Source organism: Desmodus rotundus, chromosome 3 (assembly GCF_022682495.2).
Source record: "Desmodus rotundus isolate HL8 chromosome 3, HLdesRot8A.1, whole genome shotgun sequence".
Classification (NCBI taxonomy): domain Eukaryota; kingdom Metazoa; phylum Chordata; class Mammalia; order Chiroptera; family Phyllostomidae; genus Desmodus; species Desmodus rotundus.
This window is the reverse complement of record NC_071389.1, coordinates 108,669,297-108,813,475: the sequence shown is the minus strand read 5'-3', so window position 1 is coordinate 108,813,475 and position 144,179 is coordinate 108,669,297. Positions and strand designations below refer to the sequence as shown.

General features: G+C 46.6%; 1 long non-coding RNA gene and 1 pseudogene across 2 annotated transcripts; one reads left to right on the top strand and one right to left on the bottom strand.

Moving 5' to 3' along the window:
• Window positions 1-41,305: 41,305 nt before the first annotated feature.
• On the bottom strand, window positions 41,306-92,616 carry LOC112323136 (keratin, type I cytoskeletal 19 pseudogene; annotated as a pseudogene).
• A 21,784-nt stretch (window positions 92,617-114,400) lies between these two features.
• On the top strand, window positions 114,401-124,391 carry LOC123478765 (uncharacterized). 2 transcript variants are annotated; one of them, XR_006654078.2, is made up of 3 exons: window positions 114,401-114,495; window positions 122,875-123,192; window positions 124,229-124,391. It is a non-coding gene; the product is annotated as an uncharacterized lncRNA (long non-coding RNA). The 2 variants fall into 2 exon arrangements; XR_006654077.1 differs by lacking the exons at window positions 122,875-123,192; window positions 124,229-124,391 and adding an exon at window positions 115,676-115,868 and having other exon boundaries at window positions 114,406-114,495.
• The last annotated feature ends 19,788 nt before the right edge of the window (window positions 124,392-144,179 follow it).

The window sequence follows — 144,179 nt, the reverse complement described above, 5'->3', positions numbered from 1 at the left end:
ACCTTGGTATGATCTTGGGTGCAAGGGGACCCACATTCTATTTATATTATCATTAGCAGAAGGAGCAGGTCCTGGTTAAAGGGCCTGGTTGGAGAGATACTGGTCCCATCCTTAACCCTTACACTGTCCCCTCAGAAAGAGATGGAAAGGAGGCAGTAACTGTCCCTGCCTGGTGATATTCCAGCCCTAATCCTGGGCTTTCAGGAAACTCTCAGGAAACAGAGATCCAATTTCTCCCTCCCGTTGTCCCCTGGCTCTGCCTGGAAGAGCAGCTCAGACAGCGCTGCCCACGGTGAGTTTTGGACACAGGTGTGCGGGGCATCTGTCCAACGTGATGCTCCATGGTGCTGGTCCCTGTGGCCCTCAGATCCACCCTGCCTGTTGGCTTGCAGGGAGCCCAGATCAGAGCTCCATTCCTCTACTTAAGAGTGTGCTCTCCAGCAGGCTGACAGCATTGGTGGGGGGCGGGCTGGAGGGTGGAGGGATTGAGCCAAAAAGAAAAAGGACTCGCGGACACGGACAACAGTGTGGTGATTGCAGGGCGAGGGGGTAGGTGGGGGTGGAAGAGGTATAAGGGGGTAAATGGTAATGGAAAAAATACGCAATAAAAAAAACACAAAGAATGTGCTCTCAAGTGAAATGCAGCAATCCTTGGGGAGGCCATACTTGGAGTAACAGACAAGGGCCCTCCGCGTAAATGAAGGGCTAAAAATCTACCCCAGAACCACAGGCATCATCGGAGCACAGCTTGAAAATTACTGCAAAAACCTAGGCTCTTCTCCGCCCGTGCTGCTGGAGCAGATCCTGCAGGTAAGGGCCCAGTGCTCACAGAGGAGTCTGCCGGGTGCCTGCTCGGTGCCACATCCTGACAGTCATACCTATCTTAGCCTGTGACCTCAGCCCCTCAGAGTTTTCCTTCCTGCAGAGCACTTCCGAGTTGGACCTGAAGCCATTTCACCATAGCTGGAAACTGATACTAGAACCGCGCATCTGAGGGTCAACCATTTGCCCCTAGGCAGACTGACAGAGCAGTGCGCAGCCAGGTGCCAGCACTGCAGCTGAGAATAGCGTCCCCACCTTCCCGTCACACACTCCAGCCTGGAACACGCCACGCTGCCTTCCAGGCAGGCAGGAGGCCTGCCGCGGAGCTGGGGCAGCGAGAGTTGTGAGCGCTCGGCAGATTGGGGGTTATTTTTAAACACCCTTGCTGCGAGGCAGCAGCGACCTTAAAGTAGGTTGTCTCTCTTTTTCTGACATTTCAGTTTTCTCATAAAAGCGTTTATTTGTAGAAATAGAGAATGCTAAGCTGCAAAAGCACCCACGTTATGCAAACGGGAGACATTGGATGTCTCCCACGTGGACAGAGGGAAACAGGACCAGCTGCGACACACCCTCAGGCTGAAGGGCAACAGCTGGCTGCCGGTCCTGAGAACAACCAACTGTCTGCATGCTTCACCTCTTCACCTCCGACCCCAGAATCCCAGAGGGCCAGGACATTGCTGAAGACAGAGAATCCTGCCCAGGCCTTCCTGGTGGAGGGGCAGGTCTGGGGTGAGTGCCACCCACCTTCCCCTGTGGTTCCCTTGCTGCTGGTGGCTATCCAAGAAAACTAGTGTCATTTCTCACCCTCCCCTGGCTGGAGGGAGGGAGTGCACTTCTCTCTGGGGAGCCATAGTAGTCCTGGACAGCTCACATTGGGCCAGTTGACATGAGGAACAATCATCTTCTATTCTATTTAAGAGGTGGTTATGTTTGAGTCTATGTTATTGTAGTGAACCTGTATATCAACTAATACATTGACACAATTCAAAAGTAACCTGGCCTAGCCCTGGCTGGTATAGCTCAGTGGATTGAGCATGGGCCTGCGAACCAAAGGGTCGCTGGTTTGATTCCCAGTCAGGGCACATGCCTGGGTTGTGGGCCAGGTCCCCAGTAGCAGGGCGTGAGAGGCAACCACACACTGATGTGTGTCTCCCTCCCTTCCCTTCTCTCTAAAAGTAAATAAATAAATTGTGCTGCTACAAACATTGGGGTGCATAGGTTCTTTTGAATTAGTGTTTTAGGATTCTTAGGGTATAAACCCATCAGTGGAATTGCTGGATCAAAAGGCAGTCCCATTTTTAGTTTTTTGAGGAAATTCCATACTGTTTTCTGCAGTGGCTGCACCAGTCTGCATTCCCACCAACGATGTACTAGGGTAATTAACAAAACAAACAAGCAAGCAAAATATAACCAGAGACATTGAAATTAAGAACAGTAACCAGAGGGGAGGAGGAGGGAAATAACGTGGGAAAGAAGGGAAAGTGTCGTCAGGAGACATGTATAAAGGACACACGGACAAAGTCAAAGGGGGTAGGATTGAGGGTGGGAGGTGGGGGTGGTAGGGTGAGGGAAGCGGTGGTGGGAAAATGGAGACAACTGCATTTGAACATTAGTAATAAAAAAATTTAAAAAATAAAAATAAATAAGTAAAATCTTTTTAAAAAGTAATCTGGCCTAGAAAAATGTTTAATAGGATAAAATTCTGCAGGGAAAATAGATTGGGCATATGATTTAAAGAAGAAAAAAGAAATAACGTAACATTGCCAACTGTTAAAGAAGAGCATATTCATATATTTTTAAAATGATGAGTAACAAATTGTTCCCCACAATGCCTAACTCAGAGGAAGAATGCTATAAAGTCTTGCTTATTAATAGAATCACTACTTGAGGAAATTTGTTCGACTTACAGAAAAAGAGAAAGAGAAGACATAAAAAGGAGTCAACTTACACTGAGCTAGCTAGGAAACATGATGGACGCCTGATGGTTTATGAGAATTCTCAGGACTCGGATCTCTGAATAATAATCACAACATAGCAGTATACTAATATGTTATCAACATATAATTAAATAATGTATTTCTATAATATATAAGTGAAACAATGATATATTAATATGATATGATATTTTATACTATTATCACTTTGATGAGTAGTTCTGCAAAAATTTCTTAGATGCCTTCTATTTATCAACACAGGAGTTACAGTTTCGGGGAAGAGGGAGATGCATAAACAGAGACTTCCAGACAAGCAGCAGGGAGCCATGGAAGCGAGGAGGATGAGGAAGGCCTGTGGGCCAGCCAGGGATGGAGGCATGGGTTCAAATCCATGAGGAGTCTCCTGTGCCAGTGCCTGCTGGGGGTCCCAGGCTCCTGAAAAGGCCAAGCACATGGAGAGTGTTCTAAAACAATAGTCCCTGTTGCTGTTTTGTTCTGTGCCTGGGGCATTCCTGCTGAAGGCCCCACCTGAAGGCCTAGCTTGGTTCTCCCAGGAGGTGGAGAGCTTGGCCGTGTGCCCAGCACTTTCACTCCCAGCTGGCTCTGCACTTGGCACGTTGCAGCTTCCTTACCTCTCTGCTTGACTCTCCCTTTTCCATTGGACCACAGACCCCAGTCTGCTCATCACTGCTGTGTCCCCACTGCTGAAAAGAGTGCCTGTCACACAGCTGGTCCTCAGTATATGTTTCTGGAGTAAATGAGCAAGCAACTAAATGAAAAGCCTTAGAGAAGGCTGGGCTGCTTTCACCTTCGTGTACCAAGGAACCCTGCGTTCTTTCAGACAGAATAGTGCAAACATTCACATCACCGCTCCTCTGGGTCTCAGACCTAGTGCCCAGGGTGCCCTTTATGCTTTCAGAGGCAAAATATGGAACGCGGGAGGTTAAATGATTTGTTAAGGTGATGGGTACAGCTCTATTCTGAAATGGGAAATTCACCAGTCAGAAAAGCTCATTGGTCTCATCTCACATAGGAAGCGGTCAGCAGAGGGACCAAACAAAAAACGAGTTCACCTCCAGACAGACTTCAGCCCAGAGTGCCCGGCATCTACTCCTGAGCCTCCACAAGCTTTGATGCAGCTTCATTTTATTTTTCCTCCTTCACTCAGAGAGGGGTGACTATGGCAAGGCGATGGTCATGGACGCTCATGAACCCAGAGCCTGAGTCCTAGTCCGCAGAACCCAGGCTGGAATACAACTCCACACTCCCCGCAGGAAACAAACGCTGGTGAGGCTGGACGACGAAAACTCTGGGAGCTCGACTAACGGGAGTTTGCTCCCACTGCCATTCTCTTCTCAGCAAGAATCTCTCCCACCTCTGTGATCAGACCTTTTCTATCCCAGATGTCCTGGGCCTGCTCTGGGAGGCCATCAACATTACAAGGCAATCAACCGAAATGAAAAGCCACGCTTGCAGATAAAAAACAGCATCTCTTTTTGATTCTGCTGGAATCCCAATGAGCCAGGAACTCAAGTATAGCTGGCCAGTCTCCAAAATGTGAACCGAAGGGTCCTGGAGACGATCATTTTCTTCCCTGACTGAAACTGGTTAAATGAATATGATTCCAGCAATTTAATTCACTTGCCTCTTACTCTGTGGAGATTTCCTGAGTGTTATACCAGGTAAGACAAAGCCAGACCATGGATACAGATATCAGAGATGAAATGCCAGTGCTCTTTCTTCTCTGTAAAGAAAAAAGAGTCGATCGGCACTTGTATTGTGCAGATCTCTGCATATGACTGCGCGCTTCCCTGAAAGAGATGGGATTTGAGTGACTCTCTGAGCACAGAGGTTCAACTTGTTAAGATTCAGATGAGTACATTTTTACTCCTAAGAAGACCTGGGTAGATTGAGGAAAGTCTTACAACATTCGTTATTTCTTGCCATTTGGTTTCTAATGATGAAGGACAAAGAAGGATTTAAATATCAATTCTCACTATTTTTCACTTAATCGTCTTGACTTTTCTATTATATAAATTGTGCACATTTTCCCTCTGCTTTTTAAATATTTATACTTATTCTTTCTGTTTAGTGATATGCTGCTGAGAGCAGCTGAAGTTAAATAACAGGTGCTATGAGGGGAGACAGTAGACAGCGCCTAAGAGTTTGAGTCCTCTGTCTTGAGTTCAAGACCCAGCTCTGAGCCTTCCTAGTCCCATGAGCACTCAGGGCCCCTTCACTCCATGCAGAGTGAAGGTGGTGCCACCTTCTTTGCAGGTATGTCCTGGGGCATAGAAGCAGCATCTGAAGGGCAGTGGGGGCTAAGTTAATGCCAGCAATCACCGTCACCTTCATGGTGGCTGTGGTATACCTGTTTCACTGCCCTTCCCACAACTTCCAAGATTTCACACTGAGGATGATGTTGGTTGTTGGGGGGTCTGTGTGAGCTTAATTCCTCCTCCTTGCCTCCAGAGTTTAAGCTAATTGAGAACTAGACACAGATCCCAGAGGAAATTAACATGCAATATTCACTTAATTGCTGGTAGGGGCATATGGGAGAACACAGTTTGCACCTGTTGCTGAAGTGCATTCTCTTTTCCTCTGCCCTCTCCCTTGCAGTCTAGACCTGAGACTCGCATGTGGAGAGGTGAGGTCAGCTCACACTTGCCCTGCCACGGACACCTGTACCTTGCCTTCTGTCCCACAGAGCCGAATAATTCAGACTCAGACAGCCAAGCCACCAGGCCAACAACAAGCTGTTACATCAACACATTACAACTACCAATTTGGGAGACCAAAACCGAAGAACATCAGGTTTTCACCATTCACTCACGGGGAAGAGAGCATGGGGAGTAAGAGGGAAACAAACAAACAGAAAGCTTGTTCCCTGGCTCTTCCCCGCTGAGTCCAGGAGCACTGGAGACAGCCTGATGTTATGAACAAGGGCACGCATGTAACGGGCAGAGAATGCTTCTCTCTTGATTGGCTAGTTGTTTAAGATATCCTTCTCTACTTAGTTTAAGATATGGTTCTAAAAGCAATGAATCCCTAAAATTCAATTCAACAATCTGTACAGATGGTCCCCAATTTATGATGGTTCCACTTAGGATTTTTCTCCTTTCTGATGGAGCGAGTGATATGCATGCAATAGAAACCTTACCTCACATTTTGAATTGCAACCATTTCCAGGATTAGTGATATAAGGTACGATGTTCTCTCATGATGCTGGGCAGGCATTAAACCTCGGCCCCCAGTCAGCCAAGCAGCCACGAGGGAAAACTGTTGCCAGCATTTTCTGGAGGTTGTTTTGTGTTTGCACATCCCATTGTGCCTCCTGCTTCTGGCAAGAAGAGGAGGAGGGCATTACTCTTAAGGTGAAGCTCAAGGTAACTGCCCAACCATGGGCTAATGTGAGAATTCTGAGAGCAATTAAGGTAGGCTGGGCTCGGCTGTGATGTTTGGTTGGTTGGGTGTATTAAATGCATTTTCAACTTAAAATATTTTCAACTTAGGATGGGCGTATGGGGATGTAACCCTACAGTTAGTTGAGGAGTATCTGTATTGAATATTCATTACATGTAAGGCACTGTGACAGAGTTCATTCTAGTGAACATTTACTGTATATAAACATAGCAAAGTTTTATTTAAACTTGGGAAAGATGGTATTATGCCAAGGTAACTATTACAGGACTTCTCAGAACCTTTAATATTCTAAAGTGCTCTGTGATCTTTCAGTTTTACAAAAACAGCATAAACCCACTGGAGTCCATTCTGCCATCTGGTTATGTTTAAGCATCACTGGGCTGGCCGTGGTGCGGCAGAGAACACAATATGAGTGTGGCCAAGATTAAAAGACAAAGCAGTGCCTGCCAGGGGAGAAACCAGTGCATGATTTCAGATAGCAGAGTAGAGAGAACATGCACAACAGGCCCAGAGGTGCAGTGTTTACTTCCAGCAAGAGGAGAGACAGAGGGCAGACGATCCAGCCCCTTGCGATGCATTGGTCTGTTACGGCCAGCAGATCCTGTTCACAGCTGATGTGGGTCGTATGATTGCATGAAGTCTACTTTGTCCTGCAGTGGAAGGACACCAGCCCCTCCTCTGTGGTTCCAAAATACAGAAATCTGGGGGTGAGGGCCCTAAGGGCCATCGACACATGCACCTAACAGGACAAGGAGCACACACAGAGCCTGACACAGAAAAGTATTCCCTCGCGAGGGGACAAGCCCAGCCTGGGCTGTGAGGGGCTCTGTCTCTCAGTGCGAGGTGTGCCATGCCCACAGCCCGCTCTCACACAGCCAAGGGGTCCACACACTGCGCGTGACTGCCTTTCCTAACAGATTATAGCTAACAGTTTGAACAGGGAAAAAAGCAAAACAAAAAAAAATCTGGGTAATCTGACTCCATGAAATATATAAAAGCAGGTGGTTGTTGAGAAGAGTTAAAGCTTTGGGAAGAGACCACACAAGGTGAGTTTCCATCTCGCGCTCTCACAGCTGTGTTCTGAGGGTGGCTCTTTGTCACTGAGGAATGTGGCAGGCAGCTACTCCGATAGAAATTACATCTTCATGGTCAGCAAACTAAGAATAGATATCTCTGCAGGGCTGGAGAGTGAGAGAAAAAGCCCAAAATGGAGAGGGTCAGAAAGAGAGGGTCTTCTAATTCTGTTCATGAGCCCTCCCGAGGCTCAGCATCACCCGTGAATGGTGCATGTGCACGGGACCGACCCAAACCAGCCCTTACAGTCTTCGAGGACTGAACTGGTGCGGGAACCTCTGCCCACAGAAGGTGAGACAGAATTAAATAAAAACGTTAGCATCCTCCACAGTACTATATTAGGACACAGAGTGGATACAGCATAACATTCACAATGTTCAAGATACAATCAGAAATTTCCCAGTATACAAACAACCAGGAAAACGTGACCAATTCTCAAAGGAAAAAACAACCAATAGATGCCAAAATGAAGATGACCCAGCTATTGACATTATCACACAAAGACTTAAAGCAGCATTAAAATTATTCTCCATGAGGTATATAAAATATATTTGATATATAAAAGAAAATATAGGCATTTTCATCAGAGAAATAGAAACTCTAAAAAGAAATCAACTGGAAAAAAAATTTTTAAATAATACATAAAAGAAAATTCAGTTGGTGGGCTCCACAGCAGAGCAGAGATGATGGGAGAGTCAATGAAGCCTTCCCCAGTGTGAACCCGGGGAGAAGCGGGCACTCATGGTTCTGTGGGGCAGTGTGGAAAGTACTGACACATATTTCATTAATGCCCAAGAAAGAGAGCAAAGAGTGATTGAAACAGAAAAATATTTAAATAAATGATGGCCCTACATTTCCCAAATTTGGTCAGACATATATTCACAAATTTAAGAAGTTCATTGAACCCTAAACAGGACAAATCGTCTTAAAATGCCTAGACACATCATAATCAACTTGCTAAAAGGCAAAGATAAAGAAAATATCTTGAAGGCAGTTAGAGAAAAATGACATATTATATATAGGGAACAATTCAAATATCATGGATCTCTCTTCAAAAACCATGGAAACTAATGGAATAACACCTTCAAGGTATTGAAAGAAAAGAACTGTCAACTCAGAATTCTGAATCCAGCACAATAATAAAGGTATTTTCAGATGAAGAAAAGCTAAGGAACTTCCTCAGCAGCAGACCTGCTCTAATGTGCAAAAGCAAGTTCTCTGACTGCTCCGAAATGGAACCAGAGAGAAACTCGGGTCTTAGAATAAAGGAAGAGCAACAAAAATGGCAAATAACTAAGCAAATATAAAAGACCATTTCCCCTCTTGAGTTCTTTAGTATATGTGTGACTATTGAAAGCACAAATTATAAACTGTGTTTGTCATTTACAGCGTGTGCAGAAGTAACACCTACAACAACACAACGTGCAGACGAGGGCAGGGAGACGAAAGCCCGCACGGTTTCCAGTTTGTTTCAATATTAACTCCAGGAGAACCAAGATGGCGGCATAGGTAGACACACTGCGCCTCCTCACACAACCAGAACTGACAGAAAATCCAACGGCAGAAAGTCCAACACCAAGTAGATAAAAAAGAAACATACATCCAGACCGGTAGGAGGGGCGGAGACAGGCACCGGGCTGGAGAGGACTCATGTGGCCATGGCTGGACCCAGACTGGCGACGAAAAGGGCAAGCAGTCTGACCACTAGCAGACCCTGCGACCCCACATTCGCACACAGATAAACCGAGAAGGCCGGATTCAGAGTGGTGGACAACGGGGCAGGCAGAGCGCGGGGTAGCACCCCGCGGCCCCACACTCGCGCACAGATAAACCAGACGAACGGTGGGGAGCGAAGCAGACCGTGCAACCCAGGGCTCCAGCGGGGGAAATAAAGCCTCAGACCTCTGATTGAAAGCACCCATGGGGGTTGGGGCAGCAGCAGGAGAGACTCCCAGCCTCACAGGAGAGGTTGTTGCAGAGACCCACAGGGGCCTAGAGTGTGCACAAGCCCACCCACTCGGGAACCAGCATCAGAGGGGCCCAATCTGATTGTGGGTAGCGGAGGGAGTGGCTGAAATCCAGTGGAGAGTGGAGTGGGTGCCATTGCTCCCTCTCGGCCCCTCCCCCATGTACAGCATCACAGTGCAGCGACCAGCATTACCCGGCCTCGGTGAACACCTAAGGCTCTACCCCTTTAAGTAACAGACACATCAAGACAAAAAAAAAAAAAAAAAAAAAAAAAAAAGGGGCCCAAATGACAGAACACTTCAAAGCTCCAGAAAAAATACAACTAAGCGAGGAAGAGATAGCCAACCTATTGGATGCACAGTTCAAAAAACTGGTTATTAAGACGCTCACAGAATTGGTTGAATTTGGTCGAAAACTAGATGAAAAAATGAAGGCTATGCCAAGAGAAACAAAGGAAAATGTACAGGGAACCAATAGTGACGCGAAGGAAACTGGGACTCAAATCAATGGTGTGGCCCAGAAGGAAGAAACAAACATCCAACCAGAAAAGAATGAAGAACCAAGAATTCGGAAAAATGAGGAGAGGCTTAGGAACCTCCCAGACGTCTTGAAACGTTCCAACATCCGAATTATAGGGGTGCCAGAAGGAGAAGAGGAAGAACAAAAAACTGAAAACTTATTTGAACAAATAATGAAGGAGAACTTCCCCAGTCTGGCAAAGGAAATAGACTTCCAGGAAGTCCAGGAAGCTCAGAGAGTCCCAAAGAAGCTGGACCCAAGGAGGAACACACCAAGGCACATCATCATTACATTACCCAAGATGAAACAGAAGGAGAGAATCTTAGAAGCAGCAAGAGAAAAGGAGACAGTTACCTACAAAGGACTTCCCACAAGACTGTCAGCTGATTTCTCCAAAGAGACCTTACAGGCAAGAAGGGGCTGGCAAGAAGTATTCCAAGTCATGAAAGGCAAGGACCTACATCCAAGATTGCTCTATCCAGCAAAGCTATCATTTAGAATGGAAGGGCAGATAAAGTGCTTCTCAGATAAGGTCGTTAAAGGAGTTCATCATCACCAAGCCCTTCTTATATGAAATGCTAAAGGGACTTACCTAAGGAAAAGAAGATAAAAAATAGGAACAGTAAAAATGACACAAAGTCACAGTTATTAACGACCACACCTAAAACAAAAACAAAAGAAAACTAAGCAAACAACTAGAACAGAAACAGAACCCCAGAAATGGAGATCACATGGAGGGTTGTCAATAGGGGATTGGGAGGGGGAGAGAGGGGGGAAAGGTACAGAGAATAAATAGTATAAATGATAGGTGGAAAATAGACAGGGGGAGGATAAGAATAGTGTAGGAAATGTAGAAGCCAAAGAACTTATAAGTATGACCCATGGACATGAACTATAGGGGGGGAATGTGGGAGGGAGGGGGTGGGCAGGATGGAGTTGAGTGAAGGGGTGGAAATGGGACAACTGTAATAGCATAATCAATAAATATATCAAAAATATATATATATTAACTCCAAGTAGACTTCAAAAGGCAGAGATCCATGTTTGAACACCTAAAACAACCAGCAAAGAACAACATGTAGCCAAAAAGATCAAACAAACAAATTAAAATAGAATATTTAAGTAATCCAAAAGAGGAAGGGAACAATGAAGAGGGGAGCCAGAGAAAGAGAAAGAGAGAACAAATGCCAAAATAATAGTGCTAAATCTGATCCTATTAATGATTATACTAAAGTGAATGGTCCCAAGTTTCCAGTTAAAAAATATAGGTTAGCCCTGGCAGGTGTGGCTCAGTGGATTGAGCATGGGCTGAGAACCAAAGGGTCACTGGTTCGATTCCCAGTCAAGGCACATGCCTGGGTTGCAGGCCAGGTCCCCAGCAGGCCATGTGAGAGGCAACCACACATTGATGTTTTTCTCCCTCTCTTTCTCTTTCCCTTCCCCTCTCTCTAAAAATAAATAAATAAAGAATCAAAAATGTATATATATATAGGTTAACAGAGTAGCTTAAAAAAGCAAGACTTTACCATATTATGCCTACAAGACACACTTTAAATATAAAGGCACAAATAGGTTGAAAATAAAAGATATACTGTGAAAACAGTAGGCATTTGAAGACAAGAATGCCTGTTTTAGTATCAAGTAAAATAGACTTTAAAACAAAGAATATTACTAGAGACAAAAATGGGCATTGAATAATGACAAAGGGGAACTTTTATCAGGAAGGCATAACAACTTGAGTGTGTACATAACTAATAACAGAGGCTCAGGACACATGAAACAACATGGACAAAATTAGAGACAGAAATCTGAAATTATCTAAGCAGTTGGTAGCATGACTGGACAAAGACGTCAGTAACAACACGGAATATCCGAGCACTGCTGACCGCTTTGATCTAAGTAACATGTGTAGTATAAATCATCTGACAGCAACTGCAGAATAAACATTCTTTTCAAATACGCATAGTATATTCGCCCTAAAACAAGTTCCAACAGATTTAAAAGAAAATTGAAATCACAGTGTATTTATTCTGTGATTAAATCAGAAACTCCTACTATCTAGAAATTAACCAATACACTTCCAGATAATTCGAGGTCAAAGGGCACCATGAGTGCCCTAAAGGCGGTCTCCAGTACGCGGTGTCTGCCTGATGCAACTGAACACAGAGGGGGTTTGTTTCTTTGGTTGTTTCTGTGGAGCACTTTAGCCTGTGCCTCGTGGAGCCCACTCTGAAAAATGCCTAGAATTTTCCCCTGAAACTATGGAGTCATTTTTTTAAGGAGAGAGTAATATTTTCATCTGTATGCATAAGGAACATTCTACCCATCACAAAATGGGGACACTTCCTCCAGCATGTCATCCTTGTGCATTTAACATTGTTTATTTTGTTGTTGTTGCTTTTCCTGGGGTGAGATTCTTCTTCAGGGGCATAGTTGGCTTGTTTCCCAGAATGACAATTCATCGAGCAATTGACAAACAAAGGCTGTGGCTGGAGCAACAGGCACAGCGTAACCTGGTCTTTCTGACGGACTGCCACCCACCTAACACCACAGCACAGTCCAACGAGGAGGGTGCGGTTCCTCCCATGGTCCCTGGGCAAAAAAAGATTGTGTTTCAGAAATATGAAGGGAACATTACTTTCTCCTTTCTTGTTTTCTTTAGAAAAAAAATTTCTTTGCACTGCCAACCCAGGAGAGAGCAGCTTGTTCTTGTTTAAGGGTAATAATAGATAATATCCATCAGGACTTACTGAGGAAATGAAATTAAAATTGGAAATGGTTTGCAGGAGAAAAGCTGTGGAAGAGGAGGGCGTGGGGCCTGGAGTGTTGAGAGGGGTCTGGGCTGGGAGGGGAGGAGGACCCAACATTCTCTGGCTGGAGCTGCAGCCTCTAAAGGGCCTCCCCACACCCCAGCATCCCTTCCTAGGTTTCCTCAAGTGCATCCCAAAGACCTAGCATTGACTCTGCCTTGAGGAGGGGCACCCCCCCCATGGAGGTGAGACGGTGCTTTGTCTACACATGTGCTGTTTTCTGAACTCAATCAGTCTGTGCAGAGAGTGTCTGCTTAGGAGATTTCTCAAAAAGAATGTCAGAAATTAATTTCTGATATTTGGGTACAGGTCAAGAGTGCTGGTTATTATTCCAATTGTAATGTTTGTGGATTAAGATCCCTTGGCCCAGAAAATAGCAGGCGCAGCCCCAGGGTTGCTGAAGACATCAGAATTCCAGCTTTGGAAACACTACCTTACACAGAAGCACCAGGCGGTTTTCCTCTCGCTGTTGTCATCAAAATTCAGCATGTGGAGATGGGAGCCATGCCACATCAGAATCCTCGGGACAGCTTTCCAGAAACAGATTCTAGGGCTCCTCGAGCAGCGTCTGGTCTGGCATGTTGCGACGGGCCGGGGGATCTGGCTGGGCAGAGCCCTGTCTGCAGCCAGGTCGGAGGAGCCCTGTGCTCAGTCTCTCCGTGCATGAGCGCCTCACCCCAAAGCCCTGCTGGGTGAGCACCAGACCCTCCTAGTCCCAGATCCACCCCTCCCTGGGCTGGTGATCATCCTTCTGACACAGCAGGAAGTCTTTGTGCCTTGTGTCCCCTGTAAGCTGTGACCACATGGCCCAGAACCTTGGCCTAGCCTTTGCTGCAGTCTTGGCAGACCGACAGCAGTGCTGGGTGCTCTGTGGGCCACTGGTAACAACTTGTTGACTTGAGTGCGCCCCCGGCCCGCAGCTCCTTCTGAGGAAGGTCTTCCTACATACGCACCCCACTTTACACGAACCTGCTGCCCTTCCCTCATCTGGTTTGAACGTACCCCTGGGGGTCTGAGGTTAAGACTATAGTATATTCTTTGGAATCTTTCATTTTAATCTTAAAAATGGACACTAACTTTGCATTCATATACATAGTAAAGCTCTGATAAGTTTAACAAAAATCTGCCATCCTGCCCAGTCCAGTCTTGATGCACACGATGCTCTCTGTGTGGTGTTTGTCTCGTGGATGGGGTTGTCCAGCTCAGAGTATCATGGTCCTGGGGCATGCAGACCCCAGTGGGAAACACACAAACCTGGGAGAAAGGCTTGCTCTCCACAGAGAGGGTCTGTGCTGAAGACTGTAGGAAGACTGAGCATAGTCTCCTTTAGAACTGAGGAAATTCAACCCTGACCCCAGTATGAGGCCAGGCAGAGTTTCCAGCAACAGGGTCAGCAGCTAAGGGCATAAGTGAAGGAGAGGACAGGAGGGAGCCCTGGGCCCCCAGAAGCCCACCTGAGATTGCTGAGAACAGCATGACTTGAGGGTGGAAGTAGAGAAAGGCGTTCTGCCTGATGGACTGACGTCTTCGGGTGGCTGATGGGGTAGCTGGTTTTCTTTCTGGCAATCGATGGTTGAAGCACACCTTTTCCTACAGGGCTGGGCAAACCCGAGGCTCTCAATTCCCTCCAGATGGATAACCTATTCCCATGCCTTGGACAGCCCTGCTTTTAATTGCCAGCTCCTCCTCCACTTAACGGTGATGTGCTTAATGATCCGGTCCCCAGCTGGCGCTGGGTCAGAGAAAGGCCGGAGATGAGGTCTGCTCCCCTGATTATGACAACCCGTCTGCAGAGCAGTGGACACAGTGAAATAAACCGGTCCCCGTTGCCCATTGTCATTTATCTTTGTAGCTCAAAAAAACCCATGCGGAGCAGCTCCTGTATTCACCTGTCATCAGGTTTTTGCAGCTGTGCCCATAGACAAAATCACTTATGTTCACCTTTTCAGATGGAAGAGTAAAGTAAGGTGATATATAAAGAATTGTGTACATGTGATAGAATCTGTTCGAGACGTATTTGCTGTCATCCATTTTCAGCAGGCTGCCTGCTGCCCTGGGGACACCCTCCATCATTCACCCACTTATTCAGTCCTTCCTAATGTGTGGCCCCCAAATAGAGTCCATCTTTTTGCCTTGACTCTCGTGTGTTTTCACCAAGAAGGACCAGAGAAGCTTCTCTGTGCACTAGAGAGTTATTAATGGGAAGAAAGGCCTGTTGACAAACTGCCCAGAGAAGCAGCAGGAAGGGATTGCTGCACCTAAAACAAAGAGAGATTTAAATCTGTCTTAGTCTCAGGACACCGGCAATGGATTAGTGAAGCTAGAATCTACAGGGAGACACTGATAAAAAGTATTGAAAAGCACTGAGAGATTTTATGTAGTTATAGAACAAGGAAATCATGGAACAAGTCCATGGATTTTTTTTTAATTTCTAAGAAATACAGAAAATTTATATTTCATTGTTTCTCAGAACACAAGAAGCAAATAAAGAAATCAGTTTTCCTTAAGGCTTAAAATGCAAAGCAATATATTTGGCAAAGGGGGCAGGATGATTGATTTTTTTTTTCCCCGTTCTGAGACTAAATGCCACCAGCCTCAGATGGTTAAATCTTTTGATTTCCTGCTACAGGTGGCTCTGTCCATGGTTCTGATCTAGTCAAGAAGATTCTGAGCTGTTCTTGAGACTCGGGGCAGGGACAGGCTGGGCCTGTCACTACTGTGAACTTGGACGAGTCACTTAGCGTCTATCCCAGTCTCACCTGGATGAAGAGAGCTGGGAACCCCTGTGACCACAGCATGCTGTGACTGCCTGCAGTTATTAGCCCTTCCATTCTGGGGCCCTTTTCTCCAAGAGTGCAGGGTTTTCTACCTTTTCCTCTTTACAGCTGATACTTTTATATGATTGGACAGGACTATTTCTGGTGACTTAAAAAAATACATTTTCTAGCCATGACCATTATGGCTCAGTTGGTTGGGCATTGTCCTGAGAAGCGAAAGGTCACCAATTCAATTCCGGGCCAGAGCACATGCTTGGGTTGTGGGTTTGGTCCCCAGCTGAGGTATGAACAAGAGGCAACCAATTGATGTTTCTCTCCTTTTTCTCCCTCCCTTCCCCTCTTTCTAAAAATAAATAAATAAAATCTTTTTAAAAAATAAAAAATAAATATTTTCTAAAGGAAGTGAGAGGTGAGGGGGAAGTCGGGAAGAACGGGGAGACGTCTGGCCCTCGGCAGTGGGGGAGAGAGATGGAGGGTCATATTTGCTGGGTTTGTGTTTCGGTTCCACCACTTCTTGGCTGTGTGACTTGGGCAAGATATATAACTGTTTGGGGTTGTTTCCTCTTCTGTGTGATGGTGATTCTTATGGCGCCTGTGTCGTAGGGCTTAAGACTTAAATAAAGTGATGCATAGAAATTGCTCAGCACAGTGCTTGACTTACAGTAAGTTCTCCAGAAATGTGCATCATCACTATGTATATATTCGGCCGCTGTGGGCAATACAGATCTGTGGAACGAGTGGATTCATTAAGTAGTAAATGAAAAACCAAAATGGAGGAAATGAAAGACTGAATCCCTTCCAAAAATATCTGTATCTCAACAATACGAATTTGAGGGATGGTCAACAAGTGTGATTTGATCTGGCCTCAAGCAAGCACTTGCACATGTCTGCTGCAGTGACCCTCCCCCCACCCTGTTCCAAACTCCCCAGATGCCAAGCTGCCTTCTAATGTTCCCGGGCACTTCACGCTTTGTAATATTAGCCTAGAGCACTCCCTTTTTTCACTGACTGCAGTCCTAATTCTTCCAGGCTCCATTCAAATGCCACCTCATCTCAGAGTATTTTACAAATAACTCTGAGGCAAATCTTTTTTAAATAAGCTAGCAGAATTGTATTTCTGTTCTTGATGTTAATTTATTTCACTAGTTTTACATTTTCTGTTGACTCCCTGTCCCTCAAGTCCTGTGGGCCCAGGCCTGGGGCAGGGGTGGCCAGGAGTGCTCTCCTCTGCACCAGATGAGGCGCTCCGACCTTTTCCCAGGCTGTGGTTACCTCTGGTAGGGATGCCAACTACTGGTGAGGTAGACGGGTATCTGTTTTCTTGTGTGCAGAGTGAAGGGGTTGGACTACTCGTCTGAGACTCCTTCAACTTTAAACCCCTATTACTCTCCAGGCTAGATGAACCTCACCGGTGGGTGGTGGACATGTGCCACAATTCCAGCCCAAGCCTCTAGCTCTCAAAGATACCGCAACAGATAAGAGAACTTCCTGCCTTCCTCGCAACACACACACACAGATGTAAAACTCATTTCCCAAGCAGATTCTTGGCTATCCCCTAAGATGCTTGGCCTTGGGCACCCACAAGAATGTTGCAGGTTTATGAAAATTTTTAGGATCTCTAGGTATTATCTCGGTTTCTTGGGTTCAGTATGATCCTCAAAGTGATCACAGGACTGAAGCAAAGCAATTCTTCCTAGAGAGAGGCTGCAAAAGGCAACAGGTAGATGACAGGCACATGAGCGCTGTGTCATCCGTACAGGGGTGTGTTTAGATGCAGTGGGTTATGGCAGTCACCCTTTGTTCAAGGGAAAATGTGCTCCATTCCCTGGCATCATCCCCCACTGCCACTCTCCACAAGCAGCATACAGGAGAATATTCAGGCACTGACATCCTTTCGCAGAAGTAAGGACACAGTTAAGTTCTTTTTAACCCTGCAGCTCTTCATCAGATAAGATGCCATTTCATACACTCTGAGGGTGGTTCTGACTACTGGGGCACTGGAAGGGAGAATGGTGGCTGAGCCAGACTGGAATTCCACGTCGCCACATTCAGAGGTCCCATTACCCCAGGACCAAGTGCTGTATTCAGGCTTTTTACTTGACATTCTGCAGCCATCGCCTCAGACTAATTATAATTCACCCGACAATCTAATTCTAACAGTCTAATTTTATCATTCTGTAATTAAGCTTCTTCTGGCAGCACGCTATTTCACCATAAAAGGAAAATATTCCCGTTCCCATTTTCAAAATTGGTTGAGCGAGACAAGGGAAGGTAGTCACACCCACTTAACTCTACAGTTCTTTTGAGCAATGATTTTTCTTATTGATTTAAAGAACTGATCGATTAGTCCAAGAAAAAGCTTTTCAGATAAAAATGTTTGAGCATTTTTCTCTAGAAAGACAGCAGTAAACCAGTCATCATTGATCAAACACTTTACTCACTGTTCTGCAGTTCAAGACCTGAGAGGAGAATGAACAAAGTTCCCCAGCAGGATGTCCCACAACTGGTAATATTATGTATCCGAGAGGAGAGGCTGCCCGTTGTTTGTACAACATCTAATGTCCTCTGTTGATGTGGTGGGAGGTTGTATTGTGAGAGGAGGGTACCTAGCTGAAGAACTAAATTTCCCAGGCTCCTTTGCAGAAGGGGATTGTCAAGTGACAAAAACTGCCCATAAACTGGGTTATCAGTTAGTGTTTCTGCAAAAGATTCTCTAAATCCTACTGGACTCGAAAAAAGTAAAGACTCCAGGGGTCTCTGAAAGTGATGCTGGTGCAGGGGTCCTCCAGTCCCGTGAAAAACCTAGCTGTCCTTTAGAGATCAGGTAACCTACCATGACCCACCAGGTGCACTGGAAGAGGTTTCTCTCTGTTTTCACCAGGTGTCTGGTGGGCTGTGACAAGCACTACCCACTCCGAGCCTGGACGGTGAGGGATGGAGAGGACACCCTCTGGACAGAACCCACAAAGCATTTCTTTGTTGAGCTCAAATCATTGTATCATCAACTTATCTTTGTACAAAGAATGGAACTGGAGTAGATTTTAGTGATACAGGGAAGAACTTTCTATTTTTTGTTCTTATTATTTCATGGGCAGTCAACTCAAACAGGTGCAATATTGGGTAGTTTGCTGTATTGGAGGTTGTTTTATGAAAGCCAGTTAGTAGAGGGGAAAAAAGAATATCTCACATTTAAATAGTGCTTTATGAATTTGCCTCAAAAATTTGGCCAAAAAGTGTGCATTATACACAGCAAAATACAGTATTCAGCATGGTTCCAGTACTTGGAGTCAGGTGACTTTTTATTTCTTGCCTATTCATTTTTGTCCCTGTTATCAGCTGAACTTTGTCCCTTCCAAAATTTAAATGCCTCAGAAAGTGACTGTATTTGGAGATCAGGTCTTTAGAGGGGTAACTGAGTTAATACGAGTTCATACGGGGGGGGGGGGGGGTCCTGATCCAACCTGACCGGTGTCCTTATCAGAGGAGGAAATTTGGACAGACACACACTGAGGGAAGACTGTGCAGTGAGCCCAGGGAGAAGGCTGCCATCCAGAGGGCCAAGCGGAGGGGCCTCAGGAGAAACCAAACCTGGCGACATCCTGATCTCAGGCTACTGGCCTCCAGGACTGGGTGCTGCAGCCCGAGCCCCCAGGCTGTGGCGCTTTGTTATGGCAGCCCCAGCTGACTGACACAGGCCCTTTACATCTTGTCTTTATTAATGAAAAACAATAGTTTTAATCTAAAATAAAACAGATTCCATGGGCATTGTGGACAAGGACATAAGATCCTCTACTCAAAATTAAGGGATTTATTTTTAATCACTTCTAACTTCACATCTTTAAAAGCTTTTTTATCTTGATCCCTTTTTGAATCTGACCCCTGAAGAGTATCATCTTTTCATTGTCTATTTGGTCTTACACCTTTATCAAGACAAACCCTACTCCTGACCTCGTTTTCAATCACAACGGCTAATGAGGTAAGTGGGTTACCCCTACTCTATAGGCGAGGAACCTGGAAGCAGAGGGCTTGCAGGACGCATCCTGGAGGGGCTGTGGCCGCACGTGTTGTGGGGGTCACAGCTGTGTCCCAGGCAGCCCTCTGAGTGTGGGAAGCAGACGGCAGAGATCCCAGGCCTTGAGAACACAGCACAGACAGGCTTGGTGTCTGGCACAGAATATTGCCAATAAATACTGATTAAGTGACTGACTTAAATTTTGACTACGTTTAGGGATTATTCTGACCACCAGATTTTGTTCAGACAAAAGACAAATTTCCAGTGTTTCCTCCAGCTGAGTGGAGTGGTAAGAGAATGAAACTGGGAATTGGAACTGGGTTTGAATTCTGAAGCATGCCAGTGTGGGGCCACGAACAAGCCCCACTGATCCGAGGTGTTTTTCTTCCTCCGGTCTTAGGGGTTTTTTTATCTGTGAAATGAGGGTCTTGGGTCAGGGCATTTTAAAGAATTTCTTTCATCTCCGTAGGGCCATCATTCTAAGACTTTTGATAGGTAATGCTTGTGAACATTACCACAGATAGGGAAAGCTTCCCAGCTTCCCCAGCTTCTGCTGCTTCTCACTTTTCCTGCATATCAAGTGAGCTTTACCTTCCAGTGACAGCCAGTCATCTTTGAATTATCCATGTGGAAAAGGACACTTGGTGTTAAAGACAGTTATGCTAGCCTGAGGCCAAGGTCCCACGTCCTAAGGACAGGAAGGAAGCTGGGGGCTTCAGTGTGGCCCAGTGAGGTGACAGAGGGTCCTGGACAGTCCTCAGCAGGGCTCTGCCTCCTGCGAAGGCTCCCAGCCCCCAGCTTCAGCATCCCCTGAGCTGAGCCTTGGGCATCTAGCCAGCATGCAACCAAAATCTTGAAGCTGAAATGGATGAGAACTGGGCAAGCTCCACCAGCGCCCTACTTGACTGCTCTCACACACCTGGATCTTACTGTTGTTCCCCTTTCTGCATCTCTGTCCCTGCTGCTGATCTGGGATCCCAGCGTCCTTGAGGGCAGAGACTGTGGCTCAGTTAGTGCCACTGAATGAGGATGCTGCCAGAAAATGCCAACACACTCCGAAGGAGAGTGCCTGCCTTGGCCGCATGGCTGCTGGTCTATATTAGATCCTCTCTGCTCCCATCGTATCTTACTTTCAAAAGGAGAAATAAATAGGACTTCATTCCCTTGTCCTTTTCCAGGTGGTTGGAATTATGTGACTCTGAAGAAAGTCTGCCCTTGGGTCATTCAAATGGCCTTCCCACTTCCTAAAAGAGGACAAAATATAAAAAGTAATAGGACTGAAGTAGCTGGCCTCTGTCCAGAGGTCACTGGAGGTGACTGTGGGTGGAGGTGAGCTCAGCCTCCCTCCCCTGCCCCCCCATGGGTTCTGTTTGAAGCCACTGATCTGGAGGGAGGTTCTGAGCCATCTGTTCTGATGGAGGAGCCCTTTGAAGTTGCTGGTGCCCAGACTGTGTCTTCACAGGCATCAAGGCTTAGTATGTTGACTGCTTTGTCTGTTTTATCAACTAACTAGATTTCGAAAAATCAAACAACTGGTTGTTTCCCTAATCATACAAATCAATGCATTTCTTTGGCTACAGAAATGGTCTTGGTCAGGACCTGCCAATCTGAAAGGGTTTGTTTCTTCTTCATTCCTCATCCTTTTAAGCCATCCTAACCTTAAATATCAACATAGCCTCTGCCTGAGCGAGTGGCTGCTGTCATTGTTCCAGGCAAACCAACCCCTGCAGGCCTGCAGATCCGTCCTCGCTCTCGTCCTCCGGGTCAGGCAGGAGGCTCCAGGAGAGCCAGCTTGTGCAGAGAGAGGAGGGAGCAGGAGCTGAGGCCTGAGGGAGTGTGTGGGTAGCGTGCATGGAACGCGTTACAGCACTTGTGCGAGGTACAGTATTCAAGCTCAAGAAGGCTTAGAAGGATTTCCTGACCCTCTGCCCAGAGGTGGGAAATGAAGGACACTGAGAATGTCCAACCTTCTAGGCTGCAGCTGGATTTCCCCCCTCCTCTCGAACAGCACATTTCTGGAAGCTGGGCTCGCTGCCCCCTCTGTGGCACCTGCCCTCAGACAGGCTTCCTGGACACAGTCCAGCTCTGCATCCATCCCCCACCGCCTCCTCCCTGGTCTTGAAGCTCTGTTCCATCTACTCTCTCCAGCACAGAATCTCCCCCCTCCCAGAGTTTGACTGCCACTTGGCTGTGCCCAATACGGGCTTGATTTGTGACTATTAACCCCTTCCCAGAATTTGCCTCCTTCCTGTGCCACCCCCAGCTCAGCCTCATGCCCCCACTCCCAGCAGGCCCTCAGGCTTGAGGTGATGGACAGCATTCCATCAGAGGGCAGGGAGGGGCCTGTCACAGTAGCTGTAGAGTAACCCTGAAACCCCAGTAGCTGTAGAGTAACAGCACCCTGCACATATTCGCTGAATAAAGGGATGTCATTCACATTCGGGAGCTGTTTCTGGAGATCATGAGCTGAATACCTAACTGGGTTATAGTTGGTGTGACTCAGAAAATCATGTATGTCCTCAGTATACGTGGGATGGCTCTTTCACTATATAATGAGTGATTCTACCCACTGCCAGATAGCAATTCCCAAACACTGTTTCTTCATGTGGGTCCTCCACTCAGAAACCTTAATGGCTCCTCTCTGAATGTGATGGCTCCTCTCTTTAGCCTGGTAGCCAAGACCCTTCACAAGCTGCCTCTCTCTTCCTCCCTCCGCACCACATGACATGCCCCTCCTTCCCAGCCAGACTGCTCTCCTGGCTGTCCCTGAGCTCGAATGCTCACTTCTACCTCTACGCTTCTGTATAAGCCAACTCCTACCCAACGGCTGCTCTGCGTGTGGGTCCTCCCTGAGCATTCCAGCTCACAGCAACTCTGTCCATCCAGGGACATCTGAGAATGACAGCCTCTGCTGTTCATGGGACACTGCAGTTTTGTAATGTCATGTGTATTGTCGCCAGGGATGATCTAACTTCACACGGAGAACCTCTGTCCATGCTAACTAGACTGCAAGCCCCCGCCCTCTGTCCCTGGACTCTCCATGCCCCCCAGGAGTCACGCAGTAGCTGTGTCTGAAAAGTTGGTTGGAATCTACTGAAAGACTGAGACTTCTTTCCTTCCCTCCCTGGGCAGTCTGACCCAAGCTCCAAAGGCTGCTGGAAAGGAGAAGCAGCTCCTCTGCCTTTATACCTGGGGAGCAGCCAAGGGTGGTGAGTGGCTGAAGAAGGAGGAGGCAGCTCATGGGTGAGCTACAGCTGTCCCCATTTCCATGCCACATGACAGCAGCCTCCCGTGGGTCCCAGCACAGGCTGCTCATGCTAGGGACTTGCCTGGGTGCCTGAGAAAGAAACTATCACCCCCAAGGAAGGGCTCTGGAGCCAAGCATGTGCAGTGACTGGGGCTCTTCTCCGTAAGAATTAGTGAAGCACATTTTAGGGGATCGTTAAGTGCTGATTTATCCCTTGGTTCTGAAAACACGATGTCTTGCTTCTGTATCAAAACCAGATATGCTGGCTGCATGTCCATGGGCAGTACGTTTTCCAGGAAACCATCTGTAAATCTCCACAACAAATGTCTCCGACGGCATTTCCTCACTGACTCTGTGTCATCTTACACAGCAACGTTGATTTTCCCCGAGAGGTGTGTGTGTGAGTGACCACCACGTAGTAAAAGGACACCTAATCTGTCATCATACACATCGTCACTATCATTAGTGCATTCACTCTGTTGGCCACTGAAAATTGAGAGGGTCTGGCTCAGTCCTGGTATTTCTCTGCTCTTGATAGCAGTTTTCCTCTGAGATTGTAACCAAGAGCTAGTTGTCCTCCAGTATCCAATCTCCCCCTTTTACTTAGTAACAGAACTCTTCATTTTTAGCTGGACCAAAAACTTCTTGACACAAATATCACATTCCCAGCCCCCCCTGGAATTAGGGGTGCTCATATGACTAAATTCTTGCCAATTAAATGTAAATGGAAGTGTCATGTTTGACTTCAAATGAGTGCCCTTAAAGTAAGTAATTCTGCCCTTCTTCTTCCTTTTTCTTTTTCCTTTCTGCATGTTGGAATGCCAGCATGATATCTGGAGCTCCAGCAACCATTTTGGACCATAAGGCAACATGCTGAGGAAGGGGATGTGTGGCTGGAAAGGAAAAGTTTGGGTCTCTAGTTATGGGGAGCTGACATATCAACCCTTGATGTCATTTACATGAGACTTTTAATTGTTTTAACCATTGTTATCTTGGATGTCAATGCAACCAACTGCAATCCTAATTGTATGGTTGTTTGATGTCTGTTTCATAAGATCTGGGTTGCATCGCTTGTGTCCCTCGCCTTCTGACTTTGATTACAGCTAGCCAATGACAAGCATTGGCGAAAGAATGGAGAGTGAGAGGAGAGAGAGAGAGAAGGATATTTTTCTTCCTTGCCTCCCCCATGCCTCGGTGCCTCATTGTGGCCATTTACTCCTTTCCTTCCAGTTCTTGCCAGGGGCTGCTCATCATCCTTATCTCCACTTCTCACTGGGCTCTGGCAACACTATTTCCCTTCTCTCCCCTTTAGACTTGGGGTAGTAATAGCTTCTCAATACTGCTAATCTCTGGGACCCTCAGCAATCTTTATGGACTTCCTTAGTTGTGCTCACACCTCTGTAAACAGTCTTTTTATTAATTTCTCTTCAGTTATGTATTTCAGTAAAGTTCTGTTTCCTTCTAAGATCTTGGCCGATAGAACAGATGAGGCAGGGACCAATGGGAGAATTGCTAACGTATTAGTCAGCACCTTGATGACCAGTCAATAAATGAGCGTTTTACAAGTTTACCCAGACTCTTACCTGTGTCCCGTGAGAACCGCAATCTGGAAGGGCCATCCTAGTTTTGACAGTTGATTATTCTAGGAACTATGTGAGCCTGTCCTCTGGGTTTACTTACTATAAGATATTGTTCTGTTCTCAAGGAGTTTTTAGTGCACGCAGGCACTGTAAGGAACAGAGTGGGGATTAATTGTCGCATGAGGGGGAGAGTGAAACTATTGTGGTCCCTGGGGCTGAACTACGGTAATGTGTTGGATTGCAGTGTGCAACAAGGCAAGGACCTTCAAAACCAAGCAGAGACAACTGAATTTAATTAGGAGCAATGGAAACTGGTGACTGTAAGGTGACATGGTAAAATGGGTTGTTTACCGAAACTTATCTGGCAAAAGCCAGTTGGTTTATTCTCCCTATCTTCTGCTTGGCCACTATTCTTTTCAGACCTCACAGCGGCTACTTGAATTAACTGTATAAATCCAGATCAGCTCATTTCAGCTGTAAGCCCCCCAATGCCAAAATGAGTAAGTCCACCCTGCTTTACAATGGCTTAGAATGCATTTTGCCACCCAGGTCGAGATAATCTTTCTAGTGTCATCTCCAGCCACTTCCACTTACCTACATTTTGCTACAACACCCACGACTGGTCAACATCTCCTAAACCCCACACACATGCAAGCTTCTGAGCCTTCGCATGTGCTGTTCCCTCCAACCTAACACTGTCCAACAGAACTCTGTGCGGTGATGGAATGTTCTATATCTATTCTGTCCAATATAGTGGCCACTGGACATATGTAGTATTGCCCACTTGAAGAAATGTGGCCAGTGTAATTGAGGAACTGAATTTCTAATGTTATTTAATTTTAATTAATGCGATTTAACTTAAATTTCAATAGTCATATGTGGCTGGTGGCTACTATATTGGGCAGCACAGCTCTAGCAAAAATGTTTGCTGCTATTCTTTTCTCCCCTCATCACCCCTGTGGATCTAGAAGACTCCTACATATCAAGAAAGACAAATTTAAGTGTTACAGACTCGCTATAGCTTTCTGTCACCTCCTCCTCGCCCTGTGAGACTAAATTACTCCCTCAGCTGCGTTTCCCTAGCACTTCACACATGCCTGTATCTATCACACAGCATAAAGTCTCCCTTCCTCCCTTCAGGGCAGCTAATTCTTCTTGCACTTTAGCTGTACAGTATTAATTGCATTTCTGTAGCTGAGCTATGCCCTGCTGCCTCTAGGTCTTGGCATATGCTGTCGCCTCTGCCTAAAGCTCTCTACCTTACCGCTCTCCTTCAGCAATGAATGCCTTAAGATGTCAACTAAATGTCTCTTATTCCAAGAAGCTTTCCTTTATGCCATCCCCCATCCAAATAAGGGCCCTTTCTCCCTAAGTGCTTCCATGGTGTCTTATAGTTACACATCATAGTTTTTTATATTGTTCTTGTATTTATAGCCTGTTTATCTCTATGTGCTTTAAGTCCCTTTGAGGATAAGTACTGGTTATTATTTGAACATCTATCACAGTTCCTGTCACATAATAACATGGGTTGTAATGACCAAAATGCTCCTGTTGAGGTGCAGTGGAGAGAAATTAGTGGGACAACTGTCCACTTTCCTGAAACAGCACAGCTGAGTAGCATACAGATGACGTGCAAACTCTCTGGCAAACTAAAAACAGGTTAACAGGTATGTTATGGGAGAGAGGAATAAGATATAGATGATAGGCGAGAGAGGGAGAGAGAGAAATTGGTTTTAAGTAATTGACTCATATGATTGTGGAGGCTCGGTGAGCCTAAAATCTGCGAGGTTGTTTGGCAAGCTGCAGACCCAGGCAAAAGTTTGAATCTAACGGCAGTCTGCTGGTAGAATTCCTTCTCGATGGAAGGAGGTTATTCTTTAGTTCTATTAAGGCCTTCGACTGATTGGATGAGACCCACCCACATTACAAGGGTTGTGAGGTGGAAGAGCAATGTTGGGGTGGAGTGTGGGGCTGACATGGATCTCCCACCACCCGGGATGAGGGCTGGCCAGGGGGCTCCTGGCCAGAGAGAATGTGTATTGTTTTGGGAATGGATTGTAACTTCCTCCTTATCTCCTTTTGGGAGTGCCTTCTTGTCCTGTGACTATTTCTTGGCCTTTTCTTTTTGCATGTGCACACTGAGGTAATGTAGTTTAGAGTCATGCATAGCACATGTACCTCCTTTGTCTGGGACCCCTTATAACAAGCCTCAGACTGGAGGAGGTGCGGTCCTCTCTCACTGACTCACCACCATTGGTGCAGTGCCCTGTAATGTGAGTAAGAAATGGCATGTCCTCACTGGCTAGCCCTCCGAGTGGGTTTTTTCAGAGTCTTACAAACCCTTAAGGAGCTCCCCAGTTTGGAGCTCCTGTGCTACAAGGGTTCTCTGCTTTATTCAAAGTCTATCCATTTAAATGTTAACTTCACCCATAAAGCATCTTCACAGAAACATCCAGAATAATGTTTGACCAAATATCTGGGCACCATGGCCCAGCAACGTTGGCACATAAAATTAACCATCGCACAGGTTATAAGACATGTTGTGGTGAAAAGGGAGAGTGTATAAGATTTAGAATATAGAAGAGAGGGGAGAGGGAGAGAGAGATTGATACAATGGCATAGTCATTCACCAGGAAAATAAAATGTTTGTTGTTATATGCAAGGTATTGGTGTTAACAAGAAAGTATTCACAAGCAAAAACGGATGTTAGTGAACCTCTGAAGGACAGTGAGGACTGGCCGCGCAGGTGTCAGCCTGCAGCCTTTCACACAGGCTGGCGAAGCCAGCTAGGCAGAAACGAAATGACTGAAGTCATTCCTAAGTGCTAATAATTTGCTTTTGTTTGTATCTTCTCCTTCAAATATCTGTTCTTTACAATACCCGAAACAAATGGGAATTTCCGTCCATTATGTTTCATAATTTTTGTTGCTAGTTTTGTTGTTGGTATTTTTGACCATTGTATCAGATCATTCAGAGGGAATTCAATGAGAACCAAGTCCTACTCTCCAGGATGTTATTCTTCCCTTTGCTCAAACTATCTCAAAATTCCAACGCCCCTTTCCCACTCCTCTTCCACCACTCTCAGCTGATTACTTGACTTCTTATTTCACTGAAAAATTGAAAACCACCCTGGCCAGGTGCTCAGTTGGTTAGAGCACCATCCCAATATACCAAGGTTGTGGGTTTGATCCCCAGTCAGGGCACATATGAGAAGCAACCAATGAAAGCATAAATAAATGGAACAACAAATCAATGTTTCTCTCTCTCTCCCCTTTCTCTCTCTCTCTCAAGTCAACAAAAATTTAAAAACTTGAAAACAGTAAGAAAAACTTTTCTTTATTCCCCACAAAGTTTCCAACATAAATGTCTTTGCACCCTTCCTTCCTCCTCAGTGGAAGGTTCATCCACATGACTTCTAAAGACCAAATCCTTCGCTTAAGCTCTGGAGACCATCTCCTCTCTTCTATTCAAGGACTTCGCAGTTACATTCTCTCTCTCTGTTGAATGTTTTCCTTTTCCTGAGCCGTTTTCTGTGCAAAGTTGCACTAATATTTCCCATCTTTTAAAAGTCCTCTCTAAGCCTATTCCCTCCACTAGCTGCTGCCCCATTTCTCTGTTCTCTTGTGTAGTAAAACTTGAAAGTGGTAGCCAAGCTTTCTGTCTTCATCCTCTTTGACTCATTTGTATCCAGCTTTTGTCCCCCTAACACCACTGACAATCTCCACATTGCAAACCTAACGACCAGTTTTTACTCCTCTTTTTTCTTGATCTTTCACTCCTATTTAATGCCATCAGTCAACCCTGCAACCTTGAAACACTTTCTTCATTTGGGTGTACATTCTTTTTTCTCCTACCTCACTGGATAGGTCTTCTTAGTCTTCTCTACGGGATCTGTCCCTTCCTCCAAACTTGTAAGAGTGGGCTCCATCTTTGGGTATTTTCTCTTCTGGATCTATATTCAGTTTCATGAGATCTCATTCAGTTTCATGGGTTCAAATGCCAGCTACATTGGGGCACCTCTCAAATTTAATTCTTTAGCCCTCACCTCTCTCTGAAACAAAAGACACATAGCAACAGTTGCCTCCTTGATATCTCCACTTACCACAGAGGCTAGGAGGATCCCCGTCCTAGCTTTCTTGGAATAGTCCTTATCTGTGATTGTTTAAGTATTAATTGAACTTCTTTCATTCAAAAATACTTGGGCAATATATCTTGTGACCACCTGCATTAGTTTCCTATGGCTACTGTAACCAAGTACCACAAATTTAGTGGTTTAAAACAACACAAACTTATTGTTTTATAGTTCTGGAGATCAAAAGTCCAAAATCAGTCTCATTGAACTAAAAAGGTGTTAGCAGGCTGCCTCCTTCCCTGAAGGCTCCAGGGGAGGATCTGTTTCTTGACTTTTCCAGCTTCAAAAGGTTGGCCTGAATTCCTTGGCCTGTGGCCCCTCCCATCTTCAAAACTAGCTTGTCAATCTTTCTCAAATCACTTCACCCTGACACTGATTTTTTGCCTCCCTCTTTCACATTTAAAGTCCCCTGTGATTACATTGAGCCCTACAAAATAATCTAGGGTAATCTTATTTAAAGGTCAATAACTTAACAACTTTAATTCCTCCTTGCATGTAACACAACATAGTCACGGTTCTGGAGATTAGGACATGGGCGTGGGGCCGTTATTCTGCCTACCACACTATCTATAGGCTTTCCGAACATAACATGCCCGATATTGTCTCTTGATTTCCCCAAGGTTTTCTTTCTCTGTGGCTTCCTGTCTCAGGAAATGGGACACCATTCATCCAGTTGCTCAGGCTTAAAACCTTGCATTCAATCTTGAATTTCTCTTACTCTCAAACTCCATATCCAATTCATCAGCAAATCCTGTTCACTCTCTCTTTACCTTTAAAACATAGTTCATATTTAACCTCATTCCTGCTCCTCTAACCATTACCGTCTTACTCCAAACCATCGTCTTGTCTCCCCTGGACTGCTGTGATAGCCTCCCACACGGTCTCGAGCTTCTTTTCTGCCCGCCTCCTTTCGTGCCCTAGTTTGTCTCACAAGGCAACCCGAGAAATCCTCTTAAAACATGTTGTATCATGGTCAGGCCTCTGCTTCAAAACGCTCTGGTGATTTCCCATCACTTCTAATAAAAATCCCAGGCACTCACCATGACCTGCAGGGCCTTTCCCAGCATGGTCCCTTCCACCCTTTGCTGCCTCATTTTCTAGTCCTCTGCTCCCATGTCTCTCCACTCCAGTGCTCGCCAAGTAACCTCACCTCAGAGCTTCCACAAGAGTGGTTCCTCAGCCAGAGACTCTCCTCCCCACGTATTTTCCTGGCTCTCTCCTTTATTGCATTCGGGATTCTGTTCAAAGAGCATCTCCTCAGAGAGGAGCTCTCTGCTGTGTGTCTAAAAATGACTGCTCCCCCCCTGGGTGGCACTACATATTCATCTTGCCTGTTTATTGTCAGCCCTCACGCTGTACTGTAATCTCCCTGAGAGCAGGAGCTTGGTACCACAGGAGCTTTCTCCTGTGTCCAGGACAGTGCTCGTCTCTGGGTAGGCACTCAATAAATGTGTGTTGAATAAATAAATGTTACTAAAGTTACACCTTTATGCACTTACTTTTTCTCTGGGAACTTGGAGGGGAGCAGAGAGGCAGGTACCGGTTTGCACGTATACCATTTGGGCTACCTGGTCCACAAAGATTTGTTGTGTGAATAACGATTTCCCATGCCCAGAGGGCTTTGCTTTCAGCCAGCCAAACACCAAAATAAAAGGCCTTGGTGGGATCTTTAGGACCTGCCTAATTCAAAGCTCACTCAATTCTCTCTGAGATTAAATTTACAGCTCCCACCCACACCCATACTCATGGAATGGCCAATCCTTAGATAGCGCCAACTCTGTGCCAAGGACACTTCTACTTCTTTTCATGAATTACTCACGTCATCCTCACAACAACCCTACGAAGAGGGCATAGCTATCGCCCCGTTTTGTAGGTAAACAAACTGAGATACAGAGATGTTAGTAATTCATGAGGCCTCCACCTCTTGTTCACAGCGGGGCCGGAATTTACACCCAGGCAGTCAGCTCTGAACATTCAGCTGTTTCTAACTGAAGCCCAGGGTCTGCAGAGAAGGTCACGTCTGCTCAGCAGTCAGCATGGAGCCCTGAAGCCCTTAACCTTTAATCGACATTAACTAGCTGATCTGCTCATGGGCTCTGAGGAAGGGGCTGCCCTGCACTACACAGAGGCTGTGATATGTCCGTTGTTAAGTATACTCGTACAGCATGATCTGGGAAAATATCGAGCTGTTGTTTCCTTGTAGTATATAATATTGCCAGTCTAGGTCTCCCCAAGTTCTACCCTCACTTATGACTATACTATCAAGAAAGAGAAAATAACAGAACAACAGTTGGTTCCCTTCTTTCATTCCAGGAAGAGCTAGGGGTTTCGGAAACTCCGTGGAGCTGTTGCCTGCTAACTTAAGCACAGGAGGTCTAACTGTTTAGTAATGATGCTGACCTCATCCCAGGTCCTTAGCCGCATGTTGCCTCTGGCTTATGAACACCTTTATTCTCTCCTGGAAACCCATGTTAGTTTGTATCGGGGAGGTTTATTGTTTTTAAAATCATGACTACTTTTAATTATAGGAAAAATCACAAGCAATATTTAACTCCTGCTGATTAATCACTGGGATGCAATATGAGGTGTGGAAAGTACATTGCTTTGGAGCCCTGCAGAATGGAATTTCATTTTCGTCTCTGCCACTTACTATGGTGTCCAAGATTATACCACAGTGAGGTCATCAGCCTCTTCTAGACGGCGTCTTCCTTCCTACTCGCGTTGCTGTACCAGCGATGGTAAAGACAAAGCACCTGGGACATAGCAGGGCTTGGAGCATTGGATACAACTACCAATCTTGTCACACAGCAGCTAGGACACTTTCAGCAGTGACATGCCAGGGTCCTGCTGCACATTGCCTCTGTGCACACAGATAGTTACCTTCTCGGGTGAACAGCAGACGGCCATTTGCAGGTAGATGGAAGGGCGCAGAAAGCAGCACGGCCCAAAAGCGAAGAAAAAATCACATGTGTGTTTCTGACCCCCGCGCGAGCCTATTTGTCGTTGAGATGAGCAAGTCCTGATTACAGTTTCCTTCTGCACCAGTGCCATCCGGCACTCAGCTCCCTCTGTAACCTGGGGCGTGGGTTTGCCACGGCGATGACTGATGTGCAGGCTTCCACTTCTCCCTGAGGATCCATGCGTGCGTGGGAAAACACCAGGAGCTCTGCCCTTTTCCTTTCTTCAGGCGATGCTATTTTCCCTGAGTAGCTGAGCCCCAGCACGTTTTCCTACGAAGCCACGTGGCCCCCTAAACGGGTCTTACTCCGGGGACTCCGGGGAAATGGCGCCCTCTGCTGCCAGCTCAAGACCTGTGGGTCAGCCCTGGGAGCCGCCCAATCTCACCTTAAAACCTAACTCACCAAAGCAGACCTTTTATGGAATATCTTGTTTTGCAGAAATCCCTTTTTACAAGAGGGATGCTCTGGGTCAAATAAACTGTGACTTTAATAAGAAAAGACCGAGTTATTTAAAATTCGATTTTTATCAGGCATTGCTTACCATATTAGTGGACCTAGGCATTTGGCAACTGTGCTATGACCTCCGAAAGGGAAATAAATAAAAGGCATACGGTGGGGAGAAGATGCCTCCTCCAGGCTGGTGCGCCTCTCTCTCTCCCCCACCCTCCCTCTCTCCCTTTCCCTCTTTGCTCTCTCCTTTTACTCTGATATCCCAAGAAGTATTTTAGAATAGCTGAAGCGACTGTCTTTCTCCAGTGCTACAAGAATGACATACAGTCTGTTTCTGAACATCTTCCTATGAGCTTTGCCCAGAGAAGGCTGACCCCTGGTACACTGCCAGCCCATTGGCTTTGAATTACACTATTTGTGTGAACTTCCTGGGGTCTGGGGCCACAGAGCTCCTCCCTTTCTTGGATGGGTTGTTCCATTAGGTTAGATGAGAGGGGACTTGGGAGGTGGCATCACTGTCTCTAGGACACTGTAAATACTAAATCCCCTATCCCCTCTGCTTCCTGCAAGCCTAGGGAAAATTTTGAGGCCATTGTCAGGCTAGCAAACCAGAGCTGGGGAGGTCTTGTCATCAAAGGAGAACCCACGGAACTGTTTCGGTTTTGCTTATATTCCAATCTTTCCACAAGTAAAATGACAATGTTGTTGACACTTAGATCCTTTCTTTGGACTTTGTGGAATAAACCACCAGTGACCCAGTGGTGGCAGTTCAGTGGCAGAGTTTTGGAGAATGTTAAATGACAATAACTAGATTTAATAATAGCTTTTGCACCAGACCTTGGAGGTTCCCTGACACCCTCAATTACTCTAGTCTGTATTTCCCTTTGCCCTGTCTTTATCTTTAGTTGGCCTTGAATGTAGAGAGACTTTTAGCTGGAAACTGGATTTCCAGTTTCAAACTTGCCAGAAAAAAATGTCCCCACCTCCCACTGTGTATCTGTATGTATGGTGCCTGCATCCCGTAGATGGTGTAGATCGTCTCATCTCCTGTGGTTTGGCTGGCTTAATTGTTGTTTCCTCCTCTTAATTGCTAGCAGTAACTGAACTGTAATGAGCACAGCTTAGAAGCTCCACGTGGAACAATTTGCAATAGTCATTCTTCCATTATCGCGAATGTTCTCATATGTGTTCTCACTTGACATGCGTGGAGGCAAAAATGATAAAAACTATAAAATTCTACGGCAACGTGAGTCAGTATAGTGTCCATAAAGAGTTGTGACTTTAGTTCCGATGGGTAACGCGCCAGCATCGAAAGGACCTGGAAAGATCATTTATTTAGACCTCTCATTTCACACAAGGAACATGAGGCTCAGAGACACGCAGTGCCAGGTGCTGGGGTCACACAGTCACGGAGGGGGACAGGACCCAGGCTTCCCAACCCCCAGTCCTGTAAGGTTCGCACTGTGAAGCCTTCGTCCTTAAGAAACATTTGCTTATGCTGCTACTTGAATTGAACTTTCACAAAGAAACAGATCAGGACGTTTCCTGCACTTTTACTCAGAGCAGTGAAAATTTGGGAACAACCTAGATGGCCATCATTAAGATAATCATAAAATAAATAGTGATATACTTAGGTAATATTGTCTAAATATTCTGCAACTGTAATTATATATTGCATATTATAATTCTATAATTTATATAAACTATAAAAACCACTTTTTGAAAATATCTAATGAGCAGGTAGAATACTCACAATATGAAGCTGAATGACAAACCACCAGGCCATAAAACCGAATACATATACTGCGATTGCAATTCTGTTTCATATATATAATAATAAAGTAGAAGGAACACATCAAAGAGTGATTTTTTTGTTCCTTTTTAAAAACTTTTTTGTGTTTCACAGATTTTCTGTAATTTGCATGTCTTAATTAAACTTATAATTAGAACAAAACTGTTTTTTTAAAGAGAAAAAGATATAACGAAAACTTAGTAACTTGAAAGAGGTTTTTCTCAGACTGAGAGACGGCAGTTACGGAGGATGAAGAAGAAATTCACGGAAGCTGGCGTTGTCTGCAACAACAGCTGCTGAACTAAGTGGCAAAATTTTAAGTGAAGAAGACAAGTTGGCTCTTCTGTTTTTGTATTTTCTCCCATTCCTCTTTTCCTCAAAGAACATCTGCTGAGTGCTCAGAGGCTGTTACCATGAGCCTGAGCTGCCGCGTGCGTTGGTGGCACCAACAAACTAGGGTGTAGCTTCTCTGTCTCTGTGTGTGTGTGCACGTGTGTGTGTAACTGGAGTTCACATGCCTGGTTCTAGCCCTTTCTAGCTATGTGGCTTTGGGTGGTTTACTTTTGCTTTTGTTTTGTTATCTGTAAAATGGGAGATTATAAAAGCATCTGAACTCTGGAAAGAAATTTTAATTGTTCACATCTCCATGGTGAACTGAAAGGGTGAAGGCTCTGCCACACAACTTTGCAGAGAAACATAGTGCACTCCAAGCTGTGGGAGGGGGCAAAACCAAAGGTGCAGGCAAAGCTGTGAGTCAAGGTGGAATCCTAGTTAATAAGTCAAAGAAGCGGGTCCGAAGGCTTCCGAAAGGACTAGACCTGCCAGAAAGAAGCAGAATGGACTCTTGAAGGACAATAAGTTGAGCAAGGGAAAGAGCGTGGTCCTGGGGCAAAGGCCTAATGCTGTATTTATTTTTTTGCCTGTATCTTTTATTTATTTATTTATTTATTTTTTGCCTCTACCTCTCTACCGTCTTAAGCTTTTAGAAACTTTTAAACCTATCCTAAGTAGGGGAAAATGGTAAAACAAACCCTAATTACCCATTACGCAGCTTTAAAACAATCAATATTTCATCTATCACCCCACCTATAATCCTTCCCTGCATAATGTTGAAGCAGTAATTTTGTCACTACATTCTTAGGTACTCTGAGAGACACGAGCTCTCTTATAGACACAACCACAACACCACTATCCTCCTCGGAAGTCTCCACTGGTTCTTAAGGGTGCCATTAGAGGACTTATCCCACTGGGAGGTGAGGAGAAGGGCCTGTTGCATTAAGCAATTACAGGGGAACCCAGGACCATTTGTCTGGGTTCAGACACCTTCCCAGAACACCTTCTCCCAACACCCCAGAACAGGCAGCTCTGAGAACTACTTGAGTCACCATCCACCTGGTGGGAAATTGGTAGATTTGACACAGGGCTTTGCACTAGAAAAGATCAGAGTGAGGGCTTGAACTCTGGAGGAGTCCTCCCAATAGACCCCAAACAAGTCAACTAAAAGGATGCTATAAGGCAGAGGTTTTAAGCAGGGTCCACGGGGCCCAGGGACAACTCTAGAGGTAGGAAGAGGCAGCAGAGAGATTGAAAAGGCTGCACCCCACCCAACTCAACCAAGGAGTCCACTTTCATCTGTTTAATCTACTGGGCTTCTATAACTGTATCGTATGACAAAACCTCCCTGTTAAAACCAAGCTCTCTATTGGAGAGGTGCCTTTGCTGGTCAGGGAGGCATCTGTTCTGAGATGTATGCAGGTGGGAGAGTGAAGGACAGGAACCCACCTCCACCTGGCCTCAGGTCAGCCACTTACCCTCCGGCACATCACCTGTAGAATCAAGACAACACCTGTCTTTGCGCAGATTAAATGCAATTAGGTATGTGATTACAGCTAGCACATACTAGGGATTTAGTACCTTTTATTTGCTAAGATCTAAATATATCTGCCAAACTGATGAACTGTCATATTGAGAAGCTTACAAGATAGTATTTTTCAGGAAATTTGGAAAAAGGTGTTTTGTCATATTTCTGCATATTAATACATATGCACTTACAAAAATTACTGTGTTTCCTCCCAATGACCTAATTCTAAGCCTGTGGAATCAGCTACCCTCTGGCAAGCAAATTCCAGCCCAGCGTCCACAGTCACTGCACGCGGCAGGCAGTGACCTTCTTTAGCAAAGGAGGGACAGCTAAGGAATTGTTCTCCGGAGCATGATGCAGACAGAGGTTCGGGGACCGAGTGACTGTGTCCTGGCTCCTGGGAACATGGGGCGGTCCTCAGGACGGGCTTCTTCCCAATACGGTACTTCCTTCCTTTGTTGGATCTTGAGGAAATTAGACTCACTCTGAAACATTTTGAACTGTGACTCACAGTGATTCCCTCCGCATACAGTCAGAGCTTTAGCTCCCAAGGGAAAGGTTAGGTGACTTTATTTGCAGCGATTCACCTCTGCATATCAAAGAGGATGGGTCTTGAGGGGCCCCCTTTTGTGGGGTGAAGAGAAAGGGGAAGGACGCGGTGCCGCGGGAGGGCAGCACGGGGAGGCAGCAGGCTGGTGCAGACCGGGGCCCTGGAGGGCGAATTTGTCTTCTGCTAAACACAGCTGAGCTCGGCTGGGACAAACAACACCCTTTCTGCATCTGGGTTACTACCCCCTTCTCACTCCCCCACCAGAGGCAGCTAAGCTTGGTCACATGGCGGGCTTTCTGAATCCGTAGCCAGCCCTCCTGCCTCCCAGGAGGGCCACTCTGCGCTCCCCATAATGCATAATGGGCTGTGACTTTTGCCTGATGAAATCGCCATAGCCTCTAGCTCCCGGCAACAAAAGCCGGCTCCTAGCCCAGAAACCGACACTCCCTACCATCCACTATAAAATTGGGAATGAATGTTTGCTTGGCACTTGTCAGCTCAGAATTCTGAGTAGATTTCTTTAATCCTCTTATGTCGCGGAGATGGGGAAATAGCAGCCTCCAAACCGGCCGTGCACAGGTGAAACGCAGCCCCGAAGACGAGCCTCTGGTGGGACCAGGTGGTTCCCTCCGCCTCCTCTGACTCGAGCCTGCAGCTCGCAGGCGGGAGGGCTCCCGCGCCCCGAAACGCCCTTCGCCACCGTCTCTGGGCTCTAATCGGTGAGACCTTACCTGTGCCCGCCCCAAACCCTCGTAAACCCCTTCTTCTTCCTCTCAACACTCGCCTTCGTTTCCCTCAAACACACCCCACTGCATTTGACTTTTAATGAAGGGCTTTTTTAAAAACTGGGGTCCAGTTCCCGGAGAGCCCCTGGGCGTGTCTCTAACCTTTTCTGACACAGGAGATGAGAATTCCAGGCCCCTGCACTGAAGCGCTCTCTTTGGACACTTGAAATAATTAAGAAATACACTTCTGGGAGCAAGGGGTGGTGGAAGACTTTTGTCTTGGGGAAAAAAGGGAACGACGTACCACCAGGACTGTTGTTTTGTTTCCAAAGGACGATAATGCCCCAGTACACCAGCTACCATTCGTTCTTGAATAATCTTCTTCTCAACAGGGCAACCCACTCTCCTGAAACTGTTCCCCTTGAGTTTACCAATGGTTTCCGTCTTTCATTCTGCTAAATCTGTCACATACTGTCTCTCCTTCTCTTCCCAGACCTGTGACCCTCTTGATGTGCACTAATGACAGTTCCCGCCATTGGGAACGATCCCTTCCCTTGGCTTCTGGGACGCCTCTCCCTTCTAGTTCTTCTGCTGCCTCTTTGTCTGTGTTTTGGAAACCTTTTCTGGGTTTCTCTTTGTCTGTTTACCTCTTGAATATCAATATCTATGAAGTTTTATTTTGGTGCCTCACTTCTTATTCCACATACTCTCTCGGGATGATCTTCCTAAGCCGTGGCTCTAGCTGACATGTGTTTTCCCAAATTCTGAGGCCGGGCCTGGGATCAGGGCCTGCGACCCACCTTGCAGCTCCTCCCGAACGGGCTACACGCAGCCCCACTCATTCATAGGCCCTGGGTTGGACTGTGGGAAATGAAAGCAGCCTCTCAATCCCTGGGTCATTAATGACTGAGTTCATTAGCTGTGCTCATTTACTATGCTTTGCCATTGGTTAATGAATCCCCTTGTCATTCCGCCTTCTCACACAACCTTATCTCAGAAAGCGACAAGAAACCTGGCCCCTGCATCAGAGCAGGTGTCGCCCTCTGGGACACAGATCTTACCCTGTGGGCTGTGATAAACAGATGGGCCACGTTCACAGCTCTCTGCTGTTGATAAAAAGGGGACTGACATGGGCTTAGAAAGCCTGTCAAACTGACTAACAGAAATCAAGAACAAGCACACTGGCTGTTTGGGGGCCCAATGAGAAGAGTGATCTACAGGAAGCCGGGCAGACACGAAACCTAGTCCATCAGACTCTGACAAGCCATCTCTCCTGGAGACCATCTTAAGACCCTCTGGGAATTTTAGCTTCTGGGGTGTCTGCCCACCCACCAAAGGCGCCAGGCAGGGAGGCTTTACCTGGCGGGTAGTTCCAAGTGCAGTGCGATGTGCTCCCTGACTTTGTGAAGAGCACATGAGCTCCTGTGGTCGGAAAAAAAAATGTGAAAAATTAGTTTTGTTCCTTAGTTTTTAGTTTTCAAGTGATGGGGGAAAAAAGATGAAAGTCTTCTTTTTTTAATTAGGGAAAAAATTGGGATTCTCTTACTGAAAGATTAATTTCAATCATAAAAACATAGCTCTGAACCTGGAAGATGCTATTTTAGGTGGCTTGTCTTTTCCCACTTTTTAAAAATTTCAAGCTTCCAAAAAAATAAATAAATAGACTTGTTTGATGAACATTTGGATACCTTTCACATAATTTCACCAATTTTTAATATTTTACGATAGACTGGCTTTCTAACATATGTCTTTCTCGACAGATTGGCAATCTTGGTGTTCATTAATAATTTAAACAACTGAAAATCAGTGCTTATTGAGAATAGAGCCACAGGTGCCAGACTCCGCTCAGGCCCAGAGATGCATCTGCAGCAAGGCCGCACAAAATCCCTACGCTTATGGAGCTCAGGCTCATGGTAAAGGGAATACAGACAGACAGACAGACAGAAAACAAATACATAACTAAATGTAGTATAAATGCAACACAATCTGAGGTAGTAAAAGGACTTAACTGATTCCGTTGAAATGCTTATAAGCCAATTAGCTAGGAATTTGATTACTGTATGTTACTCAAGCTGTCTGTAAAGTCACCTTTTACAACCAGGCAGAAGACAGTTGGAAGCCCACTTTGGAAAGTGCTAATTCCCCTGGGCAGTGCCCACAGGGGCTGAAGGGCCTGTTGATATTTCCTCCTAGAAGTTTGCCTGGGGAGGCAGGCTCAGGGCTAGGCTGGCAGGGGAGGGGCAGGGGGCACTCCACCTGCTCACCACTGTGTGGGACTGACATACAGAGGGAGGGCAGCTGTGGATAGGAAGGAGGTGGAGGTAAGGGAGGAGGGGTGGGGGCCAAGCAAATACCCCAGGTCCCTGAGAAAGCCCAAAGGACAGGAACCAGAGCCAGGAAGGAAACTAGCCTTTGCAGGAGAGAATCCACGTCTCCTGCAGAAGAGGGAGAAAGGGAAGAAGGCTGCCTCAACTTGGAAATAAAAGCTTTGAGCCCCCACTGTACTTTCCATGAACCAGGAGGTGAGGACCTCAGCTGAGGGTGGGGAAGGAGAGGTGGGAGCAGGAGGAGAGCTGAGGAAGCTTGGAACAGTCACTGTAGCGAATGTGAGGGTGAGGTGATGGATCTCTGGTGGGGCTCAGAAAATCTTCCGTGGTTGAATCTGCATGTGTCATTTTAGAAACTCCTACCTGCCTTTCAACTGAACAGAATTAAAAATAAAAGGCCCTGTTACCAGCCCACTCCCACCTGCCGCCAGCCTCCACCAGAAGCTGCAATCCACGGGGCTCCTGTTCTCGTTAGGAAGAAAAAGTGTGGTTTGGCAGCCCTGGCCCTCAATGCTGGGTGCCTGCCAGGGAGGAGTCAGGGTTTGGTGGCCGAGTTCGCCATAGGACAGGCCAGAGGACAGGGGCAGGGAGTGAACATGAGGTCCTCTGTCGGGCAGAGACTGGATTCCATTTTCAAATGGAACAACAGGGTCCCTGAGGCTTTCTGCCCTGCAGAAATGGAAGGTGTAGCTTATTAGAAAGGGAAAGACCTGAATGATTATTGAGTATAGCCTGTGTAAATGCTTGATTAGAGTGAGTTTCTAAATATCTTTCTTAGCTGGTTGATTCAAATGTATGAGAAAGGCTATATTTATCACTCCTTCCAGTCCCAGGTAGCTCATTAAGAAGAAAATGAAAGGTTCTAAATTTTAACAACCTTTCCTTCAACAAAATGCTGTAGATTGATCACTTAAGACATTTCCATTTACTTGATTGCAAAGCCTTTTCTTATGACCCATGCGAGAGGGGCTGAGGGAGAAGGTAATTGGACTGATAGCTAACGGTTCCTATGGACGAGGAAAGGGGAGAAGGGCCCTGGGCCTTTTCTGTTATGAGCTACAATTGACAGATACTCTATTTCTCAATCGCATTTTATGCTCACTAGAACCATACACAGTAGAAATCTCTCCCTACCACTCTCCTCACCCCAGGTCGCATGGAAATAACCTACTTCATATGAGGCTCACACCATTATGTACATTGCTTGAAGATTCCGAGATAATTAGAGGATCTTCCTGTTCCCAAAGCCAATGAAGGAAACCAGTATGTGTATGGTTTTCTGGTTTGATGGGAAATTCTCTCCTTCAATAAAGGTACACGGGGTGCCTGCTATGCCCCAGGCATTCTGCTGGGTTATTTGGTATTGCAGGGATGAATACGATGTATTTCCACCTGCAGGAGCTCAGAGTCCCAAATAAATCCGGCGCTTTCTCAGTGAGCCAGCGCTATGCTAAGGGGGAGCCAGAGGAAGAATGTGGGAGTCCCTACCTTCAAGGAGCTTCACTGGGAAGGGTGACATCTAGGCAGAAATGTGCAAGAATAAGCCAACATGCCTGCTGATCCACGTAGATGCTGGGGCACAGAGGGCAGGTGTGCGCTCTGGGCGTCGCAGAGGAGGGGGTGGCACAGGCCCGGCTGCTGGGACAGAGTCTGCGTGGAATAGGTGCTGACCAGATGAGGGAGCCAGTGGGACCATAAAGGGCCCCGGCCAAAGTCGTCTCCCCTCTGGGGTCATTCCACATGATGTAACAGAAAATTAACTGGGTGATCTAACCCCGACTTCGCTACTCACAGCCGTCTGACCTTGGCCTTTACTAAGTAGCCAACCCTTTTCCCGAGGCTTTACTGTTTTGTCATCTACAAAGAGGAAGTAGGGTGTGATAAGCCTTTTTAATTCCATGGCTATTTGGCCCACAAGGACCCACAGATTTATCCTCTGAGGATCTGTTGGAAGACAAAAGTTCATTTGGCTTTATGATCCTGTCACACATGAAGTCAAGGAAGTCTCCCAGGACTTCAGGTAGAAAGGTAAACCATGGGATAAAAAGTGAGGGAAAAGTTAAGAGGTAGAGGATAAATCTAGGTAATCCAACATCCGTCTAATGGACGCTTTCACTAGAGAAAATGGAGGTGAGGGAAGAAGTAAGTGACTAAGAGGGGAACATTTCCTAAGCTGAAGAAATATAGGAGGGTTTTTTTGGTGGGGGAGTTGGGGAGAAGGCTAGAAAATTTTATTGACAGGTCAGAGGAGAGCCAGAGGTAAAGGTCCCGCCCCTCCCATTTGCCTACCCAGGAGCATCCATCCCTCTGTTGGAAGCAGGAAGCCAGGGAAGCAGCTGGACTCAGGCGGTCCGGGTAGTGGGCAGGTTCTTGTAATAGGCATCCTGGCCCGTGAGGGGTCTGTGGTAGGTGGCGATCTCCCATTCCAGCTGCGTCTTGGTGTGCATGAGCTGCTGGTACTCCAGGTTCTGCCGCTCGATGTCAGCACGCACATCACTCAACTGGGCTTCTATACTGCTGATCAGCCTCCGGATCTGTGCCACTTGGGCTCCAAAGTGGGACGCTGTTTCCCTCAGCGTGCCCTCCAGGGTGGCTTTCATGCTGAGCTGAGACTGCAGCTTGATCTGCAGACCCTGGAGGGTACAGCACAGGTCAGTGACCCCCGTCTGCTGGACTACAGTTGCTCTGTGTAGCCAGTGACCTCCCAGTTCAGCTCCTCAGTCTGGATGATGAACTGGGCTTCGGCATCCTTCCAGTTCTTCTCAGTCATGACCTCAGCCAGTCAGACTGGCTTCTCATGTCACTCAGGATCTTGGCTAGGTCAATGCCAGGAGCGGAATCCACCTCCACACTGACTTGGCCACCCACTTGTCTCCTCAGGACACTGATTTCCTCTTCGTGGTTCTTCTTCAGGTAGGCCAGCTCTTCCTTCAGGCCTTCAATCTGCATCTCCAGGTCGGCAATGGCCAGGGTCAGCTCGTCCGGCACCCTGCACGGGCCGTTGATGTAGGCCTCCATGCCCATGCGCAGGACCTGCTCCAACTTAAACTTGGTTTGGAAGTCATCCGCAGCCAGACAGGCATTGTTAATCTGCAGGACAATCTTGGAGTTCTCAATGGTGGCACCAAGAGTCTTGTCCCGCAGCTCCCCAATGGTCTGGTAGTAGTGGCTGTAATTGCGGGCAGGCCCAGGCCCTTGCTTCTGGTACCAGTCACGGATCTGCACCTCCAGGTTGCTGTTGGCCACCTCCAGGGAGCGCAACTTCTCCAGGTAGGAGGCCAGGCGGTCATTAAGGTTCTGTATAGGCAATTTCTCGTTGCCCACCGGAAGACCGTGGGACCCAACCACGGTGCCCATATAGCCGCCGCCGTAGCCCCCAGAGGAGGATGAGGACACGAAGCGGGAAGACAACACCGACACGCCAAGGCCGCCAAGCCTCCGTGGATGCTGGGCGCGAGGTAGGCAACTCCCGCTCCGAAGCGCATGTTGCTCCGCCACCCATGCCCCAGAAGGACCAGGAGGCGGATTACTTGGGAGAGCTGTAGGAAGTCAGGGCAAAAGAGCAAGCAGAGACACGGAAGAAGCTGTGGTCAGCTGGAGGAGTCGAAATACAAGAGTTTTCGCGTTGAAAAGACCCATGGAGATGCCCCCAATTTTAATGAAGAGGGGAAGAAACCTAACCTCATCCTGGTAAAACGACAGGATTACAACAATAGAGAGATCATTTGGAAACATTCAGAGGGATGAAAGCAAGGGGCTTACATAAAAACAAGAATAACATTGTCCGCAGTTATCTCATCAATGATGACAAAGCAATTTCTTCAATGTGCTGAAAGTTATTTTCAACCTGGAATTATATCTCTGGTCAAATTATTGATCAGAAAATATCTCAGTGGCCACTAAACATATGAACAGATATTCAACATTATTACTTATCAGAGAAATGCAAATTAAACCCACAATGAGACACTCACTAGGAACGAAATTACAAGGACTGACAAGAACAAGCATTCATGAAATGACTCACAAGGAGTGGGAATTGCTCAACTACTTTGCAAACCTGACTTTGTCTACTGTGTGTCCAAAAGATGTTCACCAAAAGCCATTTGCAAGAATGGTCACAGCAGACTGGTCTGTAACAGCCCAAACCTGGAGACAACCCGAATGTCTGTCCACGAGAATGGACAGACTCCTTACTGCCCAGTGATTTCAAAGGCACAAACTACTGAGACACACACCAACAGAGAGTAATGTCATTGTTAATATGTTGAATAAAAGAAGACAAATATGGAGTAGAAACTAAATGACTCGATTTCTATGACCTTCTAGAACAGGCAACACTGCTCTGTGATGACAGAACCACAGCAGTTGCCTGCGTTGCCGAGGCCGCGGCTCTGACCCAGAGGGAACTTTCTGGATGATGGAAACGTCTATATATCAATAGAGGTGGCAGTTATATATAAAAATATATCTTGTTCCGTGCAAATAATGCCCCAGTAATTATTTTTAAAAAGGAAAAAAGAAATTGTCAAAGAAATGGGAGAAAAAGAAAGATATTTTGTGTGGGTAAAAGGGGTGAAGGGGAAAAAGTGGGACAACTCTAGGAGCATAAACAATAAAACTAAAAAAGACTGGGGGTATGCAAGTTCTCAGAAAAAGTACGTGTTTCACAAACTTTATACAAACAAAATTATTCCTGGTTGCACACCTGCAAAACAGAAAAAGGAACTAAAGAAAGAGGGTAGGGGAAATGCGCAGTCGCCAGTGAGTTAGACGGGGCTAAAGGGAAACCATTCTAACGCAGAGCTGGTACGATTCTCCTTTCAGAGGCAAGATCCTGATGGCGAAAAATTTTATTTCCTTCTCTAGAGATTTAATAACGATTTTATTTATGCATTTAATCTTTAAGGCTGGCAGTCTAGAGATACAATCTAAGGTGAATGAATCAAGAAATTGGGGTTTCTGCCCACTATTTAAAGTCACTTAGGAAGGAAAGGATGAGAAGGAGGTGACAGGCAGTAGAAGGCTCCATTCTCTCTCTCTGAGCAGATTGTCCACAGATACCATTTCTCAGTCTATGGACAATCTTCTCAGAGAGATAAGAAATGAAGTTATAAGTAATCACCATAAGAGCTTTAAGAAAAGAAAAGAGAGAGAAAAAGACACTTAGCTCGCCGAGAATGAGTCCAGAGATAAAACGGCAAGGACAGAGATATTTACATTTTATTTTGTTTGTGCCCTCCTGTGTGCTTAGTTATTTTAAGGATATTCGGGTGCTAATTTGGGAAGGAAGGAAGGAAGGAAGGAACGAAGGAACGAAGGAAGGAAGGAAGGAAGGAAGGAAGGAAGGAAGGAAGGAAGGAAGGGAGGGAGGGAGGAAGAGAGGGAGGGGGACAGGATGGGAGAACAAGAAGAAAGGACAAAAGACAGACCACATCTTTTCTGCCTGAGGAGCCCTGAGATGAAGTGCTGAGGTGGCAGAAGTAGGTCAGCTGAGCTGGAAACTAGGGTTTCTTAAAAATGCATTTAAAAATCATTTTAGTGGAAAGGCAGAAACATATTCTTCTGCCTAGAATGAGCCATGATGGGAGAGAAGAGATTCGAGTTCAGCAGGTTTGAGAAGAAGACACCAGAAGAAACTGGCTTCTCAGTTGCAAGCTGAAGAACTCTGCCTTACCTGACGGGAGCACCTTCCTGTGGATGAGGTAACCTCCACAGTCCCCTTCTGTTCCGATGGAACTTAACAATTAGACACCATCTCAAAAATAAAGTCCCTGAACCCCTATTCTCCAAAGAGCCCTATTTTACAGGAGTCCAGCTCTGGCCAGGCACCAGGCCAGGCCTGGAATAAACAGTGAAAACCCTCGTGAAGATGCGCAGTACCAGTGAGGAAGGGACAAGATCCCAGGGGCTTCACGGAAGACACTGGTTACATTAGCCTTCTCCTCTGGCTCCTCTCACTTGCCACCGGGGTGATCACCACCTCTCTCACTGTGTATCCGGCCCTCTCCCGCCAATGGCCACGCCCCATAAACGGTGGAGGAAGTGGCAGCAGTTCCTCTTCAGCTCATCACGAAGGAGAACGGGATCCTCGGCCACTACCTAAATGGCCTTTGCCTGCCACCTTGGTCTGAGGCCCTAGAGACTGTGGCACTCCTGTTTCAGCTGAGGAAGAATTTGTTTCTAAGCTGTTTGTGTGATAGGAAGAATAAGTGGGTGTGTTCTTACCGTATTAAACAGGTGTATTTTTATGCCACACCGATTGTTTTTCTGTGGCTCTTCACCTATTGAATCAGCGAGATGTATTGGCAGTGGGGGAGAGGAAGGTGAATACCACCTTGAAGAAAGAAATCGTTATGCATTTTGAGTCTCCAACTAGTGATTCTTCAGTCCATTAAGAAACAGTAGTCTTGAAAGCCAGATTTCATTGATACCGAGAAGTTTTAAATTCAAAAGTTTCCATTTCTATGACAAGAACAGCTCTGGCTTTGTCAACATGGAGAATTCCCCTAAGACGTGCGGTACAGGGAAAGCAGGATTGATGTCGGGGAGAGCCTACTGCCCAGAATGTAGCCCTGAGGGCGGCTTGCGGTGGTGAGGTAGGATGGATAATGTACTGATAGCTTCCAAAAGTGATTTATTTTTCATGACAGAAGTACATGAAATAAAACTACTGGAAGCACAAGAAAGTAGCTTTGTAAATTGAGACACCAATGTCAAGATTTCATTGCTTTCAAAACAATGTGAACATTTTAATTATGACCAAACATGAAAAATGAAAATAAAACATTGGTGCTTTGGCATAAGTCAGCTGACCTGATATTTCAACTATGCTGTCTCAGGAAGAAGCCTGTCTCCAGCCCAGGCATCCCAGTCCCACATTCTAACTACACTCTACCTAAGAGTGGTCTGCTGGATGAATGGATCTAATCCCACAGAAGCTTCACACCCAAATATTGTGGTTTGTAGGGCTCCAAATCTGACATTTCTCCCAAGAAGGAACCAAAAGACCAGGCATCCTTGGCCTCTGAGACTAAATGGCTTGGAACCCAGGTTATCATTTTTCAATTTCATTTTATTTCTCTTGTCTTGTGTTGTCTTGTCTTGTCTTCTCTTACCTCCCCTCCCCTCCCCTCCCTTCCCTTTCCTTCCCTTTTCTCCCCTCCCCTTCTCTTTCCTTCTATTCTCTTCCCTTCTCTTCTCTTCCCTTCTTTTTCCTTCTCTTCTCTTCCCTCCTCTCTCTCGCTCTCTCTTGTGCACATGCACAAAAAATGTTATAGTACAAATGTAATTTAAATTAAATTGTACAACTAGGCAGTACTTGTCTTTATGTAGCACCTTCCTGGACCAGCTGATTACCTGACTGAAATGACCCAGATGCATTTCTGTTGTGGGTGTGTTTTTGTCAGCTGAAATGTGGCAACTGTGCTCTTAGCTACAAAGTTAAGTAGGGGAGCACTGAGGAACCTCCAAGTTGGCCTGGACCTCACTCCAGTGTCCAGCTCTGCCATCTGGCCTTGCTCACCTGCAAACACTGAGGAGTTTAGCCCCCAAGATCAGGGCCGTGCCGGTCCTGGGCTCTCTTAATCAGTTTGTAAATTTACTTGTTCGGCATGTAACCCATGCAGAACCCACATGGCTCCTCTTCATACTCCCCATGACCTGATCATGTCCCCTCCCCTATGACTGCCTGGCTAGTTCACTGTCCTCCCACACGTCCCCAGGTCATGGTCACTCCTAGGATCCTGCTGCTGCTTCTGGCCTCAGCCAGGTTTGCTCACTGGCTTCTTTGTTTTCCATAGGCAGAGTCTGGGAGCTTCAGGACCATCCAGGCAGAGGAGGGATCAAAACCAGCCCACACTGATCTGGCCTTGGCATTCAGTTTGCACGGGACAAGCACGTCTTGCACATCTCGAGAAATCCAAGAGTGACTTCCCGTGTACCTCCCACATGTCTTCATGCTAAAAATGTCTTTATCACTCTCTGTACTCCTTTGGAGTCACATCACACACGATTCCCTACTCATATGGTTTGAATTCAATAAGCATCTACCTTTGGGAGGGGGTTGCTCTATGCTGAGCCCCAGGAGGAAGGTACGAGGGGAGGGGAAACCATTACTGACTCATCTTCTTAAGATTTCTGGAATCCTTTCTCTTCTGCTTGTCTACACTGTGCCATCCTAGTCCAGGCTATTAGGACTACTGAGCAACCAAAACCTTTCCAATCAAAGCTGGTGCCACTATCACTAAGAAGGGCAGCCAACTGGTCTACCTTATGCATGCAGCATCCTTCCCATGATCCTCAGCATAAGCCCGAGGCATCATTCAAAGTATAGGTCTGCTTACAGAGAACAAACTCATGGTGGCCAGAAGGGAGGGGGAGACGGACAAAAAAGGGGAAGGGGATTAAGAGGTACAAACACCCAGTTAGAAAATGAGTTACAGAGGTGGAATATACAACATAGGCATAGAGTCAATGATATTATAATAATTACGTATGTGCCAGATGGTCCCTAGACTTATAATTGTGGTCACTTCATAAAGTATATAAGTGACTAATCACTATGTTGTACACCTGAAACACATAATATTGTATGTTAACTATACTTGAAAAGTAAATTTTAGAATAAATAGAGTGCAGATCTGCTGGGAGCACGTGCAACTTGCCATTGCTTCGGGAACGTGGTCATGAGGCTCTGCCTGGTCTTGCCTGGTGGGGCCTCCCCTCATGGATGCTCCCTCATGCTGTCTTCCCTCGGAAATGCTGGCTGCCTTTCCGCCCTAGGCCTCAATGTGCTAACCTCTTCCCCTATAGTCCTTGCACAGCTGTCCCCCTGCCTGGAACCCTCCAGTCCACCTGCTGCTCCAGCCTTCCACCTAGCTAGCTGTATTTCTCTATCCACCTTCCCCAGTCTCTCTATCAAGCCCCACCATGCTAAGTTCTTCCACCAGCACACTCGTTAGTAACTGACTGCTTCAGTGACTGCCTTCCCTACCCAAAGGGAGGCTCTGAGGACAGGAACTTAACCTGCTTTTGCTCCTCTGGGCTTTGCATGCAGTAGGTGCTCAATATGAATGTTTCCTGAGTGAGTGAATTTGCTTGGCACTGTTTCTTTGCCAGCTTGGTTGAATCCCTTATCTTTAGCCAGGCTCTTGCCAGCTTCACTTCCCCAGGGAGCTAAGACTGGTCGCTTGTTTGTCTGGGCCCCTGAGAATCGCCATCTTTCAGAGGATCCAGCTGGAATGCACACAGACATCTTCATTTTTAACATGGAGTGTCAGCTTAGTCACCAACTCATCTAACTCTTTTCCGTCATGTAACTGACCGGAATGGTTAATGGACATGAGAACATGTTCCGAGTGTGGTGGACTTCAAAGTGGGACTCTGATGGGGGGAGATGAGTGAGCAAGGGAAGGTGGCCCCAGACAGTAACTGGGCAGCTTGACTATGCGGGCAGGGGGAACAGAACAGGCTGACCCAGCAAAGAGCCAAATGGCACTTTACTGGTGGTGGGGGCTCTGCTAGGCTGCAGTGGGACAATGCCCATTTTTCCTCAGGGTGATGGAGCCCAAGGGATGGAGGGAGTCCCAGGACAGTGCATTCCTACCTCCAAATGTGAATGGGCTGGGAGCTATCAGAATGGGTTAAAAGTTTCCTCAGTTCAGTGGCTTCAACTTTGGTTGCACATTGGATTGCCTGAGAGGCTTTAAAAATATTGATACTTGGGTCCCACCCCTAGAAGTTCAGACGTGATTGTCTGGGTTGAGACCTGTGTGTTGGTATTTTAAAAGCTCCCTGGTTGTTCTTATGTGCAGCCAAAGTTGAGAACTGCTGGTTTAGAGAAATAAGGTAATTCTGGAGCCATAGACACTGTGAGAGGAAGAGAAGGCTGGATGGTGGCTGTGCAAGGAAGGGACACCTTAAATGATGCCACCTGTGGCTTCTTCAAATGTGAATCAGATTTTATAAACTAAATCCTATTAAAATGGCCCACAGATATCTTAAAGCAGCCCAGCAGTGTTAAATTGAACAATCACCTAATTTACTTATTTAGTATGACGAGAATACATTCATCAGTCATTCTCTCATTGTCACATAACCTTCAAAACTGGGGGACGGTTGCATTCCCAGGGGTTAGAGTTGTGAAATCAGACTTCAGCCCAGCACTGACTTACTGGTCTTAGGCTCTTGTATAAAATAAGTCTGTTTGAAATGCACACACCGCACCTCTGTGCCTAGAGATAGTAATTCTGGCGTTGGGCCTGGAGAAGGTGTGCCTAACAAACTAATGAACTGCCCAGGTAATTATGTGACAAAGATGATCTGTGGCCCCACATTGAGAAATGCTGATTTAAGGACTGGGGATAAAGGCTTAATGTACATGGTTTTCTTAAGAGCACTCTAATCTACCCTATCAGCCTCTGGTGTGACAATATTTCCAGTTTAACGGAAGCCAGAGTGAGGAAACATCAACTCTTAGTGCCGTAGTCTGGGTGTGCATCTGGAGTGAGCACAGAGGACGCCCCACTGGGCATTTCCTCGCCCATCACAGAACTGACGGATGCATAGCTTAAGCCTGTCAAGAAGTATTTTACACTCCACAGCTCAAGGCAGCGCCGTATCGGAAGCACTGTAAAAAATGCTGAAAGCTTTCCAGAACTTTCCACCTGAGATTGGGGAGCATGGGGTAGCTGGCATCCAGACTCATCTTCACCTGGTGCCCTCATTGCCTGAGAGGGAAGCCCCGAAGATGGAGGGTGGCCTAGAAGAAGTACTGCTTGGAGGACATTGCATAATTTGGGGTACTCCAGTACTTCTTCCTCATCACAGCCACAGTATTCAAGCTGACTGTGAGGCGGTGGGCATGTGGCCATGTCATATGCTGTCAATAAAAAGCAGCCCCATGCTAAAGTAAAAGCAGTGAAAGATCTACTACAGGGAAGAATCATACTCCCAATGTGCTATTTTTAGTAGGGATTAACATTTCATTTCATTGTTGTTTCTCTGGGGAGTCATTCAACCCTAAGTGTTGGGAGAGAGCACGCACATGCCTGGGCCTGAGCACAGGCATGTTGGGCTAAAGGGAAGGGAAAGAGAACAATGTTATGGGATTCAGGGGAGGAAGTTGGGTAGCCACCCCAGTGAAAGCCTGGGAAATGATCTCTCTGGCACCTTCTTTTTCCTTCATGGAAAGGACTCACTGCCTGTCCCTGTCCTATCAGGGGGTAAGACAATAACGCTAGCCTCCAACCAGTCACCTTAGCTGCAAAGAATGGAGACAGGAAAGTGAGCGTAGGAGGGAGAAGACCCTTGGTGATGCTAATTCTCTTGTTGAAATATCAAGAGACCATGACGAAGCAGCACAATCTCTTTATGAGCAAACCATGGCTCCCGAAAGGAATGGAGGAAATGAAGCAGTATTAGGAAGAAATTCGGGAACAAATAAAGACTCGAGATATTGGCCAAGGCACAGCCAGAAATCAGAGAATTGCAACCAGAACACAGAAAACTTCACATGTCCTGGAGAGACATCCGGAGCTCTGAGACTTGATGTAAGCAAGTGCCGAGAGCACATGTTTATGTTGCTAATGGCTAACCTGCAGGATGACCTTGGTATAATAGTGAAGTTTAATGAGCAGCATTCCAAGGTATGGCAAGCCCATGTTGTCCAGATAATTGAAATGACAGCAGCAATGAGGAAAGCCACTGAGACAGAACATCCACGTTGCATAAAATAGAAAAAAAAACTCAACTTAAACATGAAATCAAGTATTTAATAGAAATCTTCCAAACTTAAGATTCACATTTTAGCCTCTTGAAAGATAGTGCGTAAGAAAATACAATCTTTGTTAAGAGTCAGTCTTTGTCGATTTTTGTCACGTGATCTGAGTCTACTCAGTTAATTAATGGAAAGATAGGAAGTTACTACCTCAATCTGCCAACCACTGATTACTTTTAGATCATGTACAATACACTCAAATAATATGTTTAAAAGCTGGTTTCTGGCTCTGGCCGGTGTGGCTCGGCTGGTTGGATCATTGTCCCATAATCGAAAGTTTGCAGGTCCGATTCCTGGCTGGGCACATGCTTAGGTTGCAGGTTCCATCCCGGTCCATGTACATACGATCCCCATCACAACCAATTGATGCTTCTCTCTTGCATCATTGTTTCTCTCTCTCCCTCCCACTCTCTCTGGGAGCAATGAAAAAATGTCCTCAAGTGAGGATTAAAATAAAATGAAATAAAATAAAATAAAATAGATGGTTTCTGAAAATGCATAATAAATGGACCTAGGTTTTATTCTTACTAAAATATGATTTAAATATAATTCACTAGATGAACAGATGAGAAATTCTTATAATGGCATCACAGGGCAACTCTATATTTACCTTCTTGAGGGACTGCTGTTTTCTAAAATGCACCATTTTGCATTGTCACCAGCAATTTATGACAACTCCAATCTCTTCACGTCCTTATTATTGTCTCTGTGATTCTAGACACCCTAGTGGGTGTGATATGGTATCTCATTGTGGTTAATTAGTTTCCTTAATGATTAACATTATTCATCTTTCCATGTGTGTATTGGCCTTCTTCACATATCATCTTTGGAGAAATGTCTGTTTATATCCTCTGCCTGTTTTTAAAGTGGCATGTGATTTTAAAGACACAAATTTATCTTCTTGTTATTGAGTAGCAACATATTCTGGATGCAAGTCCCTTAGGAGCCGGGTGACTTGCAAATATTTCCTCCTACTCTGTTGGTTGTCTTACTTTTTTGTTGCTAGAGTTTGAAGTGTAAATGTTTTTAATTTTGATGAAGTCCAATTTATCACCCTCTTCTTAAGTTGCTTGTACTTTCGCTGACATATTTAATAAACCATTGCCTAGCTCAGGGTTATTAAGACTCAGTCATGTGCTATCTTCTAAAAATTTTATAGTTTTTGCTCTTACATTTATAATCTGTTTTGAGTTAATTTGTGTATATGATGTGAGATAAGGGTCCAACTTCATTCTTTTGCATGTGAATGTCCAGTTGTTCTAGCACTATTTGTGGAAAAAACTATTCTTTCTCCCAAAAAATTGTCCTGACATCTTTGTCAAAAATAAATGGGCCAAAATAAGGGCTTATTTCTGACGTCTTCGCTCTAGTTCATGAATATGTCTATTCTTACGCCAGGACAACACTATCTTGATGACTACAGCTTTAGAGTAGGTTTTGAAATCAGGAAGTATAAGTCCTCCAACTTTGTTCTTTTTTTCATAGTTGTTTCAGCTATTCAGAGTCCCATATGAATTTTAGCATCAGTTTGTCAGCTTCTGCAAGAAAATCTAGCGGGGCTTTGAATCTAGATCATTTTGGAGGACATGGCCATTTTGGCAGTATTATGCCTCAGCATCCATGCTCTCACAGATTCATTTAGTACATCTGTTTATTATCATCACTCACCAGTTTCCTCAAGGAAGGACACAGAGCTCCAATCGACAATGTCTCTTTCCTCTAAATTTTGGTGGCAACAATGAGAAAGCAGTAAAGGCGTCACTGGTGAAGCAAGCAGATTGTGCTTCAATTTTTAAAAAGAAATTTAGAAAAATCACTTGAAAATCTTCAGCTTTTTAATCATCTCCATCAGTTTTGGGTGATTTTGATTTTTTGTTTTGGGGATTTTTGTTTTTGTTTTTAGTTCCCGTCTGTGCCTGCATGGTGTTAATTGCTACAGAAAGCCGCTTTATAATGGACCTGCTCTGGCTGTCCTCAGTGGTTGATAAGAGAGAATTGTTAGCACCCTGGCGGGACAATATTGAAAACGGAAATGTGGCTGTCTCCTTCACTTTTTTCTCCAGATATAGTCTGTTACGGGGTCACGTTTGTGGCTTCAAGGAGGGAAATGCTTTCTCTGAAAACTCATTGTCCCTGAACATAAATGGCTGGTCTGCTGAGTGAGGCAGAAAACACCAGTGGAGATTAAGAGCGTGGGTCCATCCACCACTGCACTTGGGCGAGCCCCGGGGCGGGGTGGCTGCGGCTGCACATAGCTGAGGGAAAGGTCATCTGTTCTCCCCTGCGCCTTAATAACACCGGACTGAGGCACAGGAGGTGCCAGTTTGGTTTCCTGTGCAGAAGTTGCAGTTACTTGGACTGCGGAAGGTGTTGATTTTTGTCTTGGACTCGGTGATGTCCACCCACAGTCACAAACCTCGGCTCCCCTCGCTGCCCCCTCCCCAAAGTAAACCGCATTGCAGTTCTTAGACCGGGGGCTTCTCACCTGGGCTTGGCACTGGAAGTCCTTTGTTCCATTCATCCCTGAGCCGGGTAGCCCTGGTGGTGATGCTCCCTGTTGGAGAGAATCCTCCACTGACCACCCACTGGGCCACTCTTTGGAACCCTGGCAAAAAGGCTCTGAGGTAGGCAATTCATGAAGCGCTGGTGGTCTAGGTCCACTGTCTTTAGGTAGACGGAAGCGGAGCCCCTCAGGGACCAGGGGCGGGCCCTCTCTGATAAACACTCCTGGTTCTGCTCAGGGTCTCAGTCTGAGCTGAGCATTTGGGATCTAGCCACGCGCACCCTCTCAAGGACTGTTAAATGTTCTAATCTATCACAACAAACAGATATGTTCTCAATATAGTGACTTCTGTGACTTGGGATGGTCACTTTCTTTCCCTCTTTGAAAAAGGATCTAGGAAGAAAGGAGGGCTGGTCATACAGGTGTCAGGGTCAGCAGTTTGGGGTCCGGCTTTCTCTTAACCACTTCAGTTCTCCTCATGTGGCTCAATGGCAGTTTCAAAGGAGGGAATACTGGTCTGTGAGGAAGGCCAGACCCCTGAATTAGGCAGGGGTTGGGTGGGCTAGTGCCAACCAGGTGTGGGAAGCAGGATTGTTAGTAAAGGGGCATAACTACGAAATTCTACTAAAGTAGCCATTTTGATATGTCCACCCTGAGAGCTGCCAACCTAAGCATTGATTGAATCCGCTTTGTTTTTTAAAATTTGTGCCTTTGTTTTCACAAAACCGGTAGTTATTTGGAAAGGACAACATTACTCAATAAATAGTGAGAAATTGCTAGGCGCTGGGTACCACCATTCCAGTCACTGAATAACGGTGGCAGATAAGAGAAACAGCCACTGCCCTCATGGGCTGGCTTTGTCTCAGGCGGAGAGACAGTAAAGACGGAAACAGACCCCGGAGGAGTGTACGCAGAAGCGAATTGCTGCAGCCTGGCTGGTGAAGCGAGAAGGGGAAGAAGTATTTAGTGAGCTGCTCAAATAGGTGGCTTGTGTAGAGTATCTCATTGAAGCCCTATTAAGGCAGCAGTAGTATCCTCCAAGTGCACACAGAGAAGATGAGGTTCTGCCAGCCAGGGTCACCACAGGCCCTGTGCAGGAAGTAATTGGTACACTTGTCAGCTCAGAGTCATCTGACTCCAAAGCCTGTGTTCTTTTCATTGGGCTGCCTCCTTGCACCGTCCTCCAGCCCCTCCACATATAGACGGTCTCCGAGTGAGCTCGAGGGGAGCTGAAATCCAGAGACTTCCGTGATTTTGTGTGGGGGGGAAGCCCCCCTGTGTCTTTCTTCAGAGTGGAGGTGAATGAAGATGGGCTGCAAGCTGAGTTTCCAAGCAAGTCAGGCGGAAAGACCTTGTGCCAAGGTCATGGTCCCAAGGAAAAGCCCCACCTAGTCCTTCAATCCTAACCCAGAATGCCCCTGACCAAGGAGCTCCCGAACTTCTCGGAGGTTGCCTCCTGGCTCCTCCCTGCCAGACAATGGCTCTCAGGCTGCCAGTTGTCCCTCCGCACACTGAGCACAGTTGCTATTTTTAAATCCCTTTTTTCTGTGCCCTTTTCATCTGACAGGTGAAGAATTGCCATCATTTTCACACTGAATAACATTCATGATTCATTATCTGTAATGAAAGATCGTATTTACTACCTGTGTACTTCCTCCTCCTAAACCGTGCCAAAGCAATTTTGTTAATACTGAGAGAGAAGCAGCCCGGTCTCATACCCACAGACAGCCCTGGAGGATGGGCCTCAACATTTAGGGGGAGGATGATGGCTCAGCTGGAGACCTTCTAACGCAGTTTGGAGCCCTGGGTTGGTGCACAAGAAAGAAACAGCTCCCCAAAATCTCTGAAGCTGTTGCACCAGAGCTGGTAATTGTCCTCTGTGTCTTGAACATAATCACTAAATACAGAGAGTGACCTCATTGGATAATAAAGGTATTTAATTGTGCAAAGTCCATTGGCCGGCTCATGCAGGAGAAAATTACACGTCTGAGAGGCCTCTAAGTGTGCTCATGTTTAATGGTACAAGTTTGGGCAGTTTCCTCTCACCCATCCTACTGTGGCACAAAGCCGGCTGCTGTCCATTGAACACGTGTAAGAGCTTCTGGAGCCCACCTGACCAGGTGGGAGGGAGATGCCTCCCAGGGATCTTCCAGGGCTCTGAGGCCAGCGTGGGCCCTTGCTGCAGTCAGTCACCTAAGGCACTGACTCGAACCCTTGGCCCACTTTTCTAAGCACAGGTCTTGGCCCACTTTTCTAAGCGCAGGTCTTGGGCCAGTTCTTCTTAGAGCCCAGCTCTCCTCTCTGCTGCCTGAGACTCTGTGCCACACAAAGAAATGTTCGACATCATTTCCATCACCCAGAGCCCAGAGGCTTTGGCCTGCTGTTCTGTAGAGCAGTCTGCATTTCAGAGTGTGCTCCCAGGCAGGGCACAGTGCGCACCGCAGGGAGTGGGCCCCAGAGTCACTCACTTGTCTGAGGATGAGTCTGGCTGCTCAGCTTCCAGCCCAGAGGACCCAAGCCTACTGATGTTGTGGCCCCGCCTCTCCTCCTCAGCCTGGTCTGGGATCTCCAAAGAGCACTTTCTTTCATCTGCTGGCTTCCCAGGCTTGATCTGAAGGTGTAGAAACAGATTTGAACTTCACACACTGTGCTTTTGTGCTTGCCCACTGTAGGCACAGTGCAGAAGGGAAAGAACTGGCAAGAAGAGACCAATTCTCCTGAAATCTGTGTGCTCTCGTCTCTCCTCCTGGCCTTTCCCTTCTCAGCTGAGGTCCCTGACGTGGAAGTAGCAGCTTCAGTCTCCCGTGAGCTGGGCCATAGTGAGTGCTGTGGACAGAGATGCCTATTAGGAAGTGTGGCACTGCCTGCTTAGGCCAGCAGAGAGTGAGGAGGACAGGAAAGTGGATGCCCCTGTGAATGTCCTTGGGACATTGCACCAAACCAGGGGCCAAAGGCCCTGGCACAGAGCTGACCAGAGGAATGCAAACACACCAGCAGGAGGCAGTGGCAGCGGGGAACTGCCTCAGACCACAGCTGAGCAAACAAAACAATGCATTGCAGCCATCCTTCTGGCTTCCAATGACCTATAGGTGTGATTCTGCCACGGTGTAAAAGCACGGTCCCTGACTGCTGCGGTGTGGCCCGGAAGAGCTCTCTCATGAGTGAAGGCGGCAAAATGAATTGGAAATTGTCTTAATTCTACATGTGAGGTGTGTGTTTCCATAGGATAAAAATGAGTTATTTATGCCCACACTATCAAATGCTAATCTGATTATTTTCACTTCTGTATCCAGAAATAAAATCCAAATAATAACACATATCTTCTCATTAAATCAGTGTTCTCTTCTAAAAACATAATGGCCAAGGTCTGGATTGTTGGTCACTGTGCATCTCCATATAAATTGTTTGGGGCAAGGTTGGGGGTGGGGGGCAGGGGGTGAGGCGGTACCTGCATTTTCTCCTGTGGTCTGAACACTCCTCTTTCTCTAGGGTTATCACCATTATGCAAGGCCCCTGGGCTGCTGGTCTCCTGGGAGCATCAAGCAGCCTGTCAGAAAGGGCCCCAGGACAGGCAGAGCCCTCCACTACCCTCTCCTGCCTGGCTCCATGGACATCACCTGTCTGGTTTCCACAGCTCATATCCAGCAAGAGGGGAGCAGTGGGCATTTGCCCATTTGACTGCAGGAATAAGAGCTAATATGGATAAAGCTCTTACTATCTGCTAGTGCATTTATTAACTCACTTAACCCGCAACATTATGAGGCAGCTATGGCTTCACCCCCATTTTTCAGATAGGGAAACTGAAGCTTAGAGAGGCTAGGTGCCTTGTATAATGGCACACCAATAGAAAGGGAGGGAGGGCTGTGATTTCTGCCAATGCTTTCTGACTCCAAAGCACCATCACCCCCAGCCCCATCCTGGAGTCACCACTGCACCTCGGTGTTCTGGAGTGGGTAGAGAGAAGAGCAGGGAGCTCTCCCTGCTAGTGTGTGGGTGAGATGAGCATGAGCCTAAAATCCCTGCCTTGCCCACACCTCCCTTGAGGAAAGCAGCCAGAGGTGGTTCTTCTACCCCAAGTTGTGTGCTGTGCACCATGTATCAATCAAAATGAGTTCTGCTCCCTGGACGGTGTGGTTCAGTTGGTTGGAGCATCACCCTGTGGACCAAAAGTTCATGGGTTCAAATCCCAGTCAGGGCGCATGCCTGGGTTGCAAGTTTGGTCCCTGGTAGGGGTGTGTGTGAGAGGCAGCCAGTCAGTGTTTCTCTCTCACATCAATGTTTTTCTCCCTCTCTCTCTCCCTCTCTTCCCTTCTCACTAAAATCAATAAGTATGTCCTCAGGTAAGGATTTTTTTTTAATGAGTTCCATTATACTAGCTGCAACGAACTGGGCCACCAAGCTCTGGGAGAGCAAAACAGTGTCTCTTAAGTGTTGATAAAGCTCGAGTACCTAACAAGCAAGCACATAGTAGATGCTCAATTACTTGTTAAATGAATGAATCAATGAATGGCTGGGTCAGAAATTGGTGACCAAGCCTATGGCGATCACATCTGGGTTATAAAAATGTGAGGTCTCTGAGGTGGACCAACACAAAACTTTCCCTAGCAGACGGCCCAGTGTGGGGAGGAGTGCAGTTCAGGCACACGCCTAGAGGTGGGCCGGTTGAGTGCAGGCTGCGTCCTCTCCGTGAAGCCCGTTGTACATCCCAGGCTGGGAAGCGCAGGAACCCAGAAGGACAGCATAGCTCAGGGGCTGATGTCCTCTGCCACTAAGGTTCCTGGGGCCTTTCACTGAGTCCCCAGCACCAAGGTGATCTGAGGCACTCCCTTCCTTACAACATTAACAAGCTGGGCTTAATACCTGTGGAAGTTGTCCAGTCTGTCAGTGAAACTTGTTCAGTTCCAGGTACATCAAATTTTCCCACAGGGAAACGTGGGGGGATGTGGAGCCAGCGACCCACCCACCAGCTTCTTCCTCCCAGTTTGTCAAGAGAATTTTAGGAGGACTCTTCTGCCCCAGAAGCCGTGTGTGCGTGTGTGTGCGCGCTTGGCAGAGGAAGGGGAATGGCTGTCCCTTCTTTGCTCAACAGGAAAGCAGAAGACTGTGGCAGAACAGTGGTGACATCTTTAGGAACAAAATGAAGGAGAGGCATTATGGCCCCACAGACCCGGCCAGGCCCTCTGTGTGGGAAGTGCTCTCATCTGGAGAAGGAAGAGCGTGTCCCTGTTTGTGTTATGTGGGGCCATGTAGCTCTTCAGTCTTGAGCTGTAAGAACCCACAGAAGGAGGAGGAAACATAGCAATAAAGGAAAACAAAAACATTAGTAAATATACGTTAAGGTAACACAAAAGTTGTGAGCAACTTAAAAGTATTATGATGTAATGATTTTTTTAGCTTTTATCAAGGTTGGCCAATTTCCATAAATACTAGTCTTGGATAATGTGGCTTCATATATCAGAATAATGGGTACCACCTCAGATTAACAGTGTGGACTTCAAGGAATATTTGTCTCTTCTCCCCCAGTTATGTATTTTTTCATTCATTTATTTATGGTAATATGATCTCATGGATATTTATTTTACACATCGGGTCATAATCCAACACTATTTCACTTCCTAAATTGTTCTAGTTTAGGACATTGAAGGCTCTTTTTGTTGGCTTCCGTGTCCCTTTGACAGACTGCCATCAAAGTATATATATTTTTTTAGCACTTCCTTGATTTCTGACATATTCATAGATTCACAGGAAATTGCAAAAAAATGTGTAGGGAAATCCTATGTCCATTCCTCCAGCCTTCCCCAAAAGTTAACATCTTGCAACCCTATAGCACAAGACAGAAACCAAAAAATTGACGTTGGTACAATCCAGAGTTTATTTAGATTTTACCAGTTGTGTGTGTGTCTATGTGAGTCTCTGTAATTTTAACACACATGCAGCTTAATGTAACCACTACCACAGTCAAGATAGAGGAGTACGGATCACTGTGAGGCTCCTGTGTGACCCCAGTACAGCAGGTCCCTTCTCCTTCCATCTCTAACCCCTGACAACCAGTAATCTGTTCTCCACCTGTGTGGTTTTGTTATTTCAAGAGTGTTACGCAAATGGAATCATATGATATATATAACATTTGAGGTTGGCTGCTTTCACTCAGCACGATCGCCTCAAGATGCATCCAGGCTGTTGTGTGTATCAAATAGCACATTGCTTTTCATCGCTGCGTAGTATTCCACAATGGGGGTGGACCGCGGTTAGTTTAATCATTCCCTGTTGAAGGACATCTAAGTAGTTTCCAGCTTTCAGCTCTCAGGAAGAAAGCTGCTACAAATGTTGGAATGCATGTTATCTGTTACATAAGTTTTCGTGTCTCTTAGATAAATGCCCAAGGGTACAATGGTTGGGTCATATTACGAGTCCATTTTAAGTTTTAAGACAAACTGCTAAATCATTTTCTAGGAAACTATGCCATTTTACATTCCTACAGGCAATATACAAGGTACAGCCCAAGTAACATCCCTTTTTATTACAAATCTTCTATTACAAAATCATAAGCATGCGATTCTGTAACATAACAACATCACACTCAAGAACACCATATGACATTGTAGGTGAAATGTTCAAATGAAAACTATAAATTATTACACCCATTTTATTGCGCTCCCAACCACACTCACCAGGCATCCTCCCGCCAGACCCTGCATGAGTGATTCGGCTTCTCTGCATCTTTGTCAGCACCTGGTGCTACCACTAGTTTTCATTTTAGGCATCCTGATAGGTGTGTGCCGATATCTCATTGTGATTTCAATTCACATTTCCTTAATGGTGAATGAATTTGGACATCTTTGCATGTGTTTATTTGTGAATCTTAAAGTTCTTAAATGATGAAGATAAAATACGTGTTGCCAAATTACTGAACACGAGTAAATTTTTCTAAGAGTCACAGAGCATTTCCCACGGGCTGTTGGCTCTCCCTAGAAGCCCAGGACTGCACTGCAGGCGGCTCTGCGTGCCGAGGGTGGGAAAGACCGAGCCCAGGGCTCTTCTCTTTCGGAACAACGGTGGCGGTCAGTTGAACCCTTACTTCATACCAAGTGAGACCAGGTACTTGCATTTCATCGAATTCTCCTACGGTTCTGCAGGGAACATAAGATAAATAGAGCAAGTGCTGCCATTTGCCCAGGCAGGTAGCAATTTGAACGCCCAGAACCAAAGCCAGGCCTGTGAGATGTCGCCTGGCTTCTCCATTTCAGCCTTTCTGATGAGCAGAGACGAGACTGAGATTCTGGCTGACTGAACTCCGCAGTCCCACATCCGCATCCTTGATGTGGATGGGGTGCTCCTCCTCCACTCAGTCTCCAGACCCAGCTGGGCGAAAACAAACTGAGTTAAAATGCATTTTACTTACAGCTGCCATTCTGCCTTTTACCGTTTGCTTTCTGCGGCACCAGAAAAGGTTCCAATTCCTGTATCAAACCCTTCATCTGGGTGGGGTCCTGATTAAACAAAGCCCTTCAGGAACTATTAACGTCAGCTTATCGTCTTTCCTTAGATTTTTACTCAGAGACACGTTCTGCCACCCAAAGCTTCTCCCCTCAAAGGTGTCACATGGTTTTCCACAGCATCTCTGGCACAAGCCCAGGCAGGGTGGACCTGGCGGTGAGCCCCTGGCTGTGAGCCTGAACAAAAGTCGACGGACAGCAATGCCCAGGGTAGGTGTGGCCTCATAAACCACAGCAACTGGCCCCCATGGCTCTGCAGAGCTGCCACCACACCAGCTCAGAGAGAGTCATTTATGTCTCCTTGTTTAAGCCACTGTGCTCAGGGTCCCTGTCACACGCAGCCAGACCGGCAGTGCAGACAGCAGCCCAGTGAACTGCCCTGCACCCCAATTTCCTTCTGTGCCTGTGCACACAAGACTAATGAATCCCCACCCAGGGTGACCTTGTGACCACCGTGCTCCAGCCAGACACTGCCAATAACTTAGACCTGCCCCATGAAATGAATCCAATGTGCCCTGTCTGAAGGCTGAGATGCCACAACCGTATCCAGAAGGCTACCTCCCCGCTGAGGGCCTGTGTCCTATTGTTAGGGCATGTGAGGTGACCCGTGGCCTGTGAGTGACCTGCTCCCACTGCACTTTGCAGGGGGCAAGGAGAAGGACTGAGCCCCTGACAGTGCCCAGGAACCGGGCCGGCTCACTCAAGGATGCCCAGATGCAACTAAGGAAGGATTTGACATTCAGAATTTGTGTTCTTCCATGTCTGCTGTCCAACTTTCTGCTGCAAAACAGAAGCACCACTTGGAGCAAAAATATATCTCCCAAACCCTTTGCCTCAAGTTAACTCCTAGCACAAGAGTTGCAAATGTCATTTTAAAGAGGAAGGGAGCGAGACGGGCGGCTGGCAGAGAAGGTCTGCCTCCATCAGGCCCAGGGCAGCTCCACGTGCGTCTTGCTCATTGTCTGGAAGCTGGTCGGCTTTTCCACCCTGGGCTGCTCCTGGAACAGATGAAAACACAACGTGGCCTTGGAGCTTTCTGGGTGCTGAGCAGGGTGCAGTGACCAAGAGCGCTGTGAGGAGGGGCCCAAGCAACGGACCTCTGTGCTCCCCTGGCCAGTCCAAGCTCCCGGAGAGAGGCAGAGCCAGACCAGACCTGGCCCACAGGATACGTAAGGTAAGACAGTGCCACTGTTATGGCCCCAGGTTCAGGGCCAGTCTTTCCCAGGGCACTGGCCACCCCACCGGCATCCACAGCCCCACCTACATGGAGCAAGAGCGTCATGGTGCGGAGGGGCTCGGTGCCCTCCTCATCTGCCTGCAGACTCTGGCGCTGGCGCTGTGCTCCGTCAGCCACGCTACCTTCTACTGGGACGTGCAAGTAATAAAACAACCTCACAGGACAGTTGTAAGGATTCAACAGACACATGTGGAAAAGGACTTTCATTCCAATGGATTGTGGTGCCAACATGAGGTGTGCACCCACCAAGGAGAGGACCTGCAAACCGCCCTGGAGGCTGTCCTCCGGCAGCCATCGCCACACCATCTGGCATACCTGGTGTGACACCCAGCACTCAGCTCGCTGAGGGACCGTGGCCATGCATTGCAAGTTTCTTGAGAACTGGATTCTTTATTTGAAATATTAGAATAAGTCAGAATTATAAATATTGTTAATGTCAGAATGACTCAAGATCAGAAATAACGTCATATATGTGTGCAGCACCTGGCTCCTGATTCATGCCTATTGAATCACAGCTTTTACTGTTAATGTTATGGTGACTCAGAGCCAGGAAGCATGTCTGTCGTTCTGGGGGGAGGATTTTCAGGAAGGGACCTCATTAGTGTCTCGTGGCCTCCCCCTGAGGGGTAATGTCTTCTCCCTCCACTTTCCTTGAGCTCCCCGCATCATGCCCACTTATGCACCCCAATAGTTCCAGTGTTCTCACATACACAGTGACCAGTGTCATTGTAGGGATCCCCTTTCTACAGGGGAGGAAATGGGCCACCTCTGTTCACAGGTGGCAGAGCCAATACCCACAATGAGCCACTTCGGCTCCAGACCCAGACCCAGTCGTCCACCAGCCTGGCTTTCCTTGTTTCATTTGGGAGCTACATTTGGGAGTAGTTTCTTTGTAAGCGGGGGCAGAGGGGGGTTGTTTATTTCAATAAAATCATGACTATTGCCTCCTCTATCTGGAGCATCATGGAGTATAACACAATGAAAAGGGGAATGAGAAGCTGCCAAATCTCAGTTCAGAGATGAGTTTGTGGTTTCCCGTGTTGGTTCTTTGCTCTGTCACTGCAGCCCTGTGTCTCCTGCTGAGAGACAGCCTCGAACTGATCCAGACCTGGCTTGGGTACCAGGTCTCTTATTCTCGATGCCCAGGGCAGGGAGCTTCTGTTCCCTGGCAGAGTGGACTCCCAGACACCTGGACACTGAGCAGTGAGTTTGGGGCAGGGGTTGGATGTTTTCCCTCCAGCACATCATGTCTGAGCACCCACCTCACTGACTCACACCCTAGCCTCCCCATCAGTTCATCAGGGGCTGCTCCTCCTAACAGCTCCCTTCCTACCATTCTTTTGGTGTATGGGACGACATGCCAATCAACAGAGTCACCCGGCTAAGGCTAAAACAATTTTTTAATCCTTATCCAAGGATGTTTATTGATTTTGGAGAAAGAGGAAGGGAGAGAGGGAAGGAAAGAGGGAGAGAAAGAGAGAGAGCTCTATTGTCTGCCTCCCATACGTGGCCCTGAATGGGGATTGAACGTGCAATCTAGGTATGTGCCCTGACAGCATTCAAACACTCAGCCTTTTTTTGCCATTCTTGCTGGCACCACCTGGTTCACTGGATGGTGGACAATGGTACTAGGTAGTGGAGGAAATGGCCTAAGGTTACATTTGGAGACCCCTAGAAATGAGGAGACCCACCACCACCACCATGGAGTAGCATTCAGGAGTGGACCTTGTGGACAGAAGGGAGGCACCCCCCCAGCTGCAGGCCTTCCACAGAGCAACTGCCAGCCAGGAGTTACAGGGCGCTTGCCATGTGCCACATATTTATCAGATAATCAGGAGAGTGCAATCTGCCTGCTCTTGTGGAGACAAAACACGGTTACTTGATATTCGGTACAGTTGATGTACAATGTATACTAGTGGTACATACTTAAAGTTAAGTTATAGGGTACAGATCAGAGGGCTGTCAAGAAGGCTTTGCAGTTCCGCCCCACTTGCCAGATAGTAAGTTAATTGTCATGGTTTCATGGGTCAGGCAGAAGACACGAGACTGCTGGTGTAGAGACACAGGACTTGATCGCCCGCAGCACAGGGGCTTCACACTCACGTCAGCTCCTCAGACTCCCGGCTTCAGAGCTGACGGGAGCATCCCAGGCAGTTGGTGAGCAGGCCGTGGGCCTCGTCACAGCTTAGGAGCCCTGTACTTTAGGAAACCCAGTACTATAAAGGGGCTGCTGGGAAACCCGCCCAACCTTTGCCCTGAATAAGGACGTGATTATGCCGGTCAGGAAACGATTCTGCCTGCTGTCCCAGAGGGCAACACTTTTTCTATCCACCAAGGTTTGCTATACGAACATCCTTGAAAACTCACCCAGAACAAAGACTGTCATTGCCTCTGCTCACAAGACATGCAGAAATGTGAGGGACCCATGGACAAGTGCCTCCCAAGAAGTTACAAAAATCTACAAGCCAGACGTTATAGGTCGAAGAAGACTGCACTTAACTAAAAGAATCGGGGACATTTCCAGTTGATTGAGGACACAAGCTGTGATTCCCCACCCCCCAGCATTTTCTCTATCTGATTCTGTTTAACACTATGCCAGCAATCTGGATAGAGGGATTCCTGGAGCACCCACCCAGGAGAGGAGGAACTGCCCAAAGGGTGCTGGGTGAAGGGGGAAATCAGCCCTGAGAGGTGTACTTTTCCTAAAAATGATTTAAAAAGTGGCTCATTTGGTGTGGGGGATGAAGAGCTGACTAGAAAACCACTGGGGCGGGGACCATTAAAGGACCGTCTTCAGACCTGCTGACCCAGGGAGGGAGGGCGGGAGGGCGGGGTCAGCCATGCAATGCTCTTTCAGGGGTGGAAGAAACTGTGGCCTCTGCTCTGTGGGAAGTCTGGGCCAATAATGATCATGATTGTGACCCCAGTTCTCAGCTCTCTGAACTCACAGAGAGGTGTAAAACCCCGAGAGGAAAATCATCTGAAAGTCTTGCTTCTTTGGATTTGGGGAGTAATGTGTGACTTGGGGAATTCTCCTGTTCCATCAGGAAGAGAGAATCCAACAGAGCAGCATGTCCCCTTCAGGCTCACAGGACGGTGTTTTCCTGGCATTTGTGTCCCCGGCAGGCCAGACAGTACAGATGCCACCGGATAAAATGGTACGTTTTCCCGGAACATCAACTTTTATTCATTCATTCATTCATTCACTAATGAACTTGTTCATTTGTTTTAAACAACGGATTACTCAATTTGTCATACACTAAGCATTTTTATTCTAGAGGAAATCTAAATTATAGTGTTAGAGTAAACTAATATAAATATTAAAAGTAGAATGCAAGACACATTATTTTCTTAAAACATGCTTATCAACATTACAGGTATTTCCCACCAGTTCTTCCCTCCATTCGTTCATTCAGCAAAACCTTACCAAGCAACAGCTATGCACCAGGCATGGTTCTAAGTATATAAATAAATAAATAAATAAAATAATTCTAGGAAAGTATAAGTATTGTAAATAAAATTAAACTGAGCAAAGGGATAAACTGTGATTAGAGGAAAGTGTGGCTAACTTAGATGGGAAGTGACATTTGAGAGGAGACCAGAGCGACAAAGAGAAGCAACAAGATGTGAGATGGCCTGAGGATGGTGTTTCAGGCAAAAAGAACAGCCAGTGCAAAGGTCCTGAGGTCTGAAGCGTTCAAAGGGTAGGAAGGAGGCCAGTGTGGCTGGAAAGTCGTGAGCAAGGAGGTGAGAGGCGAGAAATGGCAGCAGAGAAGTATAAAGCGGCAACCTGCACAGGCTTTCATGAGAAGCCATGGTGAAGAGCCCCAGGGAGACAAGAAGCCCTGGGAGGACTTCTCAACAGTGCAGCTGTTTGAGCTGATTTATGCTCCAAATAGCAATCTGGAGTACGTGGGGCAAAGAGACCCTAAACTTGGATGACAATTTATATCAGAATCCTCCAAGTCCATCATCAACATACAGACCAAGTGGACAGCAACTGATATGTATATCAGGGAAAGACTCAGGAACTGGGCCTCTAAAATGAAAAGGGGTGAGACTTACCCACCCACATGCAAAGTCCTCCTCTCCCTCTCATCTCAACTTCGGATTGAAAGCGACATTCTGACTTCACATGCACTTTTCCACCTAAATCCACCTGCCTGGCAACTTGGTGATATGGGAGCAAGAGCCAGCAAAGAGGAGGAGACGAGCCAAGCCCATCACTGCCAAGGAACATTTACTGAATTCTCCCGTGTGCCCAGTATACAAAGAAATGTGAGGACTTGGCCCTGACCTCCTAGAACTCTGGCCAGGATGGAGAGGCAGGATAGAGGCATCGAGAGGTACGTTACAGGCTCCTACTGTCCTTGATCCTCCAGGAAAGAGACTGAGTTGAGCACTCCTTACAGGGTCACCAGGCTGATGCAATGCAGCGGAGGGCCACGTCAGGGTCAGCAGCCAATCCAGGGCCCTGTCTGAAGGACCTGCCAGAGTCTGGCTGCCCCAGGGCACCGATCTCCACACAGGCACGAGAGAAGACCCAGAGAAGGCTCCGAGGAGGGGGAGGCCTGCTGGGGAGGGGTCTCCATCCCCTCCTCCAGGGCCGATGAGGCCATGACCCAGGCCTGCAGTTCACAGCCCACCAGACAGTGAAGCCAGACCAAGGTGCAAGTCCAGCCTCCATCTCTGTCAAGCACATCCCATGCACTGTGTTCTCCCTAATTTGCTTCTCATTGTTCTCTCCTTAATGAGTCTTTACAAGCCTGTTAAAGCACCTAAATTATTATTTTACTCTTCCAGGAAAATTGCACACAATTTAGTGAGTATACTGGGACACATTCCGCATTCCCTTGTATCATCCCCAGGCAGGAATCTGAATCATTCTGAGTTTGTGTCTGAAACAGTCATCTCTCCGCTGAGTCTCCAGCAAGGAGTGGGGCAGCCGCCTGGCCCCTTCAGTTCTCCCCGGCTCAATCACTGTATTAGTCATGTTTCACGGCTGCAGGCAACAGAACTCACTCTGGTTAGGAATGCGCTGAGAAGGTGTCAGGTACTTCTCAGAATTGAAGCTAAGTCTCAGAGAGCTGCCAGAACCAAGGGGCAGGCACTGAAAACAGCAGCCGAATTCACACATAAGGTGAGGCTGACAGAGTTTCTTCAAACTGTTCATGTCATTTTTAAAAGGGGCAAGGAGGAGAAGTGTGAGAAGAATTGCTGTTGACTAACAGAGGCCTTAAGAGATGCCGCAAAGAGTGGTCTTGTTCGCATCTTGGTCAGAAAAAACAAGCATAAAAACAACTATGAAATATGAATATGAATATGAATCAAGTATGGGCTAATATTAGAGAATTATAGTTAATTTCATTTGTTATAATAATGATGAGATTACATGGGAAATGTGCTTATTTCTTAGCGATACCTACTGAAGTATTTAGGACTGAGTAATGACCATACTTTAAAACACTTCAACCAAAAACAAAGAGATAAAGCAAATGTGGCAAAATGTTAACAATTACTGAATCTAGGTGATGGTGATGTGGCCATAGACTCTGCACTTCTCTGTACATTCACAACTTTTCATAATAAAATTAAATTAGGAATAACAAAGCAAGAGGAACATAGTAGATTCCCCTAACGGCAGTGCTGAGAGAATCAGAGTTAATGATACAAAGTGCTAACCCCGGTGCTTGACACGCATCAGTAATTATTGCTCATTAATAACTGTGTCTCAACCTACTTCTCAGGCTTTTCACGGAAAGGAGAGTATAGCAAGAATATTAGTAATTAAGGAATGAAAATGAACAAGCATAGTTACAAACTTTTAGGATGTGCTAACTGGATTAGGGTGGAAGGTTAAATAAAGTTTTCTAAGACAAAGGCCTTGCATCTGGGTAGGGGCCACGTCAAGAAGTCGCTTTGGGGTACCCTTTAGTGGTGACATGTGGTAACTATTCTCTATTCAGCTGCTGAGCCTAGAGTTGAAAATGAGTCCATTAAAGGGAATGTTCAACAGTTGAACTTCAGGGTTCCACATTCCATTCTCATTGAATGGCCTTGCACTCCACTACCTTATAAAATACATAAGAATTTTCTCCATTTCCTCAGTTCCTATTCACTCCTTAACCTACTACTATCTTTATTCCACTTCGAGCTCCATGAGAATTGGAACTGTTTTCATAAACAAAGGTCATAGATCCCCAAATCCCACCTTTCAGTCCTTACTTTTCTTGACTCCTCGCTGCATTTGGTACTGTAGATTCTCCCTACAACCGCAGACTCTTCTTTTTTGATACCACACTCTTGTGGGCCCCTGCCGACATCTCTCGTTCCTCTGCCACCACTTCAAATAGCATCAGAGCGAACCCTGTGCCTGGGTCCCCAGATGTCACCACTCTAGGGTGAGACCTTTTGTAGCAGGAGATTATACTGTCGCATAATAGTGAAACAAAGAAGGATGTCTTGGCCGAGACGACGGGGGCGGAGAGGACTAGGTTTAGGACATTGGGTGCTTTGAGAATGTTGCACCCTGGTGCCCATTTCTCCCAGCATGCTCTGTACATTTTTGGTTTGCTGTGTCATCTGCTGGGAAGGCTCCTAGGAATTTGAAAGGTGCCAGAGAGAGGCCCAGAGCAGTGGGGCAAAAAGAAAGGAGCCTGGGGGTATTTTGCCATGTGGTCTTTAAAGAAAGAAAAAGAGAAAAAAAAAATTACATTTCCTCTAGTTGTTCAGCTCAGTTTCCTAGGCTAGGAAACAGGCAGTGAGTGATAAAGGGAAAATTCTATGACCAGGAGAAAACACTGGCCATGTGGCCGGATGATCCCAGCGTACCGTCCCTTCAGAATCCAAGTTTCACAGACGGGTCTTAGACACTAAATTTTTGTGAGTGTGTATCGATTTAGATCAAGGGTGCAAAACAATCCAATGGGAGAAAACAATCCTTTTAACAAATTGTGCTAGGACAACTGGGTATCCACATGCAAAAGAATGAATTTGAACCCCTACCCCATACTAAACACATACACACACACACACTCAAAAGGGATCGAAGACCTAAATGTAAAGGAAAGTGAGTGACACCAGCATCAAGCAGCACAGAGTTCCCTCCTTTCTGGCTCCCACTAAAAACTAACACAGCATCCACCTATACACAAAGGCGCCTCTGTGGGATGTGGCAGCTGTGGGATACACCACGGGCCCTGTCCATCAGGTAAAGGGCAGACAGACCTTGGCACGGGCTGTGGACAGTCAGGAGCATGTAAACTGACTTCAGCCCCTCTTGGCCACAGCCTGGGAGCAACAGAAGAACATTGACTTGGACAGACACCTACAAACAGTTTTCATAGAAGTCCAGGTTTTACAGAGAAGACATTCCAGCAATCTGTTGGAGTAAAACAAAACAAAACAAACAAAACAATAAAACCAGTTTGGAGACAATGGAGTGTCAAAGGGGAACTTTGTCAGTGTCCCCACAACCCTAAGGCAGCACAGCAGAGAGGTGTAGGACACCAGGGATCTCTCCTGCTGAGAAAGCAGTGAGTGAGTGCCCAGCTCTCCAGCTGTGCAGGGTGCTGCTACAGAAACGCCTCTCTCTCCCAGAGGACTGAAGTGAAAGCCCCATGACGGAGGGGGGGGGGGGGCAGGAGAGAAGCAGGTAAGAATATCAGAGAGCATTCAAGGAACACCATTCCTGCTGGACTGCATTCTGGACTCCAGCTACAAGCCTGCCCACACACTGCTGTGAAAACCTCAACCAAGGATTCCCCCACTTGACCTGTGGGCACCCCAACACCCTAAGGGCAAAACCTACACCTCCCCACACTGTGCCATCAGCTCTTTGTCCCTGTAGGGCAGCAGTGAGAGTGAGCTGGAGGAGACAGGGAATGCACACAGGAAACAAGCCAGAGTCCAGGAGCCAACGAAAAACCACAACTTTGAGCTGTAGCGCCACCTTCTGGGAAAGAAAGGAGAGGTTTCCAGCAGCCAGCCTGGTGTATTGAAAGATTGAGAGAAGACATCCAAGCTTCAGAATTCAGCCACAAGAGGGAGTGAGAAGCATGGAGTAGATGTATCCAAGGTCAAAGAAAGCGCCAGATATAAGCAAGGCCAACAAAATTTACCTCCTACCTGAAGTCATTGAGTGAAGATTGGAGGAGGAGACTGGTGTTTTAAATGCAAAATCCCAAGAAACACAAAGAATCAAGGAAACGTGACATCACCAAGAGATCACAATAATCCTCCAATAAACACACCCCAAGACGTGGAGCTCGGGCTGCTTTGTGCAAACTCAATGAGCTACAAAACAACAAAGAAACACAATGCAACAAAATTAAGAAAACAATACCAAGCAAAATGAGAAATTTAGCAGATAGAAATCATAAAAAATAACTACACAAATTCTGGAGCTGAAAATTTCTGTTTTAAAAAATATATTTTATTGAGTATACTATTACAGTTGTCCCATTATTTTCTCCCTTTTATTCCCCTCTGCCCTGCACCCCCCCCACCAACATTGCCCCCCTTAGTTCATGTCCATGAGTTGTACATACAAGATCTTTGGCTTCTACATTTCCTATACTATTCTTAACCTCACCCTGCCTATTTTGTACCTACCATTTATGCTTCTTCATCCCTGTACCTTTTCCCCCATTTCCTCCCCTCCCCTTCACCAATGATAACCCTCCATGTGATCTCCATTTCTGTGATTCTGTTCCTGTTCTGGTTGTTTGCTTAGTTTGTTTTTGTTTTTATAGATTGAATTGGTGATAGTTGTGATTTTGTTGTCATTTTACTGTTCATAGTTTTTGATCTTCTTTTTCTTAGATAAGTCCCTTGAACATTTCATATAATAAGGGCTGGGTGATGATGAACTCCTTTAACTTTTCCTTGTCTGGGAAGCACTTTATCTTCCCTTTCATTCTAAATGAAAGCTTTGCTGGATAGAGTGATCTTGGATGTAGGTCCTCGCCTTTCATGACTTGGAATACTTCTTTCCAGCCCCTTCTTGCCTGCAAGGTCTCTTTTGAGAAATCAGCTGACAGTCTTATGGGAACTCCTTTGTAGGTAACTGTCTCCTTTTCTCTTTCTGCTTTTAAGATTCTCTCCTTATCTTAAATCTTGGCTAATGTAATTATGATGTGCCTTGGTGTGTGCTTCCTTGGGTCCCACTTTTTTGGACTCTCTGAGCTTCCTGAGCTTCCTGGAAGTCTATTTCCCTTGCCAGACTGGGGAAGTTCTCCTTCGTTATTTTTTCAAATAAGTTTTCGATTTCTTGCTCTTCCTCTTCTCCTTCTGGCACTCCTATGATTCAGATGTTGGAATGTTTAAAGTTGTCCCGGAGGTGCCTAAGCCTCTCCTTATTTTTTTTGAATTCTTGTTTCTTCTTTCTGTTCTGGTTGACTGTTTATTTCTTCCTTCTGCTCCAAATCGTTGATCTGAGTCTGAGTTTCCTTCCCATCACTGTTGGTTCCCTGTATATTTTCCTTTATTTCACTTTGCATAGCCTTCACTTTTTCCTCTATTTTGTGACCATACTCAACCATTTCTGTGAGCATCCTGATTACCAGTGTTTTGAATTCTGCATCTGATAGGTTGGCTATGTCTTCACCACTTAGTTCTATTTTTGGAGCTTTGATCTGTTCTTTCATTCGGGCCACACTTTTTTGTCTCAGTGCACCTGTTACATTGTAAGGGGCAGAGCCTTAGGTATGTGCCAGGGTGGGGCAACCCAGGTTGCTGCTTTGTGGAAGTGTATGTGGGGGAGGGGTCTGAGAGGGAACAATGCCGCTTGCTCAGCTCTCCACTGGCTTTCAGTCATTTCATCCACTACCCAAAAGCAAATTGGGCCCTTCTGGTGCTGATTCCCAGGTGGGTGGGTTTGTGTGTGTTCTAGTACCTTGTGGGTCTGTCCAATGAACTCTCCCGTGAGTCTGGCAGTTTCACCTGCCACTGATATAACCCCTACAGTTTTTTTTCAGTCAGAAGTTTTGAGGCTTTATTTCCCCAGGGTTTCTGTTGGAACCCTGGGTTGGGTGGTCTGTCTCGTTCCCCAGTTGTTCCTCCCAGTTTATCTGTATGCAAATATGGGACCGCCTGATCCACCAGCCACCACCTAGTCCACCTGGTCCTTCAGCCACTGCCTTGCCACAAGTCCTCTCCACCCAGGCTGCTCATCTCCGCCCCTCCTACTAGTCTGGGTGAATGTTTCTTCTTTAACTCCTTGGTTGTAGGACTTCCAAATAGCTCAATATTCGGCAGTTCTGGTAATTTTTTGTTTTTAAACTTGTTGTTGTCCTTTTGAATGTGCAAGGAGGCAAAATGTATCTACTTACACCTCCATCTTGCCTGGCAGTTGGAGCTGAAAATTTCAATGACAAAATGAAAAAGTAAAAAAGAGCTTCAACCTTAGAATAGAGGAAACAGAAGATAGAATAAGTGAGTTCGAGGATAAGAAATTTGAAAGATCTCAGTCAGAGGAGAACAAAGCTATAAGATGAAAAAGAGTAAAGAAAGCCTATGTGCTCTATGAGAGACCACTAAAATAATCAATATAAGAATCCTTTGAGTTCCAGAAGGAGAAGAGAGAGAGAGAAGGAGACAAAATTTATTTAAAGAAATAGTAGTTGAGAAATTTCCAAACCTGGGGAAAGAATTGGACATCCAAGTTCATAAAGCTATTATTTTAATTGAAAATGATCTTCTCCAAGTCGTATTATAAATAGTCAAAAGTAAAACACAAAGACAGAATCCAAAATAGAAAAAAAAAATAGACTGTAACCTAGAAAGGAAAATACATTAGATCATCAGCAGACTTCTTAACAAAAACTTCATAGGCCAGAAGGGAATGGAACTATATATTCAAAGTGCGGAGAGACTTTGTATCTGGCAAAGTTTTTTTTTTTCATATATAAATGAGAAATAAAGACTTTCCCATACAAACAAAAGCTGAGGGACTTCCATATTATTAGATGTGACTTACAAGAAATATTGAAAGGAGATCTTTAAGTTTAAGTGAAAAGATGCTAATTAGTAACATGAAAACACATGAAAAAATACAGCACACTGGTAAAGATAAATATATAGTCAGATTTAGAAAATGCTGATTCTGTTTTATGATGGCATGCTACCAGCTTAACTATAGTATAAAGGTTAAAGAAGAAGAGTATGAAAAACTGGCTACCATAATTTGTTGAAAAAAATAACTATAGCTACTATATTAGTTAACAAATGCACCATTTAAAAAGAAGTAAATTGTGACATCACAAACATAAAAGAGGGGGAGTAAAAGGGTAGAGTTTTGGTACGCAATCGAAGTTAAGTTGCTATCAGCAATAAAGGGACTGTTATAAGATTTTTTTTAATGTAATCTTCATTGTATTTGTCCATTACCATATAGTCCCCTTATATCCTTGTACTGCCAGCAGTCACCACACTGTTGCCCATGTCCATGAGTCCTTTTTCCTTTTTGCTCAGTCCCTCCAGGCCCTCACTTCACCACCCCCTAGCTGCCACCCTGCTCTCCATCTACGAATCTGTCCCTACTTTCCTTCTTTGTTCAGTTTGTACATATGAGTGAAATCATATGGTATTTGTCTGTCTCTGGCTGGCTTATTTCACTTAGCATAATGTTCTCCAGGTCCATCTATACTGTCACAAAGGGTAAGATTTTCTACTTTTTCACAGCCCAGTAGTATTCCATTGTGTAAATGTACCATAGTTGTTTTATCCACTCATCTTTTGATGGACACTTGTACTGCTTCCATATCTTGGTGATTGTAAATAATGCTGTAATGAACATAGGCATGCTTATGTTCTTTCAAATTTGTGTTTTGGGTTCCTTTGGATATATTCCCAGAAGTGGGATCACTGGGTCAAAAGGCAGATCCATTTTTAATTTTTGAGGTATCTCCATATACTGCTTTCCACAGTGGTTGTACCAGTCTGCATTCCCACCAACAATGCAAAAGTGCTCTCCTTTCTCCACATCCTCTCCAGCACTTGTTGTTTGTTGATTTATTGATGATAGCTGTTCTGACAGATGTGAGATGATCTCATTGTAATTTTTAAATATATTTTATTGATTATGCTATTACAGTTGCCCTAATTTTTCCCCTATTCCCCCTTCCATCCAGTACAACCATTCTCTCCAGAAATCCCCCTCTGCCTTAGTTCATGTCCATGGGTCATGCATGTAAGTTCTTTGGCTTCTCCATTTCCTATACTGTTCTATTCTGTACCTACCGATTTGTGTTTCTTAATCCCTGCACCTCCCCCCCATTTCTTTCCCTTCCCCCTCCCAACTGATAACTCTCTAAATGATCTCCATACCTATGATTCTGTTCCCATTCTGGTTGTTTGCTTAGTTTCTTCTGTAGATTCAGTTATTGATAGTTGTGAATTTATTGTCCTTGTATTGTTCATAGTCTTGATCGTCTTTTTCTTAATGAAGTCCCTTTAACATTTCATGTAATAATGGCTTGGTGATGATGAACTCTTTTAGTTTTGCCTTGTCTGGGAAGCACTTTATCTGCTCTTCCATTCTAAATGATAGCTTTGCTGGATACAGTAATCTAGGATAGAGCAATGTAGGCCCTTGCTTTTCATCACTTTGAATACTTTTTGCCAGCCCCTTCTTGCCTGCAAAGTTTCTTTTCAGAAATCAGCTGATAGTCTTAAGGGCACTCCTTTGTAGGCAACTCTCTGCTTTTCTTTTACTGCTTTTAAGATGGTCTCTTTATCTTGAAACTTTGGCACTTTAACTATGATGTGTCTTGGTGTGTTCCTCTTTGGGTCCAACTTGTTTGGGACTCTCTGTGCTTCCTGGACTTGTATGCCTATTTCCTTCACCAAATTAGGGAAGCTTTCTTTCATTATTTTTTCAAATAAGTTTTCGATTTCTTGCTTTTCCTCTTCTCCTTCTGGCACTCCTATTATTCAGATGTTGGTATGTTTGAAGTTGTCCCAGAGGTTCCTAATCCTATTCTTTCTTTTTTCTTTTTGTTTTTTTTTGAGTTATTTTTTCTTCCTGCTGTTCTGATTGAATGCTTTTTCCTTCCTTGTGTTCCAAATCATTGATTTGATTCTTGGCTTCATCCACTCCATCTTTGGTTCTCTGAGGATTTTTCTTTATTTCACTTAGTGTAACCTTCATTTTTTTTCCTTATGTTTTTGCCATACTCAGTGAGTTCTTTGAGCATGCTGATCACCAGCCTTTTGAACTCTGCATCTGGTAGGTTGGTTATCTCTGTTTCATTTAGTTTATTTTTTTCTGGGGTTTTGTTCTGTTCTTTCATTTGGGGCATATTTCTTTGTCTCCTCAATCAGCAGCCTCCCTGTGTTTGTTTCTGTGTATTAGGTAGAACTGCTTTGACTCCCTGTATTAGAAAAGGCACCTGTAAATTTTGTGTGGCAGAGGCGTAGGTAATGACCAATGCAGGGCAATCTGCTTCACCACTTTCTGACTCTGTGTGTGGGGAGGGCTCAGAGAAAGGGACAATGCCACTGCTTGGCTTCTGGAGGTTTGCCCAACACTTGCCCCGTTTCCAGTTACTTTACCTACTCCCCGTATGTGATGGGTGCCGTTCCAACTGTCGCCCTTGTGGTGAATACCAGAGTGGGTGGGTTTGTACTTTCTAAGTCAGTGTGGGCCCTTTAAATGGACTCTCCTAAAAGTCTGGCAGTTTCTTCCACTGCCTCAACCCCCACTGTTTTTTACAGACAGAAGTTGTGGAAATTTATCTTCTAGGCACTGGAACCCTGGGCTGTGCAGTCCGGTCTAGGGCTAGGATAGCTTGCTCCCAAGGTATTCCTCCTAATTTTTACCCACCTCATGCAGGTGTGGGACTGCCCATTCTGCTGCCACCACCAAGTCTCTGTGCCTCTCTGCCCATCTCTGTGACTCCACCCCTCCTTCCTGTCTGCATGATTGTGGCTTCTTTAAATCCTTGGTTGTCAGACTTCCATACAGCTTGATTTTCTGACAGTTCTGGTTGTTATTTGTTTTGTGATATAGTTGTAATTCTCTCTGTGGTTGTGTGAGGAGGTGAAGCGTGTCTACCCACACCTCCATCTTGACCAGAAGTCTGAAAGCAATCTTTAGAAAGAAGAACAAAGCTGGAGGCATCACACTTCCTCACTTCAAACTATACAATACAGCTATAGTAAAAAAAAAAAAAAAAAAAAAAAAACAGTATGGTACTGGCATAAAAATAGACATATATAGTCTAGTTTAAAATAGTTCCAATGATCAATGGAACTGAAAAGAGAGCTCAGAAATCAACTCATTCATATATATATATATATATATATATATATATATGAATCATATAATATTTTACAAGGAAACCAAGAGTGCTCAATGGGGAAAAGATTGTCTCCTTAATAAATGGTATTGGAAAAAACAGATAAACTATTTGCAGAACAATGAAATTGGACCCCTAATCTATACTACTCACAAAAAATTAATGATCCAGCAATCCCACTTCTGGGTATATATTCAAAGGAAATGAAACCAGGATCTAGCCTTGGCCACGTGGCTCATTTGGAGTGTTGTTCTGTCCATCAACAGTTCGTCAGTTCAATTCCCAGTCAAGGTACATACCTAGGTTGTGGGTTCAATTCCTGGTCAGGGCACATACCTAGGCTGTGGGTTCGACCCCCAGTTGGGGCGTGTATGGAAAGCAACCAATCAGTTTCCCTCTCTCTTTTTCTCTCTCCCTCTTCTCTCCCCACCCTTCTTCCCTCCATTCCTCTCTCTCTAAAATTCAAGGGAAACATGTCCTCAGGTGAGAATTAAAAAAAAAAAAAAAACCAGGATCTGAAGAGATATCTGCACTCCCTCACTTATTGCAGCTTTATTTACAATAGCTGAGATAAGGAAATAACACCAAGTGTACATGAACAGATGGATGGATAAAGAAAGATGTGCTATACATAATGGAATATTATATTACACACCTTCATATTATATGTTACACATTATAGTACATCGTATTATATATTATACAATGGAAGATTGTATTATATATTATATTATATTGAATTTTATTCAGCTGTACGAAAGAGGGAAAGTCTTCCATGGGTGGACTTGGAGGGCATGTGCTAAGTGAGATGTCAGAGAGAGAAGGACAAATACTGTAAGATATCACTTACACGTGCAATCTGAAAAAGCAGTACTCAGAGACAGAGAGCGGAAAGGTGGTTACAGGGGCTGGGGGGAGGGTTTGGGTAATATGGGTCACAGGTACATACTTGCAGTTAGAAAATGAGGAAGTTGTGGAGATCTAATGCATAGCCTTGTGACTACAGTCACCAATACTGTATTATACACTTCAAAGTTGCTGAGAGACTAGATTTTATTTTCACCACAAAAAGAATGACAATTATGTGACATGATAGAGGTGTTAGCTAATGCTATGGTAGTAATCGTATTGCAGTATATAAATGCATCAAATTTTTAAAAGAGAGATAAAACTGTAAACTCAGAAATATGAGTAAATCTTTATAACTTCAGATTTGGCAAAGTTTTCTTAGATGTAAGACCTAGTAAATCGGACTTCATCGAAGTTAAACACTTTTGCACTTCATGGAACACAATCAAGAAAGTGAAAAGACAACCCACTGAATGGGGAAGAGTTTGCAAATCATGTATTTGATAAGAAAATAGTACCTAAAATATCCAAGAAACTCTTAGAATTCAATAAGAATACAAATAGCCCAATTTTAATACGGGTAAACAACTCCAAAGAAGATACACAAAAGCCCCGTAAGCACATGAAAAGATGCTCAACATTCTTAGCCATTAAGGAAATGGGGGTCAAAACTGCAAAGAGCCCCGGCTGGTGTGGCTCAATTGCTTGGGCATCACCCTGTGAAGCGAGGTGTCGCTGGTTCTACTCCTGGTCAGGGCACATGCCTGGGTCGCAGGTTTGGTCTCCAGTTGGGGTGCATATGAGAGGCAACTGATCAATCTTTCTCTCTCACATTGATGTTTCTCTCCCTCGCTTTCTCCCTCCCTTCCCCACTCTCTAAAAATAAATGAATAAAACCTTTGGGGCGGGGGAAGATACAATGAGATGCCTACTAGGGTGACTGGAAAAGACATTAACAAATGCTTGTGATGACGTGGGAAACTGAAACCCTCTCACACCGTAGGTGGGAATGCAACCCACTGCAGCCCTTCGGAAACAGTCTGCCGCTCTTCGAAGGGCGAGCAGCGTCACTGTTTGACCCGGCAACCTCACTCCGAAGCGAAAGAAGTGAAAACGTGTTCCCACAAAAACTTTTCCAAGAGCGTTCATAGTCGCATTATTCAAAATAGCCAGAAAGTGAGGGGAGAAAACCCTAATGGCTATCCCCTAATGAGTGGATAAATTAAATGTGGTATATGCATAACATGAACTATTATTCATCAATAAAAGGAATGGAGTATTAATATATGTTAAAATGTGGATAAACCTTGAAAATATAAGTGAAGAAAGTTATTGACAAAAGACTATATCATCATATCATTCTGTTTATATGATATGTCTAGAACAAATAAACTCATAGAAAAAGGCAGTAGAGTAGTGGTCGTAGGGGCTTGGAGAGATGGGAGGATGGGGCTTCTTTTGGGGGGATCAGAGCGCTCTGAAATTGCGGGGATGGTTGCAATACTCTGAATACACTAAACATATTGAATTATACACTTTAAATGTATTAATTGTACAGTTTATAAATTGTATCTCAATAATGTAGTTATGAAGAAGGCGGAGGAAGAGGGGAGGGAGGGAGGAAGAAATATTCCTGCCTCTTCCTGACCTTCTACGACTAAAGACAATTAGAGTATGCATCCAGGTCTCAGAGTTTTCCTCCTTGTCTTTGTGCGCAGGGTGGGAGCATGGCCGTCGGGGTGATTAGCCCCTCGGCCACGCCCCAGGGGCTCCCGCCTGGGCTTCCCCTCTGGACAGCAGTGTCCGGGAGTGGCATAGGACCGCATCTGCCATTGTCTCTGTCACCCAGGGGCAGGATTCTGACTCTGGCCCCCAGTCCTATGAGTTACTCTGATGGAGCATGACCTTTTTGCTCCCTTCAATCAAAAGTACAGAACTTGCAGAATCCTAGCTTTAGGATTATATTGCTACAGCTGTAAACGGCCACATTTTAACCTCCCACAAGATGGCAGTATTGTCACACTCACCTTCTAACGCACGCCCTGCTGTACTCGGCAGTAGGTAGGGGAGGTGTAAGTGAAGGCATTCTAGTTTCCTGTCCCTCTTAAAACACAAAGGGTCGAGTTTTATTTGAATTAATGAATATGAAATAACTACTAAACTGTTATTTAAAGGGATAGAACTATGATCATTTAGAATTAAACAACTCTTCTTTAGTGAACCTCCTTACTAAAAATGTGGTGTGAAAATCTTTCAAGAATGAAAGTAACAACTTAATTTTGATATTGTCTTGAGCCCATGCAAATTAGAGCTACCTTAGTGTCCCTTCTCACTTTCTCTCCCTGAAGTGGAAGGGTCCCTAAATGAGCTCGTTCATCCAAGGCAAAACAGCAAAGTTCCCTAAAGGCCGGCACCTGCCCCACAGATCCGGACTTGACTTCTGGCCCCACCACCTGCTTGCTCTGTGCTCTTCACTGTTGTGTGCTTGATTTCCCATCTGCAAGAACCAGCGTGGTCTCTGCCACAATGAGTTGTTGTGAGGGGTAAACGAGTACTTGGGACTGCCCGGGGAATAATGCATGCTCAGTAAGTGATAGCCACTAACTCCACGGTTCTCAACTCTGGTGCTCACGTGCGCCTCCTGGGGAATTTTTTAAATTATCCATTCCCCGTATAAATTGAAACCATAATGAGATATTACCTCACACCCATTAGGATAGTTACTATCAAACTAACAAACAAACAGAAAATAGGTGATGGCAAGAAATGTGGAAAAAGTGGAATCCTTGTACATTGCTGATGGGAGTGTAAAATGGTACAGCGAGTATGAAAAAAATCTAGGACAATTCTTTCTAAATTAAACAGAATCACCCTATGGTCTAGCAAGTCCACTTCTTAGATATATGTACACAAAAATCAAAACAGCTACTCAAAGAGATACAGAGGGACCCACAAAAAAACCCCAGAATTATCTTCTGGAGGGCAGGTCCCTTGTAGTACAGGCTTCCCCACAAACTGAGGGTTCTAGGAACCCATCTGTATCCGTGTGCCAGCTGGTGTTGCTGTGAGAGGCTGCGTTCAGCTTCAGTGAAATTTTTTGAAGAGTCTTTCCATGTGTTTGCCCATTTCATGATGGGTGATTTATGAGCACACCTGCCCACACCACGCTGAGTGTTCAGCAGTTTTTGACCAAAAACAGCATGACCCTCATGCCCCACCCTCCATATTCACCTGATCTTTCCCCAAGCAACTTCTTTTTTGTTTCCCTGGATGAAAAAAGGCCTCAAAGGTACATGTTTTGCTGATGTGGAAGAGGTGAAACAAAAAATGGCAGAAGCACTAAAAAGCATCAAAATCAATGAGTTCAAAAACTGTTCTGAGCAGTGGGAAAAACATCTTAATAGGGGTATTGCATCAAATGGACAGTACTTTGAAGGTGAGTGAAGTTTAAACATGTTAAAATAAATACACAATTTTCTATAAAGAAATTTCAGTTTTGGGGGGGGTTCCCTTTGTATTTACACGCCCATTTTTCATAGCAGCATTATTCACAATAGCCAAAAAAGTGGAAACAGGCCAAATGTCTATCACAGATAAATAGATAGACATGTACACATAATGGAATATTATTTGGGGTTAAAAAGGAAGGAAATTCCGGCAGGCGCTACAATGTGGATGAACCTTGAAGACATCACGCTATGCTAAGTATTAGCCAGACAGTAAAGGACAAATGTTGCTTGATTCCACTTACATGAGGTATCCAGAGTAGTCAAGTTCATAGCGGCACAGAGTAAAGTGGTGGATGCCAGGGGCTGGGGAGGGCGGGAGGGGTAGCTACTCTTTAATGGGCACTGAGTTCCAGTTCTGCTAGGTGAGAAGAACTCAAGAGATGGTGGGGGGGGTGCACAACTTTGTGAATGTACTTATTGCCATTGAATGATGCACTTAACAATGGTTAAAACGTGAATTTTATGCTATGTGTATGTTACCACATTTTTTAAAGTTCCCTTTTACAAATTTTCAACAACTCTTTAAAAAAAATTACCAGAACAACAATCCAAATGTCTGGGGATGAGCCAAAGCTTCAGGATCTTATAAAAGCCCCCCTGGGATTCTGATGCAGTCTGAGCATTGAAAAGTCCTCGCGTGGCTGGTCACCGCCAGAATGAAGCAGGGAAGGGAGGGCAGCGGAGAGGCTGGGCAGGCTCAGCTCAGACTGACCCTGCCGGCCCTCTGCGGACCCACTCCCGCTCCGACTCCTCTGGTGTCCTGATGCTCAGCAGCAGATTCAGGGGGCCTGGAGCTGCTCTGAGTGAGTACTGAAGTCTCCAAAACGCACACCTGGGTAGAGGCTTTGGACTAAAAGGTTGTGGAAGGTTCCACCAGGACTGAAATGTGGGAATGCGCGCATCCGTTAGGCCCCATCTTCGCTACTGCGAGTACCAGGATGGGGACCTGCAGTCATCTCCTCGCGGGTGGGGGACAGTCGGCAGCCTGAGGGCACGCGTGTCCCCTGAGAGCCTCCATCCTCCCAGCGGGGTGGTCTGACTGGCTCGTGCGGCAGGCGAACATGATGCCCTCTCAGGAGCGCCCCTCTGTGGTCTCTGAGACCCGGAACCAGAGGCCGACCCCTCCAGGCTCAGTGGCCTCCTGGGGCCCTGAGGAAGGGAGGTTAGCCTTGGGGTTAAGTTGACATTTCTCTGCTGTGATTGCAATTACCCCAGAGCAGGGATCCAAGGAATGAAGAGCCAAGCGAGGAATCCTTGCCCTTCCCTGAGCTTTCCCTCCGACAGGAGGTGGGCTTGGCCTCAGAATGCCAGGTGCGGCCCGCAGGACGGTGAGATGAGTAGACAGACCCCCAAAAATGTCTGATAATTCAAGGATGATGGGGACTATGGGACTCTGAAAGGACTATCCTGGGAGCTGGGGGAGGGAACCCATCGCCTCCCTCCACCCACAGTGGTCTCTGCCAGGGGTCCTGGCCTATCCTTTGCTACATGAGCCGGGTGAGAGGTGAAGCTGATATGAGAGTTAAGAGTCCCACCTGGATCCACTATCATGGACACATGCACACACGAACACACCTACATACACACCCTCATATGTACATATGTAAGCATATGAGGTCTGTCCAGAAGGTATCCCGCCATGTAATATGAAAAATGAAGACATTTATTGAAGAAGATAGAAGATGCAAGAAACATTGTACATAGGACAGTGACACCTCAGTCCCCTTCAAAGTAAGCACCTTGGGACCTCACACAGTTCTCCCAAATCACCATCAGCTGCCCAGTCACACTTTCCTGAATCTTGTCTATGGTCTGAAATCTCTTCCCTTTCAAAGGTGATTGATTTTAGTTTTGAGAAAAGCCAGGAGTCATAGGGCACCAAATCTGGGCTATAGGGGAGCAGAGTCACCTGGGGGATTTGATGTTTTGTCAAAAATCTCTGCAGAAGACGTGATGCATGAGCAGGTGCGTTGTCGTGATTAAGCTGCCAATCACCAGTTGCCCATAGTTACGGCCTTCTAAATCATCCAAACAGTTTCTGCAGAGGAACCTTTAAGCTTCATGCAAAATTTGATGCAAATTTGTTGTTCTACTCGCTCAGTCATTTTGAATGCAATGACCACACAGTGCACATGCTCACTCAACTGTGTCTACTGCCCCCACTGACTAATCCAGTGAAGTCGTCATTGTTCACACATGCGCATTCCAGTCCACTCTCCTTGGCTGCCAGGTTCCATCAGTGTCATACAAACCATTCTCATTATATTAACAGTGGCTGGACTTTTTCTGGATAGATCTCACATAGTAAATACCTGAGAAGAAATTGGTTGCAGCCTCTATGAATCTATTCAAAAGCTAGTTATGATCAACTTGTAATTTCTCCTGGAAACAACAGTAATGTCACACTTCGACAGAAACACCCCAAACAGGAGCCACTGGGAGGTCAGGGGACACGTGTCCCAAAGGCTCTTCTCCGTGCGTCCAAGCCCAGGTCATTGCTAATAAGTAGTGAACACCAGCCCTGGGATTGCCAGGAGGCGAAGGAGAAGAGGAGTAATGAGATAACCCTTTATGCTTACAGCCCATTAGTTAATTAAATTATCACTTTACTGCGCCTGAAGTGAGCTGTGCAAGGAATGCAAGTACCACCAGCTTTTATGGGGTCTGGGGCTCTTTACAAGCTTCCTCGCTGACAAGTGTCAAATTGGGGCTGTACTGAGAGATAAAGAGAAACGGAGCTGTTGCGGTGGCAGCCTTTGCCTCTGGTATCTTTATACTGCGCTATAAAAGCCTATTATACTGAATTGAATGAGTGAAATTTGTTGACATCTCTTTCAATTGCTAATCTTTAGGAAACGGTGAATGGAATATTATTTGAAATGAAGAACGTGCTTGCTTTATTGGAAGGTAGTAAAAATCTAATAGTTGGCAAAACAATATGGTGTTTACTCTTCAAGATAGTCAGGTTTATTAGCTTCAGCGCCGGGAGCGCATTATGGTCAACCTCAGCCAGCATCGTCTGAGAGTTTCACCTGGGTTACGGTACCCTAGGCTTTGTTTGTTATTGTTGCTTTTCTTCCTGCTTTTTCGTTTTTCTTTCTCCCCTTCCCCCACCTGGATCTAAGGCGAAACTTTTAAGGAATATAAATCTCAAATGTGGCATATATTCATTTAACTGAAAAATATCCTGTGAGAGGAAAAAAATGTTTGTCAGATGCTAAATTCTTAAAGGTCGTCATTCCCTAAAGTGAGAACTTTCAGGCCAGGAGGCTGGGAGTTCAGAGGCCTGACCAGGTTTGAGAGCAAGTCTGATGGGTGAGTGTGTCTGTGCCGTCTAAGCGTGTGCACGTGCACACACGAAATACACACTCCACAGCAGAATTGGAAGAAATGAGGCGGCCGAGGGTCCTGACGCTCTGGGTCCCCAGGTTTAGCGCGCCATGCGCACCTGCTGGCCTCCTGCACTCCCCTGGGGCGCCGGGCAGTCAAGAGCTCAGTCTGAGTCCCGGGAGCCGGGGAGAGGGCCGGCTGGGCACAGAGCCATTTCACAAACACTTATAGAAGGAAGTGGTAAATAAGTAGACTCAAAACTAGAGAAAGAATTCTTACAATAACATTTTGGAAACAGACTTTTTTTCCACTACTGGCAGCGGTTCTTTCATCCTTAGGCCTCAGCGTGGTTCCCATGTCAGCAGTCCCTGGTCATCTTCCTCATCGAGGCCCTCTGTGAAGTGGTGCGCACCTCACATCCGCGTGTCTGTTTCTAAGAACTGTTTTCGTTGCTGTGTGCTATGTCAGAGCAAACACTCAGATGCCCAGAGCAGGCAGAACAGCTAGGCAGTTCACTCATTGGACCCTGTCCATGCCTTTTGTAACTACAGTCATTTGCTGGCTTATAGAAATAAAGCTCTTCTGCTTTCATCAGCCTCTCAGCAAATGATAAGTGTGATGTTTTCACCTCTGAGGCCAGGGTTAGATAGCAAGACCGAGGCCGAGGGTTTCCCAACTCTGTGTAAATGTGCCTGCACAGTAGGCCTGAGGAGGGGCCCCGGGAAGCAGCACTTGTAACAAGCACACTACGAAATTTCAAGGGTTCAGAATGACTTCGTTCTAACTGAGACCACTTTTCTCGGGCAGCACCACACACAGGCAGGACTGACGGGGTTTGCCGTAAGCTCCACTGGGTTCTGAGCTCCCCATAGGCTGGCCTCTGGAGCCTTGAGGTCTGGCACACAACAGGACCCTAAATATTTGCTGCCATCCTCTCAAGGGCTCCGGCCCCTCTCGGAATCAGGAAGACGAATCACACCACCAGCGTATGCCGGCTGAGGTGGAGCCCGGGGGACGGGCCCAGGTCTGTTCCTCTCCGCTCACTCTGCTCAGACTCCCTTCTGCTGGAGACTGTGTAACAGCACGGGGGAGTCAGGCCCCAAGTTCAAAAGGTGACGGGGCCTCCCAAACAAGGCCTCACTGCTGGGCCTGCTGAGCACTCATTCCAGGAGAGGCTACTTATCTCTTGAACTTTCAGCCTGCTAATTCCAACCAAGGTACATATCACTTAGCTTTAGGCAATAAAAAGGGGAAAAAAATGTGTTTATCTACTGTGGCCAAATCCAGTCTCTCCCAGATGACTCCTCTGCAGGACTATTTCCTTGTTCTCCAGGTTCCAGTTTTCTCGGTCAAGGCCAGCCAAAGAGCAAGGGAGCTCAAGAACTTGGCCTCATCAAACAGGCCATTCAGAAGGCCCTGATCCCAGTGATCCACATGCAGTGATTCAGGGTCACTGCCAAGGTCAGGAGCAGGTAACGAGAAGAACATTGGCCCCTGGGCCCTCTGTTCCATAAATAATGGGGTGCTGGTTAACTGGGATTCAAAAGGCATTGGAAATATCAAGTAAATCCCTTCTTTAGGCCAGATTGGGCCCCTGGGAGGTCCAGGAGGACTAACACTTAAAGAAGCCACCACCTGACTCGGGGTGGTACCTGGAGCCCCAAGGTGGCAGCCAGACCAGAATCAGGCCAGCGTAAGGCCAGAGACATGAGGTCCACCCCTACTGCTCCCTGCTCTACCTGACAATGGTCTAAAATCTGGGTGGCAGCTCTGCCATGGAAGGGAAATGGATTGGTGGCAAGCAGTCCCTTCTTCCCAGTGACCCTGGAGAGTAGAGAGCAGATGGAGGATGAAGCAGCTTTTGGCAGACACATGCCCTCGATGTTTGGGATTTGTGCCCCTGACCAGAGAGGACCCCTTGCCCACAGGCTTGACCCAAGCCTTGGTGCTTTGGTTTTGCTGTTGACTGAGGCTCAGATCAGCTGGTGGACGTGGGGGCAAAGAGAGGCGGGAGTGGAGGCACCTGACTAGTTATTCCTTAGCGTGGCAGCTCCAGAGGCACATCCTTAGAGAGGGGTGGCCCCTGTGGCTCCAGTGTCCCATGCCAACTGCTCTGCGTACCCCTTGTGCCACCCCCACCTGTCACAGGCAGAAAAAGCTTCCATGACCTATCTGGGAGGGGAATCTCCTTGGAGGACTGAGCCGCTTCGATCCAGGCCCCATCCAGGGGTCTCCCTGGTTAGCACGGTGCCGGTTAACAATATGCTTGTGTTTCGGCTGCCTCCGCTGAGTCATGATGTGGCAGTTTTATTTTCCCCAGAAGCAGCATTATTTGGCCACATGTGACACTATCTCAGCAGGAAGCAGAGGCCCCAAAGGATCTTCTAGAAAAGTGTTGCATTCAAAAGCACCAGAAATGGCAGCCTTCAAGGACCCCAGGGCCCACTACTGAAGAGGTGGAGAAGCAGGCTGGGCAGTGGGCTGGAGGGCACCCCTGGTTTACTGGGACCTGCAGCAGGTGGTCCCGGTGTGGAGACTAGAGTCACAGCTGGACGCTTGCCTGAGAAGGGCAGGGGGAGAGCCCAGGCAGGGTGTTTTTGTCACATCTTCTCTCTCCTCACTCAGCAGACAGCAGCATCCACTAGGGCTGATTCTGCCAGAGCATTAATGATGCTGTAAAATAATAAGGCTGAGACCGCCCGTATGAGAGCAAGCTCTTGATAAAAGGGAGATTTACAGCCACATCCATCAGTTTAATTATCTTTTACTAGGGTTTAAGCTTAGTAGTAATACTAATCTTTATTTAGTATAGTTTACACGATCTGTGAACACTTTACAATCTTCCTCTATTCACAAGTGTCAAATTATGGCAATATTGATAAAAAGGTGGAGTAAATGGGAGGCAAAACAACCCCAGGACCAGCTAATATGCTTTTAACTGCACTGTAAAAGCCTATTACTCTCTAATTTCAGGTGAAATTTTGTGGCCAATAATCTGAGTTAATAATGTTTTGGAAATAATTTCACAGATAATAAAACTTGTCTCTTCATCTTTAGCATCCTGAGCCCAGCCACAGCCCTGAGCCCAGCCTCATCCACAAACTTGACCATAAAAAGCCAGGACCACAGGGTCCAGGGGGAGCCCACTCAGCCTGGCAGCAGCCACTGCTCCCTCCCGCCTGCAAGCATGACACCGCGGGGGGGGGGGGGGGGGGCAGGTCTGGGAGGCCCCTGGCAGCCGCTTTCGCAGAGAACCACACTCTCCACGTCCTGTGCTGCTCAGCACACACGCTTCTGGTCACTTGCACACACCTCTCACACCTCTCACAAGGAGGCTATTTCCCAGAGGCCTTTGCAAGAATCTACACTCTACACTTTTCTGGGGACAGGAGGAAGGAGTGGAACTGCCTCCTGAAACATCTCTGGCCAACTGTGTGGCCACATTGAAGGGATCTAGGGCCCATACTGTGCTTTGGAGCCCAACACCCCAGAAAGGAACTGTTACCTACCTTAACCGCAGTAGCTCCGTTTCTTTCTAATCCACTCCCTTCTGCTGTCCTATCAGAGTCCTATCCGTCTCCCCCGATGCCCTTTCAGTGTGGTCAGTTTAGTTTTCTCTGTTTAGAACATGACGTCAAAATCTTTTGTGCTTCCCGACTGGCTTCCTTGGACAGAAAGGGGAGATGGCCTGTGACAACCTCTCAGCCCCTGGGACCCGCCCAGGACCCCGTGTCACTCAGAGGCTCCTTGGGACTGGCTCAGCCTGCACTGCCTCAAACACATTGCTTCTGTCTCTTTAGAAGAGGCACCCTTTCTCCAGGCGACCTTGGCCCAGGCTCTATGCACACTTCGATCACCAGACCCGGGCTGCAGCTCAGCCCCTGTGAAAACACTGGCTCCAGGCTCTGGGTTTTGACTTTCTCGGTGTAGAAAGTCTGGCTTGGAATTTATACTCCAGACCCCCATTGCTTCCTGGTTCTACTTTTCTGCCTACATCATAATCCCAATAGGGAATGGCGGCCTAGGACCCAGGGCTAAAGTGATGGGGGAGAGAAGGAGATGACCCCAGATACCCCCAGCACACAGCAATTCCGTCCGCCAGCCTGCTGAGGGCAGCCCCTTGCTTGGAGACGTAGGACGCCAGTGCCTCCTGTCAGCACGTCCACTGTCCTGTAAGTGCTCTTGAGAGCCACCGAGGGTCCAAAATACTTTTACAGCCATGAACATAATCCTTGTAAAACAGGAGACTTTACCAGCACAAACGGGATGGAACTTCTGTGCAGCAGATGTAGGCCCGGGCTTGGGACCCAAAGAAATCAGCTCTGGGACTGTCGCCACTCCTGAGTTGCACTTTTTGGTTTGCATGGTGGAATCACTTGCCACCTCCAAGAGTCTTTGTGAAAATAACACAAACATGTAATATACAGGGTCCAGCAGAAGTAACAGCCTGTTTGAGTGTGTTTGGTAGGGTAAGAATATGGGTATAATAATTATAGTTTTAATTTGAATATTTCACCTAAAATGTCACACGGTGTGCTTGAGTGTGATATTATGATGTTACAGAATTACATGTTTATGATTTTGTAATAAAAGAAGGGGTGTTATTTGTGCCAGACCCTGTATATGAAAGCTCTTTGTGAAATGTCACACGCTATAGCAACCACAATAATTATAAGTACACCTAACAGTTACTCATTGTGTGCCAGGCATTGGGCTAAACATTTCATATACATGCATTCTTATAGAAACATCTTCAATTCCTACAAGAGAGGTACTATTATTATTCTCTCCATTGTAGTGATGGAAAAACTCAGACTAGGAGAGGCTAAGGGACTTGCTCAAGGTCACGTGGCTAATAAATGACAGAGATGGCTGTGTCCTTAACCACACAGTGCTGCCCATGGAGGTGCGGGGGATGGGGACCTGGCAGCTTGGAAAACAGAAATTCAGTCAGTGTGGCTAACTGGCCTTGGGCGTTGCAGGAACCAAGGATCCAGCTGGCATATGAGGCCATCGGGGAGGATTAGAGCCATTCCTTTGCCAACACGGCCTTCCTAGTTAAAGTAGAAAGGTACAGTACTCTTCAGAGCTTGGTGTTCCCCAGATCTGAACCAAGCAAGTAATACCTAGTAACCCAGATTCCCTGGATTTTGAAACTGGTGTTGGGGGTATGAGGCTGTGGAGGCTTCAGGATCTTATAACCCACCAAGGCCAAGTGACTTGTTCAAGGTCACGTTGCAGATGAGAGACTGGAAGATGGCTCCCTACCTTCGGGCTCATGGCTTCCTCATTGCACCAGGTCAGCCTTTGCAAGGCGCAGGCCACACCCTGCGTTAGAAGTATCTGGGGGCTGGGGCTCAGGTGTAGATTATAAGGTCACCTCATCTTGCTGCCTGCCCTGCCCTGCGCATCCCCCCCCCCCTCCTGCCCAGGGAATCTGCACTTTAAACAGATACATATGCCTTTGACATGCTGCCCCACCCCCTGGTCCCCAGTACTGTCCTTGGAGGCTTCTATTTGCTCCACAGACTGGGGCAGCTGGGCTGGACTCCGTACTTTGGGGATTAATTTTAAATGAAGACCTAGTGAAGAGGCTGCCCTATGATAGTGAGTTAATATTCATTATTAATGCAGGCATACAGCTGCTTCTGAACTTTCACACAAGGATTTTAAAACCACTTCTCCGTTTTAATCTTTCCAAAATTCTTTCCAGGTATTCTTTCCTCCCAGGCCTGATCCAACTCAAGGCTGGTCCTTCGGTCCCTCTGTCAGTCTCACACCGCCCCTGGGAGAACTCGGTGTGCTTTTGTCCTCTCTGCGCAATTCAGAAGACGGAGCCCTGGCCCTGGCCGTGCACAGAGCTGAGAAACGGGTGTGTTTCCAGCCTACGCTGTCGCTGTGTCTGTGGCCTCTGCCTGGATCCGGGAGCTAGAATGTGAGGCCAAAGAGGTGGCTTGGGTGACAACTGAGTTTCATAGAGCAGTGGTCTGGACTGACGTGCAGGGCTGGCGGCTCGCAGAGAGGCCCCAGACTACGGGGACACCACCACCGCCATGCGATGCTCTGACAGGGTGCAGATTTGAGGGAGGGGAGGAGAAGTAATCAATGAGAGCTGTCGGCATCTTGCCTTAACAGGGAGTAGTTCATCAACCTGCTCTCCGAGAGGCCTCAGGATGCGCAGCAGGTGCATTTGAAAGAGAAGTGCAGGAGGAAATGAGCCTGCCTGGCTCGTCTTGGCAAGCCTGTGGGGCTGGGGGCCAGGGGAGGAAGGCCAGCTCGGCAGAGGAAAATTCAGTGAGCTCAGGGGAAAGCTCAGGGGAGAAGGGAGCTAAGAGTGGCGGAAACACGAAGTCAAGGTAAGCAGAGCGGTCTTCCCCAGACTTCTCAGGATGTGCTCTACACCCTTTCTAGAACCGTACAGATCGTAAAGTAGCCGCTGACAGTTTGCTGAGAACAGATTCCAGCAGCTGTAATGAATCACCTGGATGTGGGCTTACCATAGCCAGAGCACCCCTGATGCCCTCAGAATCCCCCCCGACGTAGGCAGAGGCCTCAGGGACTGTCTGTCTGGCTCATCATCGCCAGGGTTGCCAGGATCGCAGGGCCAGTGAGTTACAGAGCAGGCGAGTAGCAGGGATACTTCTGGAAAATCAGCGAAACTTCTTTTGACACAGGGAAGAATTCTTTCCTCTGTCTCTTAAAAAAAGAAAAAAGAAGAAGACTTTTCTAGTGATGGAAAGAAGTTTCCAATTTTCAATAATAATGAGACAAATTTAAAAATATTCTCAAAGATTGTTGAGGCAACTTAGTAAAATGTCAACAACAGCTGGGAACACTGTCGATGGGATTTCTCTACCGGAAAATGTCAGTGTTTTAGAGATGATTCACTTGGCCATAAATTATTTTCACGCACACATCTGTTCTAGTTTCCACTGTACAGATTGTAGAGTGAGTGTCACTTGTATGAACAGAGTGGGTATTGAAGTGCTCAGGTAATTTAAATCATTAAAATATACACTTTTTCAATTCTGAAATTGCTAAGGAGAAATAGCAGTTGGCTTTCAGGGACAGGGATTTCTTAGGAGGTTCAGTTGATTCTTCCAACGATGCAAGAAATGAAAGGGGCCAGGCAAGGGCAGAAAAAGGCACTGGCTCAAGCCCTGTCCTCTGCCTGGTGCTGGAGGCAAGGAGGCAGTTCCAGGTTCCTCCGCCCCATCTTATCCATCTTATCAGGTGGTCAATCTGTCCTTTGATCTGGTCAACAATGTGGAAAGTTGGAGACAGCTGCCACCACCCCTAGTCAGCAGGGCCTCACCATTCCCTCATAAAACATTTATGAAACCTGTAATAAACTGGCCTGATAAGGAAGAGGGCTCAAGATTTCAAAAGTCAGCAGCTCCACAGAAAATGCCCTTCTCTGCCTCCAAGGTTCCTTTATTTGAAGAGCAAACACAAAGCACCCATTCCCACTGGCCATAAAGTTTCTGAGCAAAGAGTTTCACCAGACCCTGAGATTAGCAGCACTTGTTTGGAGAGTTGCCCACATTCAGAAACCATCTCCCCCTCCTCCCTTCCTGAAATTCTCCACAGATGTGGGTACAGAGGGCCCGGCAAGACAAAGGGCAGAGACCAGAGTTACAATAAAAATTCAATCCAGGAGAAATAGTGAGTCATCCGATGCCACAAAGTAAACTAATACTCCATAACTGAGCTGAGAAAAGAGAAGAAGGGTAACAATTTAGTAGCACATCATGAACTATTAACTTTGGAAATGTTTATTTTAACTTCTGTTTGATTTTCTGGGAAATTGCTGGAGCCCTCTGAGTTTAGCGGTAGACAGGAGTCCTAGCCATCGACCCACTCTCCAGGAATTTCCTTCGTTGACTGTCCTGGGCAAGTGTCAGAGGAGCTGAGTTGCTTAAACCAGAGATCCGCAAAGGATTGAGAAATAAAGCCAGCCTCCAGTGTGACTGGAAGCCTCCAGGGGAACGCTCATGCACCTCAAGGCAGAGATGTTTGTCCTGTACTGCAGAGGAAGGCATGCTGGGCGATCCACAGGTGAATGAAAGACACAATGAGTGATGGACAGGCACTGCAGGAAAGACGGACAGCACACTGGAGTGAGGGGGAAACAGGAGCAAATTTGCATTCCTTAGGAAAGTCTTCACCTAGTGCCTCGCATTCAAGATAGTAAAAGGCAACGGAGCCAAAGGATAATTGAGTTAATTGGGGGGAAAAATGTCCAGGTCTTTCATCTCTTTTGTCCCAATTGAAGAGACCAATTACCTGAGAAGGAGGACCCTCAGGGGGACCTGCTGATGGAAGACCCCCAAGCTGAGCCACCCCCTGCCCAGAAGGTTCCCTCTCCCAGATCCCCAAGCTGGGAGGGCTTTTTTCCTTTATGGGCCTCCTCAGGGCACAGCTGTTGGGAAGCTCAGCTCAACCCTCTTCATTGTCCATACTTATTTCACTGCTTAACGTACAGTAAACCTTCACACACCCTTACACATGGGCCCCTGGGCTGTGGGCATTCTGTGTGTCCTCTCGGTGCTTTCCATTCCATATCTCGGTGTTCAGGACGGTGGAGGCCACCATGACTACCCTCGGAAGCACCTGCCCCAGTACCAGGCACCGTGGAGCTGATCATCATGGTCGCCCAGGGACCAGTGGCAAAGGGTGGGCACCTGGAGGCACTCTCTCCCCTGGGATCAGCTTCTGCATGTCTGTGGGGCCTGTTTAGTGTTGCCTGGAGCAACACCCAGCAGGTGAGCTCCATGGGCACGTGGGCTCTGGTGGGCATCAGTGTTCCAATCACTGGAGATGAGGACGCCGAGGCTGGTGGAAGAAGAAGAGATGGGGCTCAGCCATCACTGGATATAAGCCCCACAGTGCTGGTCATCAGCACTCATCAAGAGTGGTTTAGCCAAAACCCTATGAGATAGGCAGAATTGAACCGATCGTCCTATAAGACATAGGACCCTTTAGTGAATAAACCATGTTATTTAGGTTCACATGCAGCGTGTCCCCAAATGTTTCTAGACCAAGGGACCAGTGCTGGACTTTTATGGAGAATTCAGCCGTAGGGGTCTTCCAAGAAACTCCATCAGGTGTGTTGTCTCTCATCCATGGCTCTCTCCAGGACACAGGACTCTGGTGCCTAAACCACAGCCTCGCAGAGAGGAGGATCTGAGCCTCTCAGGGAGGACTGTGCAGGAGACAGTGATGAGGAGGAACTCCCTGTAGGGTGGGCACACAAGTTCCCCTAGCACAGGAGGCTGACCCAGCATTTCCTGCAAGTCAAGAGGTAGGGAGATGCAGCGGTCAAAAGCACAGGCTCTCTGTCCACTGCCCAGGTTCCATGCCCAGCTCTCACACTTGCTTACCACACATCTGAATTGAGCAGCTTTTCTGTGCCTCCCTTTTCTCATCTGTAAGATTAGGGTGATAAAACCAAGGCCCTTACTGGATGTCTGTGAGGAGAAGATGAGACGATGCCTTTGGAAACACTCGGTGTTTGTTAGCCATCATCTGTATCGTTATGGGACACAGCCAGCATTTTTGCTTCTCAGTGCTCGAAATAAATAGCTTGTAATTGTCATGCTTTTTTCATGCCTACAAAACATTCCATGTGACATCTGTTTTTGCCTTGAAGGTTGGCATTTCTGGAACACAGAGACACCCTAGTTAGAGGCAACGATGACCCCAGATCCCAGGTTAAGGACAAGGTGGGAACAACTGCCATGAAGTTAGGACACGCTCCTCTTTGCAGATGGGCTGAGGACAGCCACAGGCAGACTACCACTTGCCTCCATGCTGTCTCCCATCTTCCAGCAGACCTTCCCGTCTGGGGCCCACCTTCCTGCCTGTGTGGCACCCGCGGATCTTTACACCACCACCCCGCCTTCCTTCTACACCACGTGGGAACCCATCACTCCAGCAGATGTTGTGGGCTTCCAAACGGTTTAAGAGTTTGAGGTTGGGTATCGGCACACCCGTGTTTAGCAGCATTATTAACAACAGCCAAAAGGTAGAAGCAACCCAAGCGTTCATTCATGGGTAATAGATAAGCGAAATGCGGTATATACCTACCGTTAAATGTTATTCAGCCTTTAGCAAGGAAGGCGATTCTGACGTGCTAGTGTGGATGAACCTGAGGACATGTGCTAAGTGAAATAAGCCAGCCACAGAGGGACAAATACTGTGCGATTCCATTTATGTAAGCTGCCCAGAGTAATTGAATTCATAGAAACAGAGAGTAGACTGGTGGTTGCCAGGGACTGGGGGAGAAGGGACAATTGGAGTTATTGGATTAAGGGGATAGGCTTTCAGTTTTGCAAGATGAAAAGAGTTTTCTGGAGATTGGATGCACAATAACGTGAATGCCACTCCACAGTACACTTAAAAGTGGTTAAGATGGTAAATTTTATGTTGTGGGTATTTTGTCACAATTTAGAAAAATGTTTGGATGTTGGATCTTGACACCTTCAGACATGTCGGCTGTCAGGGTCCACCGTCGGGGGAGCAGCTCTCTCTGTGTCCTGAGGGGGTGCCCTGGCCTCCCTGCACAGCCACCGGCACGCGGCTCGCTCGCCAACCTCAGTGGCCTGGTCAGGGCCGCTTCTGCCCAGAGGGAAGACACCTTTTCTAGTGTGTACAAAGGTGTCATTGGTTCCCCAGCTGCCCACGGGCTGTGCCTGCCCAGAGGGTGCCTTCCCCAAATCCCATGGGCACCTGCGAGGCCAGGGTGGCCCTGTGTGTCTGCGTTCCCCCCAACTGGGTCGGGAGCTGCCCAGAGTAGGGAGCATACTTGCTTTTCTCCATTTTTCCAACTGTTCATTCACACAGTTAGCACTTAATAAACACCTGTGGGAAGGAGGCAGAAGGAAGGCAGAAAGGAGGGAGAGGGAAAGAGGAATGGGGAGACGAGCAGAGTGGATGCATGGAGAGGCAATAAAGAAGCTTTTTCTGGGGATAAACATGGACGTCCCTCAATCTCTGGTTTGTGCACATCCAGGGTCTGGCAAAAGTAATGCCTGCTTGGGTGTGGTTGGTAGGCTAATAATATGGGTATAGTAACTTATAGTTTTAAGTCAAACATTGGACCTAAAATGTCATATGGTGTGTTTGAGTGTGATGTTGTTATGTTACAAAATTACATGCTTATAGTTTTGTAATAAAAGATTTTGCAATAAAAGATTTTGCAATAAAAAAGGCGGGTTATTTGTGCCAGACCCCTCTATATGTGGCCTGAGAACCAAAGGGGTTCTTCTGGAGTTTCTGAACTTGCCATGGACTCCTGGAGTTTTATCTTAGGGCTTGACATCTTCTTCCTTCATCTCACTACCCAGAATTTTGAAAGCTGCAGTGGGCCGGGGGGTATTCCAGGTCCTCCCCTGCCCTGGGCATTTCTGAGCCCTTGCCCGGTCTCTGCTGTGAGCAGTGTGGGGTCTCAGCTGCCCCCAGTGGTCAGTGTTCATGGCAAATGCCAAGCAGCTGCAGCGGGTCAGACTTCCAAACCCCCTTGTCAACCTGGCTCCTGCTGGGGCCTTCAGAGACAGCTGCTCCCCCATAGTGTCTCAACATCGACTGCAATAAGCTCAAAAAGCCCCATCCTGTGGAGATAAAGTGTGTTTCTCCTTCCCACTGCCTCCACCCCTGCACCCTCTTCTGTCTCCCCCTCCTGGGTCTCTGTGGCTCACAACTCCCGCCCAGCCCCCCTCCGCGGTTTCATAATCTGCAGAGACTGTTCCCAGAAGATAATGCACTCAGGTCAGGTGGAGGGGAGCTTTGTGGACTTGCAGAGCTGCAAGCCTTTCCTACCTCTTTGCCCACTGTTTGCTCACCTGTCATTTCAGCTTTGTGACAAGGCTGACAAGAAAAGGGGGTAAAGGCACATTTTTGGCAGGAAAGGTAATTTATTGGGAGGCTGCTGGCTATAAACATGCCCTTTCGGTTTTCAATTGCAGCCCTGGGCCAGCCACGCGGCTAGGTCCCTGTTAATGCATAACCAGTGCGTGCCCCTCATGAGGAAGGTGCAGAAACGTGGCTTCATCTGGGTCCCTCATCCCATTCCTCCACTTCCGTGGCCTCATCCTTTGCTCTGGCACAAACCCGCTGGAAAGGGAAAGCCAGGAGACCTGCTCTCGGCTCAGCCACTGTAGACTCCACCTGCCCCCAAAGAGCCTGCTCCTGCCGGCCTTGGTTCTCCAACCGTGGGCAGGAGTAGTCACCAAACACGGATGTGGTTCAGCTCATGACCTCTGACCCTGGAGAAGGACAGGGTACTAGGGTCAGCCTGGGTAGCTCCATGATGTAGAAAGAAAAGTGCAGCTTGAAAATGAAGGGGCGATGGCTGAGAGCTGAACTCCACCACCTTGTCAGCACCCCACGTACAACCCCAATCACACCTCCCGGGGAAAGAGGAAAAGCCATGAGCCAGTGCAAACTGGACATCAGCTGGGGAAAGGGGTGATGAAAGACTCACATTTTTAGAGGAAATCAACTGTTTAGAATTTGTTTTTTCAGAAGAATATGCAAAGAATGAGAAGCCGAAGAAAGTAAAGCCATGCCGCTGTCTTGAAGCCACGTCCCACGTGCTCAGGACAGTGAGAGCCTCAGGAGAGAGGGAGGACTGTTGGACCCCGCTCAGGTAGACCAGGTGCTAAGGGCCCCTCCTGGAGCACCCACCACCAGCTTGGAAAGTGATACCAGCAGAGGGCAGCAGAGAGCCCAAGGGAGTGGAAGGCTAGGGGAAGGGGTCACTGTAGGCTTCCTTGGGCAAGACCTGTCTGTCCTTTTTTCATGGACTTCCTCCCGCTAATGGCCCACTTTCCCCATCTCTTTCCTCCTCTTTCTCGTTCCTTTATCTCCTGGTCTTTCTTAGAGGCTGTGCTGTTGGGGTCACACCCACACCCCTGAAAACCACATGGTGAGTCATAACATCTTGGAAAACCCCTGTCTCCCTGGAGAAGCCCCCACTTTACAAATGTGTTGTGACAGGCAGTGACTGAGGTGTGACTGGGGGTCACTGAGAGCCTGTCTGAGTGGCTTGGCCAAGGCCATGACCTCAGTTTGTTCGGATGGCTGACATGGCACTGTCGGCGTGACAGAGCCTGACGTATTGTCAGGACGAGCCTCTTGTTGTCTATTGCCCGCCCCTTGGCTCCAAGCAATAGGAAGAAGAGAAAATTAGTGCCTTTCTTGTTAAGGATGCCAACATCGCTGCACGGCATTTTGGAGTAGACTTAGAAGGCAAAAAGCTGTGTAAAATAACAACATAGATACGGACACCATCAGCAGCTGTGTGCATGTCACAGAACAGTCCTTGGGAACAGTTAAAGACATAGGCCCTTCAGAGAACAGGCCTGGTTGAAATAAGTTCCGAAATGGCACCAAGTCCAGGGTGAACTTGGTGATTTCCAGAAAACCTTTTCTTGAAATATTACATGCATACAGAAAAGCACACAAACCAGCTAGTTAAACTCCCACCAGGTGAGCCTGCCTGTTGCCTGTACTCAGACGACAGAGCATGACCTGCCTTCTCCAGGGCCCAAGGGTAACCACCATCCTGGCTTCAAATACCACAAAGGAGTCCTGCCCGTTTTTGAATTTTATGTAAAGGGAATCATACCGTGAGCTCTCTTTTGTGTCCACCTTCCCAGTTCAACACGTAGCATGCACGGTTCACCCACGTGGGGGCTCCCAGTTGTCGTTTGTTCATTCTCATTGCCAAATTGTATTTCACTGCTGACGGCGTCACCATCGACTTACCCATTCTATCATGAAGGGACCTGAGGGCTGTGCACAGTGTGGGCCACTGTGAGTAAACTGCCTGTGCGTGTACTCTCAGTGGACACGCGCCCTCATCTCTGTTGGTGCACATGGGGGTGGAGAATGGTCCGGGCTCAGAGGCCGGGCCAGGGGGCCTGTAAAGTTCTTTTTCCCTCTGAGTTAGGTAAGCTGTGAGTATGAAAAGGGAATGTTTGTATAGTATTGACTTTTAATGAAAATACACACAAAAGCTGGGAGAGAAAGTACTAACATGCTACTGAAATGCAGTGTGATGGCTCTTAAAATTCCCGCTGCTCACACCAAGTGGGCCACACATGTGGCTGGCTGCAGAAAGAGTGTGTGTGGGGGGGGGGGGGGTGCAGCTGGGACGCGGTGCTGTGGGGAGGGTGTTCGGGGCCTGGAGAAGGAGGGAGGCGTCGGTGTTACTGGGCCGGATCACTCCAGGGCATGGAGGCTGTGGGCATTCCTCTGAGCCTCCCTCTCTCTCTCTGACCTCCCTCACCCTCCCAGGCCACAAGGAGAGCAATTTTCAGAGAGCAGTGGTCCGGCTGACTCTTCCTCTCCAGCACCTCCGTGAAATCAGCCTGTTCCCAGTGTGAAGTGTGATAGTTCAAGGCTCCCACCCTACGCAAAGTTCCACAGAGGACCTCCCCACTCTCTGCTAATGAAAAAGGAGCAAGTCTCTAGTGGGAAGTGTACCTCTTTTTACAAACATCCTGTGATAGCTGAGGGATGGAGGAAGAGGGCAGTGCAAGAAAGGGAAAAGGAAACGCGGGCAGTCTTCACAGGTGAGAGCTGAGCTCTGCCAACTTGTCAGCACCCCGCCTGCAACCCCAATCACACAGGGGGAGCCCCGCCTGGCCATGTTAAAATTCAGCATTCTGAAAAGCAACCAGGTGGTAGGGCCTCCCATTGGGGTTTCCTTCTGATGTCCAGTGACAGCTGCCCACGGGTAAAGTCAAAATTCAGGGCCACTACAATATGTTTCTGATGTGTGAGTCCTGTATCTGACTCAAACCCATCAGCTGAGCAGGCAGTGGACAAAAACAGAGAAAGCCAAGGCCACTTTGGGAGCCCCGGCCGAGGGCCAGCTGCTCTCTCTGTTCCCAGCAGCTAGCTCTAGACCAATAAAGACTCTTCTTGGGCTCCAGCTGCTAGGAAGAACTGCCTGTCTCCTGGAGGCGCTGCTTGCTCTCTTCCCTCGGAAGGGCCACACAGGGTGGCTGACGAGCAGGCGGCAATGTGGCTGTGGGGAGAGGGAGGAGTCAAAGACAAGACCATACTGTACCCAGAGGAGGATGGTGACAGGTTCACCTGGATTCTGAGGACTAACCTTGCAGTGAGGCGCTGTGCCCCCTTCTCTGTTGAATGTGTCCAGAACCTCTCTAAGGACAGGGGACCTACGGCCTCTCAGGGGATGCACGACCCCCACCAGCTGCGTCTGCATTGCAGCCCTTGGACCGTGAAGTCTGTGGGTCACAGAGGGGCCTGCTCTGGACTCCTGCTGCCGTCAAGCGCTGGGCCTGCCTGCCGCAGGATGCAGACTGTCATCATCAACCTGCAAGGCCATGCTGACGCGGTTGAGACCCGCACGCGTGCTCAGCAGCCCCCTTACTCCGGGCAGCAGAGAGACGTCATCTAACTCATCAACACGGGCCTCCCAGCAATAGTTCACTCCGTTAGTATTTTATTGTTATCCCTGGCAGCCACAGGATTAATGAAAATTGAGGGTAATAAAAGAAATCACAGAGGAAACTAATGCTGTCAACTATGTCATAAAAGGAAGGAAGCAGGCTTTGTTTGTAACGACAATCTCTCCTTGTCTCACAAAGCTCAGGAATCAGGCCCCGAAGGAAGGGACCACGAGGCACCTTTAGGGGAACAGACTGCACGCTGGTTCTAGGTAGGCCCCTCTCAATGGTATTCAAATTGCACAGCTCCCCTCCAATGCATGGGGGGTGGCGAGGGGTGGTGAGCAGAAAGGGGAAGGGTGTCTCTGGTCGACTCTGTGCCTAAACCTTCTCACAGCCCCACCTGGAAGAAGATGCTCCCTTCACTATCCCCTCCCTCCACTCTGTGTACAGTGGCCACGGCCCAGACTCTGGAAGTGCCTGTTCAACCTCACAGGGCCTGGAGTCCCACAGCTGCTCCTCTCCACGCTGGACCTCCAGTCTTCCTCCTGCCTCCTCACAGAAGCCAGCAGGGTGCCCACTGCACTCCGGTCTGCAGGGCCTCCTGGGCTGCAATGCCCTTCATCCTGCCCTGTCCCTTCGGATCTCCTGAAGCTCTCTGGGGGGGGGGGGTTCTCCCTCAGCATCTCCTGACGGCTCCTTTTGCCCCTCTCTGCATCCGTCTACACACTGAGTTCTGAGAAGGTCATGGGAAGACCTTCCCAAGCCTGCCACATAGCAAGCACCAGAGCTGAGGTCTGTCTGAGAATTCTCAACTGAAGGCCGTGCGGCTGTGGAAGAGGTTCGATGCCTGCACTCAGTTGAGCTCCATGTCCTTGTCACTGCATGTGGTGGGAGTGGCTTGGGAAACACACACAGAAGGGGAAGAAAGTAGCTTTTGAGCCACTCTTGTCCTCTGGTGCTGTACAATTACTGACCTCAATCATAACAGATGTGGTAATGAGGGACCCTTAGAGCTCAGTGTCACTCACCGTGACATCTCTATATTTGCAAGAGCCCTGAGCTACCTGCAGTGATGTAAAGGAAAGGGGAGCCCAGCCCCAGGCTCGGGGAACTAACTTCGAGGACAACACACAATCACCTCAGATCAAAGACAGTGTCGATGTGAGCAGTGTAGACCGGCTCTGAGCACCACAGTGCACACCGAGGGCAGGAAAGGACACACAGCACTCGGCAGAGCTTGGAAGAAGGGGAAGAACGCTTTAGGCCAAGAATAGAAAGGATGGCCTAGATAGGGAGGCTGGCTGGAGGGGCAGGGTCTAGGAATCGGCCAGATAGGAGAGGGGTGAGAAAGCACACAGTGGGGGACAGAGATGAGCAGTCACCCTGTGGTACAGACCAGCCCTTCTGTAAAACCCGGTTAGTTCATGGGGAGTCATTTTGACAGGTGGCCCTGGAACACTCCCTGGCTTTATTTAGATATGAAGAACTTTCTGATGGTTTTCAAGAAAGCTGAGATGTTTCTGGGGAAAGTCAACTTGCTTTTACAATACGTGCATCAAACGGCTCTGGCCTGTCTCAGCTCCCATGCGGACTAACGGGGGAGGAAGACAGGAAGGCACGAGGAAGAGTGCATCTCAGAACAGGGTGTGTAATCAGGCCCCAGCTGCTCCCGAGCAGCGTCCCCGAGGAGCACAGCTGTGCCTCTTTGCCTTTTCGACCGTGAGGGTTCTGCTCTAGGTCTGGGCTTCCTGGGCCCTGGCTCCATTTGAGAGCTTTCTCCAGAAGGAGACTTGGGGTGCTCAGTTCCTGGGCCTCTCAGCAGCTTGAGGAAAGGGGTGCTAACAACCCAAGTGCTCTAGTTACCCAAGGGGAGCCTGACTCTCGTATCCAGTGAGGGCTGAGCTGGGGCCCACTGGCTGCCTATCAGCATGCAATCCAAACGCCAGCCAAGGCCCCTTGGCCAGTAATAAACCCAGCCAGCTGCAAAAACAGGCCAGAAAACTAGAGCAATACAGCCCTGCCCTTGTAATGATTAACTGGAAGCTAGGGGGCCCTGGAGGTCACAGTGATAATGAGAAAGTTTCCCTGAGCTATCTCAAGTGCAGAGGGCCTGGGGAGGGGCCCTGGCTGGCGCCTGACTCCTGGACAAATGATTCCTACCCCCTCCAGGGTGTGCTCATTCAAGGGCCAAACACTTCACCTCCCTATGGGAACAGGGGAACTGACATCAGAACCCCGGCCTGGTAAAGTACAGGGTAAGGACACCAATAGGAGCGTCTTCGTAGGAGGCGGCTCTTTCCAAACCTGAGACCGATAAGACCTTCCAAGAATTCGGAGGATTAGCTCTTATCTTTACTGCCTGGCACATCCTAAGACACCGAAGGCCGCTCTGCTTGAGTGAGACTAGGAAAGGGTTTTCAGCAGACTTTCTAGTCTATGATTTTTTAGTACTTTCCCATCTTGCAGTGGAATTCTCCAGAAATTTTCTTCTGGAATTCCTAAACAACTTCAAATGCAGAACTCATGCCTCCATTTAAACTAATGAGACTGCTAAGCCCCAGCTGTGTGTCTACTCTGGTGTTTAGCACACAGCTCCAAAGACTTCTTTCATCGGGGAGGCAAGGTCGACACAGAGGAAAGGTAAAAAAACAAAAAAAAAAAAAAAAAAAGGACTTTCAGATGGCAAGGGGTCAGTGAAACCTCTCAGTGTTCCAGGAAATCACAGTGCCAGCTGGGGAGTAACAGGGTCTCCCGATTTGCAGATAGAAGTGAAGACACAAAGAAGTGACTCACTCAAGGGCACGGTTGTCAACAATCGAGACAGTGCCGTTAGCTGCTAACCCAGCTGTGGCTCCTGTACCTTCTACTGAACTACGCAACACCTTAGTGGTGAATGCATCCACCAGCAGGGACCCAGCTCGCACACATCCCCACACTGTCACCCCTTTATCTTCAACTCCACCGCTCCCGCCACACCGAAGGCAATGGTTAGAAGCATCATTTCTACCTCATACTGAAGCCAGGAGGCTCTTCTTACACTTCTTAAATTCTTCCTATAGAAAAGGAGCCAGGTGTGGTTCCTTGAAAAAGCTGGTACTGATTCCTATGGAGGCGGTCATCCCACGTTACACTAATAGGTCCCGGGACATCATCAAATGCTGGCATCTGTCCCAGGGGAGCAGGTAGCTGAAGGAAGGCAAGTACCCAGTTCTGGAATCTTCTTAGTTTCAGGAGGCCAATCACCGAGCCATTGTCTTATATTCTTTTATTTGTTATCTGATTCATCAAGTAACTTCTATTAAGACTCCGCCCTAAGTAACCAGTTTCCCTTTCCAGTCAGTGCCTACGAACCTAAGTCAGTTTTTACTCCTTTCTTGTGTGTGTGGTAACCCTGATCTACCTATAAGAGTGTCACCCTTTAAAGCACCCAGAGCACTGTGAGCTCCTCATGAAAATGGCACCTCCACCTGTGCAGTTAAGTATTTTTGACAAAAAAGTCAAGTTTTCAGATCACATTATTAGCTTACAAGAAATACAGAATGAGGAGGGAAATTTAAACGGCACTCAGGCTTGTGGCCAGCAGGACCCAGAACGCAGGAAACTGCGTTTGTCGATCCCTGTCGTAGCTGGGTGATGGGTACAAGGTGGGGGGCGGGGAGTTCCGTATAATTTGCTTTGCTTTTGTGAATGTAATGTTATAGTAAAGGGTTAAAAATATCTACACATGTTTTGCGCATACACATGTACACAGATCTGGAATAAGATCCAATCTGATACCTCCCGCTAACCCACTGCAATGGGAGAGAGCAGCGATGAAAATCTGAAGAACCAAACTGTCGGCCTCGCTCTTTCTCGCACCTCACCTCCCTGCTGATGTCCAGGTGGGGCTCCTGACGAGCTCCTGGATGATCTGGTTGAAGGGCCATCTCCAAGCCCCCTTCCCCTGAGGACCATGAACTGGCGCCATTCCTGGGCACAAAGGATGAAGCACATCAAGGGCTAGTGACACCCTGAACTGGCCGATCAGACTCTGAATCAGTCCCCACGTGGTTCTTGGAAATGCTGAGCATGATACAGAGGGCGATGCCAGCCTGCATTCCCAGGTCTGCGATCCAGGTCTGACTGAGCTCGTCCCTCATGATTTGGGGCAAATCACTTAAACTCTCTGACCACCAATGGTTTCCTTTATCAAAAAATGAGAATCATTCATTCAACAAACACTCGTGGTGGATGTGAAGATGAGGTAGACAACAACCTCGAGAAAAAAGCACAACTAATCTATTACACAAAGTTGGATGGACGCTAAGGGATTGTGAGCCAAAGAGGATCACTGGTCTCTGAACATCAGGGAAGGCTCCCTGGAGCAGGCGCCGTCTGAGCCAGACAGCTGTTCAGGAGGAGGAGGGCAAGCCCGCAGAGGGAGTCTGAGCCCAGGGCGCAGGAATGAAGTTGTGTAAGTGTCTGAGCGCTATGCTGTACACCCAGACCTGATGTAACACTGAAAAAGAAATAAAAATACAAAGGTTGGAAGTCTCTTTAATAAATATATAAAAGTACTTGCTTCACCTTTGTTTGGTTCAGTATGTGCTCACGGCTCGCCACGTCTGCACATACCAGATTGCAATCCTTTCTTTTTCCTGCATAAATCCTTTTTGGTGACAGGAAAAAGAATAAGATGTAAGCCTGGGAAGGTAGGTCAGGGCCAGGCTGTGAGGCTGTGGATGTGACCCCGTGTGCTGGAGCCTCTGGGGAAGGCAGTGGGGGCCATGAGGACAAGCTGGAGGCAGGGGGTGTTTTGATTAGGATGGCTCTTTAGGAAGTTGAATACAGAGAGGATGCTTTATGGGGGAAAGACTCAGTCCTATTTACAGCTAGAAAGAGAAGAGGCCCCACTCAGAGTCTCTATGAACCATTTCTGACAGTGAAAAGGACAAAACGTGTCTGACAATACGACAGGGCTCCCTCCAGGGCAAAAAGCACACACAGGGGCACGCAGCTGTGGGTCACGGGGTTTGAGCAGGAGCCACAGGGAACCGGGTGAGAGAAAGCACAGCCAGGAAAAGGAAAGGTGTCAAAGGCAGACACAGTGAAATGCTGAGGCTAGCGGGAAGAGCCTTCTCTTCTCTCCCATTTCAGAGCTATCTCTCTGCGAGTTGCCCTCGTTCGCTCTGGAACCAAATTCTCCAGTGCTGGGCGGCAGCCTCTGAAGGGGCGGTGGGGAAGAGAGGCCTCCCCACCTCAGCAGTCCATGATGCTGCTTTTTAAACGTTCTTTCTAGTCTCTCTGTAGCAAATAACGTTGCAAAATTAAAATGCAAGCAAGTAAAAAAAAAGAAGGTTTTTTTATAGAAGTTTTTCTATAGCAGTTATAGAAAACTGAAGAAGTTTTATAGGCGTGTGCCAGGCAGTTGACTCATATACACGTGCATTTGTTGTGTGTGGTATTCGGCAGCTTGTTAAAATTTGTAATTTAATAAGACTTTTCTCATTCTAAAAAATAAAAATAACTAGTTAACGTTGCATTCTTTTTCTTTAACTCCAGGTCCCCTAAAATCTTCATCTCATCCTCAGGGTAGAGAGCATTTCTGAATTTGCAGGTGCCCCCTGGGCCCTGGGCAGGTGAAAGTGTGGAGAATTCCCCCCCAACCAGCCAAAGGCTCACTACTCCTGTCCCCCAGCTCAGCTTTCTGCCATGCCCAGCGCTGTGTGGCACCAGGCACGGAGCTGTGTGCAGCTCTAGTGCCTGTGGGGACCCCTGAACTGCTGGGCCACAGGACCCACTGCCAGGAAGCTGGGGGCTGATGTGGAAATGTCTGCGACAGTAGGAGCTCAGGAGACGACCGCCAGGCTCCCCTGCATCTCCCTGGGGCTGCGCTGCTGTTATTGCAGACGGGCAGCGCAGGCCGCTCTCCTTCCGCACAAGGAAGGGCTGTGCAGCAGACTGGTGTGCCTACTGTGGGGGTGTGTCCATGTGCCTGCAGCCTCCTGGGCCTGGGCTCCCTGGAGGCCTGTTTCCCACGTCAGTGTTTGCTCAGTGGTCATCACCAGATCACCAAACCTCACACTTGTTTGCAAAAGCGGCCTTCCTGTTTCACAAACAAACAAACAAGATTCTATTTCTTTATAGAAACAGACTTCCCAATAGCAGTAGAACAGGATATCTGTTGTAGGACATGAAGAATTTCAGGAGCAGGGATAGGCAAGTGCCTTGCTCTTCTTCACAAACTTGTGAAGCGCTCATGACCCTCCTGGGGAAGTCCCCCGGCTGTGGGAACGTGGACCACTGGGCAGGGGTGAGTCCCAACTGCCCCCACCAGTGTCACTGCCCAGCTCTTCTGAAGCCTCTGTTCCATTCACATGGGCTCCCCAGGCAGCAAGAAATGGGGGAGATTGAGGTGCACAGGAGTCAGTGGTGGGACAGCAGGGGCAGAGATGGAGCCCAGCACCCTGAGGGTGCAGCCCCCACAGCCCAGACGCCCCCCTCCCCCACCATGGCCACCACAGTCCAGCATGTGCAGGACTTCCCAGCCCCACCTCCCGTCCAGGCTCCTCTTCTGTGTGTAGCTCCTGGAGGTCAGGACTGTCTCCCACCCAGCACAGCCAGACACTGTGCTTTGCAACAGTGTATGCTCCATAAATACTTACTAAATACATTAGCCTTAAAAATCCATGCACCCATTCACTTTGGGGCCTGGCCTTGCTTGTTGGTAAGGACCACTGGCTCTAAGCCCTCAGGACACGCCTATTTACTGTCCCCAGGAGCGCACCATGGGCTGGGATATAGGAGAGATCAGGTCCTCTCCCTCCCAGCCCACCCACAAGCCTGCCTTCCCCACTCTCCGCCAGTCACACTGCAGGAGGGCCACGCTCAGGCCGCCACCATGAGCCACCCGTTCCCGGAACCGTGCCTGCCAAGACCTCCAGAGAGGCCTCCCAGTTTCAAATCCAGTGTGAGGACCGTTGTCACCTGGGTAATCATTCATTGGGCGCAGCAGAAACTGGGCATTTGCCTTGTTGGAGCTGCCAGGGAGCAACTGTTCAAACCCATCCTGGTCCCACCCTTTCCCAAGCCCTGTTCCTCGTCTCTCGCCCCCTTGTCGTATCATCCCTCAGAAAATCCTTTCTGACGTTCGGATGGCAAGGATGCCTCTCTTGGCCCCTGCTCTCAGTCCCAGATTCCCACTCCTTGGGTTTGTATCAGATTTGGCCTCAGAGCCCTCATGAGTGGCCTGGAGGTGGGTGTGGGACATACCTCCCTCTGGGGGCCTCCAGAGCCCGCTGTCAGGCAGGAACCAGACATCACCGGGCCAGGAAGCAGGACACCCAGGGGAGACAGAAGGGACAGAAGGGACAGTGCTGGCACCTTCACTGGAACCACCGTTGTCATCAGAGGTTGAGAGAATGAGAAATCTTACAACACAGTTTCCTGGCCCACAGAGCCCAAGGCAGCAGCCGAGGGCTGTAGGAGAAAGAGGACAGGGAGGTGGCGGCAGCATGGTCACTAGACGTGCAATCCCAGGCTGGCCAGGGTGCTCCCGGGCCGCGGCTCTTTCACCCGTGAGATGGAGTAACGGTAACTGCTACCGCATAGCATTGTCCTGCCAATTAAACGGGTTCACGGAAAGCCCTAAGACACTATAGGTAACATAGGGCACTTACATTCATTTAAAAGTATTTCCTAAGCTTCTCCTCCTGCCAAAGGCATGGGGGGGGTCGGTTAATTGCTGATACTGTGTGACTTGTGACTCAAAAATGCGAGCTCGTTCTTCGGCTGGGAGGCAGTGGGAAGGAAGACAGCCTGAGAACACGCCCTGCCGAGTTCCCTGGAAGGACTGCCACAGCCATGCCACCACCATTCTCTCTTTCCTGATGACATTTCTTTAACTTAATAATATGTATTTTTCTTCCCATCTGTCACCAAAGTTTTAAAGCTATTTAACATTCAATTAATTTTTTCTAAGTGTCTTGGAGTAACATACTCAGGAGAAAGGGTAAAAGTTTATTGATTATCTGGAAAGTTCCCTTTTGCTGGTGGGGGTGGGGAGGGGCTCGGGAAATAGCTCTTAAGATGGACAGGCATCTGCTTCTCGGTTACTTTGATTGCGGATTTGGCTCATCTAACAGCTGGGCAGAAGAACTGTCTCTGTTACAGGTGGAAAGGTTAAAGTATTTGCCCACAATCACACCCTGACAACCTGGCTGGGATCCCAAAGCACGAGCTTCAGGCCACCCCGCGCCTGCTGCATCTGCAGCCTCTGTTTCTCCAACTTGTCAGGATGTGGGGAACACAGGAATGCCAACCATGAGTAGCACCTTCCCTTCTTGTTGTTGTTTTTTAATTATTTTATTTTTAGAACGGGGAAGGGAGGGAGAAAGAGATGGAGAGTAACATCAATGTGTAGTTGCTTCTTGCGTGCCCCCCACTGAGGAGCTGGCCCGTAACCCAGGCTTGTGCCCTGACTGGGAATGGAACCGCAACCCTTTGGTTTGCAGTCCAGCGTTCAATCCACTGAGCTACACCAGCCCGGGCCCCTTCTTGGTTTTGATAAAGCAGACTAAGCCCGCTGTGCTCCTCACTCACTCCTTTTATAACCGAAGGTCAGACATTTCCTTAGCTGGAAAACCTTGTAATAACTTGGACCAAAATGGCCAGCTCTCATCCCGACCCCATGGCAGCAGGAAAGACCCAGAGGCAGGGGCACTCGGTCTTACAGAGATCCTGTTCCTGCGGAAGTGGATCGCCCACCCCTGCCTGTGGGTAACTGCTGAGCCCCAGGGGCTTGGGTTGCAGGAAGCAGTAGGGCTGAGGACCCCTGAGGGCTTTTTTCATCATCTGGTAAGAGCCAGAGTCCATACTGATAGGAATACTTAGAAATGACAACACCAGGAAGTTTAGGATTATTGCTGAGGTTGATGGATGTTGAAACACATTTCTGGGTTTGCTTGTTTTGAATTCAGGTTCAGGCTTTGGTCCCTGGGAACCGCCAAAGCCCCACTAGCAGCTCACGCTGTCCTCACTTCCCTCTGTCTCCTAATTCCTCTGCCCTTCTCCACCCAGGCTGCCCCTGAGAGCTAACCCCGGGGGCTCCCACCTCTGCCCCTGTTCCTGAATCCCAAGACCAGACCTTAGCCCAGGAAAAGATGGTTGGGAGGCAAAGCCTTGCTAATTATTGAATCTGGGTGATGGTTGTAAGGAGGTTCCTTGGAGTAGTCTCTACATTTTTGCTTGAATTTTGTAACAAGATTTTAAAATAAAAAGACTGTTGGTGTATCCCAGGATTAGGGAGCACAACACAGAGCTATTAAACAGTTAAAAGAATGATTCATGCTTTCTGGCCACCTGACATAGGCTAGGCTGATATGGGGTATTCCACATGCCTCATTTTGTGAGTTAGCACGTCTGTTCCATGAGGTAGGCACCCACCGTCCCACACTTTGTATGTGGGGAACTCCTAGGGAAGTGACAAGACCACATGCAACACCACTGTGTGCTGAGCCTTGGACTTTACAGTCACTCCCCGAGGGCTCACCATGGGCCGAGCCAAGACAGGTGATCACTGACAGACTGTACCCATGTTCAGCCACCAGTCCACAGGGAAGGTGTGTGACCACCCGCATATCACAGGGAGAAGCCAGGGCTTCGGGAAATGACTGACCCAAGGTCACAGGGCCAGGAAAAGGCCGGGAAAGACCCGCACCCTCCTCCTCCTCTGTCTCTGTCTCTACATTGACTTCAGCACCTCTCCCTCCTTCCCCGGAAAGGCCCAGCAGGGGGACTCATCAGGTCCCAGCTTCTGCAGGAAGCCAAGGCTGGTGAGGTGAGAAAGGGTGCCAGCCAGGCTGGGATGTCCCGTCTGGAGGCCGGCTCTCTCAGCACCCACGCAGGCCAGAATTCCTGGGTCCTGGCCTGGGAAGCTGTGTTTTACAACTCTCCAGGTGATTCTTAGGAGCACCAAATTTGTGAGCCACGGCACTTAAAATTGCGTTTCAGAACTGCCTGCGATGTCATTTCCCTCCGGCTGCCTGCTGCCAGTCAGACCTAGCAGTGAGTGTGGGAAGGAGATGAAGAACAGACCCAACACACGCACAGGGGTTATCTCGGGAGGGTGAGCAGACAGGTGACTTTTATTTTCATGTTATTATCTGTTTCTTCTAGCATATTGGCACTTGAATAACTCAAAAAGAGCCTGAATCATTAAAACCTCTAGCTTGCTACAGATGAAGGACAAGCAGGACAGTCACATGGAAGGATCATGAGACAGAATGTGACAGCCAAGCGGCAGTCACTCGCCATGACTGAGCACTTTCTGGGCTCCCAGGGCCGCACAGGACTCCAGCCTTGTGTGTAACACTGAGGCACTGCTTTGCGGGCACAGAACCCAGTCTGAACACATTTGTTCATGTGGGAATTATCTGGCAACGAAGATGTAAAAATAGGAAGACTGTTGGTGGGTCCCTCGATGCCACCAAAGGACTGAGTTTTGATCCTTAGGAGGGTAGGGACAATGAGGGGCTTAGCTTTGTAAGAGGGCATTTATGTTCCTAATTCACTGAGTTTTAAGAAACTCCCAGAATTTATCTTCCGTACTTTGAGGGCTCTCTCTCTGGAGGCAGGGAAATAGGTGAAATGACATTTTGAGGCCTTTCCCCAGCTCTGCACCCACTGTGCCTGCTTGGCCCCCAGCCCTGGCACAGGGATTGGGCCCAGCGGGGCCGTGCCGTGGCCGGCACGCCCACCCTCAGAAGCTCCTCCCAGGCTGTTCCGCACATCAGGTCAACGTCCACACAGGTGATGGGAGCTGTAATAAAGTGCGGTTGACTGATGGCCAGGGAATGGGAATGATGCTGGCTCTTCCATGCAGGGCGAGTCTCAGCCACCCCTCAGTCTGCTGACGTGGCACAGAGTGGACATAACAGCACCCTGAACCCCACTAGTCAGAGGATCCCTGTCAGGTCAGCAACAGTGAAGGAACAGCGCTCCCTAAAACTTGGGGCGAAGCTCATCCTGATCACCTGCCCGCAGGGGTCATGTGCCCCTGGGGGGGAGCAGAGTCAGCCCAGACACCCAGGCTCCAGAGCGAAGTGTGTGTTCCAGGGCCCTCTCCCCAGTGGTCCACTGTGGAGCTCTGCTCACAGGAGGGACTGCATCAGGGAGCCATAGTCCATTGCTCAAACTTCCTTGGTTTGTCCCTTTTCCTGTTGGCAGCCATGTTCCAGTTAAGAAAGCAGCTTTCTAGAACTTTCCTGCTCAGCTCTGGCTCTTTTCCATGCCTGGTCCCCTCCCCATGCCTCACCCCTGGTGCCTGGAAAGGGGGGCAAAACACAGGCAACAGTAGGCAACTTCGGTCTCAGCCCTCTTATTTTCTCCATAAAAGCCATCATCAGCTATAGTTCTGGCTGAGAACTCAGAAGGAAAACAGCTGATGACTTAAAGGGATGACCAGGTGGGCTATGAGGAAGGACACATCAGGACTCAGGACACCTGAGTCCCAGGCGCTGGACCACACCCAGGCACCCCCTAAGTAATCAGCACCCCCTTTCCAGTCAGGTCACTCACTGCCTCATCACCTGCTGGCCATTCCCAGCATCCCAGGCAGCATGTGGGGGCCACACTGGCTGCCACCGTAACCAGGGCCCACAGCGCGTATGGTGGTCAGCCATCAACTCATAACGCTCGTTGTTCCCACAGAGATCTCCTCCTTCCTGCCCAACTCATTTAAATTGTCCTCACAGAAAAAGAGCTGCGTGTTCTAGGGCACAAAGAGAGTAACAACGTCAAGCAAAATAAAAACCTAGAGGAGAGTGGCTCACTCTGATGTGTTTTCACCGTGCAAACTGCTACACAGGTGGAACACACTCAGCCACGGAGCCTTATGGCACCTCCTGTGCGTACTTGCTGAAGAAGTCTCCCTGCATACCTCAGCCTCCGTGTTTCAGCTAAAGCTGCAGAGGTAAAAAGCAGCTGGGCCATCTGTCCCCACCTCAACCTGGAAGTCACGTGGCTGTGTTACCTGTGCTTCTCGGAGACAAAAAGCGGTGGCCAGGTCACAGGCAGCTCTTGTCTCTGTCTGGTGGGATGACGCTCGGCCTCGTCCCAGCAGCTCTGAGTGCACGATTTCCATTTTATATCTGTTGGTTTTTACAAAACACATCTCATCCAGGCTTTCTACCTAACGAAGGGCATTTCTGGTTAGTCTATTGGTTCCATAGCCAGTCTTGAAGGAGCTGAACAATTCTGGTGGAATCTGAGACCTCAGTAAGCAATGTTGGGCTACACTTTGGACTCAAAGGGGGTTCCCACCACCACCTGGAATAAAACGGTGAAACCCAAAGTTTTCAAATACTCAGATCATCTACAAAGCTTGAAAGATGGTTGTGACATCTGGTTTCCAAGTAGGTCCCCAAAGCACTAGAAATGCCACCAGGAGATGGCATAGTGCCAGTGATATAAAGGAAATGAGTAGGTGGGTTTTAGCCTTAAGGCAGGGGTGCTTGTTGGAGGCTGTCTGTGATGAGTGCGGCCCAGACACCGAACCCTGTATTTGGTGGGGAAGGGGAGCAGACGTTTTCAGAGGAATCCTTTTTGGGAACCAAAGAGAAAGGGATGCTGACTGCCTGCAGAGTTATAATCAGTCTTGTTAGTGACGTCAAAAATTCAAGGTTCCCAAGATCTTGTCAGGAATCTCATTCAAAGTCCTAGGGGAACCGAGGTGCTCCCCTTATGGAAACCAAAACTGTGAGGAGCCCCCTCAACTCACTCCTCACAACAGCAAGCTGTTGTCAGGGTTAAGGTCGTAGAAGCTGACTATTGAAATTAAAGAGAGGGGCCCTCCAGGGAAATGTGTGTTTTTCACCTTTGTCCACACACAGCTAGGGACTGACAGTTTTACAGAGCACCCCAACACCCTTCCAGTCAGGCTCAGTAGTTCTCGGCCTTGTGTGTGTGTAAGGATTAACCTGCAGAACAGTGTAACCGAGATCATTTCACTGTGCTTTATGGGGGATCTAGGGGGTTTCAAAGGTAATTTTGGTCAGACATGATTTTTATGACCCTGACATGGGTTTTGGGGAACTTGAGGAGTGTGAAGGCTCTCCTTGCTCTCTTTTCCTGGGGTCATGTACCCCAAACCCAGACTGTTCAGCTCGTGCTTTCTGCTACTTCTGTTATCAAATATAGAGAAGAAAAAAGCCAGGAAAAGGTCAGCACAAAAAGGTCAGTACCTCAATAGGAATCTCACATCTGTACATTTTTTTTCTTTTTGTACCTCATGTAAATATTTCCAGGTCAAAAAAATAATACATCATCCTACAATTAAAAAAAAAAAAGAAGAAAGAAAGGAAATCCACAAGACATGAAACACGTCCCAGGCGCCGCGCAGTCTGCGGCCGGCCCACGTTTATCTCTGGCCGTCCACTGGCAGTTGGAAGCATTACAACTCGCTGATAACCAGAAATGTGTCAGCACTGCGGCCGTTCAGAATGTTACCCTGTAGCACCAATAAAAAGCCCATAACTTCTGTGCCGGCATCCTGATGTGGCCAGTGTGCTGGTGAAGGAAAGTTTACATTCCGCGTCTTCGGGTTACAAATGACTGTTTAATCAGCATTCTCCCTACCTAACTGGGGCTGCTCGGCCCTTGGCCCTTGGGCCAGTGCAGCCCGAGAGCATTCCACACCAGCTGCAAGGCCTTTCAGCTCCTGGAAAATGGGGCTCGGTGAACTGAAAATTCCTGGAGCTAGTTTTTTCAAAGTGGAGCTCCGTGAGCATTAAATCGGAAGCTAAGCTGTAGGTGTCCTAGAGGATCTCAGGTTCTGAGAGCAGCCTTTTGAAGCTGCTCCTGCCAGAAATGAGGGTCAAGTTTCTTCCAGGAAAGTGAGAGGCTTCCAGAGGTTTTGACTGCAGTCAGGGCAGAAGCCCAGGAACCAGGACAGAATCAAGCCACAGCCTGATCATCCTGATTAATGAACAGTGCTGCCATTTTTTAAAAAGCAGTGTCTGGGGGACATTTTCAGTTCACTTTTAAAATTTAGGGACTAGAATGAGATCTCTTGAGCACTCCTCCCTTCCCATCTACCCCCCAGCTCTGGGTGCTCACACGCCCAAACTCAGGCCCCAGCGCTCTGCACACGGGCCACCCCGGGCCTTCCCACCAGAGTGCAAGCTTCTGGCGGGTGACCCTGGCCCTGGAGCTGCACCTTCCCCACACCGTCAGCAAATGTCAGTAAGGAGGCTTTTTAGGGATAATCATGACCGTTTTTTTCTTCTTTATTTCTGTTGCTGTAATTTACAGATAGTAAATTGCATAATTCTTAAGACCACTTTTACATCTGTACACATCTGGGCAACCAGCAGCTGGATGAGGATAGAGTATTTCCGGTCCCCCAGAGGCCCCCGTGGCCCCTCCCTGTGCCCAGAGCGGAAGGAAACACAGCTCAGACTCCTGTCCTCACAGATCTGGGTTTTCTGGTTGTGAACTTGGTATCAGTGGAATCACGAACCAGGTTCTCTGTGTGCCTAGCTTTTTTCACTCGACCGTTTATGTCTGTCATACTTATTCATATTCGTATGTGTAGTGTGATTAATTCTTTTCAAGGATGACTTTTTTTTTAAATGAATAAAGGTTTGTCCTTATACGGTCCTCGCTCCCCTGCTTTTTTCCTGATCCTCCTTCTCCTGCTCTGTTCAAATCAGTGTGTGAACTTGTCCTCAAAAGGTGATTTGGTTCAGTTGGAAATGTGGGTTCCAGGAGTCCATTTTGCTACAGAGAAAATCAACGTGAATATGCTCCCACCCCACACAGACATGTCTCCCCATCCTCAAAGGCTTATCGGGACCCATTCTAAAATGAGGGCTTGGCCGCAGCGCCAGGAATGTGAGACATTGCAGTACGTTCCTGGAAACCTCTGTGGAAATGCCTTCCCTGAAGTTGTCTAACAATTGGAGAGGATCCAGGTTGGTCCTGGAGTCTGGTAGAAGGGTTAGATTAGGTCTTCGGCCGTTGGAACACTGTGCTCTGTCGTGAGATCAGGGAGGGCAGCAGCGACCAGCAGCCAGAAGTGCCGTAGCTTGGTGTTGTCTGTGAAATAGATGGAAAGTGAACAAGAGGTAAGGAAGTGCGGAAGGAAGGAAGGAAGGAAGGAAGGAAGGAAGGAAGGAAGGAAGGAAGGAAGGAAGGAAGGAAGGAAGGAGGGAGGGAGGGAGGGAGGGAGGGAGGGAGGGAGGGAAGGAAGGAAGGAAGGAAGGAAGGGGGGAGGGAGGGAGGGAGGGAAGGAGGGAAGGAAGGAAGGAAGGAAGGAGGGGAGAGGGAGGGAGGGAGGAAAGATACTCCTCTGGCCAACTGTAAAGAAAGGTCAGTGATAAGTTAGGAGAGGAAGGAAGAGAGGACAAGTCTTAGTACCTTTTAGAATAGAGGGGAAGGAAATGACCAGACATGAAAGTGGGGTGGTAATGGGGAGAAACTGGATTTTTAAAATTGAAAACAATCAAACAATTGTGGGTACTATATATATTTATATGCAAAAACATAACAAACATGTAACTATAAGGTTGACCAGTAGATGTCAGGCGAAGACAATCTATTTTCTGAAACGAATCCGCCAGGCTGACTAATTCCTCCCTTAACAGAAACCGGCAGAGCAACTCAGAAGTGTGTGGCCCACTTGTCAAATAAAGCAAATGTAGGTCATCACACCCTAATAACCAAAAGCCCTGTAGGAAATATAGCTCCTTTTCTCAACTTTTTCCTTTCCTTCTCTTGACCCCAGCTACATTTAACTAGATATTGGAAATCAGGAAAGATGTGCTAAGTTAGAAAAACTATAGTTTGAGACGTGGTGCTGTTAAGACTTTTTTTTTTTTTAAGCTAAGAAAACTCAACTGTGGGACTCTGTCTTCACCAAGACAGATCTCCGAAGGTGCTGAGGCCCACCTCCATTGGGTCACCAGAAAACACGCACTGAGGTTCTGTATGCACCCTGGGGACTGTGCCAGGTGCTGGAGAGGACAGAGGGCCCCGAGGCAGGGTGTCGGCCTTCTAGTGCCGACTTCCTCACTCCCCTACCATTTCCCGGAGCGCCTGGCCCAAGGAAACGCACTGCTGGGTCTCCTGCCCTGAGGACCGTGCTTAGCACATACAAGAATTTCAATAAGTACACATTGCTTCTGAAATCTTGTATAAGCTATCAAGTATGGGATAGCACCCCAAATCCAACATTACATAATTAACCACTAAATTGTGCAGTTGGGACACCAAAGCATACTAAATTTTTTTTCTCCATTTTCCCAGGTTCCTTGTTCAGCTGAAACAAGGACCCCGTGATGTCTGTACCACTTCCCCAGCCGTTCTTGTGAGAAGTAGAGTGCATCCTTTCTCTTAAAGGTCACAGTTCAGTGAAGCCATTGTTCAAATTCTCCCCACTACACAGATTGAAAAACGGTGTGAAGAGGTTCAACTTGCCCACTGTCACAGAACTATCAAGCTTGCCTGTTAAATAGGTGACGCAGCAGAGTGTGGCCGGTGCTGCGGTGGCGCACAGCCCTCTGTGTCGTAGATGAAGGTGGCTGTTCGGTTGGGCAAGTGCGGCCAAGGACAAGGAACGGACTGCGCCTGTAGTGTGTGGCAGCACGCCTCAGGTGTCAAACTCCGGCCCAAAGGTCAGAAGTGTGGGCTGCTGGGTGATAGATGTGCCAGGGCAGATGTTCACTGTTGCCATGGCTACTAGAAGCAGAAGCATCCATTCCTGAATGGATTGTTCAACCTCAAGGATTCCTAGAGATGGTTAAGAGAAAGGATACCATTCAACCAAAACCCTGATAAAATTAAATAATCAGATGTTAGGTATGTCATCTAAGATCTCAGCTCAAGGCTGAAGTGTTTATAAAAGAGATCCTTTAACATATGGACACTTTCTCATGTTTTCCTCCTTGGATCTCCCATATCTGCCCTCTCCCTCTTCCTGCTCCCAATCTTCTTCTCATGTTTCACCTTTTCAGAGGAAAGGTACTTAGCAAACCTCTGGATGTTCCTGGCAGCAACTGTGATATTAAGCCCATCCGCTGCTTTCTAAGAACTCATGGTCCCCAGTGCCCAAGGCACTGAAACCAGACCCCAGGGCCGGGGGTTTTACACAGCAGCTCTGTTGCGGGATCTGTAAAAGTCCGTAAGTCCAGGAGGTCCACGTCGGGCACATCAACTTTCCCTCCCCCTGTGTGTCCCAACTGGTCTTTTAAATGAGCTTGCAGCTGGAAGACTACTTCTCTATGGGGCTGTTGAGACCTCTAAGGCATCGAGTTGACATTTTATCATCAGCCACTGTAACAAGGAAAACAGAGATTCAAGAGCTAGGCTGTCTTTGTGTGTGATCACCTGAAAGACATTGCCAAGCATTGTAGTTAAGAGCAGGGACCCAGGAGCCAGGATGTCTGGGTTTCCTTCCTGCTTCTGCTGCGTGGCTTTGAACAAGTCACTCACACTCTCTGTTTGCCTCAGTTTTCACATCTGTAAAATGGGAGTGATAACCATGACAACGATAAAGAGAGTTGTGAAAAGACTAAAGAATGAGCTAATATTTGTAAAGATCTTAGCACAGTATGAGACACAATCCACTCATGAATTTTCATCCAGCATTAAACCTTATTAAAATAACACTATACAAACCTCTCATTCTGCTTTGAACTCAGGAACCATGGCTCCCTGTAGAGTAACTGTTGATAGGAGTACAGATTTCAGAGCACACATAGACCATTGAGCTGAACGCACACTAACTCAGAGAAGGCTTTCTTCCCTTCACCTCTGATGAAAGGTTCAGTCTTTTGTGTTCTTGGGACCCTGTCACTTCTCTGATATCTGCTGCTCCTCAGAGGTAAAGATCCCGTGCTTCTTTAGCCCCATTTTCGATGATCTTTGTGTTCTAGCTGCTCCTGGTTTCCCCCAGTAAACAGCTTGCCTCCTATTACAACTTCAACTCAGAGACGCCAATAAACATTTCGTAAGCACCTACTAGCCCAGAGCCCTAAGAGGAATGCAAAGACGTTCCCATACTTCCTCTCAAGCCAGATGTGTGCAGGTCTCATTGAGTCATCACAAAAAATGGAGCAAATAACCTGGCTGAGGCCCAAAGTGCTTCAGGCAAAGTCACACAAGCAGGCAGAAGAGAAGGTGGCCTCAGAGAAGGTGGCGTTTGATTCATGCCTTACATGGTGAGATGCAACAAGGAGAGGCCTGGTCTCGGAGCTCAGGGGGTGTGAGGGGTTATTTACTCACCCACTTATTCCATAAACATTTGTGGAGAGCCCGCCATGTTTCCGACATCAGGTATGGTCCCTGCTCAGCCCCCTACCAGCTGCATGACCTTGGATGGTTTACAGCCTCTCTGTGCCCAGTCTACTCTTGTATGAAATGGAGAACGTGGTAATACCTAAACATCTACCTCCTAATAGTATCTGTCTCTAGATTCAAGTGCTCTTAGGACAGTACCTGCTACATAGTAAATGCTCAGTAAGGACTCGCTAATATTATTCTTGTCAAAAGTTGAACAAATAGTTGCTTTAGATACACTATCTGCCATCCCGAGGCTCACAAATATTGCTAGAGCAACAGACAGACAAATAATTACACTCTATGTAATCTCCTGGGAGATATCTCCAGTGATTTTTTGTGACCCTACTCCTCAAATTCTTGCAAACAACGAAAATGTCTTTATGTGTTCCTGCCTTTCTCATAAATTACATTAATGACATCTATTGAGCCTTTTGGAGGCAGCCAGGTGGCCCACCTGTTGAACTCCACAGGTCCCGGTCCATGCACAGGTCCCACCACACATGTAAAAAAATCAATTAAAAAACAAAAGGACAGTACAGATGGCAAAAGACAGATCTGAAAAGCCATTATAACACCAAATGGCAACTGTGGAGGCGAGCGCATTTTAGTGAAGGATGAAAGGCAGTCACCTGCGGGCGTGCGGCTCTGCACGGGGAGTGTATAATCCTTAAGGCATTCTAGGCTCTTGTCTCTGTCTTCTACTCACCGCCATCTGACCTCATACATTCCCAGGCCATTTTGGTTATCAATAACTCTAAAATTTGCATCTGTAAACCCACCTATGAAGTTCCTAAATCATACAGGCATCTCCACAGGAATATTAGGGTCACCTCAAGCTCCACGTGTCCCAAATGAACTCGTGGTCTCATCCTCACGCCTGTGGGGGCTGTGCCACTGTTCCCTGTTGCCGAAGCTGGAACCCCATGTCCTCCTGGCTCCCTCAGCCCCTGCTGTCCACAGCGGCCAGTCTGCACCGAATCTGCCCCATCCTACCCCCCCCCCCCCGAGCTCTTCCCACTTCACCCGGCCCCCTCCTCCTGACACCCATGTTCCGCCTCCAGGATCTCAGGCAACCATATCATTTATACATTTTCTGGCCCACAGGTGCCCATCACTTGTGGGCCAGAAAATTTATAAACTACGCCACTAGTAATTATACTGCTGCTCCAGGTTTTTCATTCACTTTTCCCCCCCGTTGTATAGATTTCTGTCAGTCACTTGGGGGACTACAGGTAAACACATCAGAGAGCATGCGTACATTCAGCATAACCCTTGACCTTCACAACCGTCCTGTAAAATGGTGGGGCAGGTGGTCTCAGCACCATCGCAGATGAGAAGCCTGAGGTGGGCAGTGCCCATCGGTGGCTCAGTAACCGAGCAGAGCTGGGGCAGGAAGCCCGGCAGCCTGGCTCGTCACCTTCCAGTGCCCCCACACCCCAGCCCACCCTCGTGTGCTGGCCTTCTAGGAAAATGTTGTCCCACCCTCAAATTTATAATCTGTGGGGTCAAAAACAAGAGAAGGCCACTCCCTTTCTTTGTGATACAAGAGGCATGGACAAGGTGGAAAAAATACATAAAATGTAATTTTAAAGGGCCCTGTCCTGGCAACGCCCCAGCCCTGGCAGCCCCTCACTAGCCAGGTTCTTCCTCAATGTGGGTTCACATGAACAATGACTCTCTCCCACCTTGACCTTAATTCCAGTCTAGTTCCCACATCCCTTCAAAGTCACTCCCCTTGGTTGGTGCTAAAGGAGAAAGTTAGAGTGAGAGGAAAGGGTCAGTGCTTAACCGGGCCCAGTCTAAGCAGGAATCCAGGGCTACACAAACCCAGACCTGAAGGAGATCAGCTAGGGCCTCCTCCTCTGTCCCCACCTGTGAGCATGTCCTCCCCAGCCCTCTCCTGCACTGACCCGGTCGGGCTAATGACAGCCAGTCCCGATGGCCATGGCTCTTCACCCAGGGTCTGTGGAGCCACAAAGTCTGGGGGCAGAGTCAGGACGTCCATGAAGTGGGATGGAGGAAAAATGACGTCTCTATTTTCACTCACCTTGAACTGTAACTTGTTTCCTATAAATTGTGAGTGGACCCAGAGACAGACACAAACCACAGCTGGGACGGCCCTGGCTGGAGTGCTGTCACAAACAGAAAGTAGGAATTCTCCTATCCCATCACGATTGCTGCACACAGCTCAAAACACCATTCACACTCAGCATTTCTTCAAAACTATGGTCACTCTTAAACCCACTGTTAAATGACAATATTTAATGCATTAATAAAGACACATATGCATTTCTATTTGATAAATTTACTCGAATTTTAAAATATTTTTATAACTGCATTTGAATATAATTAGTTCCTCTGATAATTCTATGCAATTAATCTGATGCACATAAACACATTGTTCCAGAACAGTCCGCGGGTGTCACCAGGTTGCCAAACAGGCCCGTGACACAAGCAGTTCAACCCCCTGCATAGCACCCCCAACCCCTGACATCCCACAACCCTGCTGCTGGGGCCCCTTCTTTGTGCCCAACTTCACTCCACCCTGCCTGTTTGTTTGCTCTTAAACTGGCTACGCACCACGGGGCGTAGATTAACAGATTAACATTTCAGACGTGGGAGACTCCTTCTTCTGGCCACACAAGGTGCCTAGGGACCCCTGGGGGGAAAACCCACTTTTTAATTCTGCAAGAGATGTTTTGGGTGGGGTGTTGACACTGAGCCCTGAGGAGACTGGGCTACCTACAGAAATCTCAAGGACCCTAGGAGAGAAATGCGGACCCTTTGTGGTAACCGTGGCGTGACGAGAAGGGAGACTTAGCTGAGGCTGGGACGGTGGGAGGGGAGTGGAGTGAAGGACAGATCCGAGAGCCATGGAGGAGACACACTGATCAAGTTTGGAGACTGGGTTGATGAGGAGTTGGAGTGAAAGGTAGGACTTGGATTTTGGCGGGTAAATGCATTGCTGGTGGCTCCTTCCCACGCTCGGAGCTGCTGACTGCCTGTCCTAACCACCTTAGGACTTCTGCTTGGTGGGGACCCTAGGCTGCTGGCTCTTTGGATTCAGCTTATGGGAGGAGATTAAAGTAGAGGGTTAAAGTTACATCTGAGGCTTATTTTTTAAAATAAAAATGTTAAATTCATTTTAGCTTCTGTAATTGGTTTTTGTTCAACATTTCTCACAAAGATTTAACAGAAAGCTTAACTGGAGGGATTTTTTGTGTCGGCACACCACACTGCAACCGAGGACTGAAAATAACCATGCTCCTTTTCTATGTTTTACTTAGGAAACTTGAAGATGCTCTTTGTCCACCATCCCTTAAAAACTTACCACCACCATGTCAAATGACGTGGGAAAGTTTGTCTAGTCGTGGGGCAACTGCAATGAGGTGGAGAGTTCCTATTTGAAATCTAAATTCCATCGGACAGGGGTCCAATATTCTGGAATTGCAAACATTCGAAGATCAGACAGGCCCAAAATGACTGCAAACAAGAGGCAACATCTGTGTGCTGGTTGAGGATGGAGGAATCCACAGTGGCCTTGGCCCCTTGTCTTCATTTCAGCACATGGTTCTTCCTCTTCTCTTGATGAGTCCTCCTCACTTGAGGCCACAACTTAACCTCACTTTCTCAGAAGAGCCACCCTCTGTGGCCCCTGTAACAAAGCACCACAGACTAGGGTCTGAAACAGCAGAAATTTATTCTTTTAAGTTCTGGAGGCCAGAAGTCTGAAATCAAGATACCAGCAGGATGGGATCCTTCTGAGGGCTGAGAGGGAGAATCTGGCATGGATCTCTCTCCTCCTCTCGGAGATGGCCATCTTCATATTCACATGGCTTCTCCCTGCGTGTGTCTGTGTCCCGATTTCCCCTTCTTTAAGCACACCAGTCATAGGATAAGGGCCCCACCCTAACGACCTCGTCTTAACTGACTACATTTGCAATGACCTTCTTTCCATGTTTCAGTTCCATTCTGAGGTACTGGGGTTGGGGCTTCAACGTGTGCATTTTGGGGGAACACAGTTCAGCCCATAGAGTTCAGGTTCCCCACTGTAATCTGTCACCAAATTCTATTCTTTGTCAAAGTGGTCAGTAGAGCCTGTGACGATGCAGGCATTTGGCTGGTTGGTGTTTGTCTCGCACCACAAGCTCCTTCGCTGGGGAGACTGTCTGCTTGTTGATTGCTGTATCCCCCGTGCTTAGCCCAGTGCCGGTGAACAGCCAGTAAGTAAAAGGTATTCACTGAACTGGTTTATGATTGAACAGATAAGGAAATAAAGATTATTTCTAATAGCTAATGTAACACCTAAAAGGCCAATGATAGACAAGTGTCTCCATCAGCCAGACACTGTTGTGTGCGACACAGCTACCACAGTGGTTTACTGCGCAGCTGGCGAAGTCCGTTTCTGAAGAGTTTTGAACAATGTGGAGAAATGCCTATGATTTGCCATCGAGGGGCAGGGTGGAATAGAACTGTGTGGGCCGTCTTATTTGAAAAAGAAGAGGAAAATGAGATAACGTCCACCATTGAATCTTAGGGCGAGTGAAAATCCTGGTACGAACTTTGATCAAATTTGTAATTTTCCACATTGAATTTATTTAACTCTTCTGAGTCATTCACTCGGTGCCTTCATATTAAGGCTAAGCTATTATTAGCGCCTTTAAAAATTAAGATTCTATTAACTATCCTGTATTCTTTGGGGCATAAAAAATGGGGAGATGAGGAAATAAATAGGGCCTGTTTGTGCTTCTTTGAGCTGACGTAATCTTCTTAGTCACTCATTCTGTCGTTAGGAAAACCACGTCTGGTCATATGTAAGAATAATGGCTTTGAATTTATTTGGCATACTTGTTCTTTAAAATTGAAAAGCCTTTATTTTTCTGATTTCAGAACTAGTACCTGCTCATTATTAAAAAATGACATATCAAAGTAAAATAAAAACTTAAAGTATCTTAAAATTGTGCCTCAAAGCAATAACCACTAATTGCATTTTGGCAATAGTCTCCAGAGCCGTCTGACTGCACATGCATCAGCTCCCACAAGCGCCGAGCAGAAATGAGCCCACGCTACACGACAGCCTACAAATTGCTTTTCATTTTAAAACTTTGTTTTGGCCATTGTTTCACATCCGTTTTCATGCACCTCTCTGGTTCTTTTTACCCCAGGTGGGTCTCAGGCTCAGGCACATCACCCTACGGTCTACAGAAAGTACGCCAGATACAGGAAGGTGACCGGTCACCCTCCCAGAAGCATGACGGTCAGGGCCCAGATGCCCAGATTGGTTTATACTCTGCCGCTCATTGCTTTTGTCAGCCGTGGACACCTGTTTCACTTTCCAGTGTGCTGCTGTGATCGGATGAACCGTACGTGGAGTCTATGGGTGGGAGCTCCTATGTAAGTTGCAAAAAAGAGAACCAAGGCGCCTCTGTGCTTCTGGAGCTAAACATTCCACCACACTGAAGAATTCTCCAAAGCTTCCAAAGGTTAGTGGAGTTATTTCCATCCTTCTGAGCTGCAACTAAGTATGTGAAACTGTATCATGTGACAAAGAATACAGATTAAGTATCTTTTAAGTGGCATGGTGATGGGATGGGGCGTGGCTATGGGTGTGTTTGTATCTGTGTGTCTGTGTTTTACTAACAATTTAGTAAATTGCAGTCTCTACATTTTGTTGTAAACTCACAGTCTTCACACGACCTCAAGATTTCTGAATGATTTATAGACATTGTTTTTTCTGTTGTTTAGTGATTAAAAAATTATATATTTAAGTATATTGATACATCAGTACATCTGAAACATCAGAATTACATTCTGAGGTATTGGATAAAAAGTCAAGCTTACTGTAGAATCTGTAAACAGCTTTCCTCCTCACAGTTGGAATTACATGAAGTTATTTTTAAAAGTGATTTCATTGTTTAGCATTATAGAACATTACATAAGACAATCTATCGGTTATCTCATAGGTAGGACAATTTGTTCGTTAATTTAACAGAGCAACTCTGTTCACCTTCTTTCAAGGTTTAGTACAGAATTTAACAGCCCACAATAAGAAAGGGGCTCTAGGGAGCATTATTCCTGCCCACAATCAATGTATCGCCCATGTTTATTGGCTTCACCTTTGAAATGATGCGTGGCGCCAAACCCGTCCTTTTATGTAGAATTAGGAGATGTATTTGCAAGAACAACGATTACACATTATTTTACAGAGATGAAGACTTAACTAGAGCAAGTGACGAGGAAACACAAAAAAGAACCTTGAGCTTGACCCTGGACTTTGAAATTCCATTGGCACAGTATTATGGTGTTCTCCTTGTCTAATGTCTGGGCAACATTGAGGAGGAAACTCTACTGGCCCATTCCCTGAGATCACGCCACAGTCAACCTCATGCCCAGCCCTGGTGGGAGAGAGTTGAATACTTTCCCGATCAATCTGCCACTTGAGCTGGGGTCCTGAACACAATAGGAGCAGGCCTGACAAACTTGGACTTAATTCACTAATGATTTTTATTCTGTTTCTAGTGTTCTTTCTGAAAGAAGTTCAAGAAACAGAAGCAAACTGAGGCTGCCATTAAACCCAGCTCCGTCTATGCTGCAGGCATTGCTCTAAGTATTTTTCTGTTTATCCATCTTCCCATGAGACAGGGGTCCTGGTGGGCACAACCTGGGTGGTAGACCTCCAATAAATGTTTCCTGGTGAACAAGTACAGAAATACATAAATGAAGTCCTGGGTTGAGCCCGTGGAGCATGAGGTCTTCCATGGCTGGCAGAGCCACTGGGTGTGGTGACCCCAGACTCACAGTCAGGTCGGTACCTCAAGCCCTTATGGACTCAGTGTTTTCTCAGGGTGGAATCTTGCATTGTTTGCCTGGGGGCAAACAAATGTTTCTTGTTTCTTTAAAGAAAGAATTTTCTTGTGTCAGAGACTCTTTCCATAGAAAAAGCAGAAAGGCAATGAAACAAGCTCTCTAGAGCAGAAATGAAATGGGAGATGGAGAGAGGGGGAGGGAGGAACAAAGGATGTATTTAGAGCCTACGATGTACAGTGTATGGAGGTAGGGTTTTCACACACATTGTTCAAATTTATTCCTCCACCAAAAGACCCTGAGGGAGGTATTATGCCCACTTCAAAAATTTTAAAAACAAAAAAACCAGAATCATGGCCTTGGCAGGTGGTTCAGTTGGCTGGAGCATCATCTCATACACTAAAAGGTTGTGGGTTCAATCCCGTGTCAGGGGCAACAACCAACTGATCAATCTTTCTCTCTCTCTCTCTCTCTTTCTCTCTCCCCCCCCCCACCGTCATTCCTCTCTCTCTCTCTAATAATCAACAAACTTGGGTGAGAATTTTTTAAAAAGCATGGAGAAGTTAAGTGTTTCCCCCCAGATCACATGGCTATCATGTGGAAGAGCTGTGGTTTGAACACTGGATTAACTACTTCAGTCTAGAGTTGTTTATGCTGAGACAGGGCCAGTGGATACTGGGGAACTGACCTGGTTTTCCTGAAGATGTGAGCTATGCATGAAAGATACATCACAGTTGTTCATTTAGAAGTGGTAATAACTCATTAAAGAATTTTTACATTGTTTTATATTAATAGATATCCCTGAAAAGTGTTTTATACATCTTGCCTCATCTAACACACAATCTAGCAATGTAGATGCAACTATCATCCTCATTTTACAAATGGTGAAATTAATGCTTAAGATAGTGCACAGACAAAATAATCTTGAAAAAAGAACAAAGTTGGAGAAGTCACTCTTTCTGATTTCAAAACTTATTAAAAAGCTACAGTAATCAAAACAATATGATACTGGCATAAAGACAAATATATAGACCAATGAAATAGAATAGAGAGCCCAGAAACAAACTCTTGCATATATGGTCAAATGATTTTCAACAAGGGTGCCAGGAGACATTCAATGGGGGAAAAGACAGTCTTTTCAACAAATGGTGCTGGGACAACTGGATATGCCCATGAAGCTAGACCCTTACCTAACACCTTATACAAAAATGGACCAAGGACTTAAACACAAGAGCTAAAACTATACAACTTTTAAAAGAAAATATAGAACAAAAGTTTTGTGATATTGGATTTGACAATGATTTCTTGGATGACACCCAAAGAAAGGTACAGGCAATAATATATAAAATTCAAACTGAACTTTATGAAAATTAAAAATTTTGTACATCAAGAGATACTCTCAACAGAGAAATAGGTAATCCATAGGATGAGAGAAAATAGTTGCAAACCATATAGCTGATAAGGGATCAATATCCAGACTACATAGAGAACTCCTAAGACCCAACAACACAAAAAACAAATAATCCAATTTACAAGCGGGCAAAGGACTTGAGTAGATGTTTCTCCAAAGAAGACATACAAATGGCTGTTGAGCGCATGAAAAAATGCTCAACATCACTAATTATCAGGGAAATGCAAGTCAAAACCACAATGAGATCTCACCTCACACCTGTTAGGATGGCCATTATCAAAACAAACAAGCCAAAAGCACAAACAAAAAACCCCAGAAAATAACAAGTATGGGTGAACATGTGGAGAAATTGGAACCCTGTGCGCTCTTGGTGCAACTGTATTATAGCCACTGAAGAAAACAACTTGGTAATTCCTCAAAAAATTAAATTTAGAATTATTGTAAGATGCAAAAGAACAAATTCTGTGTGATTCCACTTATATAGTTACCCAGAGTAGTCAGATTCATAGAGTCAGGAATTAGAATGGTGGCTGTTGGGGGCTGGAGGGAGGGAGCAATGGGAATTAGTGTTTAATGGTGTGGTGGTTAATTTTATCTGTCAACCTGACTGGCCCCTGTGGTGCCCAGGTATCTCATTAGAGTTCTGGGTATTTTCAAGGTTATCAAAGGAGGGCTGAAGAGCCGCACCATCTCTGCACCCTTGACCAGGAACAAATAACACCCAAGGGTGTTGAGAATCCTTTTGCTGTCCTAGGTTATTTTTATGAAGTGAACCTGAGTCTATTGAGAAAGTACAGATGGGTGGTGACCCAGGCCCCTGAGGATCTTCTAGAAGTAGCATCTTAGGGTGAATCACGAAGGTCAAATGAGCCACCACCCAGGCAGCTGGAGCTGCCAAGAGAAGCATGGTGGTCACACACACCTGCTGCTGCCTGGTCTTCCTCCCATGTGTCAGCACTCCTTTTGGGGGCCCCAGGCTGACTACAGCCCACAGGAAGAGGCTCTGAGCACACGGTGTTTGCCTACTGGCCAGGGGCATCAGATGGTTGGGCGTGTCTTTGTACAGAGAGGGCAGGGGACAAAACATATGCCTGCTGGAGCCTGTACCTGTTCATGCCAACTCCTCAGCCCTGCACATCGGCTAGAGGTGTGCATCCCTTCCTTTACCCCCAGGGAATGCAGTCTCACGGGGTGAAGATAACCTCCTAGAATCCCTAGGATGAGAAAGATCATTCTCCCAGCTTCTGAGGAACAGATTGTGATATAGCACAAATCTGTCCCCATTCTCAACAGCACCCTTAGCACCCCCGGGTGCAACTGGCTTCTCAGCATGGCCACCCTCCCGGGCCCCCCACCCCTGGGCTGCAGACGCACAAAGAGCTCATGCAACGTGCATGATTTCTTCCTCTTGGTCCCGCTGCACCAGCGACTCTCTCTGCCTGTGTTTTAAATATAGGTTTTATTATTATTCAGGTATGCTGAGGCCAACAGATCAAGAGCAACTGCCATTGATAAGACACTTTATTATTCACAGTTCCCAAGAGGAGGGGACACACCATGCCATGCAGGGCCATGGAGAAGCACTGGGTCATTCTGGATGTGGATGGTGAGGGGAAAATGTGAGCAAGAGCCTTTACTGTGGTTTCTGTGGGGACCAGCAGATAAGGCAGGGCAAACAGGCTTAGGATTAGCTGGTTTGAGTAATTTCAGCTGGCTCTGGGGCATAAGGACTGTCTCTAGTTGTCCGGCACCTGGCTCTGGGTGGCTGGGCAGGTAGATAGCGGCCCTGAGTGTGAGAGCTCCACAAAGGAGAAGCGGGGTGCTGGCTCTGGACTGGCAGGTTTGCACATGACAGATGAGCTCTGGGCCGGTCTCGCTTCCTCTAGGAATCAGCTAAGCCTAGGACGGGTGGCCCCTCCGATCGGCAAGGCTCCAGATGTCAAAACATTAGTACAGAAACTACAAAGTGTGGTTAATACAGCCTGAAATGTCTCTCCCTTCATCCCTGATGGGCAGCATTCATGGCCTAAGGCTCTGGAGGTTCCCATGTAACCTGAGGTCAGCCAGGCAGTGTCTCTGAACCTTGGTTCCCCATCTGTGGAGGGCCATGGGGCAAAGTGTGGGAGATGTGGCCAGCACTGTGTAGGACACACAACGAGCACTGAACGAATGTCAGTTTCCTCCTCTCCAGACTTGTGCTTCCAAGAAACAGCTCAGGTGTTTTCCTCAGGGGAGCCTCCCACCCCTTGGTCTGCGTGGTTTGTGTCTGTCATACCCTGTGGTTGCCTCTCAGCACTACCACACTAGATGGGATGTGTCTGTCTGCCCCACCAGACAGGCAGCTCTTCAAGGGCCGGCACAGGTCTGAATCCTACGGGCCCACCACAGACCTTGGCTCCTGGTCACAGGGGCTTGCTCGGCAAACATTTGCAAATAAACAAATTAATTGTGGGTTTGCCATGTCCATTGTCTCCCGAAGGAATGTTCCTTGTGGGCTCCTCTAGGGACAGACACTCATGCTTCCTCATCCTGAGCCACCGTACTTCCCTCTGCTTGAAATCAGACCCAGCCATTAGCATGTCTGCACGTCGGGTCAGGCAGGCACCAGCTGCAGGGAGCATCTCAGCTGAGGAGCTGATTTCCCAAGCTCACTCTAACACGTGTGCCCGCCAGACGCAGCTGGAGTGCTCCCCCTAATGAAGGGAAGGCACCGCCCTCAGTCCTCCGGGAAATAACCAGCACAATCTCCTCAACTCTGCCTTGCCCAGAGAGTCCCTGGGCTCCAGCCTGGACAGCTGGCTCACAGGTCCACCCTGGGAGCCCTGCTCCCAGCAACAGCCCACACTTATCACAGATTAAAGTCAGGCTGCTTTTGCAGGAAACCTCAGTGCACAGAAATGGATGGCACTGCATTCTAGCAAGGGAGAAATATCATATTTTTAATCATTTCTTAATAAGAAAGTACCATTAGAGGCACTCAGACTCTCACAGTCTATCCAGTAGCGCACTGTCACGGCCCCATCCTCGTTAAGTTTTGTTCCCACTCCACTGGGCTTCTAAAATGACAGCCAGAGCCTGAGCAGCTAGATGCCATTCACAGACTGGCTCCAGTCCAGGGTGAGGGCAGGACGAGGGCTTTCAGCTCCAGGAGCTCTTATTGTGGGGTCTTCTCTTTGCCCAAACATTTCTTCCTCAGCTGTCGGTGGCTTTGTGACATTTGTTCCTGGGCAAGAGAGAGGAGAGAGGAGGAGGGAGAGGTACCTCCCCCGCAACACACAGCTGCTTCTGATATGTTGCTCTCTGGAGGGTGATACAGTGGGATGGGAGGGAGGGACAGCTGCTGGGCCAGCAGGCCTCCAAATTCCCTAATCCCACCCCTGGCATCCTGCCACGGCAGTGCCCCAGCTGCTCCGAGCCCCTGTGGAGTAGGATGTGGCAGCAAGATGCAGGTTGGCAAAGCACCATTCATTCAGCTTCGGTCACATGTATTCAGCTGTTAGTATGTGCCAGACAGTGAATAGCAGTGGAGGGTATAAAGCGTAAAAATAGGGCTTCCCCAAGGTGCTCAGGTTCTAGATGAAGAGTCAACTTAGTAAAGGTGCAGGTAAAATATGACCCAGTAACTGATATCAGAAGTGCTCCTGATTCAATTTGGAGGGCTTTCTGGTGGGGGTGGTGCCTTAGCTGAGTCTAGAAGGAGATATGTTAGCCATGTGAAAAAGTGGGAGGAAGGAAGGCCAGACTTTCCAAATAAACAAGCAAGAGAAGGGGCCTTGCCTGGCCAGAAAACCACTTAAGCCAAATATTCATAAACCTTAGTCTGTAGATCTAAGTGAGGTCACATCAGTTATATTAGGATGTGCTCAGATATTAAGAAAAATAGCACCCAGCTAAAAGGCATTCAAGTCAGGGCTTTCCAAATTTCAGTGTGTGCACAAATCACCCAGGGAGGGATCTTGATAAAATGAAGTAATTTTTAGTGTGGTAAAAAGTGCAGTGGGGGATACCTTAAGAAATAAAGTTGGAGTGGTATGCAGGGGCCAGAATATTCATTCACTTACTCAGCAAATATTTATTGAGCACCAACTATCTTCCAGGTGCTTTGCTGAACACTGAATACAGTGAGACAATCATGTCACTGCTCTCATGAAGTCTACAACTGAGATCACAGAGGTCACAGGGAGCCAAGTACACAGGAGTTAATCTGGGAAATGGTACAATGTAACTTGCATCTTCATGTCCTCTAGGACCCACGTGAAGGATGAACTAGAGGAAGATGTAACTAAAGGCACAACGACCACTGTCCATGCAGTGATTCAGGTGAGAAGCAATCAAGGTCTCAGCCGAAGCAGTAGGCACGAGGTCGAGGGAAGAGGATAAGTATAAAATGTACACAGGAGGTTGAGTCTATAGAATTTCATGATTTCATGAATGACTTGACATGGAAGTGCTGAAGGAGAAGGAAGCATCCATGGAAACCCCTCCAGATAGGGGTGGCAGGAGAGACACCAAGTTCAGGGGAGTATTAGCTGCACTTGGTTTTGAACACATTGAGTTTAGATCATCTGTGGCACATTTAGCCAGGCCATTCATTATGTTGCAGTCCTGCATTCAAGAGTGAAATTTAGCTGGACAAATTACAGCATCAGGAGTGATCATCACATAGTTTTAGTTACTTGTACAGAAAAGATTGCCAGAGAAAGAGAAACAATGTAGTTTGAGGACAGAAAGTGTGATGCAATATTTCAGGACAGGCAGAGAGGTCTGGGAAGGAGCCTTAGAAGTGGTAGACTGAGAGGGAGTAGAAATCAAGAGTCCATGAGCATTTTAAATAGCAAGTAGGTGATTCATTCAGAAAATTTTAATTGCATATTTACTATGGAACGGTCACTGTTCTAGGCCCTGACGGTGAGGGATGAGGCTAACATGGACCCCACCTTCTTGAAGCTAGCAGTCTAGAGCAAAAGACAGGCATTAACTGAGAAAGTAGGGCTCCTAACAAGATGGTGAACTAGTGCAGGCTGCTGGCTCCTTCATCTAGCACAACCCTGGAGATGCCAAAGATCTATAAAGAAAATGCAATGTATTTGAAGAACTAAAGATAATGACAAACTCTTAGGGGAAAGTGAGAAAGGGGTGTTGGCCTGGTATGGGGTGGCCTGGGGAGGGAAGGGCATAGCACCATCACTGGGGAAGAGGCCGATATGTTTTCTCGTCTCTCCATAGGACCTGGGTGGTTGCTGTCTGCCGTACAGCCCCTGTGATGAGAAAACACCACAGTAAATGTGTGGCAATAACAGGCCAGGGAGATGAGAGAGTGACTAGATGATAACCAGGGAAAAATGATTAGCCCTTGACCTTTCTCTCATTTGCTGCCCCTTATGCAACCCCACCTCAAAGACCAGGTAACTATAACAAGGAAGATAACTGCTCAGAAGGCCAAGGTCGATGTATAGAGAAGATCCCTCTGAGACAAGGTCATCTTGCGAGGGACACTAAATTTGTATCTCAAAGAACTGAGCATGGTCCCATGAGGTCTCTGTTCTAAGGCACACATTACCACCATCAGCCAGGAAGCTTGTCACCAGAAGCACGCAAACAGGGAGCAGTTACTAAACAACAACAACCTCATATCATTGAAAACATCTGGCTTCCAATAAAAAAAATTATATGCAAACAAACAGAAAAGTGCAGCCTGTACTCAAGGAAAAAATGCAGTCAATAGGAACTGACTCTGATTGGAACCAGATGTTGGATTCAGTAAACAAAAATTTCTAAGTGGCTATTATTGATATGTTCAAAGATGTTAAGGAAACTATGTGAAATAGTTAAACAGAAAAGTTGTATCAATGACTCTGATGGACTGAACGTCTATGTCCCATCCCCAGATTCATGTGTTGAAGGCCTGACACCCAATGTGACTGCACTTGGAGACAGTGACTGTGAGGGGGTGATAAAGGTTAAAAGAGGTCATAAGAGTGGGTCCCTAAGTTGATAGGCTGGTGCCCTATGAGAAGAGGAACACATACTTCTCTCTGTCTTTCTCCATCTTTCTGCCATTTAAGGGCACAGCAAGAAAGTAACTATTTTCAAACCAGGAAGAAAGCCCTCACCAGAAACCAACCGTGATCTGGATTGATCTAGCCTTCATTCAGAATTGAGTAAAAAATCAATTTCTGTTGTTGAAGCCACCAAGTTTACAGTATTCTCTTATGGCAGCCCAAGCAGACTGATACAGACTTAACAAAATCTCAGTAGAGAAGTAGAAACTATTTAAAAGATTCAAGTGGGAATTTTATAGTTAGAAATACAATAAATAAAAAATAAAATTCACTAGATAGGCTCAGCAGAAGATTAGAGATGGCAGAAGAATTGATGACAATGAAGATAGATCAATATTTGAAATAACCCAATTGGAAGAACAGAGAGGAAAAAAGATGAAAGAAAAATGAGACTAATGAAACAGCAAGTGTACCAACATGTGTGCAATGGTAGAAAAAGAGAAGAGGAAAAGGAAGAACTGAGAAATCATTTGAAAAGTAATGGCCAAAAGATGCAAAGGCAACTCTGACAAAATTAGCCAGAAAAGAAAAAGGGATACACTAAACTTTATCAAAACTAAAACCTCTGAGAACCAAGACGGCGGCGTAGGTAGACACACTGCGCCTCCTCGCACAACCAGAACTGACAGAAAATCGAAGGGCAAGGAAGTCCGACACCAAGTAGATAAAAAAGAAACATACATCCAGACCCGTAGGAGGGGTGGAGATGGGCACTGGGGCGGAGAGGACTCGCATGGCCAGGGCGGGACCAAGACTGGCAGAGTGTGGGACAAACAGGTCAGGCAGTCTGACCACTAGCAGACCCTGTGGCCCCACATTCGCGCACAGATAAACCTGGATGACTAGCAGGGAGCGAAGCAGACTGGTAACCCAGGACTCCAGCACTGGGAAATAAAGCCTCAAACCTCTGATTGAAAACGCCCGTGGGGGTTGGGGCAGCAGCAGGAGAGACTCCCAGCCTCACAGGAGAAGTCATTGGAGAGACCCACAGGGGCCTAGAGTGTGCACAAGCCCACCCACTGGGGAACCAGCACCAGAGGGGCCCAGTAGGATTGTGGGTAGCCAAGGGAGTGGCTGAAATCCGGTGGAGAGTGGAGCGGGTGCCATTGCTCCCTCTCGGCCCCTCCCCCACATACAGCTTCACAGCGCAGCAACCAGTGTTACCCCGCCCTGCCCTGGGAACACCTAAGGCTCCGCCCCTTTAAGTAACAGACGTGCCAAGACAAAAAAAAAAAAAAAAAAAAAGGCCCAAATGACAGAACACTTCAAACCTCCAGAAAAAATACAACTAAGCAATGAAGAGATAGCCAACCTAACAGATGCACAGTTCAAAACACTGGTTATTAAGACGCTCACAGAATTGGTTGAATTTGGTCGAAAACTAGATGAAAAAATGAAGCCTATGCTAAGAGAAACAAAGGAAAATGTACAGGGAACCAATAGTGATGCGAAGGAAACTGGGACTCAAATCAATGGTGTGGACCAGAAGGAAGAAAGAAACATCCAACCAGAAAAGAATGAAGAAACAAGAATTCGGAAAAATGAGGAGAGGCTTAGGAACCCCCAGGATATCTTGAAACGTTCCAACATCCGAATTATAGGGGTGCCAGAAGGAGAAGAGGAAGAACAAAAAGTTGAAAACTTACTTGAACAAATAATGAAGGAGAACTTCCCCAGTCTGGCAAAGGAAACAGACTTCCAGGAAGTCCAGGAAGCTCAGAGAGTCCCAAAGAAGCTGGACCCAAGGAGGAACACACCAAGGCACATCATCATTACATTCCCCAAGATTAAGTAGAAGGAGAGAATCTTAGAAGCAGCAAGAAAAAAGGACACAGTTACCTACAAAGGGGTTCCCATAAGACTGTCAGCTGATTTCTCCAAAGAGACCTTACAGGCAAGAAGGGACTGGCAAGAAGTATTTGAAGTCATGAAAGGCAAGGGCCTACATCCAAGATTACTGTATCCAGCAAAGCTATCATTTAGAATGGAAGGGCAGATCAAGTGCTTCTCAGATAAGGTCAAGTTCAAGGAGTTCATCATCACCAAGCCATTATTATATGAAATGTTAAAGGGACTTATCTAAGAAAAAGAAGATAAAAAATAGGAACAGTAAAAATGACAGCAAACTCACAGTTATAAACAACCACATCTAAAACCAAAACAAAAGCAAACTAAGCAAACAACTAGAACAGAAACAGAACCACAGAAATGGAGATCACATGGAGGGTTATCAATAGGGGATTGGGAGGGGGAGAGGGGAGAAAGGTACAGAGAATAAGTAGCATAGGTGATAGGTGGAAAATAGACAGGGGGAGGGTAAGAATAGTGTAGGGAATGTAGAAGCCAAAGAACTTATAAGTATGACCCATGGACATGAACTATAGGGGGGGAATGTGGGAGGGAGGGGGTGGGCAGGATGAAGTTGAGTGAAGGGGCGGAAATGAGACAACTGTAATAGCATAATCAATAAATATATCACAAAATACATACAGCAAATCTTGATGAACATAAAGGGAGAGACTGACAGAAATATAGTCATAGTAGGGGATTTTAACACCCCATTTACTTCAATGGATATATCTTCCAGATAGAAAATCAAGAAGAAAACAGTGACCTTAAATGACACACTAGACCAGATATATTTAATTGATATTTTCAGAGTATTTCACCCCAAGCAGCAGAATATGCATTCTTTTCAAGCGCACATTAAACATTGAATAGGATACCTCATGTTACAATACAAACCATGTCTCAATAAATTTAAGAAGACTTATATATCAAGCATCTTCTCTGACCAGAATGGTATGAAGATAAAAATAAATTTTTATCTGGAGCTGAGCAAACAGCATTGTTCCCTCTCAGACCCCTCCCCCACATACACTTCCACAAAGCAGCAACCTGGGTTGCCCCACCCTGGCACATACCTAAGGCTCCGCCCCTTACAATGTGTAACAGGTGCACTGAGACAAAAAAGTAAGGCCCAAATGAAAGAACAGATCAAAGCTCCAAAAATAGAACTAAGTGATGAAGACATAGCCAACCTATCAGATGCAGAATTCAAAACACTGGTAATCAAGATGCTCACAGAAATGGTTGAGTATGGTCACAAAATAGAGGAAAAAGTGAAGGCTATGCAAAGTGAAATGAAGGAAAATATACAGGGAACCAACAGTGATGGGAAGGAAACCAGAACTCAAATCAACAATTTGGACCAGATGGAAGAAAGAAACATTCAACCAGAACAGAAAGAAGAAACAAGAACTCAAAAAAAAAAAAAAAATGAGGAGAGGCTTAGGAACCTCCAGGACAACTTTAAACATTCCAACATCTGAATCATAGGGGTGCCAGAAGGAGAAGAAGAAGAGCAAGAAATTGAAAGCTTATTTGAAAAAATAATGGAGAACTTCCTTAATCTGGCAAAGGAAATAGACTTCCAGGAAGTTCAGGAGGCTCAGAGAGTTCCAAAGAAGTTGGACCCAAGGAACCACATGCCAAGGCACATCATAATAATATTACTCAAGATTAAAGATGAGAAGAGAATCTTAAAAGCAGCAAGAGAAAAGGAGACAGTTACTTACAAAGGAGTTCCCATAAGACTATCAGCTGATTTCTCAAAAGAAACCTTGCGTGCAAGAAAAGGGACTAGAAAGAAGTATTTGAAGTCATGAAAGGCAAGGACCTACATCCAAGATTACTCTATCCAGCAAAGCTATCATTTAGAATGGAAAGGCAGATAAAGTGCTTCCCAGACAAGGTAAGGTTAAAAGAGTTCATCACCACCCAGCCCTTATTATATGAAATGATAAAGGGACTTATCTAAGAAAAAGAAGATGGTCAAAAATATGAACAGTAAAATGACAATAAACTCACAACTATCAACAACGGAACATAAAAACAAAAAATAAAAACAAACTAAGCAAACAACCAGAACAGGAACAGAATCACAGAATTGGATGGTTATCAGCAGGGAGGGGGTGGGAGAATAATGGAGGAGAAGGTACAGGGAATAAAAAGTATAAATGGTAGATACAAAATAGACAGGGGTTGGTTAAGGATAGTATAGGAAATGGAGAAGCCAAAGAATTTGTTTGTATGGCCCATGGACATGAACTAAGGGCGGGGACAATGCTGGAGGGTGGGTGGTGCAGGGTGGAGGGGAACAAAGGGGAGAAAAAAATGGGACAATTATAACAGCATGATCAATAAAATACACTTAAAAAAAGAAAAAAAATCTCATATAAACAATCTAACCTTATACCTAAAGGAACTAGGAAAAGAACCCAAGAGCTTGCTCTTTGAAAAAATAAACAAAATTGAGAAACATTTAACCAGACTCATCAAGAAAAAAAGAAAGAGGATCCAAACAAATAAAATCAGAAATGAAAGAGAAGTAGCAGTTGACACCACAGAAATACAAAGGGCTATAAGAAGATATTATGAACAACTATATGACAACACGTTGGACATTCTGAAAGAAATGGATAAATTCCTAGAAACATACAATCTTCCAAAACTGAATAACAAAGTAACAGAAAATCTGAACAGACCCGTTACAACTAATGAAATTGAAGCAGTAATTTTTTAAAAATCTCAACAAACAGAAGTCTTAGAGTGGAGGGCTTCACAGGTGAATTTTACCAAACATTCAAAGAGGAGTTAACACCTATTCTTCTCAAACTATTCTCAAAAATTCAAGAGAAGGGAAGACTCCCAAGCTCATTTTACAAGGCCAGCATTATCCTAATTCCAAAACCGGATAAAGATACTACAAAGAAAGAAAACTATAGGCCACTATTTCTGATGAGCATAGATGCTAAATTCCTCAACAAAATATTAGCAAAGCAGATCCAGCAATACATTAAAAAAATTCTACACCATAACCAAGTGGGATTTATTCCTGGGATGCAAGGTTGTTACCACATCCACAAAGCAATTAACATAATAAACCATATAAACAAAATAAAGGATAAAATCCATATGATCACATCAATAGATACAGAAAAATCATTTGACAAAATACAGTACCCATTAACAATAAAAACTTCAGCCAAGTTAGAAGAGAGGGAACACACCTCAACTTAACAAAGGCCATACATGACAAACCCACAGCTAACACTGTACTCAATGGGGAAAAACTAAGTGTTTCACTTAAGATCAGGAACCAGAGAGTAATATCTGCTATCACCAGTCTTACTGAACATAGTACTAGAAGTCCTAACCACAGCAATCAGACAAAAAGAAGAAATAAAAGGCATACAAATTAGAAAAGAAGTAAACTTTCACTATTTGCAGATGGCATGGTATTGTATATAGAGAACCCTAAAGATTCCACCAAAAAAACTACTAGAACTAATAAGTGATTTCAGTAAAGTAGTAGAATACAAAATAAATATTCAGAAATTGATTGCATTTGTATATACCTATAATGAACTATTAGAAAGGAAAAGTAAGAAAACCATTCCATTTACAATTACATCAAAAAATAAAATACCTAAGAATAAATTTATCCAAGGTGGTAAAAGACCTATACTCAAAAAATTATAAGACATTGAAGAAAGAAATTGAAGAATATACAAAAAAATGGCAGCATTTATTGTGCTCATGGATAGAAAAAATTTAACATCATTAAAATGTCTATACTACTCAAAGCAATCTATAGATTCAATGCAATTCCCATCAAAGTATAAATGGTGTATTTCACAGAACTAGAACAAATAATCAAAAAATGTATATGGAACCACAAAAGTACTAAAGTGGTAGTACTAAATAGCCTCAGAAATCTTGAGAAAGAAGAACAAAGTTGGAGGTATCATGCTACCTGATATCAAACTATACTACAAAGCTATAGTAATCAAAACAGTATGGTACTGAACTACAAACACATATGAATCAATGGAACAGAATAGAAAGCCTAGAAATAAACCCAGGCCTATTTAGTTAATTAATATTTGACAACAGAAGCAAAAACATACAATGAGGTAAAGACAGTATATTCAATAATTGGTGTTGAAAAATTGGACATACATGCAAAAAAATGAAACTAGACCACCTTCTTACATCATATACAAAAATAAACTCAAAATGGATTAAAGACTTAAACATTAAGACTCAAAGCCATAAAACTCCTGGAAGAGAACATAAGCAGTAAAATCTTGAACATATCTCTTTAGCAATAGTTTTTCTGATATATCTCCTTGGGCAGGGGAAACTAAAGAAGAAATAAACAAATGGGACATCAAATTAAAACATTTGTTTGGCTGGGGTTGGGGGAGTGGTGGAGGGAAAATGCAGACAACTGTAATTGAACAACAATAAAGTGATTTAAAAAAACATTTTTGCAAAGCAAAGGAAATCATCAGCAAAACAGAAAGACAATCTACTGAATGAGTGAAGGTATTTGCCAATGATACCTATGACAAGGGGTTAATATCCAAAATTTATAAAGAACTCATACAACTCAATACCAAGAAAGAAAACAATCCAATTAAAAATTGAGCAGAGGACATGAAGAGACACTTCTCCAAAGAGGACATATGAAAAAATGCTCAGTGTCACTAATCATCAGAAATGCAAATTAAAACCACAATAAGATGTCACCTCACACCTGTCAGAATGGTGAACATCAATAAATCAACAAATAGCAAGTGTTGGTGAGGAATGTGGATAAAAGGGAACCTTGCTGCACTGTTGGTGGGAATGCAGACTGGTGCTGCCACTGTGAAAAACGGTATGGAGTTTCCTCAAAAAATTTAAAATGGAACTGCCTTATGACCCAGTGATTCCACTTCTGGGTATATATCTAAAGAAACTCAAAGCATTAATTCAAAAGAATATATGCACCCCTATGTTCATTGCAGTGTTATTTACAATAGCCAAGATACGGAAGCAACCCAAGGGCCCATCCATAGACAAGAGGATAAAAAAGTGGCGGTACACATATTATTTCACTCATATGTGGAAGTTAATGAACAAAACAAACTGACAAACAAAGTGGAAGCAGACTTAACACAGAGCAGACTGACAGCTGTCAGAGGAGAGAGGGGCAGTGGGTTTGGGTGAAAAATGTGAAGTTATTAAGCAACAGAAACACCACCTCATAGACACAGACAACAGTATGATGCTGACCAGAGGGGAAGGGGGGAGGTCAAGAGGTCATGGGGGATAAACGGTGATGGGAGGAGTCTGACTGGGGGCGGTGAGCACACAACATGATCGGTATACAGATGATGTGTTGTAGAATTACACACCTGAAACCTATAGAATTTTATTGAACAGTGCCACCCCAATAAATTCAATAAAAAAGAAAAAGAAAGTGGTAGTACATATGTGTATAGACAGTGGAATGCTACTTGGTCATAAAAAGAATGTAATCTTACCATTTGGAACAATACAGATAAACCTACAGGGTATTCTGCTCAGTGAAATCAGCCAGTCAGAGAGAAACAAATGCCATATGATTTCACTCATAGGTGGAATCTAAAGAACAAAGTGAACCAACAAGCAAAACAGAACCAGACTCATAAATGACAGAGAACAGACTGATGGTCGCCAGAAGGGAGGGAGGTAGGGGGCTGGGTGAAAAGGTCGAAGGGACTGAAAAGTACAAAGTAGTAGTTACAGAACAGTCGAGGGATGTAAAGTACAGCACAGGGAATATAGTCAGTAAGAGTGTAATAAAGTACGTATGGTGCCAAGTGGATACTGGAAATATCTGGGGAACACTTTGTAAAGTATATGACTTTCTAACCACTATGTTGTACACCTGAAACTAATACAAAATAATATTGAATGTAAAAAATATATACTTTTGATTAAAAAAAACTAGATGTTTGTACCTGTTGACCACCTGCATCCAACTTTCCCTTCCCCTACCCCTGGCTCTGGTAACCCCACGTATGATCTTTCTTTCTGATTATTGTTTTGTTCTGTTAGATTCCACATGTGATTCTCATATAAGTGAGGTCATATAGTATTTACTTATTTCACTTACGCATAATGCTCTCAAGATCCATCTGTGATATTGCAGATAAAACATGTGTTTCAAAACCTCTTAAAATTGAAGAATAAGAAAACAAACACACATTTTTTTAAGTGGGCAAATGATATACAGATGGCAAGTAAACACAGGACAAATGCTCAACACCATCTGTCGTTAAAACCACTATCACAGCTACACATCGGTCAGGGTGGCTGAAGTGAAAGGCTGCCCATTGCAAGTGTGGCAAAGATAGAGAGCAACTGGAACTCATTTGGAAACAGTTTAGACGTCTCTTTAAAAGCTAAGCATAAACCTATTGTATGATTTAACAATTCTACTCCTAGGTATTTATCCAAAAGAAATGAAAATAGATGGCCTTCAAAAACCTGTTTATGGCCCTGGCCAATGTGGCTCAGTTGGTTGGAGCATCGTCCTGTAAACCAAAAGGTTGTGGTGATGCGGATGCCAGCCAGCAGGATCCTGTGTTGTGGCTGCAATAGACAAATACACAGGGACTACAGAAATCCTGTGGAGAAAAAGGGATGGCATCGCCACTCTCTAAGTGAGAGAGGGCGAGAGGGCTAGAGAGAGCCCCTGAGAGAGAGCTGATCCCTGCCTGGACAGGCTTTTATTGCTTTTCTGGGCACGTTATATGGAGGATGGTCCTCATTTACTATGCACAGGTTCACCACAGGTGATTACCTTTTACAGACAACAAAGGACAGAATACTGCTAATTACTTCAAAGAGAAGGATGTTACAGCTCAAGGGGGAAGCTGCTCACACTCCATACTTGGGTGGTTTAGCACAGACTTTAGGAAGTTAAAGATACTCAGTAAACATTTGCTGCCTCAATTCAGGGTGAGGGGGTTTTAGCAAGAGCAAGTCTCATAGCAGCATAGGTACAATGCAGTCCTGATTCCACATGGGAGAACCTGTCCATGGGCGTGGGTCCTGCCTGCCGAACCTTGCACCCACTGGCTTGGGTCCTGCCTGCTGAACCTCCCGCCCACTGGCTTTTCCAAGTGGGAGCTGGGCTACATTTCCCACACGTGGAACAGTTCCCTATATAGTGGGTTCGGTTCCTAGTCAGGACACATGCTTAGGTTGCAGGTTCAGTCCCCGCTTAGGGGCACTTACAAGAGGTAGCCACCGTTTCACTGACACAGCTATGTTTCTCTCTCTCTCCCACCCCAGTCCCTTCTCCTCTCTCTAACATCAATAAGCATGTCTTCTGGTGAGGATTTAAAAAAACCTGTACATGAATATCCATATTACCTCTATTTGTAATAGTAGCTCCGAACTGGAAACAACCCTAACGTCCATCAGCAGGCGAATGGAAAAACAAATTGTAATATATCCATACCTTTTCATGAAATTAAAGGGAATAAACTTCTGATGCATGAACACAACATGGATGAATTACAAAATAATTATGCTGAGAGAAAGAAGCCAGACACAAAAGTGTTCATACTGCATGATTCTATTTATTTAAAGTTCTGTAAAATGGAAACTATCTTACAGTGATGGAAAGCAGATCAGCGAGACAGAGAGAGAGGGAGTGGCTGGGACAGGCTAAGAAGGGGCACGGTGGGACTTTCGGTGCTCTAGGCGTGTTCATCCTCTTGATTGCACTGATGGTTTCACAGGTGTAAACATAGGTCAGAATGCTTTAAAAACAGGTGGGGCAAAAGCGGGTTTAACAGTTCTGAGTGTGTGAAACACTGAGTTGATTCTTGTAAGATTGTTTAGTGGTTATTATGTTATTTTGCATACAAACAACTGTAGCCCTACTCTTGCCTTCCTGTATGTGCGCTGTATAGTCGGTCAATCCGACCTCAATAAAGCCATTTAACATTTTTTCAAGTTCAACATGTTTGGTAAGAATACTTTCGAAGTGAGGCATGGACTGCATACCGCCTCGCGTCAGCAGGTATCTAATACCAAGTTGTCCCTGTATTCGTGATGCTAAGTTTCGATAACTCAGTAAGGTGGTGACTGCCAGACCTCTCCATTATAAAGTGCATTTTTTTGCAATTAGTGAATCATTTATAGGGTGATACATTGCTACCATGGAAATAATCTTCATCCCCAGCTCCCTTTCATCGAATGATTCATAGCAGGAGTCAGCAAAGTATTTTTGCAAAGAACCGGACACTAAATAATTTAGGCTTTGTGGGCCATATTCTCTCTACCTCAGTTACTCACGTCTACTCATACAGTGCAGTCATGGGCAATGTGTACATGAACAATTGTGGCTGTGTTCCAATAAAACCTTACTTATGGTCACTGAAATTTGAATATACATAAATTTCACACGTCAAGAAACATTGTTCTCCTTTGGATTTTTTCCACTATCTAAATATATTTAAAACGTTCTTAGCTGATGGGATGTACAAACCAGGGGGAGTGCTGGACTTGACTGGTGGGCGGTTGTTTGCTCACCCTGGTTTATAGACTCCATTATTGCCTGAGTCAATTATTTCATGGAGGTTTGCAAAAAGTTAACCTTTCTAATTCAATTATTTTTTTCATTATGTATTAGCTGACATTCTCCTGTAAAGAACTGCTTCTCATCAATTAGGAATGAAGTGTACTTTCTCCTCAAAAGGCAGGATAAATGCTTAATTCTTTCCCTTTAACTATAAATTTTCAGGAAAAAAAATTAGTGTAACTTTCATAACCCATGGTAGTAAATGACTCTCCCTTTCTCTGTAAAACTATGGAGCCATGGATTTTTACTTATTCCATTATGAATGAAGGATTTGCTTATTTATAATCAATCTTGGTCCTTTATTTCTGATGATCAGATCGCCCCAAATCTGGCCGTGAGGAGACGACCTCTTGGGTTGGCTTCTGCATGTGTCTGGAGCAGCCCCAGGCATCCTGGCAGCTCCCTTACTTTCGGACAATGATACACCAGGCTCGCCTTATACTTTCTCCGCCCAGATCTGGAATCAGCCGTTTCTCCAAAAGCCCTGACTCCTTTAGTGAGGGTCAGTACCGATTTAATTATACAAAAATGGCCATTTCACAGGTTTCAACCTAACACCAAGAAAGCAAGGTCTGGTCGCCGAACGCGCGCACTGCTGCCGCTGTGTCATTGTTTCTAGGCCTGTCAGGGAGCAGAGCTAGGAAATGGGTTCTTTTTTTTCATCGTGAATTCATATCAGCATTACCAATTAAAAGTAATGCAGACTTTTCTAAGTTTCACTGTATATCTATATTTCTTTTCTCTCGCCTTGAAAATCTTGACTCATTATATCAACAAATTTACCTATTTATTTTATCCTACAATATACATTAGTTTCAAAATTACTATAACAATGTGACTATAGATACTGAATTGAATGAAATGTAAGATTTCTCTGTTCTTTTTGACCTTAGACTGTATCCCACAGTCCCGGGTATGATACATTTCTAGACAGTCAGATGTGCAACAAGCTCTCAGCAACAAAAACACGTTCGCTGCGGCACAGGACAGACACAGGGACCAAAGGAATGAAAGCAGCAAATTCACAGCAGAGCCGTGTGAACTGCCTTGGGGTTCCAGCTGAGGCCCCTTAGCTGAGAATAACAGATGTCAAGTACCTACTTATTCTAGAGCTGTTGGAGCCTCTACGTTCATATTGCTCAGAGGTGTCCCCTGGCACATTCTCCGTGTGAGAGAGAAGGGGGCGGGTGGGACGAGGTGGAATGGAGGTGAGTAGAGAGTACTGGGAAGCAAGGGCTTCTTAGCGGAGAGCTGTCAAAGGCTGTGATGTTGCTCTCACCCTCACGGATGAGGAGAGGGGGTGCTTCTCCCACCACTTCCAAAGAAGGGAAGGCCTCCAGCCTCAAGACCAGAGCAGGAAGCTGGGCCAAGGTTGGGCTCCAACCCTGAGGAATGCGGGGAGGGTTTGAGAAGTTGAGGAGGGATTGTTCCCTCTGCTGCTCCCCATTCCCCAGCAGCTGAAGCATGGAGTGAGCCGTGTGAGACCTGCGGGACTCTGCTTGGTGCGACCCCATCCCTGCTTCTGCAGTCAGCTTCCTCCAGGACAAATCCAGGTGGCAGGTCAGGTCACCAGGAGTCTACCCCCATCTCTCTTTCTGCCCTTCCTGCTTCCAGGGCCTCTATCTGAATTTTAAAACTGGGTCCCTAGTGAAGAAATGAGGCTCGTGTGACCCAAGTAAACCACTGTGGAATGAGTTACACTCTCTGTTCCCTCCAGTTATG